This window comes from Oncorhynchus keta, chromosome 34, assembly GCF_023373465.1.
Source record: "Oncorhynchus keta strain PuntledgeMale-10-30-2019 chromosome 34, Oket_V2, whole genome shotgun sequence".
Classification (NCBI taxonomy): domain Eukaryota; kingdom Metazoa; phylum Chordata; class Actinopteri; order Salmoniformes; family Salmonidae; genus Oncorhynchus; species Oncorhynchus keta.
Window position 1 is genome coordinate 57,631,820 of NC_068454.1, and position 144,179 is coordinate 57,775,998.

Genomic DNA, 144,179 nt, shown 5'->3' on the forward strand with positions numbered 1-144,179 from the left:
ATTTGTTAAAATTTTTTGAAATATCCAATAAATGTCGTTCCACTTCATGATTGTGTCCCACTTGTTGTTGATTCTTCACAAAAAAAATACAGTTTTATATCTTTATGTTTGAAGCCTGAAATGTGGCAAAAGGTCGCAAAGTTCAAGGGGGCCGAATACTTTCGCAAGGCACTGTAGTTATTCCAAACTACATCTGTTCTGAAACTATGTCAAGATGACACATATGTTCCCAAAACACTGAAAGTGTCCAGTTGTGCAGAGGATTCTACAATGTTCATTTTAGTTTGCAAAAAAACATTCACCTGATGTTACAAGAACATTCTCAGAAAACATTTAGTCTGTTCTTTAAAGTTTCCCAGAACGTTTCTTTAGGTTATGGGAACATCGTGGGGACATGACAATACATGTGCTGACATTCAAATTCTGTTTGTATCAGGGAGCAAAAGACATTCCTATGATGTTGCAAGAATGATGACAGAACAGCCTTACTAAGTTCTTTAAAAGTTCCCAAAACATTTAATTAGGTTGTGGGAGTTGTTCCCGAAACACAAAATATGCTCAGTTGTGATGACATTGATACAATGTTTAACATAGGTTGCACAGGACATTCCTAGAATATTGTTAGAATGTTGACAGAACACCAGGTCTAAGTTCTTTAAAGGTTCCCAGAACATTTCATTAAGTTATTGGAGTTGTCTGAGATGTTGCAAGAATATTCTTGTGATTTTCACATAGGTTGCACAGGACATTCCCTTTATCTTGTAAGAATGAAATAAGTTGTTATTTTATGACATGTATAGCATATTTGTTTTAGGTTGAACATAGTATCCCATTGATGTTCACGCAATATACATTTTAGCTTGCAGTTACTCATTCACACACAACCATATTTTTTTTACACTTCATATGTTGACAATCTGCACATGTGGGGTTAAACCCTCAATGTTTGGTTCCCAAGCAAGGTCTTTTACCTTAGCCAATGTTATGGGAATGTTCCCGGTTTGCTGGGTTTCCTTTTATTGGAGAACTTGTTCTGTGCAGCCTCCCACAAGATCTTCACCCCCTCCCCCGGGTGCAGACACATTACTTTATATGAAAAAATACAAGTATGAAATAACAGAAATCAGAATAGAGTATGTATTGAATCAGTCATTTAAAGAAAGATAACTGAAAGCCAACATTTCATTCAGTGCATTCAACAAACTCACCAAAGATGGCATCCATCCTAACATTGTCAAGCTGCGGTGCCGGTGGGAAGTCAACATTTGCATTAGACTGTGATGACTTTGACACAAGCCCAGATAGTGACGACCGTAGCTAACGTGGCCAATTTATTCCCTCCCACTTGATTTCATTTCGAGTGTAGGATAGCAGCCTTTCTTTTTTTAACTTTCTACTGCAGGTCCTCAAATATCGCATATGTGATGACACATTACGGAACTAAGTAGATCGGTATTATAATGCAGTTAAAAATATGCAATGAAGTCATTCTTTATAGCAGTGTGTTTGTCTAGAAGTTGAATGTGGTGGGCCACAGCAAGCTATCCACTTTAGATTTCGACATGATCGATCTCTGTCATGGGAAGAGGAGCTGGTTTTATATATTGTGTACATTTATTTCTTCTAAACACATTTCTGTTTTTTGGCAAACTGCTATCAGTTTTTCGACAAACTGCTATCAGTTATTTGTAATCTAATTATTCAGTTATAGAAACGTGATACCATCAATGCAAGCTGTAAAATGACTCCCAACTTAGAACACAGCAACCTTAGCAATGTGCAGTTCCTTCAGAAATGTATTCACAACCCTTGAACTTTTCCACATTTTGTTGTATTACAGCCTGAATTTAAAATGGATAAAATTGCAACTTTGTGTGACTGGCCTACACACAATACTCCACAATGTCAAAATAGTTTATATATATATATTTAAATGTGCTTAACAAGTCACATAATAAGTTGCATGGACTTATTAATAGTGTTCACCATGATATTTGAACGACTACCTCATCTCTGTACCCCCACACATACAATTATCTGTAAGGTCTCTCAGTCGAGTAGTGAATTTCAAACACAGATTCAACCACGAAGACCAGAGAGGATTTCCAATGCCTTGCAAAGAAAGATATCTATTGGTAGATGGGTAAACATAAAAAAAGCATACATTGAATATCCCTTTGAGCATGGTGAAGTTGTTAATTACGCAACATTGGCCTAGCGTCGCCTGGGTAGGGGTGTCCTTGTCTCATCGCGCACCAGCGACTCCTGTGGCGGGCTGGGCGCAGTGTGCGCTAGCAAAGGTGGCCAGGTGCATGGTGTTTCCTCGGGCGGGCTGGCTTCCAAGCAGTGCGGCTTGGTTGGATCGTGTATCGGAGGACGCATGACTTTCAACCTTCGTCTCTCCCGAGCCTGTACGGGAGTTGTAGCGATGAGAGAAGATAGTAGCTACTACAACAATTGGATACCATGAAATTGGGGAGAAAAAGGGGTAAAATAAAAATAAATAAATAAATAAAATAAAAGACAATAGTTCTGAAATGGGTTTGATTTAGTTTTCGTTGTTGAATCATTCATATTTTGTTAATTCTCTTTTAAACTTCCATTGGTTAATCTATTGCTCAATTATCACTTGGCACATGTAAATCATTCTGTAGTTGTCCCTTTAAACATCCTAAGGTCAACATCCCCAAAGTGTTCACACTTCTCTCATGTAAATGTTGTAGTTTACATTTACTTGTCTTTGCTATTTTCTTCATTATCATGCTAATGATTTCAAGTTGTATAAAATGTATGTTGTAGTAAATATATACAGTATATTTACTATATTTAGTATGTTAAGTTTTTAAAATTTTAAGTAAGTTAATTTAAAGTTATGTGATTCGGTTTATGTACATATATTTCAATGTTGTTTAACACGCAGTAACGAAAAACCTGATCTAATTTGCACATTCATACTGAGTTCGTAGGAAACAAAATGTTCGCCACAAGTTTCCCAAAATTGTTTGCCAGAAGTTCACAAGTTACCCCAACAGTTTGCAGCAAAACTAATTTGCATGTGAAAATATGAGTTTTCCGTAAATTTGTTTGCCAGAAGCCATTTGTTTTGGTAAGGGTGTACCATACTAAGTAAAGCAGTACGTACGTGGGAAAAAATTACACAGTTCAGACTAATGTGACACAATGCGACGCCGAACGTGTTGTCTGTTGGACAACAGGGTACAGGAGGCGAACACCAGACAACACGTGGTCCTGCATGGCTCCATGCACTCAGTCCACCTTGCCTGACCTCAGGGTCCCACGCCATACCCACTTTCTACCCCCTTCTTCCCTCCATCCTTCTTCTGCTTCAATGCACTCCATGTTTATATGACTGCATTTCACCGGACCCCCTCCCCCCCTTCACATGCACACAACCCCCCTCAGCAGCAGGTTAAAGAGCCTCCCTCGGTGACTTCATTACCATGACAAACCAGAGAGAAAGAGAGAGAGAGAGAAAGAGGCAGAGAGAGGGAAAAGTAAATGAGATAATGGCACCTCCTTCCTTTGACCTCTGGTCGCAGCTGAGGGTTTGGATTGTCCCTCCTCTCTTACTGTCCCTGATAGAGTATTCCTGAACCTCCATTGGTCAGCACATTTATGAATTGTTGTGCGTCAAGAAATGTAGCTGCGTGTATACGCTCTGAACAAATCGTTTTATTGGAACGGGAGTATATCAGTGCTTTTCATCTACAAGGATGATCAAGAGATGGACAGATTCATGTTAGGAAAGACAAAATGTTTTTTAAGGAATTGATGAATGTGCATAATTTTCATTAAAACATAAAGAGACAAGGAAGCATGGTGCACTGGGTTTATAGACTGAGCTATTAGGTAGGAATGCTCACATTTGCTTTTCCGTCTGCGGCCAACTGTTGGGCTTAGGTCACTAAGCCCCCCAAAAATGTATTGATGAGATGTCATATGGGCGGACAACTGTCAAAGTATCACACAGGCACAGCAGGTTGAGATAACTAAGGGGAAAGGTCAAAAGGTCAAGCCCCGGTGACTGTGACTCCCCATTTCCCATTACCATCACCATCACACACACACACACACACACACACACACACACACACACACACACACACACACACACACACACACAATGGGTACATTTGGACAGCTGGCAGATGAACACATTTTCAAATGGCAACGTCTGTAACAGCAATTCATTCTCTCTCATCACTGTCCATATATCATGCCATTGCCACCAACATGGTCATTAAAAAGTCCCATTCCCTGTTAACTGTCCGCTGCGAGACTCAGTCAACTAACTGAAATACGGGCCAAGGTCCCTCAACCATGGGAGTAATCACATTCTTATCATCGTAAAGGGAATGACGACACTGTAAGGAGTGAGCGCACACGCTGCCTGCCATATGCCCCCGCTACACAGTTATAGCGTACACACTCAGAAGATAAGAGTCTGTGCATGTGTGTGGAATATGGTGTCCGTATTAGGACCGCTTCCACCTTGGGATACGATCTCATTAGGAGTGAAAATCATGAGGATGATGTCCCTGACCTGGTGTGCACCACATACACACAAGATCTCAGTAGAAGCAATGTTAGTGATTTTGAAAATGGTCTGTTGTTTGCAGTATGATTTGGCAGATGAGTTGGTTATTTACCAGCTGTGCCCCCCAATATGACCCATGAGGGGTATGTACTGAAGTGGGTGCAGTCTTTCAAATACAGAGTACAGAATACTCTCCACTTTTATACTATTAGTCCATTTTGGGATAATCCCCCCCCCCCCCCAGGTTAGTCTCCAGTGGTTTAGACCGGACTCTTAAAGAGATCCCAATCCCCATTGCAATCCCTTTGTTAGAGATTCTCATTATTCGCCTATCAATGGATTAGCCCCACCTTCCAGCCAGCACTGCAGAGGGGGAAGGGGAGGAGAGAAGAGGCTTGAGGAGTGATAAGAGCTGTAGGTTATAAGCAATGGAAATAGAGCTAACCGTTGCCCTTACTTTACCTATAAACTCAGTACTGTCCTTGAACCTATTAATGGAATAAATACTGTATCAAATATGAGAGCAAGAAGAACGCTGTAGGCCTAGTATTCTGTTTTCAGTAGATACAGACAGTCAATTGGGCCTGTCCAACAACCACTGGTGCAGTGTTGGCTGCTAAAATTAGTTTACAGAATGTTTCGTCACTCAGAGTAAATAAAAACCTTTGAAAAGGACCCACTATCAAACAACCATCTTAAATTCAATTTCCTATCCGCTTTTCTGTAAATTAGTTCTGTCCCACATCAGATTGGACGCAATCATGTTACACAATGAAACTCAAGATAATTCCAATTACAATCCTACAGGAATGACTTCTGACGACAACAAACCATGTTTTATCCCATTAGATGGACATGCTTAATAATACCACTGAGGTACAAAGCCTGCTCCAGCAGCGACTCAAGGGCTTCTTCTAACTTTGCATTCAAGTATCCTATGAGGAATGCCTTTGAGATGACAGCTGCAGTCCCCTAAGATGATAAGACATTATAAAGGGATTATTCATGCTTATAACAAGTCTTTAAACACACTATGAAAGGTTTTACTGAAATTAATATTGGAAAGTAGCAGACAAAGTTTGCCTGCTGACAACTTGGTCCAAGGACACAGCAGCGAACACCTGGTTTGATTTACTGTTTATTTTTATAAAAAACTATATTTTACCTTTATTTAACTAGGCAAGTCAGTTAAGAACAAATTCCTATTTTCAATGACGGCCTAGGAACAGTGGGTTAACTGCCTTGTTCGGGGGCAGAACGACAGATTTTTACCTTGTCAGCTCGGAGATTCGATCTTCCAACCTTTCAGTTACTAGTCCAACACTCTAACCACGAGGCTACCTGCCGCCCCTGTACATTTAACCAATGTACAGTATATTGCCACAGAGAGAGATCAGTGCTGATACTCACAAGTCTAGTGAGGTGTTCTGCTATCAGTTCAGGGCTCTGGTCATGGTACAAAATACTCTCACGAATAAGGGCTGCTTGTTCTTCTCCTTCTCGGGAAGAACAGGAGGCAGAATTCACCTCTTGTGCAGTCTGTGGTGTCATAGCAAGTTGAAAACAGAATATTGTCTGCCCTACAAACAGCATTAGGATATCTTAAAGAATTTTGGAAATATAGAACTGTATGCACAGATACCATAAGAGGAAGTATCAACTATGAATATTTATGATGAACTTTTTTGTTCAATACACAACTTTCCAAGTCAAATTTCATCTCATTCAGTGCTGTGTGGTCCTGCCTGACAAAAATACATACAGTTACATGTTTTTTTTAAAATATTGTGGCTATTGTAATCGACTCGAAGGAAAACCAGTGGGCTCAGACATCAAAATTAATTTTTGGGGGGTACAAGGTGCAGCCACCACTGCACGCTTTCTGGTCTTGTAGGTTTAACAATTTGTGATGTTCGGCTTACACCGTCCGTCCGATTGGTCGCACTGTACATCAACTGGTCTAATGTAAATTTTGTTACCAAGGTTTTATCCTCGGGTAAAAAGGGGGCGCTCCATCATGCCGACACAATGTCTGTGCTAAATTGGGCGTGGGGACTGACTGGATGTAAGTTTATATGAAAAACAATTCTCATTTAGAAGGCTAAAATCACATTGCTATCTTCACAAAAGTATTCTCATATTTAATCATATATTTATACAACACTTAGATGTAAAGTTTATACATAGAATGCGTACAGTTTCAGACAGTGACTTTGTAGTACCATCCTTAATGGCATCACAAAATAATAAACAATATGGCATGTTTATCCTTTAGATCCCCACAGACCATTCTTAACATTTGGATGTCAGGAATAGTGTTCCAATGTTTGCCTTTTATTGATGTAAAAGTTTTGGTGACAAAGAGTTTCATTATTCCTCCTCAACCAAACTTTACAGATGGCACTATACATTTGTGCATCCCCCAAACCCAGATTTGTCCGTCAGACTGCTAGATGGTAAGTGGGATTAATCACTACAGAGAATGTGTTTCCTCTGCTCCAGAGTCAAATGGCTCCGAGCTTCACACTACTCCACCCGATGCTTTGCATTGCACATGGTGATCTTAGGCTTGTGTGTGGTTGCTCGGCCATGGAAACCCATTTCATGAAGCTCCCGGCGAACAGTTCTTGTGCTGACGTTGCTTCCAGAGGTCGTTTGGAACTCAGTAGGGAGTGTTGCAACCGAGAACATGATTTTTAACATACCACTTCGCGGCAGAGCCATTGTTGCTCCTAGATGTTTCCACTTCACAATAACAGCACCTACAGTTGACCGGGGAAGGTCTAGCAGGGCAGACATTTTACCAACTGACTTGTTGGAAAGGTGGCATCCTATGACTGTGTCACATTGAAAGTCACTGAGCTCTTCAGTACAGGCCATTCTACTGCTAATGTTTGTCTATATAGATTGCATGGCTGTGTGCTCAATTTAATACACGTTAGCAACGGGTGTGGCTGAAATAGCCTGAATCTACTAATTTGAAGGCTTGTCCACATACTTTTGGCCATGTAGTTTATGTTAGGAATCCAATATGCCCACCATAAACACTCAAACACCTTGGTCTGGATATATAAAAAGACAGCAGACTGCTTGGCATGGCAACACCAGGTATTCCAAGTGACAAGCCTCTTTGAGAGTCAATGAGGCAACTGGGAGGCTCCAACGAATGGAAAGAGATTCCAACCCTGACACCCTCTCCCTAGCTCTACAACTTGCCCCCACTGTGGTATAACTTGTCCCTCCAGTATTGTTAACTCTTAATAAGTCACCTCCTTATCATTTAGAAGTTAGCTTTGATTCATTGCTTGTCCAATACGTCTGCCTGAATCCAACATGACCGTCTGCTGGCTCACTGCAATTGTGATGCATATTTGAATGTTCTGGTGCACTCATCTTGTTTGTGTTGAGCTGGCACATTGGTTTTGCCAGACAATCATGTCCACCATCCTGGCTGTTTTATGCTGGGGTGACTCATACATTGGTATGGGAAACTGTGCAGTAATCCCAATATTATTATAAGGACAAACAAGAGGTAAAACCTGCTGTATGTGATAGTTTATGGTGGCTGGGGATTGACAGTGAGATAGTGGTCTTTGGTAACCATGCTTGATCAGCTCCACCTCCTCTGCAACCATTTTACTGTCCATCAAAGCCCATCTTCAAATGTATACATGTGTGGAGCTGTGCTATGTCCCTCACAACCAATGGTTCTCAGGTCATAGTCTTTGACCTAGCTACACTCTAACTAACCTCGAAGTAACCTGAGGTCACTCTCACCAGTTCGGTCACTCTCCACATCTTCTGGGCGAGCCAACCACCCACAGTTCATATCATGTCGTAGAATTATCAGAATATGTTGGTAACATTTGTAAGATGTTTAATATTCATCAAATGTGTGTAAGTTACTTCCCATCAGAATGGTATTTTTGTGTAATTCTGTGGCGAGGTTGCAGTTATCTGTTCTATGTCAAAACTAAGTTGCATGGGCCACGTGAGAGGGGAGAGGTCAAAGTGTCATCATGTGTAAACATATCTTATACTCCCTAACTTTCCCAGTGGGGAAAGGAGGGGTTGCAGTGTCTGGAATCATTCTATGCTCCCTCTTTGTTGACCTGTAGGGTCACTCACCTATCCGTGAATTTGTCCAGGAGTTTGTATTTAGAGTGGTTGTATCTAAATGACAATTTGATATATGCCTGTTGATTTGGAGGATTGGTTTATGGTTCTGGGGTTTTGGGAAAGGAGACAAAGCTGAACGATGAATTATGTCTATGCTGTCTGACTATGGGTGTCTTTGCTATTAAAGCAACTCAGTTGCATTGTAAGGGGACTCTCAGAGAATTCACTGGGGAGACACTGAATTTATCTGAGAGTCACAGGATTGTGATAAGAGCTCATATAATTAAAGATGGACTTTTATAACTAACTCTGACGTGTGTGTGTGTGGTTTGCTCCCATGATTTGGTAAATAGAGGAAATTTCCACGACAATCATCATATGTAGAACGTGACCTGCAGGACTTTTTGCCACATTCAACATAAAAACCTCGACCCACAGGCCAATTAGGCATTGGAAAGATCTAAAGGCAAGTCTGTTGTGACAGCCCTTTCACAGAGTTCCTTCACAACCAGACAACCAACCATTCCATCTCTGGAGTGTCCTCGGCATCATTCCGGCTTGGATAACATTCTAGTTAGTCAATTTTTTTTATTTAATTTTACCTTTATTTAAACAGGCAAGTCAGTTAAGAACACATTCTTATTTTCAATGACGGCCTGGGAACAGTGGGTTAACTGCCTGTTCAGGGGCAGAACGACAGATTTGTACCTTGTCAGCTCGGGGGTTTGAACTCGCAACCTTCCGGTTACTAGTCCAACGCTCTAACAACTAGGCTACGCTGCCGCCCCAATGGGTCTCTTTGGTATGCAAGGTGCATCTGCTGACTGGCTATAACGAACTACAGAAATAGAAACTGATCACCCCACAGCCCCAATACCCTGTGTGTCATACAGGAAGGATAATACCCTTGCCGCTGCAGCTTGCCCAGCATGACCAGCTAACTGTGCAAGACGGTCAGGCCCCAGAACTACAACCACCACTGGCTACTTTGTCTCCTCACCCTTAGAGGACTCACTCATGTCCTGGTCGCCTCAGACTTTGAATCAACCTTGCATACTTAGTTTTAGTGGGGAAAAGAGGGTTGTACATATACACTACTGTTGTACTACAGGTTGCTTTCCTGTAACGTGGTTACGCTACTGTGTGCTTGTGTCGTGAAAGGCTTGTTATTATAGTTTGTGGAATTGCCCATTGTTGATATGCTGTAAGTGTGTGAATGAGATTAAAATATGAACACACATTGAACAACTAGCTGGCTTCGGCTACTCAAACTCAACAGAGGCATGGCAGTACCACTCATAGTCCTAGATATACCAATAGCTGTATGAAACCATTTTAAAAGACAGAAAAACACAATAGAAAATGAACAAGGGCTACTATATGCAGGCGAAGGTGTTGGAGTGTAATCCCGTTGGCTGTATTGGATTCAGAATCAAATGTATTCACAGTCTTTATAGGCATGACTGTTGTACACAATTCTGAAAAAATGCCTCATTTACAAAATGCATATTTACAGGTGATTTGACTTAACTCAAATTATGGCAGCCATATTGGATTTTGGAAGCCAAAATATAAAGATCATCTGTGATTATTATTAATTGCAAGAGTAGGGGCTAAAAATACAAAAACCTTTAAGGAACCTTGGACTCCAAAATATTTAATTTCGATGTCTGAGCCCACTTGTATTCCTTAGAGCCAATTACAATAGCCACAACAACATGAGAAAACATGTAACTGTATTCCTTTCTTTTCAGGCAGCACCATACAGATATTTCTGCTATAGTATCTGTGTGTTTACAGGTCTATATTTCCAAGATGCATGGAAAAACCCTAATGATGTTTGTTTGTGTATGTAGGGCAGACAGCTGACTACCTGTATCCCAAATTTGAGCAATATCAGAGATTGCAATATTGGGCTACATTATTTAGCACTTGTTGAGTTAAGGGGTTGTGTCGCAATATTTATCAATTTAACCACTTTTGCACTAAAATATTTTTATACAACCATATGGTTGTGTTTGTTATACCTCGGGTAGGGGTATGTCAATATTTTGGGGGCCTTGCCACTATCCTAAATATGAACTAATTCCAGATAATCAAAGGAAATGTATGCCATTTCCTAAAGACGCTCCATCTTCTTTTTGATGCTGATCTTCCAAATCTTTTGAAGAAAGGACATTTTCTTGCCCTTCTTTTTTTGTACCTGGTTTGGCTGTGGGTAGACTGGGATCGGCAACAGCCTCATCCCTGGAACCACTGGGCTGGTCACTTGGGTTGGGATCAGATTTATTCTCCTTGGGAATCTTTTTGAGAACTTGGTTAGTGCAATAAACAGTTTCTTTACAGCTCGGCATCAGGAATTAGCAGCCCAGCTGTCTGAGACAGTGTGTCTGCCACATGTTTAGCTATCGCTTGCATGAAGAGATTGACTACTCCTTGGCAGATCTTGGAGAGTGGCTTAGAACACCCTGAGCTGGCCTGGCCTTGTATGTGAATATGAAGTGGGTGTCAGACTCGCAATGGGTCTGAGAAAGGGAAAGCAGAAGGCCACATCAGTATCTCCTGGTGGAAGGAGGACTTGGAGCGATTGCTCTAGAAGGGACTAGAAGATGTAAACCCTAGCAACAAACCATAGAGACACTATTGACCTGGACCTATCAGAGAACAGAGGCACACATTTTAATTGTGCAATAACTTCTCAAATATACTCTGTGCAGTCCTCATCTGCAGAACACTATTAGGTGACATTGTAAAAAAAAAAATCAGTGCTTATTGGGTTTGAGAATAGCCTAATTAGAATAGCCTCATTAGATGTGTTTGCCGAAGGCAAGAACAAGTATTGGAATCCAACAGCGAGGACAGCGGAGTCCCTGCCCATCTTTCGAAAGCACCTAAAACCTACCTCTTCAAAGAGAATCGACTTCCTTCCTACACTTGAACTTGACTTCCCCCCTTTCTAGCTCTGACTTTGCTGACAATTACTTAATTGAGGAAAGGTGTACTTACTATGCCTGTGATATGTGGTTGTCTCATTTAGCATCATGTAAATGTACAATTATCTATTCGTAACTAATTGTGTTTTTAAATCATGTACCCATGTGCCCTGATATGCTACATGCAATAGCAAAAAGGGTAAAAACACTCATATAGAGAATAAATAGAAAGGAGAGGAAATAAACATTTATCTAAATAAAAAACAGACAATACTGATATGCCTTTGTGGGTATTATTCATACATTAAAGTGAACCAAGCCCAATCCCTAAATGATTTGAATATCCCTTATGACTCAGTGTTTGAGTAGACTTACACTTCACTAAGCCCTCTAATATATCCATCACTTATTGCAGTTATGAAAATAATTGACTTCATTGTCCCATCTCACCAATTGCATATAGGACCATTGAGAATACTGGGGAATAATTACACAACTAAATGGATGAAACACACACACACACACAGTGGGTAGCCATATGGCCTGGGATAACAGGAAGGCCCAAACACTTGTCTCCAAGGTGATGTCAACAGTATAATAACAGATGGGGAAGCATGTGTGGAATTTTACAGTGTGGGCACCACTGATTCACCTCTTCCACCAGACTGTGTGTGTGTGTGTGTATGAGATTGAGTGAGCAGGGGCGTGTGTACACTCACATGTACACAAATGTGATCCTCTTTCCTTCTATTGATCTTTCAGCTTATGACAGCATTTGGGTCTTTCTATAAACTAGGGTATCAGTGACTGTTTGGAGATGTTACACAGTCATGAATAATACTCAGCTTTTTCTTCACGTGAATACATTAAGATATAAAACAGGGAACTTAAAATCAGTGGATAGTTGATTAGGTACACCACCCCGTTCACAAAAATAGTTTGCTCCTACAGACAGTGAGTAACGTGGCCATGGCTTGCTATATAAAGCAGGCAGACGGGCATTGAGGCATTCACTTACTGTTCGTTTGAACGTTAGAAATGGGCAAAACTAGTGACCTAAGAGACTGAGCATGGTATGACCCCCGGTGCCAGGTGAGCCGGTTCCAGTATCTCAGAAACATCCGGGCTCCTGGGGTCGTCCGGAGTCCATGGACCCATCCTGCCTGGTGCCAACGGTACCGACAGTATTAACTGTCATGGCATTATGTGATGGAACCATGGTAACACATGAGCCACGTCATAGAATATGGAAGTGATCACATCACGGGAGCTACCTATCAATCTATACTGAACAAATATATAAAACACATGTAGTGTTGGCCCCATGACGAAGACTGTGGGTTTGCACAACCGAAGAAACCGTCTCAGGGAAGCTCATCTGCATGCTCGTCGTCTTCACCAGGGTCTTGACCTGACTGCTGTTTGGTGTCGTAACCGACTTCAGTTGGCAAATGCTCACCTTCGATGGCAATTGGCACGCTGGAGAAGTGTACTCTTCACGGATGAATCCCGGTTTGATGGCAGACAGCGTGTGTAGCGTGTGGGCAAGTGGTTTGCTGATGTAAACATCGTGAACAGAGTGCCACATGATGGCAGTGGGGTTATGGTACGGGCAGACATAAGCTACTGACATTTTATCGATGGCAATTTGAATGCTCAGAGATACCGTGATGAGATCCTGAGGCCCAATGTCGTACCATTCATCTGCCGCCATCACCATGTTTCAGCATAATAATGCCCCGCCCCGTGTGGATAAGGATACACAATTACTGGAAGCTGAAAATGTCTTTGTTCTTCTATGGCCTGCATACTCACCCATTGAGCAAGTTTGGGATGCTCGGGGGTTGATGTTTACGACAGCATGTCCCAGTTCCCACCAATATCTAGCAACTTCACACAGCCATTGAAGAGTGGAACAACTTTCCACAGGCCACAATCAACAGTCTGATCAACTCTATGCAAAAGAGATGTGTCTCGCTGCATGAGTCAAATGATGGTCACACCAAATACTGACTGGTTTTCTGATCCACACCCCTACCTTTTTTAAAAAGTATCTGTGACCAACAGATACACAAGGTATCTGTATTCCCAGTCATGTGAAATCCATAGATTAGGGCCTAATTCATTGATTTAAAATGGACAGAATCCCTTACATGAACTGTTCAGTATAATTCATGAGTAGAATCAAAACCTGTTTAAACCTTTTGTCATATTTGGAATTGTTCATAGATTAAAAAAAAAAAATTGTGATAAAACAAGCTTTCTTTCCTTACATTTATAATACTGTTTGTTGTTATATGATATACTAAGCGTTTAACAAATTAATTACACATTGAACTTGAGTCTGTAAAACTCCTGGACATTGCTGTCGGACACTTTTTTTTGTATGGGGGGATCTCAGAAGTGCACTGTAACCTCGTAACATGTTGTACCTCCCTGTGTTAGTGTGAAAACAGCTTTGATGGGCACACACACACACACACACACACACACACACACACACACACACACACGTCGAAAATAATGCATGCGATTGCGAAATCAAATGCATTTAACAGAAAGAGTAACTTTAACATAATTACAGAGGCACAAAAAAGAAATGTGAACCCTTTGCAAGACCTGGACTTCTGCATAAATTGGTCATACAATTTGATCTGATCTTCATCTAGGTCACAACAATAGACAAACAGTCTGCTTAAACTAACAACACAATTGTACGTTCCCGTGTCTTTATTGAACACACCGCGCAAACATTCACAGTACGGGGCGGGAAAAGTATGTGAACCCTTGGATTTAGTAACTGGTTGATCCTCCTCCGCAGCAGCAATAACCTCAACCAAACGCTTCCCTGTAGTTGCGGATCAGACCTGCACATGGTCAGGAGGGAATTTTAGAACATTCCTCTTTACAAAACTGTTTCAGTTCAGCAATATTCTTGGGGATGTCTGGTGTGAACTACTCTCGAGGTCATGCCACAGCATCTCAATCGGGCTGAGGTCAGGACTCTAACTGGGCCACTCCAGAAGGTGTATTTTCTTATTTTGAAGCCATTCTGTTGTTGATTTCCTTCTGTGTTTTGGGTCCTGCTGCATCACCCAACTTCTGTTGAGCTTCAATTGGCGGACAGATAGCCTTACATTCTCCTGCAAAATGTGTTAATAAACTTGGGAATTAATTTTTCCGGCGATGATAGCAAGCTGTCCAGGATCTGAGGGATCAAAGCAGCCCCAAACCATGATGCTCCCTCCACCATACTTTACAGTTGAGATGAGGTTTTGATGTTGGTGTGTTGTGCCTTTTTTTCTCCACACATAGGGTTGTGTGTTCCTTTCAAACAACACAACTTTAGTTTCATCTGTCCACAGAATAGTTTGCCAGTAGCACTGTGGAACATCCAGATGCTCTTTTGCGAACTTCAGATGTGCAGAAATGATTTTTTTTAGACAGCAGTGGCTTCTTCCGTGGTGTCCTCCTATGAACACCATTCTTGTTTAGGGTCTTACTTATTGTAGACTCATCAACAGAGATTTATGTAAGTCTTTAGCTGATACTAGGATTCTTCTTAACCTCATTGAGCATTCTGCACTGTGCTCTTGCAGTCATCTTTGCAGGACGGCCACTCCTACGGAGAGTAGCAACAGTGCTGAACTTTCTACATTTATAGACAATTTGTCTTACCGTGGACTGATGAACATCATGGCTTTTAGAGATACATAAAGCTGGAAAGGGTTACAAAAGTAAGTCAACAATTCTTAATCTTGGGTCTTCTGAGATCTCTTGTTTGAGGCATGGTTCACATCAGGCAATGCTTCTTGTGAATAGCAAACTCAAATTTTGTGAGTGTTTTTTTAACAGGGCAGGGAACTCTAACCAACATCTCCAATCTTGTCTCAATGATTATACTCCAGGTTAGCTGACACCTGACTCCAATTAGCTTTTGGAGAAGTCATTATTTTTCCCCAACCTACACTGTGAATGTTTAAATGATGCTTTCAATATAGAGAAGAAAAGTATAATAATTTGTGTGTTATTAGTTTAAGCAGCTTGTGATTGTCTGTTGTGACCTAGATGAAGCTCAGATCTAAATCCAGATCATTCCAAAGGGTTCACATACTTTGTCTTCCCACTGTATGCATAATAGTCGTTTGTTGCGCATTTGATGTCTAGCTGTTTAGTATGAGGGGGACATTATCGCGCTACATCATCCGATTCAGGATGTGTTTTGTTGAACGACAGTCAAGCGATAAAGAGCTCCTGTTATATCGCATGTGATTGAACAACAGCCAAAGTGCAGGAATTACTGTTGATCTCGAGGAGTGACAGAACATGTCTGTGTCCATGTTGTTACGGCAGTCAAGATAATTAGCCTACTCCGTGGACAACATTAAGTCAGGATTCCTGAGATAAGAATACAGTCCGCGTACGTTTTGATCGTTTGTTTTCCAGAGTTAAAATGGAGCAATCGGGAATGTGAAAACGGTCAATTGTTTCGTTTTAAAATAAAAATAATAAAAAAACATTTCAAATGACTTTTGGGCCTCCCGAGTGGTGCAGTGGTCTAAGGCACTGCATCGCAGTAATAGCTGTGTCGCTAGAGATTCTAGGTTCTAGTCCAGGCTCTGTTGCAGCCGGCCGCGACCGGGAGACCAATGGGGCGGCGCACAATTGGCCCAGTGTCGTCCGGGTGAGAGGAGGGTTTGGCCGGAAGGGATGTCCTTGTCCCATCGCACACTAGCGACTCCTGTGGAGGGCCGGGCGCAGTGCACGCTGACAAGGTCACCAGGTGTACGGTGTTTCCTCCGAAACGTTGGTGCGGCTGGCTTCCGGGTTAAGCGGGCATTGTGTCAAGAAGCAGTGCGGCTTGGTTGGGTTTTGTTTCGGAGGACGCACGGCTCTCGACCTTAGCCTCTTATATATATATATATATATATATGCCATTTAGCATATATATATACTCTTCCGAGTCTATACGGGAGTTGCAGTGATAAGACAATTGGATACCACGAAATCAGGAATTTTAAGCAGGGCTATACATTATAGAGAAGTTGACTAAAGCACAAACAGACCTGGCTACTAGGCATGACAAAGAAACATGCAGTGTCCATGTTTCATGTGACATTTTGAATGACATGTAGATGTTTTGTTGTTGCTAGGTGGCGTTAGTAATTATGACTACCAAGACTTTTATTCCTGTAACTACAAATGTGAAACAGAGAAAAATCATATTTAAACATATGACATTTTTAACATGAACATTGGCCCCTTTCTTTATCGAAAGACCCATATACACCTATTACAGACACCGCCAGTATGTGGTATACACCTATTACAGACACCGCCAGTATATGGTATACACCTATTACAGACACCACCAGTATGTGGTATACACCCATTACAGACACCGCCAGTATGTGGTATACACCTATTACAGACACCACCAGTATGTGGTATACACCTATTACAGACACCACCAGTATGTGGTATACACCTATTACAGACACCACCAGTATGTGGTATACACCTATTACAGACACCGCCAGTATGTGGTATACACCTATTACAGACACCACCAGTATGTGGTATACACCTATTACAGACACCACCAGTATGTGGTATACACCTATTACAGACACCACCAGTATGTGGTATACACCTATTACAGACACCGCCAGTATGTGGTATACACCTATTACAGACACCACCAGTATGTGGTATACACCTATTACAGACACCACCAGTATGTGGTATACACCTATTACAGACACCACCAGTATGTGGTATACACCTATTACAGACACCGCCAGTATGTGGTATACACCTATTACAGACACCGCCCAGTATACAGACACCGCCAGTATGTGGTATACACCTATTACAGACACCGCCAGTATGTGGTATACACCTATTACAGACACCGCCAGTATGTGGTATACACCTATTACAGACACCACCAGTATGTGGTATACACCTATTACAGACACCGCCAGTATGTGGTATACACCTATTACAGACACCGCCAGTATGTGGTATACACCTATTACAGACACCGCCAGTATGTGGTATACACCTATTACAGACACCGCCAGTAGTATGTGGTATACACCTATTACAGACACCGCCAGTATGTGGTATACACCTATTACAGACACCGCCAGTATGTGGTATACACTATTACAGACACCGCCAGTATGTGGTATACACCTATTACAGACACCGCCAGTATGTGGTATACACCTATTACAGACACCGCCAGTATGTGGTATTACAGACACACCTATTACAGACACCGCCAGTATGTGGTATACACCTACATTACAGACACCGCCAGTATGTGGTATACACCTATTACAGACACCGCCAGTATGTGGTATACACCTATTACAGACACCGCCAGTATGTGGTATACACCTATTACAGACACCACCAGTATGTGGTATACACCTATTACAGACACCACCAGTATGTGGTATACACCTATTACAGACACCGCCAGTATGTGGTATACACCTATTACAGACACCGCCAGTATGTGGTATACACCTATTACAGACACCGCCAGTATGTGGTATACACCTATTACAGACACCGCCAGTATGTATGTGGTATACACCTATTACAGACACCGCCAGTATGTGGTATACAGACACCACCTATTACAGACACCGCCAGTATGTGGTATACACAGACACCGCCAGTATGTGGTATACACCTATTACAGACACCGCCAGTATGTGGTATACACCTATTACAGACACCGCCAGTATGTGGTATACACCTATTACAGACACCGCCAGTATGTGGTATACACCTATTACAGACACCGCCAGTATGTGGTATACACCTATTACAGACACCGCCAGTATGTGGTATACACCTATTACAGACACCGCCAGTATGTGGTATACACCTATTACAGACACCGCCAGTATGTGGTATACACCTATTACAGACACCGCCAGTATGTGGTATACACCTATTGTGGTATACACCTATTACAGACACCGCCAGTATGTGGTATACACCTATTACACCGCCCTATTACAGACACCGCCAGTATGTGGTATACACCTATTACAGACACCGCCAGTATGTGGTATACACCTATTACAGACACCGCCAGTATGTGGTATACACCTATTACAGACACCGCCAGTATGTGGTATACACCTATTACAGACACCACCAGTATGTGGTATACACCTATTACAGACACCGCCAGTATGTGGTATACACCTATTACAGACACCGCCAGTATGTGGTATACACCTATTACAGACACCACCAGTATGTGGTATACACCTATTACAGACACCGCCAGTATGTGGTATACACCTATTACAGACACCTATTACAGACACAGCCAGTATGTGGTATACACCTATTACAGACACCGCCAGTATGTGGTATACACCTATTACAGACACCACCAGTATGTGGTATACACCTATTACAGACACCGCCAGTATGTGGTATACACCTATTACAGACACCACCAGTATGTGGTATACACCTATTACAGACACCGCCAGTATGTGGTATACACCTATTACAGACACCACCACCAGTATGTGGTATACACCTATTACAGACACCGCCAGTATGTGGTATACACCATATTACAGACACCTAACCAGCTTCACAAACCTCTTTTACTTCCTTGTATAACAACACTTTCTGTGGAAATCAAACGCCACCATTTACACAGACAAATGGGAAGAGAAAACAGAGAAGAAAAGTCCCGGGAACATACAGACACCGCCACCCAGTATGTGGTATCCTGCCCCTTTTGAAATTCAGGAGGTGTTGTCCATTCCCCCGACCCACTCCGTTAAAACACTGTTGCCTGGGACACCATTCGGTCTTCAACGAGGTCCGCCATCAGCAGACAATTGTCCTCTATCCATGTTTTTGGAATTATACTGTCAGCTTTCATTTGGGTGATTATTACAGACACAGTAACTAAATGTATGCTCTTCAACCAGTATGTGCCTGTCCAACATCACACCTAAACTCTCCTTTATCAAACATCTCCAATCCAAAGATTAATCTAGAATACACGCAACAAAGCATCCTTCACTCATGGTACCCTTGTAAAACACCTACCAATTACAGACACCACTACTCAACAAATTGGATGCAGTCACAGTGCAATCCGTTTTGGTATACACCATATTCGCCAAACCCAGCTCCATGTCATCTACAAGACCCCAGTCCCCCTTATCTCAGCTGTGGTATAGCATCTCCCACCTGTAGCACACGCTCCAGCAGAGTCACCCCCAAAACCAGCCTCTCCTTCCAGTTCTCTGTGCCAATGACTGGAACGAATACAAAAATCTCTGAAACTGGAAACACTTATCTCCTCACAGCTTTAAGCACCAACTGTCAGAGCAAGGTGAATGCACCAATTTGTAAGTCGCTCTGGATAAGAGCGTCTGCTAAATGACTTAAATGTAATGTAAATGTATTACAGACACCACCAGTATGTGGTATACACCTATTACAGACACCACCAGTATGTGGTATACACCTATTACAGACACCACCAGTATGTGGTATACACCTATTACAGACACCACCAGTATGTGGTATACACCTATTACAGACACCACTATTTCCACTTATTTAAATGACCAATAACCAGAACACATTCTCACAAAAGTGTATATTTACCATCAATAACATAACTTTTCTTCAAGTCCTGGGCCCTGCGAAGAGCTCAGAAATGGTGTACATTAAAGAGGTATATTTTGTTTTATACTACACACCAAAATAACAAATAAATGTGAAGTATCCTGGAGGCACGGAGTGTCTATTGAGGTAAAAATATGACAGCTGTTGGCCCTAAATATCCCCCCTCAATCCTCCGAATATCAGGGAATTGTCAATGGTTTAGAACCCCATTTCAGCCAATCAGATTGCAGATTTCTCCGAACCCGTTTTACAAGTACAGTTATTCACAATAAGAAATGACAGAAAAACATATCCTTGACTGTTCATCCATCTTTCTGTAACCATTTCAGTTTCAATATAACATCTTTGAAAATGCTAAGGTAGGTCCCAATTTTTATGACATGATTATCTTGTTCTCAGAAAACCGTACATGCGCACGCACACTGACACACACGCTAATTCCTGCATCTTAACTATGAGACAAATTCACAGACTCAGTAAATTTGTACCATGTTGTGTTTATAGGACCAGCCTATTAGTGGAACACGTAATGACCCATCAGAGAATGGTGTCCTCGTCCTCTTCAGAGTGTGTGCTGAGCTGAGATTTGAGCTGTGACTTCCTCTGTGTTGTGATGGCCGCCCAGACACGACACAGCATCCCTCCTCTGTGGAGAAACAGTAACAGTAAAAAATACAACCATTACAATACAGACCCTTTGTGTGTGTGTGTGGGTGTCACATCCATACACCCTCCTATTGCACAGATCCCTAGTCACACATTGACACATATCAGCGATTCACAGTACTTTCACAGTCCTTTGAATAACGACATAACCATCCAAACAGAAATCAATGGGTTTTCCTCATTAGCGTAGATCAGTTTCCTGTTTCTGCTTTAAGGATGTGCGAACATGATTGGAGGAGGAAGTTCACCTTATGGCACAGTACATCAAGTCATCCCTGCAGGCCATGGTGAGGAGACAGTCCAAGGTGAACTCGTGAGAGAGTAACTACAAACAAAAGCACAGCGTGAATTCCACTTGCGCAACATCAGTGAGAACAATTTTCAGATTTTTCGTATAGACTTTTGTGATTTGTCATATCATTATAATGTGAATAAGGCTCTTTTCACCAATGAGATGGTTTATTCCATGCATGTAGTTACCCATAAAATCAATAGCCACACCATATTTTGATAACCAATCCCACATCATTAAATCACAAAGTCGTTTTTGAAGTTCCTTACCTTGTTTATGGTGTCCTGATCTACTGGGATAGCCTTCAGCCAGCAAACCAAGGACTTGACTTCTGGGTTCAAACTTATCTGCAGGGACAACTCTGTATCTACAGGAGGATGAGAAGACAAGTCGGTATGATCTTGTCACCAGTTTGCACCATCATGCTACTAAGCTGAACATTGTGAGTATTTCAAATGCAGATTTTCAGGTATGGTTAAGGTGTTCGACTGACAGTCACATGGACTGAGGTTTTGAGTCCCGGTCGGAGCTATTCGCGACAGTATACGTTAACATGGGTAAAGGAAGTAAACCTGACAGATACAAAGCAGAAGTGTTAAATAGGGTCTTATAAACAAAAACAGGCAAACATTGTCCGATGCCAGTTTCTAATCATTATTATGACTGACACATCTGATTCCAAGTCTCGAATCTCAGCGGCAATGAGCTACACGCCTTAAACTCAAACCAGTAGAGCAGAAATCCACTGTCTGAGGGTGAGGTGTGGAGAGAGATCTAGAAACACAGGGTGTGAATCACAAAGCCTACAAACTGTCTCAATGGCATTCCATCTCTCCATTTTAGGAACATTAGAGTAGGCAGGCTGTAACTTGTGGGCCCACTGTCATACCACAAGCTTCAACCTCCAGTGTCTACATGTACACAAAAAACACACAGGATTTAACGCCCGATATTCATTATTTATTAGGCAAAGAGTGCTCGGCCTTGCTACATACTAAGGTGTGGCAGAGTGACAGAATTTGGCTCACTAAGGTACTTCAACCAAACTTACAATGTTTACCAACACACTAGCCTTAAATGGGCTGACATTAGCAGCAGTCAGACTGCTTTGGGACGGAGTGGGATCTGAAAACATTACCTGTGGGTTCTGATGTGTTCCTGGTAGTGTCGATCTGATCCTGTCTCCTCTGGACAGAGTTCCTCAGTAGCTCCTGGTATTCCCGCTCTTTCTCACTCAGCTGAGTCAGCAGTCTGAAAATACAATTAGTCATTATGGACCAGGCCTGAAGTAACAGTACATTGTAACCATTGTAACTGGTTGCAATGTAATCCTTGGTGGTGTGCTGGCACTTGGTGGTGTACTGGCACTTTTCACTGAATCTGTAGGAATGACTATTTTCTTTACATTTTAAAGCCCATTATGCTAAAGTTGAAATGAAAGGAAACCCCAGTTTAAAAGTTAGAATAAAGAAATCACATGAAAATACAAATACATTTTTTTTTGTCATGCCAATAAAGCAATGTAATATAAACAGCTAAGTAAATGGCACTGAACCTGCGAGTCTCTAGCCGTAGATCTGTCAGTTCCTGACTGAGGGGACAGTTAGTGTTGTACTGGAGGCCATTGGGTAAGCAGGGGCTTTCTGAAACCTCCTCTATGGTCTCGGTGTCGGCTGGCGCGGCCACCTGGTCATCTGAGAAAACTGCAGGCAAAAGTTTTACTAGCTCACTGGGCCGCTGCCCTCCCTCTGGGCTACTCTCCTCCTTCTCAAAGGAAGACTGCAGCTGGAGCTTGAGCTCTGAAAGACATTGAGGTGTGTGTGTGAGCAAGAGTGTGCGTGTGGGCGGGGATTTGGGAGGTGGTGAAGTCTTTGAATGGTGGGGATGGACTCAATTCCAAATCCGAGTCATATCATGAAATTGAACAGGAGTTCTATGAGGAATTTCTATGTCCAATACAACAGATAGAAGTTGAGATGGAATTAGGCCTGACTCTGCTGGTTCTTACCTGGTAATAGTACAGTGATGGCGTCCTGCACGGCCTGCCTCAGCAGGTTATCCAGAGCAAACATCCAGTGAGGTTTCACCTGCTGCTGCCTCAACACCTTTTTCACCTGCACACACACACACACACACACACACACACACGAGGGAGTGAGAAGAACGGATTAGCACAATACTATTGGGTGTGATGCATAGCCTGTGGTAAAACTCCTGGCTATTTACACATATACGACTCCCCCTGTTCAATCCCACGTCCACCCTGGCCTTGTGATTACTATCTGTCTAATACTTGAGGAACCGTGTGTGAAATCTATGGCCAATCCATGACAGTAAGCAATCTTTTACGTGCCAGGGAGAAATGGAAACTGGCAGGGCTACTGTCTTCAAGGGCTGGCAATGCAACTCCTGGGTAATGTTCATTAAGTACCACATGAAAAAGAACAGGGAGGGACTACTCCAATAAGATGTTTTGTAATATTTTCCGTTGCATACCCGAATGAACACAACGGTGACCTCCAGTGACCTACCGCATCCTGGAAGCTGAAGAGCACAGCTCGCAGGTTTTTGAGGGGTACTGCGGTAGCAAGCAATGTGGAGCGCAACTTCACCAATCTGCTGGTCAGGTGCCTTCTGTCTGGAGAGCGGATGTTCTCCCGCAGGCAGCCAATCAGCTCAGAGATGTGCTCTGAGGTCACAGACCCAACGTCTGTTTGCTTAGAGGCAAGGAGAGAGGAAACATTCTAAAATAATTATAGGCAAAGAAACCTACAAGTGTAAAATGTAGACATAAACACTCATTCTTTCACACCTAACAGCAGACCCCTGATAAGGGTAAACTCAGTTTCAGTGCCTTGTGGCCCTGTGTAGCTCAGTTGGTAGAGCATGGTGCTTGTAACACCAGGGTAGTGGGTTCACTTTCCCGGGACCAACCATACTTAAAAGTCTGCTAAGTGACATTTATTATTATTATATTATCGTCTTTAATTGCTCTGGATATATGCATGCTCCGATCGGTTGAGTGCATGCCCTCATAACCATCCTAAGCCATTGCATTTATCAGGAGTTGACAGTATTAGGGATAGATCCTTCTCTGGGCCCATATAAAAAAAATTGTCAAAGAGTAGAAGTACCGATCTAAAATCAGGTCCAACCGGTCTTATTCATTACGATCTAAAAGGTCAAACAGATCCTAGATCAGCACACCTACTCTGACACATACGGCCCAAGATCTCTCGCTCTCTACCTCTCGCTCTACCTGAGGTAGTGTGTTCTGGATGTTGTGCACCACGTCGGTGATGTACTCAGTGAGGATCCTGTGCAGTGTGGCCCTCCTCTCGCTGTCCTTCCTCAATAGGAACAGGCCCAGGTTCTCCCCTGACGTGGCTGGACTCGCCGTCGTGTCCACAGCACTGGGCTCCTCTGACACCCTGGCCACCACAAGGTGGAGACGAGATACACCAATGTCACATAGATAAAACAATCTGGTCTTTAGCAATATTTAGCATGGGCTCCATCTCAATTGCTTGAAAATCTGACCTCTCCTCTACTCCTCCCCTCGGTCTGCAGCGATTGGAAAATAAGACAATATGGTGGAAGCTCATCATGGAGCAGTTGGATTTTTCAGACAATTTAGAAAAAGACATGGTCTATCTTGAGATGATCGATTGCATTAACAGTAAGGCAATGATCTACAATGAAGTTGTTTCACAAATCGGACGGAATCGAATGGGGAACCAGAGGGTATAGGATGTTTTGACCTACGGCAGGAAGCCTCTGGTGCTGGGTGGGCTCTTTTTAATGTCCTTTCCTCTGAGGGGGGAGATGGTCCTCCGGAGGTCCCAGGAGCACGACAGGTCCATCGTGTCTGTATCTGTCACAGGTATAGATACTGGGACAGACATACTGCGCTGGTAGTTGTCACCTACAGGACACAAAGCAGGGCAGAGTCATTACCCCAGTAATGGTGACGGAATGGCGATGAGCATAGCCTTTCTGAATTAGGAAGACTATAGACAGAAAAGGCAATAATAATTAATATTTCAGACAATTATGAAAATAATGAGTGTGGTGATAGAAATTAGGATCACTTTTTTTAAATATATATATATCTATAATAAATATATAAATATATATAATCTATAATCTAAATATATAAATATATAAATATAATCTAAATATATAAATATAATAAATATATAAATATATATATAATCTAAATATATAAATATATAAATATAAATATATAAATAATAAATATAAATGTGTTGTTTAAGTGTTCCCTTTATTTTTTTGAGCAGTATATATATATATATAAAAATCTTGCATGCCCTTTCTTGGCCACACCTATCGATAGAAGTGGCCAAGAAAGGGCATGCGAGATTTTATATATATATACTGCTCAAAAAAATAAAGGGAACCAGACTCTGGCACTGATGATGACTATAAAAATGATGACGCTAACTATGACGATGAAAATAAAGCTACCTATGATTATGACGATAACAATGATGATGACTCACCAGCATCCGTAGGCAGTGTCTCAGGCTCTGGCTTGGCCTTCCGCCGGGAGGTGGTCTTGAGGAAGGAGTCCTTGAGCAGCTCAGAGGCCGTGGCCCTGTTGTCTGGGTCCGGTGTGAAGCAGCTCATGATGCAGACTTTGGCCTCACCTGACATACACTCCGGCACCTCCGGGTGGATCTTGAACATACCAACCTAGAGGGAGACGGCAACAGAATACATACTCTTTAGGGTTGTGTTCAGTAGGGGACGCAAGGTAAAACGTTTTGCAACGGAAACTGACAGTTTCTTATTGAACATGTTCAGGTAGTCCCTCCCTGTTTTAGTATATCTTCAGTTTGATGCTTTCTGAACACAACCTTGGATTCAGCTGGTAAAATTCTGTACTGTCCAGTATTCACCAGGTACTAACAAGGTATAGTACCTTGAGTATGTAATAACATGCTCATTGTCAAACCTTTAGGTTTTGAAGAAGAAGAAACGCACACCTATTTAAGCGAGGTGCTGGCTAGCGGAGTAGAAAACTTGTAAATAAAAGAGCCGCACACTCTAGGAGCTGAGATGCAAAAATTGAATTACCAACGTTTCGTCAGCCAAGCTGTCTTCATCAGGGTATAATCACAAACACTGCGAGGTGACTCGTTTATAGTGTAAAAAGACACAGGTGTCTGTAATCATGGTCAAGAGTGGCCTAATATCATAGGTTAATTATCAAATATTAAAATAGCATACAAAGAACAGCATACAAACAACAAATGGATAGCATACAATCATAAATTCATTTTCGACTACACAAGCTGTTAATGATGCTGGCATATTCAATGAACTGATGGAAAACTAACCAAGCGCTCCGGGACAAGTTGTCTACAGAAATAAAAGGAACTTATAAACAAGAAATTCAACCAAGACAAAAAAGACAAGGCCGAGGATAAAGTCTACTTCTGGAGAAACCCTGAAAAGAGGTCTGTGCTCCTCCTCTCCATGACAGACGCAGGAGGGATGCCGCTTACGTCCATCCACCCCCGTCTGACCAACGCTCTACAACCAGCGCCTCATCGGCTTCCAGTGGTCGTTTTTTATTCAACGAGAGATTGGACGGACAGAAGGGCGGAGGTGGCCGCAGGCACGCGCATCGACGAGATGCCGCCCCCGACGGGGTAAGAAGAAACGACTATCAGAGGCAGAGGAGACCGTTCACAACAGTGCCAGAACCCACGGGACTGAGTGTCTTTCATTTATCAAGCGAGATATTGAGCCCTGCCCATGTCTCTTTGCTTAATAAAAGGGTTATCTTTTGTGCCTACAACACAGTGCAACGATTTTGATGTTAAGGTAGACATGTTTAGTTTTTTTTAGAAACATCTGTTTAAGGGAATACTTTAGCACCCCTAATTCTGACACTTCTATTGAACCAGTAGGTTGCTCTCCTGCACATATTCTGACTTTTTAGAAGCAAGAGTTATTTTATACCTCCAGCCAATCGCATGTCTCGATAGAGTGATTATTGCAGACTTGTGGAAAAAGATCTCCTTAAGAATAAACAGGGGTCCAAATCTTTCCATAATTTACCTAAGGATGAAAAACAAGCTTTGCTTGATTTACAATCCGATACGTCAGTCCTTATTCGTCCTGCTGATAAGGGTGGGTCGGTTGTACTCATGGATAGGACAGTTTATGTAAATGAGTGTCAGACCGCTGCTTGACAACACCTTTTACAAGAAACTCAGAAGTGACCCTACTTCCCAATTTCAGAATACTATCTTTACTTTCCTAGATGGGTATTTAAGTTCTGGTCAGATAACAAAAAAAGAACAAGACTTTTTGGCTATTCAACACCCTAAAATTGCCACTTTCTACACTTTGCCGAAATTACACAAGAATGTTACAACCTCCAGGACACCCTATTGTAGCAGGCATTGATGCAGTAACGGCCCCTCTAATTCTGTTGACTTTTTTATTAGACCACTCGCAGAACAGCTCCCCTCCTTTGTAAAGGACACCAGCAGTATGATCTCTATCATTGAATCTCTTGATCCTCTCCCTGAGAATACCTTGTTAGTTACTTTTGACGTTGAGTCGTTATACACAAATATTCCACACGAGGGCGGTATTGAAGCCATGGAACATTTTCTTCTGCAACGTGACCCTAATGAACTACCTTCCAGTGCATGCATTATAACATTGGCTGAAATAGCACTCACACAACTATTTCATGTTTCTAAATTATTTCTTTATTCAGACAAAGGGTACTGCTATGGGATCCCCCATGGCTCCTAACTATGCTAATTTGTATGTGGGTTTACATGGAGAAAGAGTCGATTTTCAAGCCTCTCAAAAATGTTTTCTTGCCCAACATCATTATTTGGAAACGCTATATTGATTATATGTTTGTTCTATGGAAGGGTGATGCAAAACAGCTCCAGGCATTCCATGCTTTTCTTAACTCCTGATCATTAGAGATTTACTATGCAATCTGATACACGTCAAATCAGTTTTCTTGATCTTCTGATCTTGTGTGAAGATGATGTTCTATACACTGATCTTTACAGGAAGCCTACTGATCGTAACAGTTTGTTGAGGGCTGATAGTTGTCACCCACTTCCCTTGATAAATAGTTTGGCCTACAGCCAACTCTGTTGAATCAAAAGAATTTGCAAAAAACAATCAGGTTTCGACAGAAATATGGCTGAGACGCAAAGAAAGTTCAAGGAGAGGGGCTACAAAAATGATCAGATTAATATTTCCATTGAGAAAATCCAAAACAAAACATGACCCTTTTCAAGGTCAGTCTCGCAAAAAGACGCATTCTTGTGTTCTAACTACCCGCTATTCAAAGTGCTCTGAACAAATTAAGGGAATCGTTCAAACATTGGCACATTCTAAAATCCAATGAAAGTCTCGGTAATGTGTTTTTGGACCTTCCCTTGGTCGTATTCTCGCGGGGCAGAAACCAATTGTTACACTGATGTACCACCAAGATATTCCTGAACAACGTCCATTTGCGCCCCTACTGGATGGAAATTACAAGTGTAATGGCTGTGCTCAATGCAATGGCACTTATAAATGTAGATCCTTCAAACACCCACAAACAGGGAAATCGATCCCAATCAAAGGTGTTATTACGTGCTCCACTATAAGGCAGTTATTTATCTTATAACTTGTCCTTGTGGTAAAAATTGTGGGTTAAACAAAGCGTGAATTAAAAGTACGTATCTCAGAGCATCGTAGCACCATTTAAGTGCAAAAACTTGACTTACCCAGTTGCGGCCCACTTTTTGGAGGCAGGCCACTCGATTTCGTGTCTGCGTTATATTGGCATCGAACATGTCACCCTCCCTAGGAGAGGGGGTGACCTTGATAATTTATTGTTAAATCGAGAGGCTGCCTGGATCTTTAACTTAAAGACCCTTGCTCCCTTCGGTCTCAACGTAGACTTTGATCTGAAGCCGTGATTGTGACTTTGCCATTGTAATTGTAAGCTTGTGTAGTTTAAAATGAATCTATGATCGTATGCTGTCCATTTATTTTTTGTATGCTGTTCTTTGTATGCCATTTTAATACTTGAGAATTAACCAATGATATTAGGCCACTCTTGGCCATGATTACAGAAACCAGTGTGTCTTTTGACACTACATAAACGAGTCATCCCGCAGTGTTTGTGATTACACCCCGATGAAGACAGCTTGGCTGTCGAAACATTGGTAATTACATTTTTGCATCTGAGCTCCTAGAGTGTGCGGCTCTCTTTTATTTTCTAACAGAAAGATTACCTTGAACATGGCTGCCTGTGGGCTGCCCAGCTCGTGGAAGGGTGGTTTCCCCGTGGCCATCTCTATGATGGTACAGCCCAAGGACCAGATGTCTGCAGGCTTCCCATAACCCCGCGGGCCCTGGTCGATGATCTCTGGAGCCATGTACTGCAGGGTCCCTAAGAACACCACACAGAGACATTTAGACACCCGCCTACACAAACATGTAGACAACACATGTAAATAATATTCATACCAACAAAGTCAAATATAAATGGTCATATGCAAAAAGCATGGCCACATACCCAACCACACTCATACACAAGCATCAAACATACACCCACACACACCTGTAAAGGTCTCTGTGCAGGGGTTGATTCCCGCCAGTCGTTTCGAGGTGCCAAAGTCAGAGATCTTGAGAACACCACTGTAGGTGTTAATCAACACGTTGTCACCCTGTGAGAAAATGACTTGTTTCTTACACCAGATACTCTTTCCCCACAACACATTGTGACACATTAGTAGTTGAGTTAAGCAACATACATACACCAGGTTCAAGCTCAGTAGGCCACAACGTAGAAAAGCGTTTTGAAAAGGAAAACAAAAAGGAGCGTTTCTTAAGTCCAGGAAATGCCTTCCTGTTTCACTCCATTTTCCGCCGTTTAGTACCGAATGAACACAACTAATAACTCTGACCGTGAGAATTTAAATCCGCTATGGCATTGGTACTTAAAAAAAAAAACCACACAAATGTTTTTATTTAGCAACAACAAACCTCACCTTGATGTCTCTGTGGACTATCTGGTTGTCATGGAGATACTTAAGCCCTTCCAGGATCTGCCTGGTGTAGAAAATGACGGTGGCCTCGTTGTCTTTCAGGGGTCCCCATTTGGAACGCAGGAGAGACGACAAGCTTCCTACATGGGAGAGATGACATTGGAATGGGTTACGGTTAGATATGTAAGGGATTCTATTTAGGATTTGCAACACCTGTGGGCCTCGTTTCCCAGTTGCGATGTAACTTAAGCATTACGATGACGTACCAGATGCATCATTATATACACGAGCCAACTTGTTTCCCAAAGAACCACCCAGTGAGAACGTTCGCTTAGTGCCTCGTTATACCATGTGTCAACACTGTTAGGATCAGATATCTCCATTCAAATCTGAACATTAAAATGATTCCACAATACTGACCAAGGATCAGCCCGTAGAGAGTTAATAGCCTATTTTCAGACGTAGGTGGTACTGAGGCAGCTTTATTATGCTTACCCAATGACAATGCACTACATCACAGATTGGGCACATCGTTGACCACGTTGTCACACGTCATGAAAAACTTGGTCGAATAGCCTAGTCGAAAAATATAACTCAATTGATGGAAATAGCCTACACAGACCCATGTAGGCTAAGCATCTTTTAATGCAGTCATCTTGGTTTTCATTCGAAGCATAATTGTATTCTTCACTTGTTAGTAACAATTTCAAACACTTTGGCAACTTTGTATTTGTAGTCAACTTAGTTCTGAAGGTAACGGTAGTCAAAGTCAGACAGAAACTCCATTGTGTCCTCCTCCCAGAGCGCTAAGAACCTTGGCGTGATCCTGGACAACACCCTGTCGTTCTCAACTAACATCAAGGCGGTGGCCCGTTCCTGTAGGTTCATGCTCTACAACATCCGCAGAGTACGACCCTGCCTCACACAGGAAGATGGCGCAGGTCCTAATCCAGGCACTTGTCATCTCCCGTCTGGATTACTGCAACACGCTGTTGGCTGGGCTCCCTGCCTGTGCCATTAAACCCCTACAACTCATCCAGAATGCCGCAGCCCGTCTGGTGTTCAACCTTCCCAAAGTTCTCTCACGTCACCCCGCTCCTCCGCTCTCTCCACTGGCTTCCAGTTGAAGCTCAACATCCGCTACAAGACCATGGTGCTTGCCATTCGGAGCTGTGAGGGGAAAATGCATTCCTCAGTACCTCCAGGCTCTGAGTTCAGGCCCTACACCCAAACAAGGGCACTGCGTTCATCCACCTCTGGCCTGCTCGCCTCCCTACCACTGAGGAAGTACAGTTCCCGCTCAGCCCAGTCAAAACTGTTCGCTGCTCTGGCCCCCATGGAACAAACTCCCTCACGACGCCAGGACAGCGGAGTCAATCACTCACCTTCCGGAGACACCTGAAACCCCACCTCTTTAAGGAATACCTAGGATAGGATAAAGTAATCCTTCTCACCCCCCCCCCTTAAAAGATTTAGATGCACTATTGTAAAGTGGCTGTTCCACTGGATGTCATAAGGTGAATGCACCAATTTGTAAGTCGCTCTGGATAAGAGCATCTGCTAAATGACTTAAATGTAAATGTAAAAAAAAATATGAAGATGTTTATGCTGTTTAGCGAAAACCTGTGAATAAAGTTAAGCGAAAGGGCAAAATAAATGCATATAATGATGCACTTTGGCTGCGCTATGAGTGGTCTGGATCACTAGATGTGCCACATTACTAACGAAGGAACTGGGAATCAACTTGGCTACTAAATAAGGTTCTAACGATGATCTTAACGTTACGAAGGCTCTGGGAAACAAGGCCCCGAATATACACAATGATTAAATGTCAGAAGCTGAAATAAAACATTAATTTTTAAAGTATTTTCACTTTTTTTTTTTTTTTTAAACACTGGTACATCAGTGACTTGATTGCATTGTGAAATCCATTTTTCTCAATCACTGTGATACTGGAAACACCCACACTTCCTGTGTCATATTCTGCCTGCAGCTATAGCACTGAATTAGACACATACATGCACGCATTCAGACACAAACACACACCAAAAAGACCTCCAGACTTCCTGGAAACATTCTTGCACTGGCTCTAAGCACACTCACTGGACTCTACCCCCACACTCAAGCATACTACACTGACACGCCAACACACACACACACTATTCTGTTTATTATCTATCCTGATTGCCTAGTCACTTTTACCCTTACCTGCATGTACATATTACCTAAATTAACTCAACTACCTCGTACCCCTGCACATTGACTCAGTACCGGTACTCCTTGTATATAGCCTCGTTATTTTATTGTGTTAACGTTTGCTTTTTTTGCTATTTAGTTGTAATTTTTGTATTATTATTATTTTTTTAAACTCTGCATTGTTGGGAAAATGTTTCTAAGTAAGCATTTCACGGTAAAGTCTACACCTATTGTATTCGGCGTGACTGAAACATGGTTTAAATGTTTAAGCCTGATGAAATTACTGTGTTAAATGAGGCCTCACCTCCTGGTTACACTAGTGACCATACCCCCTGCCATCCCGCAAAGGCGGAGGTGTTGCTAACATTTACGATAGCAAATTTCAATATACAAAAAAAAAAAAGACTGCGTTTTCATCTTTTGAGCTTCTAGTCATGAAATCTATGCAGCCTACTCAATCATATTTTATAGCTACTGTTTACAGTTCTCCTGGGCCATATACAGCGTTCTTCACAGAGTTCCCTGAATTCCTATCGGATCTTGTAGTCATGGCAGATAATATTCACATTTTTGGTGACTTTAATATTCACGTGGAAAAGTCCACAGACCCACTCTAAAAGGCTTTCGGGGCCATCATCGACTCAGTGGGATTTGTCCAACATGTCTCCGGACCTACTCACTGCCACAGTCATACTCTAGACCTAGTTTTGTCCCGTGGAATAATTGTTGTGGATCTTAATGTTTTTCCTCATAATCCTGGACTATCGGACCACCATTTTATTACATTTGGAATCGCAACAAATAATCTGCTCAGACCCCAACCAAGGATCATCAAAAGCTGTGCTATAAATTCTCAGACAACCCAAAGATTCCTAGATGCCCTTCCAGACTCCATCCACCTACCCAAGGACGTCAGAGTACAAAAATCAGTTAACCACCTAACTGAGGAACTCAATTTATCTTTGTGTAATACCCTAGATGCAGTCGCACCCCTAAAAAAAAAAACATTTGTCATAAGCAACTAGCTCCCTGGTATACAGAAAATACCCGAGCTCTGAAGCTAACTTCCAGAAAATTGGAACGGATATGGCGTTTCACTGAACTGGAAGTTTTCTGACTAGCTTGGAAAGACAGTACCATGCAGTATCGAAGAGCCCTCACTGCTGCTCGTTCATCCTATTTTTCAAACTTATTTGAGTAAAATAAGAACAATCGTAAATGTATTTTTTGATACTGTCGCAAAGCTAACTAAAAAGCAGCATTCCCCAAGAGAGGATGGCTTTCACTTCAGCAGTCATAAATTCATGAACTTCTTTGATGAAAAGATCATGATCATTCGAAAGCAAATTACAGACTCCTCTTTAAATCTACGTATTCCTCCAAAGCTCAGTTGTACTGAGTCTGCACAACTCTGCCAGGACCTAGGATCAAGGGAGACACTCAAGTTTTTTAATACTATATCTCTTGACACATTCATGAAAATAATCATGGCCTCTAAACCTTCAAGCTGCATACGGGACCCTATTCCCACTAAACTACTGAAAGAGCTGCTTCCTGTGCTTGGCCCTCCTATGTTAAACATAATAAACAATGTGTACCAAACTCACTAAAAGTAGCAGTAATAAAGCCTGTCTTGAAAAGGCCAAACCTTGACCCAGAAAATATAAAAAACTATCGGCCTATATCGAATCTCATTCCTCTCTAAACTTTTGGAAAAGGCTGTTGCGAAGCAACTCACTGCCTTCCTGAAGACAAACAATTTAAATGAAACGCTTCAGTCTGGTTTTAGACCCCATCATAGCACGAGACTGCACTTGTGAATGTGGTAAATGACCTATTAATGGCATCAGACCGAGGCTCTGCATCTGTCCTCGTGCTCCAGGTCCTTAGTGCTGCTTTTGATACCATCGATCACCACATTCTTTTGGATTGATTGGAAACCCAAATTGGTCTACACGGACAAGTTCTGGCCTGGTTTAGATCTTATCTGTCAGAAAGATATCATTTTGTCTCTGAGGATGGTTTGTCCTCTGACAAATCAACTGTTAATTTTGGTGTTCCTCAAGGCTTCGTTTTAGTACCACTATTGTTTTCACTATATATTTTACCTCTGGGTGATGTCATTCAGAAACATAAAAGGTTCACTTTCACTGCTATGCGGACAACACACAGCTTAACATTTTGATGAAACATGGTGAAGCCCCAAAATTGTCCTCACTGGAAGTCTGTGTTTCAGACATAAGGAAGTGGATGGTGGCAAATGTTCTACTTTTAAACTCAGACAAAACAAAGATGTTAGTTCTATGTCCCAAGAAACAAAGAGATTTTCTGTTGAATCTGACAAGTAATCTTGATGGTTGTACAGTCATCTCAAATAAAACTGTGAAGGTCCTCAACGTTACTCTGGACCCTAATCTCTCTTTTTGACGAACATATCAAGACTGTTTCAAGGACATCTTTTTTCCATCTACGTAACATTGCAAAAATCAGAAACTTTGTCCAAAAATTATGCAGAAAAATGAATCCATGCTTTTGTCACTTCTAGGTTAGACTACTGCAATGCTCTACTTTCCGGCTACCCGGATAAAGCACTAAATAAACTTCAGTTAGTGCTAAACACGGTTGCTAGAATCTTGACTAGAACCCAAAAATGTTATCATATTTCTCCAGTGCTAGCCTCTCTACACTGGCTTCCTGTTAAGGCAAGGGCTGATTTCAAGGTTTTACTGCTAACCGACAAAGCATGGGGCGGCAGGGTAGTGGTTAGAGCGTTGTACTAGTAACTGGAAGGTTGCAAGTTCAAACCCCCAAGCTGACAAGGTACAACACTGTCGTTCTGCCCCTGAACAGGCAGTTAACCCACTGTTCCTAGGCCGTCATTGTTCTTAATTGACGTGCCTAGTTAAATAAAGGTAAAATAAATTAAAAAATGACATGGGCTCGCTCCTACCCATCTTTACGATTTTGTCTTGCCATACCTACACGTACGCTATGGTCACAAGATGCAGGCCTCCTCACTGTCCCTAGAATTTCTAAGCAAACAGTTGGAGGCAGGTCTTTCTCCTATAGAGCTCAAATTTTATGGAATGGTCTACCTAACCATGTGAGAGATGCAGAATCGGTCTCGACCTTTAAGTCTTTATTGAAAACTCATCTCCTCAGTTGGTCCTATGTAGACTGGCCCAGGAGTGTGAAGGTGAACAGAAAGGCACTGGAGCAACAAACCACCCTTGCCGTCTCTGCCTGGCCGGTTCCCCTCTTTCCACCGGGATTCTCTGCCTCTAACCCTATTACAGGGGCTGAGTCACTGGCTTACTGGTGCTCTTCCATGCCGTCCCTAGGAGGGGTGCGTCACTTGAGTGGGTTGAGTCACTGATGTGATCTCCTGTCTGGGTAGGGCCCCCGCCCCTTGGGTTGTGCCGTGGCGGAGATATTTGTGGGCTATACTCAGCGTTTTCTCAGGATGGTTGGTGGTTGAAGATATCCCTCTAGTGGTGTGGGGGCTGTGCTTTGGCAAACGTGGGTGGGGTTATATCCTTCCTGTTTGTCCCTGTCCGGGGGTATCGTCGGACAGGGCCACATTGTCTCCCGACCCCTCCTGTCTCAGCCTCCAGTATTTATGTTGCAATAGTTTGTTTCAGGGGGCTAGGGTCAGTCTGTTATATCGGGAGTATTTCTCCTGTCAAATCCGGTGTCCTGTGTGAATTAAAGTATGCTCCCTCTAAATCGCTCTCTCTCTCTCGCTGAAGACCTGAGCCCTAGGACCATGCCTTAGGACTACCTGGCCTGATGACACCTTGCTGTCCCCAGTCCACCTGGTCGTGCTGCTGCTCCAGTTTCAACTGTTTTACCTGCGGCAATGGAACCCTGACCTGTTCACCGGGCGTGCTACCTGTCCTAGACCTGCTGTTTTCAACTCTCTAGAGACAGCAGGAACGGTAGAGATACTCTGAATGATCGGCTATGAAAAGCCAACTGACATTTACTCCTGAGGTTCTGACCTGTTGCACCCTCTACAACCACTCTGATTATTATTATTTGACCCTGCTGATCATTATGAACATTTGAACATCTTGGCCATGTTCTGTTATAATCTCCACCCGGCACAGCCAGAAGAAGACTGACCACCCCTCAAAGCCTGGTTCCTCTTTAAGTTTCTTCCTAGGTTCCTGCCTTTCTGGGGAGTTTTTTCTAGCCACCGTGCTTCTACACCTGCATTGCTTGCTGTTTGGAGTTTTAGGCTGGGTTTCTGTACAGCACTTTGTGACATCAGCTGATGTAAGAAGGTCTTTATAAATACATTTAATTGATTGATGTGACAGTTTCATAATTAGGGGAGTAGAGAAAGATGAGCAAGACTGGAAGTATTGATGAGAGAATGAGTGAATACAGTACCCGTGTGTGAGTGGTGGAGAGAGATTGAAAGAAGGAGAATGAGTAGAGAGGCACAACAACCGAGAAGTGAAGACTGAAACCATTAGCCGTATGGCAGTTTAAAAAGGTAAAGCAGGACAAGATTACCAAAACTTCCGTCAGTGAGAGAATGAATGAATACTGTACATACCAAGTGAAGGAATGATAGAAAGACTTGTCTAGTAGAGAGGCACAAAAGTTGAAATTAGAAACAGTGAATAAACTGGTTCTTTGTGACCTGGTTTATGGGACCATAGAAACAGAATGAGATTTAAAATAGAATGAAACAGATTCTATTTCTATGCACTGTACCTCCAGGAACCTCCTCCATAAAGATCTTGATGAAGCCGTCCTGACTCATAGAGCCCAGGTACTGAACGATGTTCCTGTGCTTCAGCCTCTTGTGCAGAGCCATCTCCTCATGCAGAGGCTGGGAGTAACTGAGATTCACACGCAGATGGGGGGAGAACCAACAGTTAGCATTGGCACTAGATTAGCATAGCATTAGCAAGTGGGACAGTGTTCGTCTGCCGTTATAACAACATTGCCACAAAACATAAACAATGTTAGTGCTGGCTGTGCCGTCATTGAAAAACAACATAAAATTCACTCCAATATTGCAGTTGCGCTGACATGGTGTAGCTTTGACCTTTGCGTACTGTATGAATTTGATGAGAGCTTTACAAGCACCCGTCATGTGCTGCTTTAACCTATGTGGCCATTAATTCTACAGAGGAACTAAGTACTAACATTTCTTGAACTATGGGGCTCAGCTCTTAGTCGAGGTCGAAGGCTCGTAAAACAAGGAATGGGGAAATCTAAATAGACATCCATCTCTTCAGGGAGTAGATTCCAGTGTAGCTATGGGGACACATGACATTTGGCATTCTGAGGAAAACATCTGCGCATTCATTATTCTCATCATTAATCATGAACCGTTTCGCTCACATTGTATTACACATATTAGGCTAAAATAATCATTCGGATTTAGGGTATCATGTGCAAAGAAAAGCAGCCTGGTCCCAGATCTGTTTGTGCTGTCGTGTCAACAAGTATGGTCATTGTTTGACAATACAGCAAAACAGAACTGGGACCAAGCAACAAAAAAAAGGGGAAATGTAGCCTGGTCCCAGAACTGTTTGTGCTGTCGTGTCAACAAGTATGGTCATTGTTTGACAATACAGCTAAAACAGATCTGGGACCAGGCGAAAAAAGAAAAAGGGGAAATGTGTTTTCCATACGTGCTGTCTTTCTCTGGGATCTCCTTGATGGCGATGCGGACTTGGTTGCTCAGGTCCCTCCCAGCATACACCACGCCATATGTTCCTTTACCCAGAACCACCTTGTCTCTGTTTTCGCTGGTCTCATAGATAAACTGCAAGTCGTAAGGGAGGTTTAATTCAACAGGATGACGGGTGTGAAACTAAATGTGTGTGTGTGTGTGTGTTTCATTAAAAAAAAACATGTGTCTAAGAGAAGTGGGTCTAAGTGGGTTAGAAATAGTGTAAAGAATTTCACAAGCAACCACAACAGAAAAGGTTAAGTGCGTGCACAAAGCAATGGAAAGGGATGTATATTTAGAAACCTTCTGCTGCTTTGAACTGCAGTGAGCTGAAATACTATTTGAAATTATTTCAAATAGTATTTGAACCCAGGTTTGCTGGAGTGACATGCTGGACTGAATCCAATGTTCTGTGAATACCAGGAACTTAACACACACAAAAATGAGGGGTCGGGAATACGGTAACCATAGCACTACTTGGGCGACGGTTAAGGGAAACTTCTCGCCTATTGACCCCATCATGACAGGGCTTGTTTGTGTACTGGTAGGTTAGAAGGGGGAGGGTGTCAAAAAAATAAAAGCAGGCTCGAGAGGGAGGATTCTACGGCCCTATCGCAATTTGTGTCTCCACAACTCCTTGAATCCTTTCTCCTCACCTCCTTTTCAACCATATTTTAGGAGAAGGTCCTATGTCTCACCCCTCGAACCCTGGTTTCCAATGCATTTTAAGGAGGAGGAAAGAGGAGAGGAAATATGAATTGAGAAAGAACCTAGCTGACCTCCAGTAATCCTCCAGTGAGCTCGCTGGAGTACTCCACTGGGGCTTCTGCCTGGGTTAGAAGAGAATTGACCATCTCACAGAACCTGATGGAGAAACAGCACAAGCAAGAAACTAAATCACGTGGAAAAGACTGTTCAAATACATGTGAGCATGTCGCATATCAGTCAGTCATATATTCATAGACCTCACAGGCAAATCATAGATAAGACCTGCAGAAATGTACACAAACTAATTCAGTACGCAGCACTGTTATCAATGTCATGAAGTATTAAAGGGGACCTTTCGATTGCCTGTTATTCGCCTTTCACTGATTCCACAAACACTACTATGAAAACCACTTCCTACTTCCTTCCTTCTCAGAAAGTCTTGGATAACACCTGGGATTTACTGTATCCAAAATACACAACACCTAGCTAATACTGTACTGTATCAGCACACAATGTAAAATGCACATCCCTATCAATTCACACCAGAAGGGAGAGAGAAGCAGGCTCTATTTTCACTAGGCCAGAGTAAAATAAATATTAACAGTTGTCATGTCAACACAATCAAATCATGTGATAATGGTTGAAAGAACAGGCCCAATCTATATGTAGGTTTTGTGTAGAGAATGTGGGGAATGAATCAATGGTTGATATGGTTGGTTGTTATACCCCTTCCTGCTAGACAGCTGGGCTAAAGGCTGCCTTTTGGTGTGTGTTTGTGCGTGCGTGCCTATGTACAAGTGTGTTTGTACGTGTGTGGGACTCACCCCTTACAGTGCAGCTCGCTGGGAAAGCAGAGTTGGAAGTCATCCGAGTTCTCCAGGACATACAGGAAGCAGCTACGCTCGTCAAACTTGGAAACACTGTGCAGGTCAAAAGGTTAAAGAGGGGCATTAAGAGCTACACAACACTTCAAAGCTAACAGCAGCGCCACAATGAAATAACAACAAGTATTCTCAAAATACCAACGCAGGCAAACAAAGGAATATGAATAAAGACAAGAAAAGCCAACAATGGCACATTCAATATGTGGCTCTCCAATGCAGAGAAGGATGTTTTCTTTCCATCTCGTATAGATTGAAATACTGATACGTCTGAAGCCACCAGGTGACAGTAGGGCTGGGCGATATGACGATATATATCGTGTGACGATAGACGTTTTTTTATCATTTCATATTATGCTCTAGTGTTTACTTCGTTGTGTAGCAAATCACACAAGGCAATATTTTTCATCAAACGTGCCCGTGTGGAAGGAAATTTGCAACACAAACAAACATGGAGGGGAGTGAACGTGACACAGAGCACGGAGACACGGAGTTCGTACCTAAAAGAGGGGCTACTTCGGTCACATGGACGTGGTTTGGGTATGAAAAGTCTGGTACGGACTAGAAAACCGTCCTCTGCAAAATATGCCGCAGGCCGGTCCCGACGACAGGCTCAAACACCACTAACCTCTTTAACCACCTGCGTAAGAATCATGTGAAACAGTGCGGAGAGAGTCTACCGATGAGACCCAGAAAAGTACAGTCAAGTGCTCAAAACAAACCCCCGACTCAGACGTTGCAAGAGGCTTTTGCCCGCGGCACACCATATGGTAAAGCATCAAGACGGTGGAAGGAGAGAACAGCTGCCGCTACAACTTACATCTGCAAAGACACGGCCCCGATATACACGGTCGAGAAACGGGGGTTTCGTGAGTTGGTGCTAACGCTCGACCCAGGGTACCAAATCCAAATTGATATGTGACACGTATTAATGCCAAATTAACATGCAAAACGGGCAAGACCCTAAAATGATTTATTATATATTTTAGGCCTATATTTATTTTGTTTGCAACATCAGTTGAAGTGATTTCTATTTACCTTTTTAGATTTTATACATTCATATTTTGTTACATGTTTAATTGAAAATTTGCACAAAGGTTCTAAATAAAAGGAGAAATAATCAAACATGAGTAAGTACCTTTTATTTGTTGGGTATAATTCTAAATGTAATAAGAAATAGGCCTTTACATGTAGTCATTTTATATCAACTATTTATTCATTGAATTTACAGAAAATATGCTATATCGTGATATGTATCGTTATCTGGATATGAAATTACCTATATCGGGATATGAGATTTTGGCCATATCACCCAGCCCTGGGTGACAGTGTTGCAAATATAAACTGAAAGAAAATAAATCTATCGCCCTGGAGGCAGTTCGGTAGGCAAAACAAGGGTAAAGTACACAGTGACCTCCACACACACACAAAGTCGTTGAAAACAACACAGACAAAAACACCCTGATGGCCAGTGGCCAAGTCCACCAGACAGATAGTGTTTAGACTCAGTAGCCCGCAACCTGGCTTCAAATACTATTTGAAATGCTTTCTAATACTTTAGCTGGGCTTGATTGATTGAGCTTGCCTGGCGCAATGGAACCAATAGAGTAGTCGCAAACCTGAAAACTCTGCCCATCTGGAACTCCAGGCAGGCTAAAGGAAACGCTGAAATAGTTCAAAAAGTATTTGAGCCTAGGTCTGGTAGACTAGCCCTGGTGATGTGTATGGGCTGCAGGCGTGAACACGACACACCCACACATCACAGAGCCAGGAACTCAGCCCAGAAATATTAGCACACACTGTACTGTCTGTTACCGTACCTCACTCCCCGGATTTGCGCGGCTGGGAAAGTCCACTGGGCTTTCTGGCCTTTCTATGGAAGGGAAGACATGGCAAACTGTCAAAATGCTGACTCAACAGTCTAAACACACACACAAAGTGTGCACTCGCCTGCACACACACGCGGGTGGCACACATCCTCATTTGGCGATTATAGGCATGTCTTCTTTCCCGTCACTGACGTGGTGCCGTTTTGAAAACACTCCACGCCTATTCTGGTTAAACACACCATTCCTGAACTACCAATTCCTATGTCTTAACAGGTTGAAAACTGTAGACCTGTACAGTATAACTCAGTACTTCAATATCTACAAGGCGGTAGAGGGGTCTGTTCACCTGGTCCCAGATCTGCTTGTCCTGTATAGCCAACTCTTACGGTCATTGTCATGCCGAACATGGTCTGTACCTTCAGGGGTGTGATGTGGTTGAGCCGAACCGTGCAGCTGTCATCCTCCTCACTCACACACACTATAGTGGGCTGGAGCACTTTGGTCTGCTCCAAGATCAGAACCTGAGGAACGGCAATGGTTAATGGCAATAACAGTTTTTGGCATTAAAAGGTTACTTTTCCAAATACTTTTGCTACTGTACATTGTCAACATGACAAACTCTCCCGGCAGGGTGACGCCAAGTGCCAACATCATTAGCAATTATCTGACCATGACCGTGCAGTTAAATGCATGTAAAAGCAAATATTTTTTTACTGCACTGCATTTGAATGCCCAGAACTGTTATATACTAGGCAGAGAGAATCTATTGAGGTCTCACAAAGCAATGTGGGTTTGAGGAACTGGGAGTACTTGGAGCGGTAGTGTCTGACAGAGTGACTTGGAAACATGCCGCTATGCTCTAACTAAATAAAGCTGAATGTACTGGGAGCTGTGGTGAGGACTTACTGGGCAGCGGTCAGTGGAAACAGTGGGCTTGCAGGCTTGCAGCAACAGCTCCATCCAGAAGTCCACAGTCTCCTGTTTAGACGGTTTCACCTCCGGGGGCTTGGTGAACTGATGGTACAAGATGAACGTCTCCATGATCGAGCCCACATACCTCAAAAGAAAGATGCGAATAAGTATTTGAAAATCAAAATCAAAGTTCAAAACATTGACCTTAAAAGAGGTCATACCAAACTTTTGCTTAGGGGAAAGGTGTCCCCTAAATGACCAGGATCTTTAACATTAAAGGTCCAGCATAGTCAAAATCATGTTTTTCATCAAATGGATGATATTTAGATGAAACCAAATCAAAGTAGATTGAACAAAGTAGGAAAAATGACAGTTGCTGGTACATTGATCAAGTCTGATCATAAAGTTACTGGTCCCCTCCCCCCCGTGTCAAACACTTGAATTCAGGTGGCGGGATAATTTAGGGTTTCATGTGACATCACATAAAGCCCTCAATTTAATACACCAATGGTAACGTCTTATTCTCTTGCCTAATTTAAATAAGTACCGACTCGTAACCATCAGCATAGAAGGTGTGGTTTACATAGCTAGCTAGTCTACTGGTGCTAAAATTTGACTGCAAGGTGACATCAAATGACAGGTTTCTCCTATTCATCTATGCAAAGATAATTTTAGGTTCCCCCTTTCATCTTTGTCTGGTGTTTGCGAGTTACTGGCTAGCTAGTTCTTCAGCCAGCATGGAAGAAAAGGGGGGGGTCGTTCAAAACTCAGACTCAGCTGTCATGTCAATATTAGAGTGTTGGACTAGTAACCGGAAGGTTGCAAGATCGAATCCCTGAACTGACAAGGAAGAATCTGTTGTTCTGCAGTTAAGAACAAATGCGTATTTTGTGGGTTAACTAACTTGCCTAGTTAAATAAAGGTAAAATAAAATAAATAAATTGGTCAGTTCTGCTGCAAAATGCAACAGAAGACACATGCCAAATGGGAGATCCTGACATCATTGATAGTCATGGTTTATGAATATGGTCTGGCAGTCAACATAACACACACACATATATATATATACACACACACACACACACAGTTGAAGTCAGAAGTTTAAATACACTTAGGTTGGAGTCATTAAAACTGATTTTTCAAAATACTCCACACATTTATTGTTAACAAACTATAGTTTTTCCAAGTCGGATAGGACATCTACTTTGTGCATGACAACTAATTTTTCCAACAATTGTTTACAGACAGATTATTTAATTTATAACTCACTGTATCACAATTCCAGTGGGTCAGAAGTTTACATATGCTAAGTTGACAGTTCCAGAAAATTAAGTCATGGCTTTAGAAGCTTCTGATAGGCTAATTGACATCATTTGAGTCAATTGGAGGTGTACCTGTGGATGTATTTCAAGGCCTACCTTCAAACTCAGTACCTCATTGCTTGACATGGAAAAATCAAAAGTCAGCCAAGACCTCAGAAAAAAAACATAGTAGACTTCCACAAGTCCGGTTCATCCTTGGGAGCAATTTCCAAACGCCTGACGGTACCACGACCATCTGTACAAACAATTGTACGCAAGTATAAACACCATGGGACCACGCAGCCATCATACAGCTCAGGAAGAAGATACTGGAGGAAACAGGCACAAAAGTATCTATATCCACAGTAAAACGAGTCCTATATCAACATAACCTGAAAGGCCGCTCAGCAAGGAAGAAGCAACTGCTCCAAAACCGCCATATAAAGCCAGACTACGGTTTGAAACTGCACATGGGGACAAAGATTGTATTCTTTGGAGAAATGTCCTCTGGTCTGATGAAACAAAAATAGAACTGTTTGGCCATAATGACCATTGTTATGTTTGGAGGATAAAGGGGGAGGCTTGCAAGCTGAAGAACACCATCCCAAACGTGAAGCACAAGGGTGGCAGCATCATGTTGTGGGGGTGATTTGCTGCAGGAGGGACTGGTGCACTTCACAAAATAGATGGCATCATGAGGCAGGAAAATTATGTGGTTATATTGAAGCAACATCTCAAGACATCAGTCAGGAAGTTAAAGCTTGGTCACAAATGGGTCTTCCAAGTGGACAATGACCCCAAGTATACTTCCAAAGTTGTGGCAAAATGGCTTAAGGACAACAAAGTCAAGGTATTGGAGTGGCCATCACAAAGCCCTGACCTCAATCCTATAGAAAATTTGTTGGCAGAACTGAAAAAGCGTGTGCGGGCAAGGAGGCCTACAAACCTGACTCAGTTACACCAGCTCTGTCAGGAGGAATGGGCCAAAATTCACCCAACTTATTGTGGAAAGCTTGTGGAAGGCTACCCAAAATGTTTGACCCAAGTTAAATAATTTAAAGGCAATGCTACCAAATACTAATTGAGTGTATGTAAACTTCTGGCCCACTAGGAATGTGATGAAAGAAATAAAAGCTTAAATAAACAATTCTCTCTACTATTATTCTGACATTTCACATTCATAAAATAAAGTGGTGATCCTAACTGACTTAAAACACAGATTTTTTACTTGGAATAAATGTCAGGAATTGTGAAAAACTGAGTTTAAATGTATTTGGCTAAGGTGTATGTAAACTTCCGACTTCAACTGTATATATTTTATGAGGCATACCCAGACCTCACCCTGTCCAGTTTCAACTGAAATTGTCCAAGATGAACTAGCTACAAGATGAACTAGCTAGCTAACTTCATGATCTCACTGCAACACTGCTCATTACATCCAAATTGCTTGTCATAAGTATTTCAAAGAACTGTCAGTCAAGGCAGGCTCCCCCCACTCAGCCTATTAACTACCCGCCCACTCAGCCTGTCTTTTCAGTCTTACTGATAGTTAGACATGAGAGAAGAAGTGCATTTCCTCATGTTTGGAGCATTTTTAAAATCGTGAAAAAATATAAAGGCTATTTTACATTTAATCCGGATGACTGTACTTGCCCTTTAACAGGATATTTTGAAATGTGGCCCCTCATCCTGGTTTCTAATCATCTCAATCTCAAAAAGCAGGTTCATATAAACATCAGTGTTATTGAGGAATCTGTTAGAATGATATGCTCATATATTTCACATCAAGAATGCCTGCCTGGTCCCAGATCTGTTTGTGCTGTCTTGAATGTTTGCAGTGACCATAGGATCTAACAAGATGAACTGAGACTCCTCTCACCACATGGGTGCATTGAGCCGGTAGAGTTTCTCTGAAGCCTCGATGACCTTCCTGTGTTCGTTGGCCAGGATGCTGGCTCCCAGGTAGAAGCCTACGTCCCAGTAGTCCTGCATCTTCTCCAAGCTGCCCTTCCTCCCCAGCAGGCTGCTCAGGGTCACGCCTGGAAGCACACACAACAAACACAAACACACACGGGCGCAGACAGACAGAGGTTGGATAGTGAGAATATTATATATTTTTTCCTCAGGCTAACAGTATGGCATCGAAATGTAACGAAAGAAGACATGGCACAGAAGCCCAAAAAGAATAACAGTGACATTCATTAATAAATAATGTAGGGGTGTAATTATTTAGTGTCCTTATTCAGACTGTTAGTAACGATGATAGTGATTGGCAGGGAGTAGGACTGCACCAACAATTAGCCCACATTCACTGTGGTTGATTACCGGCATGGATTTTTTTTTAAAACAAGGCAATTGTAGTTTACTTAAGCAATTATACAAAACAAAACATGAACACACTAGTTCACTTTGACAGGCTACTGATTCAGGGCAGTAGAGTGTCGGTGAGAACAATGTACCTATCTTGCGCAGCTCGATGGAGGTGTCAAATTCGTGGCCGGCAGCCATCAAGAGGACAACGTTGTTGATGCCGGAATGAAGGGTTTGCTCTGTCTCGAAGGCTTTGCCGTACCTGGGGGAGAATTCGTGAAGGGAGATTAAAATGGATGAATTAATAAACATATATTGCTGCCTAGTCAATGGGCTGACCTAAGCAATGTTTTGCTTAATAACAGCGTATCATATAGGATCAGGTATGTCAGATGTCATAAGCCTGACACAAGGCATCATGACTGTTTATGCCATTGCCATTTCTTAATTCTAACAGTGTTATGCAGCCTTTATGACAGAGGACTCAAGTAAAGTGTAACTGAAAATGATGGAGGGAACTAAAAGGAATAACATAACATAGACTGATGTCGAGCCCTAGTAAGGAGATCTTGACTGGAGTGAGTGAAGGGATGCTGTGTGTAACGGGTGGATATTAGGACGTCTGACAAGTCTGAGTGGCTTTGACACCAACTCCAAGACTGTACTAATATGGACACCGTAATGGAAGGTCTCACCAGTAGCAGGCCTGGTCTCGACTGCGATGGTCTTTAAAGCCTGAGCTCATGAACATGTCTTTGTAGATACGGCCACAGAGGCAGTGCACGTCCGACGCCACCCGGTCACCTGACTCCACGATGGGCAGAATCACCTCCAGGGCCTTGGCACGGTCACCTGGACGATTCCTCCTGAAGGTCAAGGATTAGGAAACATTATGACAGATGGAATCCTCAGAATGAACAGCCTGTGTCGTGTTTAAAGTTAAAGTGTCGGGTAAATTTCTTGAAGAAAATCTGTGTGCTTGCTTCAGTCGTCTAAAATAATAAAGATAGGGGGAAAAAAAAAAAACAGTACGGTGCTTTCAGCAAGCCCCCTAATTAAGTGTTAAAATGGGGGTTGGCTCCATTATTTCCTTTTATGATATCATGTGAAAGACTATCGTCAAACAGAATATGTGAGCAATACACAAGTGGAGGAACAATGGTACCTGTTTAAAGCAAATATGTAGTGAAAATTGATATTCTGCTGGGAAGCCACCAAGCACGTGGGCAAGTTGTTCAGGCTCTCTACCAGTTTGATAATGGCATCGTAGTCCTGAAGTCAGAAAGAGGACTGGATTAGAGCAAACCCTTTACCAACATTACAATGACACCTCTCATTTCAAAGCATTATAAATTAGGCATAGCTGCAGACACCTTTAATGTTTTTAAATAGACATACAAAGTGAAGATCCTCCCTCAAAATTGATTTACTTTAACCCCTGCAGTACTTGTTATACATGCATGTAGGGTTGGGCGATGTCAACCTTTGTTCAAAGACGATTAAGAAGCCGTGACAAATGGTGATATAAAATGAATATCCCCCTTTATTTGCCAAGCCGAAAATATACACAGCACCAATCAAAAGTTTGGACACAACTATTCATTCAAGGGTTTTTCTTTATTTCTACATTGTAGAATAATAGTGAAGACATCCACACTGTGAAATAACACATATGGAATCATGTAGTAACCAAAAAGGTGTTAAACAAATCAAAATATATTTTAGATTCTTCAAAGTAGCCACCCTTTGCCTTGATGACAGCTCTGCACACTCTTGGCATTCTCTCAACCAGCTTCACCTGGAATGCTTTTCCAAAAGTCTTGAAGGAGTTCCCACATATGCTGAGCACTTGTTGGCTGCTTTTCCTTCACTCTGCGATCCAACTCATCCCAAACCCTCTCAATTGGGTTGAGCTCGGGTGATTGTGGAGGCCAGGTCATCTGATGTAGCACTCCATCACTCTCCTTATTGGTCAAATAGCCCTTACACAGCCTGGAGGTGTGTTGGGTCATTGTCCCGTTGAAAAACAAATGATAGTCCCACTAAGCGCAAAGCAGATGGGATGGCGCATCACTACAAAATGCTGTGGTAGCCATGCTGGTTAAGTGTGCCTTGAATTCTAAATAAATCACTGACAGTGTCACCAACAAAGCACCATCACACCTTCTCCTCCATTCTTCACTGTGGTAACCATACATGCAGAGATCATCCGTTCACCTACTCTGTGTCTCAAAGACAATGCGGTTGGAACCAAAAATCTTCAATTCAGCCTCATCAGACCAAAGGACAGATTTCCACCGGTCTAATGTCCATTGCTCGTGTTTCTTGGCCCAAGCAAGTCTATTCTTCTTATTGATGTCCTTTAGTTGTGGTTTCTTTGCAGCTTGAAGGCCTGATTCACACAGTCTCCACTGAACAGTTGATGTTGAGATGTGTCTGTTACTTGAACTCTGTGAAGCATTTATTTGGGCTGCAATTTCTGAGGCTGGTAACTCTAATCAACATATCCTCTGCAGCAGAGGTAACTCTGGGTCTTCCTTTCCTGTGGCGATCCTCATGAGAGCCAGTTTCATCATAGCACTTGATGGTTTTTGAGACTGCACTTGAAGGAACTTTCAAAATTCTTGAAATTTTCCAGATTGACTGACATTAATGTCTTATTCTCTGTCAATTCTCTTTGCTTAGTTGAACTGTTCTTGCCATAATATGGACTTGGTCTATCACCAAATAGGGGCTATCTTCTGTATGCTAACCCTACCTTGTCACAACACAACTGATTGATGCAAACGCATTAAGGAGGAAAGAAATTCCACAAATGAACTTTTAACAAGGCACACCTGTTAATTGAAATGCATTCCAGATGACTACCTCATGAAGCTTTTTACAAAGAATAACAACAAAAAATATCTAGTTAACAGAAGAAAGGAAGACAAAATAAGGACAAAAGAAGGACAGAAGAAAAAGGAAAAGAAAGAGGACAACAAAGTGAAACAGTCAGCACTTCTATTGCAACTTCGTATTTCGTCGTCCTAACGTAGTCTACACTGCTATCTGCCCAGCAGCTAGCCAGCTAGCAAACGTCCACCGTCTACCGAATAGCAGCACTGTAGAAACTATTATACTCAACTGAACGACTTGATTAGTGTAGTGTTAGCTAGCTACATAGTTGTCTTTGCTGTCTTCGTATCCAAGATAATTGTGTAGTTTAGAGCGTGTAGTCTTAGAGTGATTATCTTAATTTACCGAGGTTAGCTAGCCAGCTATTTGTCGTCCTTAACGTAGGAGACACTGCTAGCTAGCCAACAGCTAGCCAACGTCTACTGAATAGAACTTCCGCACTCAACAACCCGGTCGCATTCCGCTTCGCTCCACAGGTAGTATCACATTTTCATTTCATTTCATTACAGCACAACGGTTTGATTTGTTTGATCGTAGCTAGCTACATAGCCGTCTGTGTATCAAAGATAATTGTGTAGTCTAGAGCGATTTTCTAGGTTAGCTAGCCAGCTATTGTCGTTCTTTTAACGCAACGTAACGTAATCAACACTGCTAGCTAGCCAGCTAGCCCCGAATAGCAGCACTCTAGAAACTATTACACTCAACGGAACGACTTGATTAGTGTAGTGTCAACAACGCAGCCACTGCCAGCTAGCCTACAAAGTCAACAACGCAGCCACTGCCAGCTAGCCTACTTCAGCAGTACTGTATCATTTTAATCATTTTAGTCAATAAGATTCTTGCTACGTAAGCTTAACTTTCTGAACATTCGAGACGTGTAGTCCACTTGTCATTCCAATCTCCTTGCATTAGCTGTAGCCTGTCAACTATGTGTCTGTCTATCCCTGTTATCTCCTCTCTGCACAGACCATACAAACGCTCCACACCGCGTGGCCGCGGCCACCTAATCTGGTGGTCCCAGCGCGCACGACCCACGTGGAGTTCCAGGTCTCCGGTAGCCTCTGGAACTGCCGATCTGCGGCCAACAAGGCAGAGTTCATCTCAGCCTATGCCTCCCTCCAGTCCCTCGACTTCTTGGCACTGACGGAAACATGGATCACCACAGATAACACTGCTACTCCTACTGCTCTCTCTTCGTCCGCCCACGTGTTCTCGCACACCCCGAGAGCTTCTGGTCAGCGGGGTGGTGGCACCGGGATCCTCATCTCTCCCAAGTGGTCATTCTCTTTCTCCCCTTACCCATCTGTCTATCGCCTCCTTTGAATTTCATGCTGTCACAGTTACCAGCCCTTTCAAGCTTAACATCCTTATCATTTATCGCCCTCCAGGTCCCCTCGGAGAGTTCATCAATGAGCTTGATGTCTTGATAAGCTCCTTTCCTGAGGACGGCTCACCTCTCACAGTTCTGGGCGACTTTAACCTCCCCACGTCTACCTTTGACTCATTCCTCTCTGCCTCCTTCTTTCCACTCCTTTCCTCTTTTGACCTCACCCTCTCACCTTCCCCCTACTCACAAGGCAGGCAATACGCTCGACCTCATCTTTACTAGATGCTGTTCTTCCACTAACCTCATTGCAACTCCCCTCCAAGTCTCCGACCACTACCTTGTATCCTTTTCCCTCTCGCTCTCATCCAACACTTCCCACACTGCCACTACTCGGATGGTATCGCGCCGTCCCAACCTTCGCTCTCTCTCCCCCGCTACCCTCTCCTCTTCCATCCTATCATCTCTTCCCTCTGCTCAAACCTTCTCCAACCTATCTCCTGATTCTGCCTCCTCAACCCTCCTCTCTTCCCTTTCTGCATCCTTTGACTCTCTATGTCCCCTATCTTCCAGGCCGGCTCGGTCCCCCTCCCGCTCCGTGGCTCGACGACTCATTGCGAGCTCACAGAACAGGGCTCCGGGCAGCCGAGCGGAAATGGAGGAAAACTCGCCTCCCTGCGGACCTGGCATCCTTTCGCTCCCTCCTCTCTACATTTTCCTCCTCTGTCTCTGCTGCTAAAGCCACTTTCTACCACTCTAAATTCCAAGCATCTGCCTCTAACCCTAGGAAGCTCTTTGCCACCTTCTCCTCCCTCCTGAATCCTCCTCCCCCTCCCCCCTCCTCCCTCTCTGCAGATGACTTCGTCAACCATTTTGAAAAGAAGGTCGACGACATCCGATCCTCGTTTGCTAAGTCAAACGACACCGCTGGTTCTGCTCACACTGCCCTACCCTGTGCTCTGACCTCTTTCTCCCCTCTCTCTCCAGATGAAATCTCGCGTCTTGTGACGGCCGGCCGCCCAACAACCTGCCCGCTCGACCCTATCCCCTCCTCTCTTCTCCAGACCATTTCCGGAGACCTTCTCCCTTACCTCACCTCGCTCATCAACTCATCCCTGACCGCTGGCTACGTCCCTTCCGTCTTCAAGAGAGCGAGAGTTGCACCCCTTCTGAAAAAACCTACACTCGATCCCTCCGATGTCAACAACTACAGACCAGTATCCCTTCTTTCTTTTCTCTCCAAAACTCTTGAACGTGCCGTCCTTGGCCAGCTCTCCCGCTATCTCTCTCAGAATGACCTTCTTGATCCAAATCAGTCAGGTTTCAAGACTAGTCATTCAACTGAGACTGCTCTTCTCTGTATCACGGAGGCGCTCCGCACTGCTAAAGCTAACTCTCTCTCCTCTGCTCTCATCCTTCTAGACCTATCGGCTGCCTTCGATACTGTGAACCATCAGATCCTCCCTCTCCACCCTCTCCGAGTTGGGCATCTCCGGCGCGGCCCACGCTTGGATTGCGTCCTATCTGACAGGTCGCTCCTACCAGGTGGCGTGGCGAGAATCTGTCTCCTCACCACGCGCTCTCACCACTGGTGTCCCCCAGGGCTCTGTTCTAGGCCCTCTCCTATTCTCGCTATACACCAAGTCACTTGGCTCTGTCATAACCTCACATGGTCTCTCCTATCATTGCTATGCAGACGACACACAATTAATCTTCTCCTTTCCCCCTTCTGATGACCAGGTGGCGAATCGCATCTCTGCATGTCTGGCAGACATATCAGTGTGGATGACGGATCACCACCTCAAGCTGAACCTCGGCAAGACGGAGCTGCTCTTCCTCCCGGGGAAGGACTGCCCGTTCCATGATCTCGCCATCACGGTTGACAACTCCATTGTGTCCTCCTCCCAGAGCGCTAAGAACCTTGGCGTGATCCTGGACAACACCCTGTCGTTCTCAACTAACATCAAGGCGGTGGCCCGTTCCTGTAGGTTCATGCTCTACAACATCCGCAGAGTACGACCCTGCCTCACACAGGAAGCGGCGCAGGTCCTAATCCAGGCACTTGTCATCTCCCGTCTGGATTACTGCAACTCGCTGTTGGCTGGGCTGGCTGCCTGTGCCATTAAACCCCTACAACTCATCCAGAACGCCGCAGCCCGTCTGGTGTTCAACCTTCCCAAGTTCTCTCACGTCACCCCGCTCCTCCGCTCTCTCCACTGGCTTCCAGTTGAAGCTCGCATCCGCTACAAGACCATGGTGCTTGCCTACGGAGCTGTGAGGGGAACGGCACCTCAGTACCTCCAGGCTCTGATCAGGCCCTACACCCAAACAATGGCACTGCGTTCATCCACCTCTGGCCTGCTCGCCTCCCTACCACTGAGGAAGTACAGTTCCCGCTCAGCCCAGTCAAAACTGTTCGCTGCTCTGGCTCCCCAATGGTGAAACACACTCCCTCACGACGCCAGGACAGCGGAGTCAATCACCACCTTCCGGAGACACCCGAAACCCCACCTCTTTAAGGAATACCTAGGATAGGATAAAGTAATCCTTCTCACCCCCCTTAAAAGATTTAGATGCACTATTGTAAAGTGGCTGTTCCACTGGATGTCATAAGGTGAATGCACCCATTTGTAAGTCGCTCTGGATAAGAGCGTCTGCTAAATGACTTAAATGTAAATGTAATGTAAGCTGGTTGAGAGAATTACGAGTGTACAAAGCTGTCATCAAGGCAAAGGAAGGCTACTTTGAAGAATCTCAAATATAAAATATATTTTGATTTGTTTAACACTTTTTTGGTTACTACATGATTCCATATGCGTTTTGACAGGTACTGTATATTTGTTTACATTTAGAATAGTACTTACAGTTAAAAAGTGGACACTAAAAAGTCTGCTGAAACATATTTTAGTAGCCTATTCCTCTCTGTTGGAGCTGTGGCATAAAATAAGTGTGTGTCTGTGTGTGCCGACATATATTATGGGTTGTAAATCATGAAGGGTCCGGCTGCAGAGCACGCAACTCTGCTGTCCACAGAACTGGATAATTATTCAATGATTTGCCTTTTTGCCTAATCTTCCTCTCTTATTAGGCCTAGGCTTCTTTCTATATGTTGAAGGTAGGTTATGTACATTGATAATAATAGGCTATTAAAGTAGGCCTATTTTATTTTTGTATTTTACCTTTATTTAACTAGGCAAGTCCGGTTACTAGTCCAATGCTCTAACCACTAGGCTACCCTGCCTACTCCACACACAATGCATTTCATAAGCTTTGCTCAGCTGTAAGTTTCCTTTTAACTTCTCATTAGAATTTTCACATCAAACTATTGTTTGCACAATTTCACTTCTTGTTGCCTGTAATATTTGCCATTCAAAATAAATGTTGTAGAAAATCACCTATAGATTCGGACTTTCACAATTGTTCCTATTTGAAAGCTGTAACTTTAGGACATTAAAACACTTTATTAGAACAGCCTACTTGGGAAATATATTTTATAACTTTAACTTGTCTTAATGCTTTTGACAGGCTATTTTAATTAGTAGGATTTGGCTTTTGGCCGTTTGGTTCACAACGGCAAGTAGGAGGGATGAATAACTTATTTTAGACTAAGGTTTGTTGAAACTACTAATTCTATTTGTCTATCTTGCTCTTCTTGTATGAGCTACCTCTCATTGTTACCTTAGGACCATCGTGTTAAGTTATTCAAAAACAACTTGAAACTGTCTGAGAAGTCTGTTAAATAAATGTATTGTTTGATCAGGAAGGAGTACAGAGGGAGGAGGCGGGAGAAAGCCAACACGCATAAAAACAGATGTCATATTCAAGTCAAATGGAGCGAAAATACAACAGTTGGATTTTAAAATAATTAGACACTGCATTGTCCCCTATAAAAAAATAATTTATAGGCTTCAGCTATATGCTCATTGAGAAAGAAAAAATATATGTTTCTGAAAGGAAATTATGCGCTGCTTTGGTGAAAATCTACATTGTTCTTTTGCATTCTGTAACTTCTTTGTAACATATTTATTGAAATAGGTTATGCAGGCTATAGCAAAGAAATAGCCCGCTTGGCATGGTCCTGCTGTGGGCTGCCCAGTCCGCTCTTTTCTGCGTGGAGCCAATCAAGTTGAAACAGGCTATACATTGTCTGTCACAGCACGATGTCAATCACCATCAGCGATAGCTGTCAATCGTCTTCGATATCCGATACTATCGTAATATCACCCAACCCTAAAAGCTCTTGCCTACAACTGAGACCCCTGATAAGATTACTTTATTTTTTACTTAGAATGACCTTGGAGGGCTGCTATCTAATCATTGTTAGCATTCAATCCCCTTTAAATATTGGTATTTGTGTTCACAGAGAAAGAGCATTCATTTTTCAATTAAGGTAGTCAACCAAACACAGGCAACCATCATGCAGACTGTAGATCCACCACACTAACACACAGGTTTTAAAAGTTAGATTTGGCGATGCATGAAGTAAACTGCAGAGTTGGACCAATTTCCACACCAACTAAAAGTATGATGCACGAGGCTAAACTTCTCAGCTATTTTGGTACCGCAGCTATAACATTGCAGCAGTTACTCTGTGAGTGAACTGTCTTGCGTCCCGCTTATCTGCAATATGTGTGGTTCACTCTTCTGCTCGTGGTAACTTCATATCGCCGATTCTCTGTTTAAAACACCACAAAAGCATTCCACAGTCAAAAGTGAGCCCATGCCAAAAAAAATCTACTGCCCAAACACAACAGCCACCATAAAATAAATAAGGGCAGTCTTGACACTGGCAAACACAGAACCACTGAGCACTAGGTCGTGTTCATTAGGCACCAAATGGTAGGGACTACATGGACTTGTCCGATAAGAAGAGCTAGTTTTCATTTTCTATTACACAATGCTTTGCTACGGTGTAACCTAATGAACATGATCCAGGTCCCTGTCCCTCGCTCCCATAGCTAAGCCCACCTGGACATCCCGGTACGACAGCAGTAGGTTCATGATGATGTCTGGGCTGAGCAGCTCCACCGTGTCAAGGCGCTTCTGGATGCGACCCAGCTCCAGACTCAAGTCCTGGCCACTGAAGCGCTCCCGAGCCGTGCGGATCTCGTGCCGGATGGACTCCCGGAAGTACTCACTAATAAGAGAGTTAGTTTTACCCTTATGCAAGGCAATTAACCCTTGAAAATGCTTGTGATCCAGGGGCATATATTGTATATAGCACAAATGACTGATAATAGCTCATGTCTAACTGAAAGACATTTGCAGTTGGGCAGTCTAGACATTTCCAAGCTTAACCATTATTATTAACCATGTACTTTATTTGCTGCTTACTGTCCTACCCAACCAAGCTATCGAACAAAGCAGATGGGTTGAGCAAAAAAATGAAGTGAAAGACACAACGTGGGAGTCATAAGGGAATATTTAGACATGCAGAGTGGGAGGCATGACAGGCTGACCTGGCATGAACGTGCACATTGTCCAGCAGTTGGATGAGCCTCTCTACTAGTGGGGTAAGGAGGGGTTCCAGTTGGAAACTTGGCTGCATCAGATCTTTGATGCCGTTTACGAGGGTCGCGTCGCAGGCAAACACCTTGCCCTGTGGCAACACTACATACGGGATGAACGTGTAGCTCCCACACTGGTCCTGAGGGAAGACACACATATGGGCATTAGCATACGAGCTCTCACTCACAAGCGTTACCTATATGCAACATACATAAACATTATGACCAGCACACAATTAGCAAACAGAAACATATACAATATTCCCCTTGGAACCACTGTATTAACGTGCGTTAAAATATTAGGAAATGTTTTTTTGCTTAATCCCATCCATGCAAAAGCTGTATAAATATAAATGAGGTGATGTTCCATTGTCACGTGCCTGCTTGAGGACTTATGACAATGGAGTACTCATCTTGCTACCTTATCCATTCCAGAGTGGTATCATGCTCCAACAGTGGTGCTGCTTTAAACACACGTATCTACTAAACACACACATCCGCTTGATAGGCCTAAGGAAATCCATTGCCCTATAAACCTATAAAATACTGCAATTCAACCTTTGTTCAACAATCCAGAGAAAACAACCTCAGGATCAATCTATATCAGGAAAATCAGGGCTATAAAAAGTCACAAATCCTTATTTTAAAAAAAAAGTACAGCAGTAGATATTGGCAATATTATGCAACTGGTGGTGAGATTGTTGTGGCAATGGAAGGGACATCTTTATGGCACTGTAGCCTACTTCTTCCAAAATGTCACACCCTAAAATCTGTTTTACAACCCAATTTTCCCCCAAAGTGAGCTGGCAAAAGGCTCACTTGGTCTTTTGGTCAATCATTTAATAATTGTAAACTCTCCCGATGCCCTGCGTGTACCTTGAGTGCTTGCAGGTCACTGTCCTGCTTGTAACAATACAGGATGATGTTATTGGTCATGCTGAAGCTCTCTCTTACGCCCAGGTGATAGAAGAGTGACTGCTGGCAGCAAGTGTCACTAATTTCCACCACTGCCACATCTGTCAAAAGAGAAGGGTCAAATTGGGTGTCGAAATTCGAAAACACCCGTGCAGCCCCAGTACACACTTAAAATACCTGTGTGTGCAGAACACACACCAACTTTTTGGCCAACAACAATTTAGAAGAATGAAGTAGTGTGGTGTGGCAAATGCCTTGCTGACAGTCGACATGACTATACTTGCCTGCATTGTAGAATATATCAAGAATGTCAGTCGTCCCAAGCGATATCCTCTCGAAAGGAATTGTTTTGAACACCGCGTGCGTGTCCGCGCAGGCTTCTTTCACCGACTTCAGTGACAGGTTCTCTTCTGTCTGTGGCAGGGATGCATCCTCAACGACAATGTATACAACAGCAACAGCCCTAGTCCGGCTCCGGGGTGAAATAATGTGCTTATTCGAGGTGCTGAGATCAATAGCCAAAGGGTCCTGCCATAAACTTCCAGCTGATACCCAAACAGGATCCTTTCTCTTGACCTCGTGCAGGCTCATGCGCCTGCGTTCGGTGGTATACATTTTCCCAAATATTCAAGGACGCATATTCCAGTGTGTCATAGACAGTCCAGCTCTGTTCCTGTAAATCCCCCAGGTGCGTCTCGTCTCCAGTGACATTCCGCGAACAGTTCCCTACACGCTTTCAACCCCTCCCATATCCCCCGCTGCGAACTCGCCCAACGTCCACACGCAAACTTCAAACACAGGACACGTTACAATATGGAAATAAACAAACGTCTTTCTCGTTGGTGTAGCAAGTGTTCATGTGCACCTGAACATCGCATCCACTTTGGTATTTTATTTGGATCCCCATTAGCTGTTGCAAAAGCAGCAGCTACTCTTCCTGGGATCCACACAAAACATAATACAGAACATTAATAGACAAGAACAGCTCAAGGACAGAACTATATAAAACCTTTTTAAAAGGTATATATATATGTAGCCTACATATCAATGCCTACACACAAACTATCTACCGGTAGGTCAAATTAACTGTTGGGTTTACAAAGGCTCCTCTATGACCTCTGCTGGCGTAGCCAGAAAATCGTTTGGTGGGCCTGCAGAAATGTTGCTATTGAGATACATTTTGTCGTTTTATTGCTAATCTCATGCTATTCTACACATTTTTGCTATGATGCTGATAGAAAATATTTATATTTTAAAGCTCATTTCCTATAATTCTACACATTTTGCAGAGGAAGAAAGAAGTGTGTTTATTTCCATATTGTAATGTGTCGTGTTTTTTTAGTTTGCGTGTCTCAGAGCTCCGTGCATAATGGGAACACTGGCCACTCCATAAGTGATACTTTTGCCACCTTTAGGCCTGTAGAACTATTGTTATTAAATCTATGTCCTGTTATACCCCAACCTGCTATAGCTGGTTTAGTAGGGTAGGACTGGTTAAGGCTTAAGTTTTCAATTTAGATTGAACTCTGTATTTTGAGAGTCTGTTCATTTTGTAAATGTGTAGATTATGTAAATATTCATTCATTGGATTTCATCATTCACTGGGAACCACCTTTCACTGTGAAAAAAAACGGGACAACATGTTGCACTTGATCCTGCTTCTTACTGCCTATAAGGCTGCTTCAACATTGAGTCTCTAAGACAGCATCAGAGAAAATTCGGCATTTTTCAAGCTCATTTCCTGCAATTCTACACATTTTGGAATGGGGCAGAGACTTTTTGTTGTTGCAGCTTTAAAGCTAATATCCTGCAATTCTACACATTTTGGAATGGGGCAGAGACTTTTTGTTGTTGCAGCTTTAAAGCTAATATCCTGCAATTCTACACATTTTGCCATGAGGCAGAAAACCAGAACTGTGTTATGTCCAAAAACATTTCAAGGGGAATACAAGAAGTATTGAGGGAGTACTATGGGAGCCTCCAAGGCCCATGTTGCCCAGGGTTAAGAACATACATTGTAGAAAAGGCGCTAGGCTTTATGTTATATTTGTTCTTAATATCGACATTAATAGTAGAATCATAGCGTTTCGCAATATTCTTTCCCCAAAAATGTATCAGGTCCACACAAAATTGCATTCATGGGTAGAGCTTTCTTATTGGTCAACAAAAGACGACCATGTCGTGGTCAAATTGACTGAGTTTCCTTTCGCTTCAGTACAGGTTAGCTGACGTCACAAAAACGGTGCGCAAGCTTAAAGGGCAGCAGGCGGTGTGTTATGGTTCTGGATGGCCAGATAGCTAGCAACAATGACAAGAAACTGACATGTGGTGGCTCGTTTCAACTCAGTTGATCTTGTTCTTAATACCATGTCTTATTTGAAAGGTGTTTTGACTGATGTCACATCTATGATATGTCCCCCAAAAAATGCTATCTAACCAACAACCTAAAGACGTATTTGAGAAAGAAACAAGTGCTCATTGTGCAACTTTGTTTTCAATAAACATTGGAGATGGACTATGTTGACAAATGCCGTCAAAAATCTATGCCAACCCCGTGTTTTGCCCCATAGTTGCGCACTTGTTGGTTTTGTTGCTAAACAATCAATCCCTTCTATATCCCCAAAGTAGGATTCCACAGCCACAAAGTCAAAATTAGCTACAAAAAAAATAAAATAGGTTAGGGTTTTAATTTAAGGTTAGCATTGCGGTTGTTAGGGTTAAATTAAGAGAACTTGTAGAAAAGGGTGGAGATTATGACTTTGTGGTTATAGAAACGAGTGACGACCAATTGACTGGGGCCAGCAAATATTGTCAAATTGACTGAGGCCAGCAAATCTCGTCGTGAAATTGACTGGGGCTGTACGATTTCTACATGTTTGACATTTGCTAGTTAAAAAATATATATTACATTGTATTGCATTACACCCCTTAAAAGTATTGATAGATATCAGTCTTTGGACAAAATATGTTCAATATGTTGTGGTTAGCAATATTCATGTAATTTTTCATCTGGCAGTACCTCTGTGGCCCACACTTTGAGAACCACCAGGGATATTCAACTCTTAAACCTACGAGTCCGGAGACCGCTGGCTTTCTGTTCTACCTGATAATTAAATTGCACACATTTGGTGTCCCAGGTCTTAATCAGTACCTTAAAAAAAATGCTGTGTAACTGGCTTTGAGGTCCAGAGTTAAGGTTGAGGGGTCTACGTGATACTATTACTGATGATATGACAGAACGTTACACAAAGCAGAGCAGCATAGGACTGCATGTGAGGCTAATAAACCTGAAATAACCGTGGTTATCAGAACTTTGGGTACAGTAGTGTGTAGAGCTTGCGAAACTTACCTCTGGTTTATAACTTGATGTGGCTTACCGTGTGGTTATGATGGTTTACTTGAACATACAACCATCAAAGTTATGGCGAACAAATACCAACAAAACTAAGAGTCTTTCACAACCTTTATGTACAATACAAAACATCTAAAATTGAACTACAATGGGGTTCAAAAAAGTAAAAAACAAAATTGTCTTTGTAGTGGGAATAGTCATGCTGTACGATCTTTCTCCAGAAACCTCCATAGCCTACAGTCAATTCGGTAGTAAAGAATGGGTAAACGAGAATACACTGCGACACACACATTTTTTCCTACGTCACAAGCAGCACACATTTAAAGCAGATACATACACGCGTATGCTTTCTTCACTCCTTGTTGCAACCCTCAAACCCAAATACAGTACACTATATGATGAATCCAGCGTTCACATTCAATACATCCAGTGTATTTACAGTTAAGGTCTGGACATAGGCTAGCCTTCAGCAATATACTCATTTGTATTCAATGTTCTATTCCAAAAATATAATAACAAAATCATTTTTTGTAACTTAACTTCTTTCTGGCATTGAGCACTTGTGTTGAACGTAAGCAGTCAGATATATGGGGGGGGGGGAAATCAACCACACTACTGATCTTAAGCTAATGTCCTGAGAATAGAGTACTGAGACCTGTTAGTGCAGGTTAAAGCAGGTTTTTATGACCGCCATAGAGACCACAGAATTCTCCTACCCCTCTTTTTTGTTCCGTTAACCCTGAAAGCTGCTTAACCCAACACACCATCTATGCAGTTCATTGTCCCATCCGTGTTAAGGAGATGGCCAACAGGTGGTAGGTATCAGTGAACATTATTTTCCAACAATACACTTGACTGGATAATCCGTGGCCCTGTCAGAATAGTTGAAAGAGCGCACATTTCCTTCCTTGTTTCCCTGAGGTAAGCACATATTTACTAAGCAAAATCCTACTATTTTCAACAATCCAACCAATTAAGCTCTGTAATTACTTCAAAAAGGAAAGTAGGACGGAAGCGCGCATGTAGCAACTATTTCGAAAAGGCTCAGAGGTCTTGCATTCACGCGTCCAGGCCCTCGTCATCTTCCTCCGCTCTGGCGTCCACCTCGGCTGTGTCGGAGAACTCATGTAGCAGGACGTACTCTCGGCTACTGAAGCCAAACTTGAGCACGTCCTTCTCCTTGAGCTCGTAGTACCGCTGCGCCTCGATGCGCTGGTTGTTCAGGTAAGTGCCATTGCCCGAACCTAGGTCAATGATGTAGGGCTTCACCCGCCGCCCACCAGTTCCATCCGAACGCGTGAACTCCACCAGCCTGGAAATCAGCAGAAGCAGAAAGAACTACATTACCCAGAGGTTGAAAGTGTTTCCCGACCTAGAGATTGAAATCACAAACTCAACAGAACTACATTAACCAGATGTCATAAGTGTCAGACCTCAACAAAATGTAGGGAAATTATGTAAGTGGGAAAATAGCATAATTTCAAAACAGAGACCATTTTCAAAGGATTAGTAGACTAGTGTCATCCCGAGGGCCTGATTTGAACAAACAAGTGATTGTCAGATCTCACCTATACTGGAACACAGCGTGCTGTTTGGAGCAGGATGGGTGGTCGATGGGAATATCAGCAATCTTCCTCTGCCGCCCCATCAGGTATGCACTCTGCCTGTGGACGTACATGACCGGGAGCTGCTCATCGTTCTTGAAGGGGTACAGTCGCCACCTGCGCTTGGGGATGCGAGCCTCGGGGGGCTCGTTGTACTTGATCACTTCCCCCCTGAACGTGTTGGTATCTTCTGTGAGCGCACCGGACAGTTCAAAGTTGGGCTTCTCTTTATCGACTGGGGGGCTGTCTTTGCCCTCGCCACCCTCTTGGGTACCTTGTCCGAAAGCTTGTCCCCCGTCATCGTTCTCCTCAAACCGGTGCCGGTTGTCCCGTCGTTGATTGTCGTGCTGCTGTCTCTCTGCCTGCTGCTCCTGGAAGGAGCGGGATTCTCGCTCTCTGGGCCTGTCTCCACCTCCACCCAGCTCTCTCTCTCCTCGTTTTCTCTCCTTGGGTCTGTCAGACTCTCTGGGTCCGTCAGACTGCTCCCACCTACTTCGCCGCACAGGTGGCTCCGAGGGCTCTGGCTTGTCGTTGCGGTCGCGCCTTCTATGGTCATCGGCACCTCGGTGGTCACCCTGCTCCTGTTGGGGAGACAGTGAGACAGGAATATTAGCCTAATTCCAGAGTCAAGCACCGGGACAAAATGAGTTGGTAAAGTGTTTTTATTTAAAGAACATATTTGCTGCATTGAAAGTTTTACATTAATGCATTTCCCCAATTGCTACATTTACTCATAAGTAGTGACAGAATCACCCGCTTTATTTTCACATCGGCACCGCGGGGAGGGCTTCGGCTCCTGCCGGTGTTTTGGGGCGATCTGTCTCGTCTTCCCAACGCCCTTCTACCTGGCGAATGACCTTTTGCCCTGGGTGGCGATCTAGTCAATCAAATCAACAAGGAAAGGCTTTAAAACCAATAGTTAATTTAACACCAAGGCTAGCTAGCTACAACGGACAGCTCCTATTGTATTCTTCTCTGAGCGACATCTGACAAATAATTCGGAATACGGGGTTCGACATATTGGATGGCCATTGGTCTAGGGAGTCAATCATTCGTGTCAGTGGCCTGCTTGAGCCAGAGAAAAGTAAATATTGTAATAATACAATTTTCAATCTGAGATATAGATTTGATGAAAAACAGAAATTCCCAAAACTGTTACTTCTTTACGCACATTATTTATAACACGCACCGCACACATAGCCGTTGAGAAAAATATAATCTGTCGGGCAGCAAGAGGATGCATCTCTCAACTGGTTGTTGCATAGAGCAGCTCACAGAAGACATTTCAACTTATGCTAACTACCAGTACAAGCTAAGGCAACAATGGGTATGCAACCGGGTATTTAAAATGTCTGGTCCGAAGTCATGGTTAAATCTTTGATGCGCAATTCAGTCATCAGGCTCTGTTTGAATGAACATTTCTAAATGCTTTCCTAAAAAACCTTCCCAATTTGTTTTGCAAACTCTGGCATCACAATTAGGCTACATGGTACAGTATAGAAACACCATTAGCCAAACTGTCTCTTGCTCGGTGCGCAATTGAATTGAAAGCAATACCCTCCTCAAACATCACATTTTTTCCTGACCTCAAACGTGGTCTCCTGATGTGGTTTAAGCAGTTTGGGACTTAGAACATCACATTTGTATCGTTTTCTATATATAAAAATCACTCTTTTTATATATCGAAAACGATACAAATGTACAAATGTTTTGAGGGTGAAACCCAGACAAAAATAGGAAAACCCAGAAACTGGGAAAATGGACTTCAGCAAAATATAACTGATTTTATAGGGTCTTTATAGAGTACTGCTGACTGTTAAAAATCACAAATAACACCCTTTGATATTACGTTAAGCTTTTATAAACAATCAATGTAAATATTATAATGTCAAGTTACGATGCAATTATTAGTGTGTGGAGGGTAAGTTATTATAGGCTACTTGCACAGCCTGCAAAATATGTATACCATCAACTGATATTTAAATTATGCATGCATTATATTTTTCCTGAGAGATCTTGGCCCGGGACAGTGTATAATTTCTTCCATTTGGGCCAGTGGCTTTCAGTTGGCACTGGGCCGGTGTGTCACCGGCAAATTGACCATTTATAGCTAGTCTGATTAATCCAGCTGTAATATACAATTGGTATATACAGCCTTACACTAATGACTGCAAAATCATGTAAATGTTCCTTAAAACGAACCATATACCTACCGGCTCTCTAAAAAGTTGGGTAAACAACACTTTCCTGTGGATATTTTCTCAAATTTGGAGAAGATGAAGGACAAACCACTCAGACAACCAGTAATGTTTAAATGTAATTTTATTCAACATTCTGGAGGCATCAGTTTTGGGCTGCGTCCCAATTATCGGTGTATTACTGTCTGATTAATCAGACTTAACACATACAAGGCCCTCCCTCGTCCTCCGTTGGGCAAATCCGACCATGACTCCCTTCTCCTGCTTCCAAACCAAAGCTCAAAACAGGAAGTACCAGTGATGTGCTCAATGTGGAGGTGGTCGAAAGCAGACGCGAGGCTACAAGACTGTTTTGCTAGTACAGACACTCGTGATATGTGGCAGGGCCTGCAGATGATACGGGATTAAAGGGAAACCCAGAGTTGCCCAGCGATGTAGAACTCCTAAACAAGCTAAATGCCTTTCATGCTCGCTTCAAGGAATAGAACACTGTGCCTTGCTTGAAAGCCCATTTTTCCAGATGACTGACATTCAATTTGCATACCGCCCCAACAGATCATGCAATTTCAATTGCACTTCACAATGCCCTCTCCCACCTGGAGTGTGCAAGAATGCTTTTCAATGCAAGAATGCTTTTCAGACTACATCTCAGCGTTCAACACCATAGTCCCCTCCAAGATCATCACCAAGCTAGGGGACCCAGTGACTGAACCCCCCAACTCTGCAACTGGATCCTGGGTAGGCAACAACAACTGCCACGCTGACCATCAACACAGGTGCCACTCAGGGGTGTTCGCGTAGTCCCCTCATGTACTCCCTGTTCACCTACGCAGCTGCACGACTGCAACACCATCAAGTTTGCTGACAACACGACACTCGTAGGCCTGATCACCGACGAGTAAGCCTACAGGGAGGTCGATAGAGCCTTAGAGTGTGGTGCCAGAAAAACAACCTCAACTCCAGTAAGACCAAGGAGCTGATTGTGGACTATAAGAGAAAGAGGGGAGAGCATGCCCCCTGTGGTTCCTTAGCATCCACACCACTAAGGACTTTACATGGTCCACATGCACACCTGCAGTCGTGAAGAGGGCACAGCAGCATCTCTTCCTCAATAGCCAGTTAATGGTACCAGAACTATCTGCACACTCACTACTACACTGACAATTCCACACAGACAATACAAACTGCACACACTTTTACACTCATCATTTGCTGCTGCTCCTCTTTATTTTACTCATCATCTATCCTGATGCCTAGCGACTTCACCGTCTTCATGTGCATATCTACCTCAAATAACTCCTACCTATGCACATTGACCTGGTACTTGCTGTTTATACTGTCAAATCAAATACAATGCTATGTCACATGTGCCGAATAATAGACCTTACCGTGAAATGCTTAATTACAAGCCCTTAACCAACAATGAAGTTAAGAAAATATTTCCTAAATAAACTAAATATATAAAAAATATATTTTTATTAACCAAATCAAACGAAGCTTTATACAGGGGGTACTGGTATCGAGTCAATGTGCAGAGGTACACGTTACGGTAGCGCCATTCTTGTGTATTTTATTCCTCGTTACTATTTTATTTTTTAAACTCTGCATAATTGGGAAGGGCTCGTAAGCAAGCATTTCATGGTAAAGCCTCCAGTGTGTGACAATTATATTTTAATTCTAGCTAGCTATCACTGTTTCCAGTCAACTAACATTAAATGAGCTTGCTAATTGAGGGAAAACTGGCGGCATTCAGTCATTTACTTTGCCCACTACCACCTCATAAGAACTAGGTACAATCATCACACCGTGTTAACGTTTAGAAACGTCAATAAATCATCACTTCCATAAGTCTTTCAAGACACAGGGAACTTATCAGCAAGAAATAAAATAAAAAAAAACACTCAAACAGTTTTGCAGATCCATTCAGCTATGGTGGCCTCCACCAGATGAGACTATGCTTACACAGGTGTTGGGCTGGAGCATGCTAGCTAGATAGCCAATTAGCACAGGTGGTCGGTCGCCTCGTCTTCAGAAACAAGCGCTTTAACGTGGAAACATGTCAGTGTGGGAACACTGCGTGTATCAATTTAGCCTTTTGTTTTTTGAAAAGTATTATTTATATGAAAAATATGCTTCCAAAGACTTACAGCCAGCGACGCGTGTTAATGTTCAGATTACAGAAGACGCCGTTGTTCAATGACTTGTGTAATGTAATGGAACAAGAGTCGTGACCAAGGGCTAATTGAGGGTTAACGTTACACGACTAAAGCATAACAATAAAGCCTACTAGTAAGCTGACTAAATCGTTAGCTTAGTGGCTAGCTAGTTGCTATTATTGAAATTGTGTAACATCATAGCCTTGCAACCCTACGGTGTAATTTGTGTTCGCTAACTACAATACTATACACCCATGAAATCAGGCTACCTGCTCGTTCGTCTCCTCTGCGGCGGTGGGCTTGGGCTGCCGTTGGACCCCGAACTCGAGCGGCGTGATCTCTGGGGCCTAGCAGGGCTGTATTTCTCTTGTTTGACTTTCGGTTTTGAGTCCCGCACCGGGGATTCCACTCTTTTATGCCGTCTCTCTTTATCCATTATGAAACTTAACCAATAGTTGTAAATCGACTAAATAAAGGTCATCGCGAATACATATGTATACAAAATGAACAACAAACTCCACTGCAAACGCTGAGAAAGTTCTCTGTTGTGCGCAAGGAAACGCTTTTCCGCTTCCGGCAGAACGCTTTAAATATTTTTCACCGTGACTATGGACTAGTTCACTTTAGTTCCGTTGTAATATTGCAGACATATTCTAGCATCTTTTCAATAAGGTCATACACCTACACAATGTTATACTTAAATGTATGTACTTAATTTTCCTTCCCCATTTCATAGCGTCAAAGGCTTGAAACAACTGTGAATCAAGCCTTCGAGCAGCTCGGATAGGTTAGTGAGTAGCGCATGGAATGAAGTTGCCATGGTAAAAATAAACAATTCAACGTCTTCAATTCACATTTCAACAACACACATTCCTTGAGACATGACCTGCTACAACAAAACACTTTGTGTAGTGTAATCAAAGTATCACAATGATTCCTCCGGCTGATTCTCTGCTGAAATATGACAACCCAGTCTTGGTGAGCAGAAACACAGAAAAGAAGTCTCCAAAGGTAGGATAACGTTAACAAAACACGTTTTTAATGCTGACTGCTAACGTTAGTTACAGTAGCTAAATGTATCCATACAGTGGTATCTAACATACATTATGTCCACTGTCATTATTTTGAAATCAATGGCATGCCAATGTTCCTAGTGAGCTGTGAGAGATGTCAATCAATTATTGATTATTTCAACAAATTGGCTGAAGATTGATGTTCTTTTAATCAAAATGTGTACTGCAAATTCAGGCACGACCCCTGAAAGTGGCTCCACAACAGCCTGCCATGACTGGCCCTGTGCCACCTCCACCCAAACCCAAGACCCCCTCAGCCGATACCAACAAACAGCAAACCGAGGAGATCCTCAATGCCATCCTACCACCCAGGTATGACATGACACGGACACATCTTTACTGATAACACCCTTCTCCCTATTTTTTACTCTTAGGGAAATTAACCAATATTCCCGGCTTCGCAAAACCTGAAATTTGGCAACCCTGTGTTAATCTCAGCTCTACCACTGTTACAGGGAATGGATGGAGACCAACCAGCTGTGGGTGCAGCAGGTGTCCAGCACGCCGTGTACCCGCATGGACGTGGTGCACCTACAGGAGCAGCTGGATCTGAAGCTGCAGCAGAGACAGGCCAGGGAGACGGGGATCTGCCCAGTCCGCAGGGAGCTCTACTCCCAGTGCTTCGGTAAGGAGAGAGGGGGAAGCGAGATGAAATGCATGGATGGTAGTAATAGTAGAAAAGTGTGTTGGATACAAATCCTAAAAGCTGGGCTAGTTTCCAAGAGGACCAAGATTAGGCTAGACTCAAGCTGGTTCGGAACTAAAAATCAATTTCACTGGGTTTATTCTGTGTCTGGGAAACTGGTCCTAAGGAATGTTGCACTGTGAGTTTGTGTTTAAAACTCTAAGCCATTGATTGCCTGTAGATGAGTTGATCAGACAGGTAACCATCAACTGCGCTGAGAGAGGACTGCTGTTGTTGCGTGTGCGAGACGAAATCCGTATGACCATTGCTGCTTACCAGACATTGTACGAGAGCAGTGTGGCCTTTGGCATGAGAAAAGCCCTGCAGGCTGAGCAGGGCAAGTCTGACATGGAAAAGAGGGTAAGGAAATGGGTCACTCAAACATTTTACACTTTTCTAAAAATAAATTAGCATTTTCCAACCTTTGCATCATTGTAGATTGACCTTTACATTTAGAATGCTTGACCTGTCTGCAGAGTCACTGGAAAACTTTTCAAGCAACCAAGCTCGTGTAGACCAGCAGAGGGAGCCATCTTCCTAGCCCTCATGGCTGCATTTACACAGGCAGCCCAATTCTGATCTTTTTCCCACTAATTGCGTCTTTTGATCAATCACATAATCTTTTCACAGATCTTTTTCAGAGTTGATCTGATTGGTTTTAAAGATCAAATTATTGAAAATAAATATCAGAATTAGGCTGCCTGTCTAAACCCAGCCCATGACATCAGAGAACGCTCCGCTTTTACTTTTTTTTTTACCACAGATAAAGCTGAAGATAGTGAATGGACTGCTGCACCATTGAATGATTAAAAACCTTTATTACCCCAAAGTGAATTTGATTTGCATCTACTTGTGTAGATCTCCGATTTGGAGAACGAGAAGCGGGACCTGGAGAGACAGGTTAATGAGCAGAAGGCCAAGTGTGAGGCCATTGAGAAGAGGGAGACTGAGAGACGGCAGGTAGAGGAGAAGAAGCACACAGAGGAGATTCAGTTCCTGAAGAGAACCAACCAGCAGCTCAAGGTAAAGGCGCTCAGTCATCATCCTTGTGCGGTCTTGCCAACTCCTATGGGCATTGTCGTGCCAAATAAGGAAGGCAGGATTTTTCTAACTCATAGAAAGTCTTTGAAATGAAATCGATCGATCAATTGATGTCAGTTGAAATATACTTCACAAAAATATACATGCATCATCAAATGTGTTGGTACCAGCTGAAATAATCCCAGAAACATTATCCATGCACAAAAAGCTTATTTCTCTCAAATGTACACAAATTTGTTTACATCCCTGTTAGTGACCATTTCTCCTTTGCCAAGATAACCCATGCACCTGACAGGTGTGGCATATCAAGAAGCTGATTAAACAGCATGATCATTGCACAGGTGCACCTTGTGTTTGGGACAATAAAAGACCACACTCTCCCTCAACATTTTTGAGGGAGCATGCAATTGGCATGCTGACTGCAAGAATATCCACCAGAGCTGTTGCCAGAGAATTTAATGTATATTTCTCTACCATAAGCCACCTCCAACAATTTAGAGAATTTGGCAGTACGTCCAACCGGCCTCAACCGCAGACCACGTGTAACCACGCCAGCCCAGGACCTCCACATCCAGCTTCTTCACCTGCGGGATCTTCTGAATCCAGCAAACCGGACAGCTGATGAAACTGGGTTTGCACAACTTTAGAATTTCTGCAGTCAGCTTATCTGCGTGCTCATTGTCTTCACCAGGGTCTTGACCTGACTGAAGTTCAGCGTCGTAACGGACTTCAGTGGGCAAATGCTCACCTTTGATGGCCCCTGGCACGCTGGAGAAGGGTGCGCTTCACAGATGAATCCCAGTTTCAAACTGTACCACAGGCATTGAAGAGTGGGACAACATTCCACAGGCCACAATCAACAGCCTGATCAACTCTACGCAAAGGAGATGTCATGCTGCATAAGGCCAATGGTGGTCACACCAGATACTGACTGGTTTTCTGATCCATGCCCCTACCTTTAAAAAAAAAAAAAACATGTGACCAACTGATGCATATCTGTTATCCCAGTCATGTGAAATCCATAGATTAGGGCCTAATGAATTTATTTAAATTGACTGATTTCCTTATATGAACTATAACTCAGTAAATATTTGAAATGGTTGAATATTGCGTTTATACTTTTGCTCAGTGTCTTCGGAAAGTATTCAGAACCCTTGACTTTTTCCACATTTTGTTAGGTTACAGCCTCATTCTAAAATCGTTTTTTCCCCTCAATCTACACACAATACCCCATAATGACAAAGCAAAAAAACAGGTTTTTAGAAATGTTTGCTAATTTATATATTTTTTTAAAAGAGACATTTACTTAAGTATTCAGACCCTTTACGCAGTACATTGTTGAAGCACCTTTGGCAGCGATTACAGCCTAAAGTCATCTTGGGTATGACGCTACAAGCGAGGCACATCTGTATTTGGGGAATCTCTCCCATTCTTCTCTGCAGATTCTCTCAAGCTGTCAGGTTGGATGGGGAGCGTTGCTGCACAACTATTTTCAGGACTCCAGAGATGTTTGATCGGCTGGGCCACTCAAGGACATTGAGACTTGTTTGGCATTCGCCAAACCCAGGTTTGTCTGAAGTGTGATTCATCACTCCAGAGAACCCATTTCCACTGCTTGAGTCCAATGGCGGCGAGCTTTACACCACTCCAGCCGATGCTGCTCGGCCATGGAAAACCCATTTCATGAATCTCCCGTTGAACAGTTCTTGGTGCTAACTTTGCTTCCAGAGGCAGTATGGAACTCTGTAGGGAGTTCCAAACTACACACATCAGCACCCGGCGGTCCCGTTGTGTGAGCTTGTGTCCTACCACTTTGTGGCTTAACCATTGTTGCTCCTGGACATTTCCACTTCACAATAACAGCACTTACAGTTGACCGTGGCAACTCTAGCAGGGCAGAAATTTGACAAATTGACTTCTTGGAAAGGTGGTATCCTATGACAGTGCCATGTTGAAAGGCACTGAGCTCTTCAGTAAGGACATTCTACTGCCAATGTTTATGTATTGCATGGCTGTGTACTCAAATGTATACACCTGCCAGCAACGGGTGTGGCTGAAATAGCCAAATACAAAAGTATATGGACATCCCTTCAAATTGGTGTATGTATATTTGAGATATTTTTAACATTTACATTTCTTATCCTTTACAGGCCCAGCTGGAGGGGATCATTGCCCCTAAAAAGTGACTCCTCCATTCCATAAGTGATCTATATCCAGCAGATTTCAGATGGTCCAACACAGCATTATGTAATAGAAGTCTACTTCATAACCATAAAGCCTCGCGTTACTATAGCAGAATAAAATTTAAAAATGAAATCATTTGTTCATATTCTTTATTTTATGGTATGACATATATATTTGGATAAAAATTGTCACTTGATGTTTTTTTCCCTCAAAGTGCAGTACATAACCTGGGTGCCAGTGTTTCTGCTCTCTAGCCAACTCCTTATGGAATTGTCATGCCAAATTTGACAGTTAGCAAAATAAAGAAAACAGACTGGCACCCAGGCTATGCAGTACAAGTGTACTTTTTTGGGGGGATGACAGACCCATCCTTTCACTTCTCAGTGAAGCTCCATATGAGTTTAAGTAATAGTTTGACGAAAGTGATCAGTCACTTCGCTGAAGGTCACTCAGGATCAGGTTAATGCATCAAGCGATTCACTTGATTAAGAGGTTAATCAAAACCTAATTCACTCAATGGCCCTTCCCCAAATCACTTTACATCAAGATACCAAGGGTAGGTACCAAGACACCTTAAAACAATTCATTACAATGACAGGGTCATTAAAATAAATATTTATTAGAAATGTCCCAGTTTGGTCTCTTGGACCCCAGACTATCGCTTCAATCTCTTGGCTTTCTTGCCCTCGCTGGGCACCGTAGGCATCTTTCTGTTCTTGTTCTTGACGTTGTGTGTTTCGTAATAGCGCATTCCAACTTTCTTCACCTTCTGAGCACGATCCGCTGCTCTCCTCTGCAAGGGGGGGGGGGAAGACAAATGAGGGAGATTTAAGCCTGAGGAAGAACAGTGCCTTTCTTCATTCCATTAATAGCGGTAGGGGAGCGGCCATCCATCGGAGGCGTCCAGTCTAGATAGATAGGCCTGTTTGATGTCAAACAGCGGGGTAAGTGAACACACAGTACCTGCTTGGATGTTAGATTTCTGTTTGGACGCGTGAGCTCTTCTGCCTCATCAGTTTTCCTCTTCTTGCCAACCTGTGTTACAGCTGAGGAACAAAAGGTTGGCCAGTAAGTGGATGACCCGTAGGCATGGAATTCCTAAAACACTTAATAGGACATTCCCATTCTATTTATATGGTTTGATTGCTTGTTTGGCTTCAGTTTGACAGTGGTCTTTGGCCAAATACCTACTCTAATTATACATTTTATCTGCTGCTATCCATGAAGACTTGTATAAATTCTGTACTTTGTGTAAAGGAAATTATTTTGCTAGAAGGCCCTTGTATTCTTTGATGGAATACATTTGCCGGGTTAAAATAAAATAGATCCCATGACTGAAACTTAAGTTGATTTCAGATCAAATGTTTGCGGAAGGAAGTGAACCTCCCCTTTCATGTAATAAAATAATAATCATGACCATTATGCTTTTAGGGAAAGAGGATCATTTTGTACATGCATTAAACTGCAAGTTTGACCAATTCCAGTCCTTTTCAATTGGAAAAAAGAATCCATATGACAGAAATCCGTGACAACTTTAACCCCTGCATTTGGGATGTCAGGTAAGCCCACAAAGGAAAATCACTAATAAGTTGAAATGAAGATGCTACCTTTAGGTTGAGGTTTATTCGCCGCCTGCTTTACTTTCATGTCTGTGAGCACTTTGTCAGATAGTGCCTTCGGAATCCTGAACAAAAAAAGAACAGTAGAAAGAGTCGTCACATATAACCTCATTACTCCCTGCACATCCAGACAGTTTAGTCCAGTTGGAATTCGCTGAGCCGACAATGGAAAGCAAATTGGCCGCAGACGACTCTTATTTGACGTTGTTGAGTGAGGGCGTGAGCTGAAGTTCACCAGCGAGAGAGACAGTTGGTGAGTCCGCGGAACATGACATAAATGGTGATGGAAAACCCCATCTATCAGACAGAACGGTATGAGCAGCTGCCAATCCCCAGGTGCCTGGACAGTGAAAAACGAGGCATGTTTCACCTCAAAGGACCTAGGCACCCTTCATCTCTCTATGGCTTCGTCCCAAATGGCATCCTATTTCCTACATGGAGCACTACTTTTGTAGTTCACTATATAGGGAATAGGGTGCCACTTGGGACAGAGCTATGCCGGTCTTTTGGACAAGAATCGGGGTTGATGTGGGTTTATTAGAAAATAATAAAGCACATCTTCAGAACAAGACTGAAATGATAAGTGGTGGGGAGAACGGAGAAGACAAACCGGATGGCGGAGAAGCGCTTGAGTCTGGCCCGGTCCAGGAACTGCTTGTACTTTGCAATCTTCCCATCCAGCTCGCGGATAGTCTCACGCGAACTCTTTTTTTCCTCCACCTTGGCAGGCTGACCGGCTGGGGTGGTGGCGGCACACTCAGCATCTCCAGCTGCTGTCTCCCCATCCCCCTTCTCTTCATCTCCATTTTCCTCTTCCTCATCCACGTCCGAGCCAGACAGGTCCGAGAAAACGAGGTAGTCGGTCTGCACGGGTGCCAGGTCTTCATCGTTGAACTCGGGCGCCACATTGATCTTGCCGAAGTTCTGCCGGACGTTGGAGAGAATCTTCTGCACCTGCTCATGTTTGTGTTTCTGCTGCTGCTGGGCCTCCTGCTCGGCCGACACTGCAGCCACCACCTCCTCGCTCTGCTCCTCTGTTGTGCCTTCTTCCTGTACACGCTCTGTAGCTTCTGGTGCCCCCTCCACTGGTAGTACATCCTTGCCCTGAAAACAACACACCAGTCAGTACAACTTTCATAATCATGGCTAGGTTCCGATTCTCCTGAAGTGTGCACTTGCACACTCATTCGACATGGATTTTAAAATGATGGAAACTCACTCCAGCCAATGCTTACACCAATCCAATGGGGAGAGTGCAAGTGCACACTTCAGTAGAAAGGTAGAGAATCGGGATGCATGCAGACCATGTGTACATTTCAGATTGAGTGGACAATATTGCCCACCTGCCATCTTGTTGCTCATCTGAGAGGACCACAACAGAAATAAGACATTGGGTTTTAGCCTCAATCATTTTAATGTATGCATTGTTGTCCCTGGCTGGAAGCAGCTATATATACTTGTACTTGTCAAATAAAGCAAATGTAAAAAAACAACTTGAGCAAAGAAAGTCAATGTGACCATGCTTGCACTCTTGTCCAATCTTGGCAAGGCCTGTGATGATATTTTACATTTAGCCAGAGGGTGGCAGACTATAACCAGAATATGTGCTAACATTGCTGTTGAGAATGTCTCTTTATTGTCGTCTGCGAGGGAGAGGGTTTTACTCCAGCTGTTCATCCACCCCTCACCTCATGCTCTCCCTCACAGCCAGGGGGTTTTACGAAGAAGGGGATGCGTCCTCTCTGCCAGTCGTTCAGCACCATTTTGGAGACACAGGGAAGGTCTGGCTCACCCCCCTGCAACAGATCATGCATTAGGGAAACATGAGAAGAAAATAAAGTAGGAATAAATGGAGCGTCCTTACATAGACTTTATGTGCCTGCCACTTGGGATTGATGGGTTCCAAATAAGCTTAGTAAGCTTTAGGGTCAAGTGTAGAATTTCAGACGGATCAAGAAAATGGCCCATACAAAAACAGTGTATGTTTGGGAAGATCATTTTTTACCACTGACCTACAGCTTGTCAAATACACAAAGGATAAATCCTGAATATAACACACCTTTCAGGACTAAAGTATATTGTGACATTCAAATTCCCTTAACCACAAAGAGTTATAAAGATAATTCAGACAGATGAAAGATGGTCAGAAATGAAGACAAGCAGCCCAGGCTATGTAGCCTGGTGGTCTCAGATCTGTGCCGTCTTGCCAATCCCTATGGTCATTAGCATGCCAAACAACAACCATAAGAGTTGGCTATGAAGCACAAACAGATCTGGGGCGACCAACAGCCTACAGACAATTACCATGTACTGTGACTTCAGCCCCCATTGATACACTCCAGGGTTATGTTAATTAAGTACCAAACGAGACAACTGACTGCGACAGGGAGGGGCTATCTGGTCGTGTCCAATAAGAAACACTTTTTGTTTTCAGTTCAAATGTTTTCCCTACAGTGTGCTTGAATTAATATGACACAAGCCCTGACCTTAAGGAGTTTGCCCATGCGCATCGCCAGTTTCTCCAGGAAGTCCTCTGGGGAGCGCCAGGTGGGGATGCGGTACGTCTTCTGGATGTACTCTGGTTTGGCCCGCTCTAGCACTGCCGGGATATGCTCCTCCGGGTTACGGATCTTCTCCACTTGCACCTGGGAAACAGCAGTGAAGCATACAATGATACAATTGTTAGGTTATAAATGCTACAGGTTTAGACATGGAAGTACATAAAATAACTATCAGTGAGAAAGTTAAGACGCACAAATATCATAACATGCTAACCTCTCGCCATTACAATAACAGGGTAGGATAGCATTTTTGTGAGGGGGTGATATTTGTTCATCTAACTTTCTCACCCTTCATTCAGGACTATCTGTAATCATGATACCATCAATATTAATATACAAGTGTTTAGAAACATTCTATTCACCATGAAAGTCACTCCAAAATGATACATTATTTATACTTTCATTTCTATTGGGCACAAAATGATCTGAAACGCAACTAAAACAAACAGAAAATGCATCCAACAAGTTTGGCATCACAAGCTTGATGAAATCATTGCATGCTGGGAATATGGGACCAACTTTTGACGACCTTAATACACAAGTGAATTTGTGCCAATATTTTTTGTCCCCTAAAAGTAATTTCCAAACAGATTACCCAACATGGATGAAAATACCCTCAAATTAAAGCTGACCATCTGGGCCTCCCGGGTGGCGTAGTGTGCCACCAGAGACTCTGGGTTCGCCCCAGGCTCTGTCGCAGCCGGCCGCGACCGGGGGGTCCGTGGGGCGTCGCACAATTGGCCTAGCGTCGCCCGGGTTAGGGAGGGGTTGGCCGGTAGGGATATCCTTGTCTCATCGTGCACCAGCGACTCCTGTGGCGGGCCGGGTGCAGTGCACGCTAACCAGGTCGCCAGGTGCACAGCGTTTCCTCCGACACATTGGTGCGGCTGGCTTCCGGGTTGGATGCGCGCTGTGTTAAGAAGCAGTGCGGCTTGGTTGGGTTGTGTTTTGGAGGACGCATGGCTTTCGACCTTTGTCTCTCCCGAGCCCGTACAGGAGTTGTTGCGATGAGACAAGATAGTAACAACTGGATACCACGTAATTGGGGAGAAAAGGGGCTTTAAAAAATTATATTACATTTTTTTTATAAAAAAGCTGACCATCTGCACTTAAACCATTTCAAATCCAAATTGCTTGAGTAAAAGAGTCAAAACTATTTCCCACTGTCCCAATACTTTGAGCTCACTGCATAACCCTGCCTGCTCAAATAAAATAATAAAAATTGAGAAAAATAATAACATACCACTCCTTTCAACACGATGTCGCTCTCGCTGTCTTCAGAGGGGTAAACTACACCGGGGCAGTCGATGAGGAAGATGCGTCGCATCAGGGTGATGTACTGCCACACCTGGAAGAAGAGACCGGGCCCAAGATCAGCTAAGTCACAGGGTCTAATGACTTTCTACTCAGAACCTATTCACAAGAACTCACCGGTTTGGGACAATTACATTTAATTTGATAATGTAGCAGAAATGAAGACCCTACTGCATAAACAAACAAAACAGATCTTAATCTACTATCCCCCATAGTACAAAAGTTGAACTATTGTATTCTGCCATTAGTAGGAAAATACCATTATCAAAAAGGGACCACAAATGAATTATGCATTTAATGCTTTTTTTATAAAAGGTGCGTTTTTATGGTGAAAATTCCCTTCCTCAAACTTGAAACTTCATTCTACAGATGCACCATCGAGAGCATCCTGACTGGTTGCATCACCGCCTGGTATGGCAACTGCTTGGCATCTGATCGTAAGGCACTACAGAGGGTAGTGAGTACAGCCCAGTACATCACTGGGGCCAAGCTTCCTGCCATCCAGGACCTATTTAATAGGCAGTGAAGTGGAAAGCCCAAAATATTGTCAGAGACTCCAGTCACCCAAGTCATAGACTGTTTTCTCTGCTACTACACGGCAAGCGGTACCAGAGCACCAAGTCTAGGACCAAAAGGCTCCTTAACAGCTTCTACCCCCAAGCCATAAGTCTGCTGAACAATTAATCAAATGGCCACCGGACTATTTACATTGACCCCCCCATTTGTTTTGTACACTGCTGCTACTAGCTTTTTATTATCTATACATAGTCACTTCACCCCTTCCTACATGTACAAATTACCTCGATTAACCTGTACCCCCACACACTGACTCAGTACCGGTATCCCCGTATATAGCCTCGTTATTGTTATGTTATTGTGTTACTTTATTTGGTAAATATTTTCTTAACCAACAGTGCAGTTCAAGAAGAGTCAAGGACTTGTAATGGTGGAACAAACTCCCCCACGACGCCAGGACAGCGGAGTCAATCACCACCTTCCGGAGACACCTGAAACCCCACCTCTTTAAGGAATACCTAGGATAGGATAAAGTAATCCTTCTCACCCCCCTTAAAAGATTTAGATGCACTATTGTAAAGTGGCTGTTCCACTGGATGTCATAAGGTGAATGCACCAATTTGTAAGTCGCTCTGGTGGTCCTGTAGCTCAGTTGGTAGAGCATGGCGCTTGTAACGCCAGGGTAGTGGGTTCGATCCCCGGGACCACCCATACGTAGAATGTATGCACACATGACTGTAAGTCGCTTTGGATAAAAGCGTCTGCTAAATGGCATATATTATTATTATATTATATTATTATTATATATTACATATACTAACTCAAATCTGAAATTTATTTTGAGTTACAATGTACCATCACCATGCACCTGTCTCGAAACAGGGGGGGGGGATGCATGTAATCTATGCTTAAATATCAAATGGAGGATTTAATTAGCATGACTAAACGGCCACAAAGAATTTGACTACCTTCAAGGCTTGTGACCGCTGGTGTGGCGGTAACACGGTCACCGTAACAGCCCGAATCAGGTCTACCACCGTCGTGTCGTCGGCAAACTTAATGTGTTGAAGTCGTGCGTGGCTAGGCAGTTGTGGGTGATTTGGGAGTACAGGAGGGGACTAAGCACGTACCCAGAGGGGCCCCCATGTTGAGGGTCAGCGAGGCAGATGGGGCAGTTATTTCTTACATTGGTACCCCAGGTCCAGTCTCTTGACAACAAGGTTGATGAAATCCGAGCAAGGGTAGCATTCCAGAGGGACATCAGAGACTGTAACGTTCTTTGCTTCACGGAAACATGGCTCACTGGAGAGACGCTATCGGAGTCGGTGCAGCCAGCTGGTTTCTCCACGCATTGCGCCGACAGAAACAAACATCTTTCTGGTAAGAAGAGGGGCGGGGGCGTATGCTTCATGGTTAACGAGACGTGGTGTGGCCACAACAACATACAGGAACTAAAGTCCTTCTGTTCACCTGATTTAGAATTCCGCACAATCAAATGTCGACCGCATTATCTACCAAGGGAATTCTCTTCGATTATATTCCACCCAAGCAGACACACCGATGGCTCTGAACAAACTTTATTTGACTCTTTGCTAACTGGAATCCATATATCCTGATGCTGCATTCATTGTAGCTGGGGATTTTAACAAGGCTAATCTGAAAACAAGACTCCCTAAATTGTATCAGCATATCGATTGCACAACCAGGGCTGGAAAAACCTTGGATCATTGCTATTCTAACTTCCGCGACGCATATAAGGCCCTGCCCCGCTCTCCTTTCGGAAAAGCTGACCACGACTCCATTTTGTTGATCCCTGCCTACAGACAGAAACTAAAACAAGAAGCTCCCGCGCTGATGTCTGTTCAACACTGGTCCGACCAATCTGATTCCACACTCCAAGACTGCTTCCATCACGTGGACTGGGATATGTTTCGTATTGCATCAAACAACAACATTGACGAATACGCTGATTCGGTGAGCGAGTTTATTAGAACATGCGTTGAAGATGTCGTTCCCATAGCAACGATTAAAACATTCCCAAACCAGAAACCGTGGACTGATGGCAGCATTCGCGTGAAACTGAAAGCGCGAACCACTGCTTTTAATCAGGGCAAGGTGACCGGAAACATGACCGAATACAAACAGTGTAGTTATTCCCTCCGCAAGGCAATCAAACAAGCTAAGCGTCAGTATAGAGACAAAGTAGAATATCAATTCAACGGCTCAGACACAAGAGGTATGTGGCAGGGTCTACAGTCAATCACGGATTACAAAAAGAAAACCAGCCCCGTCACGGATCAGGATGTCTTGCTCCCAGGCAGACTAAATAACCTTTTTGCCCGCTTTGAGGACAATACAGTGCCACTGACACGGTCCGCAACCAAAACATGCGGACTCTCCTTTACTGCAGCCGACGCGAGGAAAACATTTAAACGTGTCAACCCTCACAAGGCTGCAGGCCCAGACGGCATCCCCAGCCGCGCCCTCAGAGCATGCGCAGACCAGCTGGCTGGTGTGTTTACGGACATATTCAATCAATCCCTATCCCAGTCTGTTGTTCCCACATGCTTCAAGAGGGCCACCATTGTTCCTGTTCCCAAGAAAGCTAAGGTAACTGAGCTAAACGACTACCGCCCCGTAGCACTCACTTCCGTCATCATGAAGTGCTTTGAGAGACTAGTCAAGGACCATATCACCTCCACCCTGCCTGACACCCTAGACCCACTCCAATTTGCTTACCGCCCAAATAGGTCCACAGACGATGCAATCTCAACCACATTGCCCTAACCCATCTGGACAAGAGGAATACCTATGTGAGAATGCTGTTCAGACTACAGCTCAGCATTTGACACCATAGTGCCCTCCAAGCTCGTCATCAAGCTCGAGACCCTGGGTCTCGACCCCGCCCTGTGCAACTGGGTACTGGACTTCCTGACGGGCCGCCCCCAGGTGGTGAGGGTGGGCAATAACATCTCCACCTCGCTGATCCTCAACACTGGGGCCCCACAAGGGTGCGTTCTGAGCCATCTCCTGTACTCCCTGTTCACCCACGACTGCGTGGCCACGCACGCCTCCAACTCATTCATCAAGTTTGCGGACGACACAACAGTGGTAGGCTTGATTACCAACAACGACGAGACGGCCTACAGGGAGGAGGTGAGGGCCCTCGGAGTGTGGTGTCAGGAAAATAACCTCACACTCAACGTCAACAAAACTAAGGAGATGATTGTGGACTTCAGGAAACAGCAGAGGGAACACCCCCCTATCCACATCGATGGAACAGTAGTGGAGAGGGTAGTAAGTTAACTTCCTCGGCGTACACATCACAGACAAACTGAATTGGTCCACCCACACAGACAGCATCGTGAAGAAGGCTGTCTGTCTCAAGGCCATCAGACTGTTAAACAGCCACCACTAACATTGAGTGGCTGCTGCCAACACACTGACTCAACTCCAGCCACCTTAATAATGGGAATTGATGGGAAATGACGTAAAATATATCACTAGCCACTTTAAACAATGCTACCTAATATAATGTTTACATACCCTATATTATTCATCTCATATGTATACGTATATACTGTACTCTATATCATCTACTGCATCTTTATGTAATACATGTATCACTAGCCACTTTAACTATGCCACGTTGTTTACATACTCATCTCATATGTATATACTGTACTCAATACCATCTACTGTATCTTGCCTATGCCGCTCTGTACCATCACTCATTCATATATCTTTATGTACATATTCATTATCCCCTTACACTTGTGTCTATAAGGTAGTAGTTTTAGAATTGTTAGCTAGATTACTTGTTGGTTATTACTGCATTGTCGGAACTAGAAGCACAAGCATTTCGCTACACTCGCATTAACATCTGCTAACCATGTGTATGTGACAAATAAAATTTGATTTGATTTGATCAGGATCTAATTTAGGTTGTTTATCTACTTGCCCAGAGTCAGACAAACTCATGATTACCATTTTTATATATCTCTGCGTGCAGTTTGGAGATTGAAGGTAGCTTAGTGCAATTGCTGGAAATCTTCCAGGACAGTAGCCAGCTCCTCTCAAAAGCAGGGGAATAAACCGAACTACACCAAAACTGGGTGGTTGGTCATTTATAGTCTTACAAATCTATACATAGTAATCAATATTTTATACATTTGTTAATTTCAATGATCAATCAAACAAAACTAGATTCTATCCACTGCCTCATTCTCTGACCAGTTGTTGCATAGAGATTTAGCGATACAACATTGCTATCGGTCTCAATGGCTCTGCCCGTGTGCTTACAGACACTATAAATAGGACAGATAAAACATTACTAGCTCTATAAATCTCTATGCAACAGGGAAATAATGAGGAAGTGAATAGAATCTCAGGTCTTATGAATATCAGTTGAAATTAACTACATTGTTTTATCAATGCTAGTTAAAATCTCTTGGAGCTAGGGGGCACTATTTTAATGTTTGGAAAACGTTCCCGAAGTAAACGGCCTATTTCTCAGGACCAGATGCTAGAATATGCATATCATTGACAGATTAGGATAGAAAACTCTAAAGTTTCCAAAACTGCCAAATATTGTATGCGAGTATAACAGAACTGATATTGCAGGCGAGAAACCCTGAGGAAAATCCAATCAGGAAGTGCCTCTTATTTTGAAACCTTTCTGTTCTTATGCATCTTATGAGTGTGAATGACCACATTGCGTAAGTGGATAGGTGGGGGCTCTCAGAGTGAGTTGTGTGCAAGAGACCATTGTTACTCCCGGTCCTAGTGAAAAGCCAACTGTCCCGGTTGATATATTATTGAATAGATATTTGAAAAACACTGAGGATTGATTATAAAAAATTTTTTTTTTACATATTTCTGTTGACATTATGGATATAATTTGGAATTTTTGTATGCGTTGTCGTGACCACTCGTTCCGGTGGATTCCTCGGCATAACGCACCAAACTCACGGAGGTATTTGGATATAAAAAAATATAAAAAATGGAACAAAAGGAACATTTGTTGTCTAACTGGGAGTCTTGTGAGTGAAAACATCTGAAGATCAAAAGGTAAACTATTAATTTGATTGCTTTTCTGATTTTCGTGACTGAGCTACTTGATGCCTAGTGTACATAATGTTATTCTATGGATAAACTTACACAAACGCTTGTATTGCTTTCGCTGTAAAGCATAATTTCAAAATCTGAGACAACAGGTGGATTAACAAAAGGCTAAACTGTGTTTTGCAATATTGCACTTGTGATTTCATGAAAATTAATATTTTCTAGTAATATTATTTGACTGTGGCACTATGCTATTCAGAGTTGCCGATGACAATTATACCGGATCCAGGATGGGTGGTTTAGTGAGGTTAAGGATACTATAGTTATCACGTTTCACATTGAATTTATAAAAACTACAAAATGGTAAGACCTGTTTTTAATTTAAAAAATTGGTGCCACTCTGCACACAAGCTTGTTAGCAAGCTCTGGTCTAGCTTTCAAAATCCAGGCGGCATTATCTGTAATGTACTGGAAACAGTGTCATGACTAAGGGCTGACTCTGGTCAAACTTTAGTTAAACTTTAGTCAAATCTCTGAAATTCAAAGACATTAAAGTAGGTATAATTCTGTAGGTCTAATTCAGATAATGCATGTCATAAGAACAAGATGCCCAGTGCTCTCGTCACCGACAACATTTCAGACCCTACACTACGTGCACAATTATTAGGCAAGTGAGTATTCTGATCTTAGCATTATTTCTATGCACATTTTCCAACTCCAAACCATATAAACTTGAATGCTAATTGGATTTAAATCCTTTTCAGGTGATATGTATTTGTGTAATGAGGGAGGGTGTGGTGAATAACACATATCAAGGTGTGCATAATTATTAGGCAGCTTCATTTACCTCAGATAAAATGGGCCAAAAAATAGATTTAACTGACAATGAAAAGTCAAACATTTTTAAATTCCTTTCAGACGGATGATGCAACACTCTTGAAATAGCTAAAATATTGAGGGGTGACCACCGGACAATCAAACGTTTTGTTGCGAATAGTCAAAACGCACAGAGAAGAAAAGACGCAAATGAACTGCAAAACACTTGAGAAGAATTAAACGTCAAGCTACCAGGAACCCATTATCCTCCAGTGCCACCATATTCCAGAACTGAGAATAATTAAATGTCAAGCTACCAGGAACCCATTATCCTCCAGTGCCACCATATTCCAGAACTGAGAATAATTAAATGTCAAGCTACCAGGAACCCATTATCCTCCAGTGCCACCATATTCCAGAACTGAGAAGAATTAAACATCAAGCTACCAGGAACCCATTATCCTCCAGTGCCACCATATTCCAGAACTGAGAAGAATTAAACATCAAGTTACCAGGAACCCATTATCCTCCAGTGCTACCATATTCCAGACATGAGAAGAATTAAACATCAAGCTACCAGGAACCCATTATCCTCCAGTGCCACCATATTCCAGAACTGAGAAGAATTAAACGTCAAGCTACCAGGAACCCATTATCCTCCAGTGCCACCATATTCCAGACTTGAGAAGAATTAAACATCAAGCTACCAGGAACCCATTATCCTCTAGTGCCACCATATTCCAGAACTGCAACCTACCTGGAGTGTCCAGAAGTACATGGTGTCAAGAGCTCAGACACATGGCCAAGGTCAAGAAGGCTGAAACACCACCACCACTGAATAAGATTCACAAGTTCAAGCGTCAAGATTGAAAAATCTGTCTTATGGTATTTGTATTTTTTTTGCCCAAAGGATTTATGGACAGATGAAATGAGAGTGACTCTTGATGGACCAGATGGATGGGCCCGATGGGCCCATTACTGGATCAGTAATGGACACAGGGCACCACTTTGAGTCAGGCGCCAGCAAGGTGGAGGAGGTGTACTGGTATGGGCTGCTATCATTAAGGATGAGGTAGTTGGACCTTTTCAGGTTGAAGATGGACTGAAACTCAACTCCCAAACCTACTGCCAGTTTCTGGAAGATTCTTTCTTCAAGCAGTGGTACAGGAAGAAGTGCTCAGCATTCAAGAAGGACAATGCTCCATCACATGCATCACAAGTACTCCACTGCTTGGCTAGCCAGCAAGGGCCTCAAAGATGCCCGAATAATGACCTGGCCCCCTTCCTCACCCGACTTAAATCCTATTGAGAATTTCTGGGCCCTTCTCAAACCTGAGGGAAGACAATACACCTCTTTGAACAGCATTTGGGTAGCTGTGGTTGCTGCTTCAGCAAAAGTTGATTGTGAACAGACAGACTATGGATGGAAGGCTCATAGCAGTTCTTGAATATTTTTTGTAGGCCAACATTTTTATTTAATTGTCATTTTGTGTTACTTATCTGTTACACTTACTCTAAAAATGTAGTATAAACAAGTGAGTTGGGGAAAATTATTTTTGTAATATGGTTGCCTAATAATTGTGCACACATAATCCCGTAAGAAAGACAAAACTCACTTTTCCTTTGTTAAACACTCAGGTAAATAACAGTTGATTGACTGAAACCATTGTTTGATCAATAATAAAATGAATCCTGAGGAATACAATGCCTAATAATTGTGCACGCAGTGTACACTTGTCTGTCCAATGCATGTACATAGCTTGCCCTCTCCATAGTAAGTGGCTCTACCCATTGGTGAAGTAATTTAACGTTGAGGTAAATTGTTAAAAGTATCGATAGAGGTTTCAAAAGGAACACAAAATAATGGACGAAACTGGAAAATGATTTCAGTTCCAACCCCTGGTAAGACGGTCTCCTGCTTTTGAGAGGAGCTGGCTACTGTACTGAGAATCACATTGCTTTTCTCTTCTGCCTGAAAACCAATACTCATATCCCCATTTGGACGAAGGAAGGAAACATTGAACAAGCCTTTTTTTTAACACATGAACAAACGCATTGCACATCCATTCAAACAACCAGGGCGTGAGAGAGTCAGAGACAGGAGGGCCAGCCTAATGCTGAACAACCTTGTTTGGCCAAAGACAGGCAGACAGACGCTAGCAGCCTCTGGCGAGAGCCACCTTGCATTGGGCGATAAACTCTCGCTGGTTACGCACCGATCTGATAGATCCCAAAGAGGAAAAAAACTAACTTGGATCTCGTTTGCACGCTCACAGCTCTGGCAACAGACGGCCAACTCCGATAGTATCATCCTCAGTGGGGTTTCCAGACCTCCAGATCCACCGTTTGGTTCCAAACAGGATGAACAGGTCCAGCAAGAGGAAATGAAGGATGAGGGTTATTGTTTCCTGCTTTTTGGCCACATCTCTGCCAGGTATCAGACGTGTATAATCGAGGCGGAGGGTTTAAATACATATACTTCAGCGCATCGTTGGGAAGTTACTTAGGATATGAGTAGCACACTGATACACAAAATGTAGCCTGCAACATTCTATTCTGTGCTCTCTTAGCAATCAAGGGAATTGCGTGAGATCGTCGTCCCCCCACCCCCCCTCTGCATTGGCCATTATTGAGATTACATGGACGTATGTACATAGCTCATCATGACACCCCAGGTATCAATATGGGTTTCTGTTCAAGTGTTTTTATTTAAAAAAGGTATTTTTGAGGGGAACGATACCATACCTTGGTCTCACCGGCGAGGGGTGCCACGTTGCAGACCTTCTTGGAGCGTAGCGTGTTGATGACAGAGCTCTTTCCCACGTTGGGGTAGCCGATGAACCCAACGCTGATCTGCTTCTTGTCTGTGTGGAGCTGAAGAGGCAAAACAAGTTAAAATAGCAGTTTCCTGAAAACCAGTCTATACTTAACCTGTCTTCAATTCCGGACAGCAACAACTCCAGACCACACTTTGATGTAGGCCAAAACCAATAAAACATGTGACCATGTAATCTAAAAAAGCTTGTTTTCACCAGCAAAAAATAGCTACTGGAAGCAGATAAGTCTACACCATGGATCAAAAATCTGTCAAAACCAAGAGGTAGGTATAAATATTAGTCTCCTCTGAGCATCCAAGGCCCTGTTTTACAGCCCGTGCGTACCAAAAATAGCTCGGCAGCAGATGTGAGGACCCCGTGCGGAGCCGTATGCTCATAAGGGTGGTTAGAGTCGGGTGCCATGATAAAAGCTGGCCATTTGTACCAACTTCTGCTCCTTAGGGAGCACTCCTTAGAGTGTAGTTCGGTCCGTGTGGAGTGGGGAACTCGTGTGTGTGTGTGTGTGTGTGTGTGTGTGTGTGTGTGTGTTGTGTGTGTGAGAGAGAAGGTGGTGCGCCTACCTTGCCAAACTGCCTGAGGAGTTGGATGAGGGAGCCCTTGCCGAACGAGTTGGTGAGGCTGGCATGAAAGGCCAGGGTGGGGTACTCGGCGGAGAGCACGGCTACCCAGCGTTTCTGGTTCGAAGACAACAAAACAGATAGACAGACATGGACATACATTTACTCTATGTGAAATGTTAGTTTGCACAGCACGTGTGTCAGTATGAAAGGAAAGTAAAGTCGACAGTAGTCTACAAAGCAGGCGAATATCAAACATCAAATATCCTGCAAGTATGCACAATTCAGTTGGCCATTGAACAATTTATGTCTAGAAATGTATAATTTACTCTAGGGGTCGGGCAGCATCTTCTCCGATGCGGATGGAGTAAATAATATACTTTTGAGCGTGGAATGAGGTGCGGTTACACAAGATTAGCACTGGAGAATAACCCATTTAGCACAAGGCACAAACCATGTGTCATTTCAATGTAAGGCTGACATTCCTTCATAATGTGTGCTGAACAGTGCATCTCTAGTGTATTCCACTGGCACGACAGCAAATTCCTGCAGCACATCATGAAAACAGTTGGCGCGGACACCATCATTTCATTTACATTACATTTAAGTCATTTAGCAGACGCTCTTGGTGACCGCCGAATCCACACACACACGTTATTTGAGGTCACAAGCTATGCTACGTCAAGGTAGAGCAAGCATGTTACGGGATTGGGAAAAAAAGAAAAGTTGTGGATAACTACTTCCATAAAACTCCTGAGAACATCAACTCACTCCAGAAAACAATTGACATGGAAGGCATTGCCAGTCTTGATCATATATTAGTCTTTTGATCAAACACTACTGAGCCAAACCAAACTGAGCTGGTTTATTTTCCATCCGCCATAGTTGCTGCAACCGTGTTGAAAAAGACAATGTGAAAAGAAACAGACTGCTCAGTACAGTTTGGGTCGACAATATAGCGTGAACGGGGTACATGTGTCGGCTTGGCCAGAGGTGTGGACTCGAGTCACATGACTTGGACTCGAGACGGACCCAAATCACAATGATGACTTGAGACGCGACTTGATAGAAACTAAAACTTGAGACTTGGGAGCCCTAAGACTCTGGACTCAACTTAGACTTGGAAATGATCTGGGCAGGTTGTCACTACTCACCATGCAGCATCGCACTTGAAATAAAACTGATTGGCTAGTGAAACACACACTCTGTCCTCTGATTGGACCAGCAAGCTGTCAATCAACACAGGTCGGGTGGGGGCGGAGCATCAAGCAACAATTACTAGCATAGCTGGTCTTACGTTATGTCAGAATTGCTTGGAATTGATAAGAGTTACGAACCTTGCATTAGGAATTTGTTGCTAAATTAATTATTACATAATCAAAATAATGAAAAGGGCTGTCTGGTAGCCTCAATAGATGGTCACAAAATCATGTGTCTGTAGGACTATAAAAAAGTTATTTCTGCACAAAGCATAGTTCTGAGATATTGAGCATCAGATTTCACATACTAGATATCAGAACCGTTTTGTAGTGAATAAGATTTTTTTTAAACCCATTAAAAAGGTCCTCACCATAACAAGGTGCCTAAAGTACAGAGTATCAAAATTCTGCGACATTAGAAGATTATTTACCATCTGCAACTGCAGATAGAACTTAATGAATCTGAAATGTTTTTCTATGTTCAGTTTTTAAGAAGCATTTAGCTATTTGAATACATAAATTATAGAATAGCACTATTTTACCAAAACAGAAAATACATTTCTTAATGTATTATTATCAGACAAACTACTGTTATCACTGAACAATGTGAAATACTTGATTTTATTTTTTATTTAACTAGGCAAGTCAGTTAGGAACAAATTCTTATTTTCAATGACGGCCTAGGAACAGTGGGTTAACTGCCTTGTTCGGGGCAGAACAACAGATTTTTACCTTGTCTGCTCGGGGATTCGATCTTGCAAGCCTTCGGTTACTCGTCCAACGCTCTAACCACTAGGCTACCTGCCACCCCTTTAAAGATTTCTGACACCGCTTTTTGCTTGTGTGCCATTATTGCTGATTAGACTAGCCTAAAACATACAGTGCCTTGCAAAAGTATTCAACCCCCTTGGCTTTTTTGGATTTCATGTAATGGACATACACAAAATAGTCCAAACTGGTGAAGCAACAAGTATTATTACCGGTTAAAAAATAAATAAAAAATATGAAAAGTGGTACATATGCATTCACCCCCTTTGCTAATGAAGCTCCTAAATAAGATCTGGTGTAACCAATTACCCTCAGGAGTCACATAATTAGTTAAATAAAGCCCACCTGTGTGCAATCTAAGTGATCTCAGTATATATACACACACCTGTTCTGAAAGGCCCCAGAGTCTGCAACACCACTAACAAGCGGCACCATGAAGACCAAGGAGCTCTCCAAACAGGTCAGGGACAAAGTTGTGGAGAAGTACAGATCAGGGTTGAGTTATAAAAAAATATCCAAAACGTTGAACATCCCACGGAGCACCATTAAATGAATTATTAAAACAATTGAAAGAATATGGCACGACAACATACCTGCCAAGAGAGGGCCGCCCACCAAAACTCACAGACCAGGCAAGGAGGGCATTAATCAGAGGGGCAACAAAGAGACAAAAGACAACCCTGAAGGAGCTGCAAAGCTCCACAGAGGAGATTGAAGTATCTGTCCATAGGACCAGTTTAAGTAGTACACACGACAGAGCTGGGCTTTAAGGAAGAGTGGCCAGAAAAAGCCATTGCTTAAAGAAAAAAAAATAATCAAACACGTTTGGTGTTTGCCAAAAGGCATGCAGGAGACTCCCCAAACATATGAAAGAAGGTACTCTGGTCAGATGAGACTAAAATTGAGCTTTTTGGCCATCAAGAAAAACACTGTCTGGCGCAAACCCAACACCTCTCATCACCCCGAGAATATTCCCAGGGTGAAGCATGGCGGTGGCAGGATCATGCTGTGGGGATGTTGTTGCATCAGCAGGGACTGGGAAACTGGTCAGAATTGAAGGAATGATGGATGACACTAAATACAAGGATAATTCTTGAGGGGAAACCTGTTTCAGTCTTCCAGAGATTTGCGACTGCGACGGAGGTTCACTTTCCAGCAGGACAATGACCCTAAGCATACTGCTAAAGCAACACTCAAGTGGTTTAAGGGGAAACATTTAAATGTCTTGGAATGGCCTAGTCAAAGCTCAGACCTCAATCCAATTGAGCATTTGTGGTATGACTTAAAGATTTGCTGTACACCAGCAGAATCCATCTAACTTTAAGGAGCTGGAGCAGTTTGCCTTGAAGCCACGGCCCTTAGAGGGAGATGGCAAAGACATGGGTTACTATAAACCTGGTATCGTTTGATTGGTCAATGGTAGTTGTTTTTAGGTTGAAAAGGTTACACCACAGAAGGAATCAATGGAATCAAGGTCTTTTATCCTGTATCCAGTCCATGGAGGAAGGTTGTATGATCAATTCTCATTTCCTAGGCTTCTATGTCTCTGGCCTAATGGGCATCTTTGTTCATGCTTTGTCTTCAAAGTTAAGATCTATATACTTGGACTAATGCTTGTAACTTAAACTTTATGCCTCATTTTACAAAGTAATTAAATACACTTCTATTTAGAATTCCATTCTCAGACATTTCTTGATTGCCTTTTACTGTAACTCAACTGTAGTCTCTTGCATATAGCCATTTATGTTTTGGAGTAAGATACATATTTGAATAGGCCAATTGCGTCATCTTACTATGAGATGCACGGGAGGTACACTGAACAAAAATATAAACGAAACAATTTCAGACTTTACTAAGTTACAGTTCCTAAAAGGAAATCAGCCAATTGAAATAAATTCATTAGGCCCTAGTCTATTGATTTCCCATGACTCGGGAATACAGATATGCATCTGTTGGTCACATATACCTTAACAAAAGGTAGGGGTGTGGATCAGAAAACAAGCCAGTATCTGGTGTGACCACCATTTGCCTCATGCAGCGCGACATCTCCTTATCATAGAGTTGATCAGGCTATTGATTGTGGCCTGTGGAATGTTGTCCCACTCCTCTTCAATGGCTGTGAGAAGTTGTTGGATATTGGTGGGAATTGGAAGACGCTGTCGTAAATGTCAATCCAGAGCATCCCAAACATACTCAATGGGTGACATGTCTAGTGAGTATGCAGGCCATGGAAGAACTGGAACATTTTCAGCTTCCAAGAATTGTGTACAGATCTTTGCGACATGAGGCCGTCCATTATCATGCTGAAACACGATTTGATGGCGGCGGATGAATTTCACGACAATGGACCTCAATATCTTGCCACGGTATCTCTGCGCATTCAAATTACCATCAATAAAATGCAATTGTGTTCGTTGTTCGTAGGGTTGCAAAGGGTCAAAAACTTTCCGGGAAATTTCTGGAATTTTTCCATAGGAAGTTAAGCTGGGGAATTTTGCTTAAATTCATCAACAACAAAAAAGTTAGCTTATAACAGTGAACATTTTTTTGTGGGATACACAAGGCAATTATAGGTCTTGTGATATATTTTGGTTAAACTATCCCCAATTCAATGGAATTACAACCCTCTGCATGCACAGTGAATTCTTCCATCATAAGTGCAGTGCACTCTTCCATCACATATAGAGCTGATTCTCAAGATCTTGCACACTAATGAGATGCTATTGAGCCCACACTACTACACTGTCTGAGCCAAGGACGATATGCTTTCTGGTAAGTTTTGATTACAATACTGGGTGGGGTGAATATATTTTATGACATACATGATTTTTCTGCTAAGTAGTAGATTGTAACCTATAGCACGGTGTGTTTAATTTCTAACTCGTTTACAATTTCTGCTAGTTAGGTTTTTCTAGAAGAAAAAGAAACGCACACGTATTTAGGCGAGGTGCTGGCTAGCGGAGTAGAACTTGAAACTAAAGGAGAGCCCCACACTCTAGGAGCTCAGATGCAAAAATGTCATATCTACTGTTTCGACAGCCAAGCTGTCTTCATCAGGGTATAATCATAAACACTGCGGGATGACTTGTTTATATAGTGTCACAGGTGTCACAGGTGTCACAGACACAGGTGTCTGTAATCATGGCCAAGAGTGGCCAAGAGTGGCCTAATATCATTGGTTAATTCTCAAATATTAAAATGGCATACAAAGAACAGCATACAAACAACAAATGGAGAGCATACAATCATAGATTAATTTTAGACTACACAAGCTTACAAACAATTACAATGGCAAAGTCACAATCACGGCTTCAGATCAAAGTCTACGTTGAGACCGAAGGGAGCAAGGGTCTTTAAGTTAAAGATCCAGGCAGCCTCTCGTTTTAACAATAAATTATCAAGGTCACCCCCTCTCCTAGGGAGGGTGACATGTTCAATGACAATATAACGCAGAGACGATATCGAGTGGCCTGCCTCCAAAAAGTGGGCCGCAACTGGGTAAGTCAAGTTTTTGCACCTAAATGGTGCTACGATGCTCTGAGATACGTACTTTTAATTCACACTTTGTTTAACCCACAATTTTTACCACAAGGACAAGTTATAAGATAAATAACTGCCTTATAGTGGAGCACGTAATAACACCTTTGATTGGGATCGATTTCCCTGTTTGTGGGTGTTTGAAGGATCTACATTTATAAGTGCCATTGCATTGAGCACAGCCATTACACTTGTAATTTCCATCCAGTAGGGGCGCAAATGGACGTTGTTCAGGAATATCTTGGGGTGGTAAATCAGAGTGTAACAATTGGTTTCTGCCACGCGAGAATACGACCAAGGGAAGGTCCGAAAACACATTACCAAGACTATCATCGTTTTTTAGAATGTGCCAATGTTCGTGAACGATTCCCTTAATTTGTTCAGCGCGCTTTGAATAGCAGGTTATTTCAGCTCATGAAACATGGGACCAACACTTTACATGTTGCATTGTTATTTTTGTCAGTGTAATACGGATACACGATAATTATTACCCCCCTACACGTGCATTTGTCTCAGGATAGAGTAAAGGGATCTCTTACCGTGACCCAGGTAGGGATAAGGTCACACTTGTTGAGCACGAAGATCAGATGCTTCCACGGCTTCTCCTTCCTCATGTAGGTCTCGATGCTCTGCGAGCGCGTACCCATGGGGTCGCGGGCATCCAGCACCTGTATGATGACGTCTGACGAGTCTATCACCTGTGGGTTAAGGAGTGATATTGAGAGAGGAAGGCAGAGTCAGGGTTTGGGCATAACCAGGAGTGAGAGAGTTCGTAGCTGAGCTAAACTCATCTCGAATCACTATATTTCAGAAACATTTTTCAGTGAAGTAAAAGCGCAAGCATGACTGTCACTGTGGTCCATTTTTCCTCTATGGCAGTGACTGAGGCTGCATGACTGCAAAGCCTAGTCAGACTGGCCTGCTTGCTCACGTATCCAACCCCATCACTGCCTGCACACCCCAGCTCGCCATCACGACTAAATAACATTTTAAAACTGGTAGAGGTGCACAGAAAGAATGGAGAGAGAAAAGCAGCTGTGTAGACTAATGGCTTGTTAGGGATGCGGAGAGCTGCTCACAGCCGTCACAAGTGATATTTTTGGATGACGCATTCTGCTATGACATATCGGACATCACGTTCTGACCTTTGATATTCTATTTGTAGGAAGCGTAGGGATGCATTCTGTAATTCATTTCTATATGAGAAACATAGCGGCAAGTTTGCATCCCTGATACCTGCACCGTACCCAGTTTCTATTAGGAAATATCAAGGTGAACTAAAATAAACATTCCTAGATCAGATAGAAGGATGCTGTACCTTGTAGAGTTCTCCCCAAATCCTCTTCGACTGGCCCTTCTTGAAGATCTCCTCACGAGCCTCCTCTCTGTGTGTAGATAACATAGAGTGCAACAGGTGCCACACCCAAACAATAACCACAGACTGGAACTGCTCATGTGGTCCAACATACAGTCTAAAGCTAGGCTATATTATCAAAACAAAGAAAATGGAGTATCAATCATGGAATTGGGGTAGTAGTAAATAGAAAACGGATAGTAGTTATTGGTATACCTGAAAAAGCCCAGTACGTTTGGAAGGCATTGTCACTGTCAGTCAAAGTGACATCAGTGACAGTAGCCAGTGACAGAATTAACACGCACAAACTGCACTCACCTGACCCCATCGTCCTCCGTGACCAAGTCACGGTCCTTCTCAGTGCTGTAGGTCTGTACCGAGACCTCAGCCTGTTCTGCCAGGTCCTTCATGTCTCCCACCATCAGGTTGGGGCGTTTACGCTGCGCCTTGGGCCCGAACGTGTTCTCAAAGCCCTCGGTGTCCAGGATGTGTACCTTAGAGTTCTGCAGAAGATGGTGGCCAAGGGGAGGAGACGGGGAGAGATAATTTAGACAAAATTGTTTGACAGACTGCACTGGTTAGATAACAGGAGGAGAAACAGGGGCTTTTGCAATCTATTTGAGAGGCCATTCTATCACAGCTGCTTCCTGAGAGAAGCAGCAGGAGGGACACATTAGGAAGACAGACAGGGGGAAGACTTGACGATAGATGTGAAAGATGGATGTGGAAATGTGGGACGATAGATGCGATTATGTCTGTGCTGTACTCTCTTATTATGGTCCTCAAATGGGTGTCTGAGCTCTATAACCATAAGCATACTCAAAATGTCTGCAAGTTGTTCAGCTGCCTTACAGACAAACCACAACCCAGGGGGGCTGGAGAAGAGCAGTTCTGTGCTCGCCCAACAGATTTACGGCCGCCTGCGTTGTATCACAGAGTGTGGCTTTGTAATGCCGCATGCAATGCAAAATAAATGCATCCGGTAAAGCAACAGTTGCTCTCTCTCTCGTGTGAAGAAACAAGCAGAATAAAAACCCAACGGCTTGGAGGGGGTTACGGTTGGAACACAACTCTTGGGTGGAACAGTAGTGGAGAGAAAGCACAGTGATGTAGAATTCCGTGTGAGGTATAGGTTAGGTTGTAATTAGTTGGAGCGAACTGCAAAGCTTTATGCGACGGAGCTGGTGGCCATGTTCCAGGGGTTCCACCAATAAACAACGGCGGAGAACAAACACAGCACCTCAAGTATGCAGTGAAACTGTCAATAAACTGCATTGTCTGAGCCAGATCTGATTAGGAGTTAAATTATCCTCCGAAACAGCCGTAAAAGGTAGCCTTAGTCCTATTGCAACACGGAGAGAGAAAACAAACAAACAGTTTATGGATCTCGTCAAAAGCAATGATGTTTAAGATTTCAGCTTCACCTTGACCATCCGCCAGGATGTTTTGGAGGTTGTTCTTTCTAAAACGACGCGTCCATCACCTCCAGTTTCATTCTTCCACCCCTTCTGGTCTTGTTTTGAAGTATTCTAATGCTAAGCCTGGCTTTTTAAATTAAAATCTAACAGTAAATGACAACAAAAAAAATCCTTGGGGAGGAAGCAAAAAACTCAAACAAATACGTGCTACCGACTGAAGATAGAAACTATGGTGAAAACATCACCATAAAATAGAATAAGAGACCTGAAAAAGACCTTGGCGAGAATACTCAGCCAACAAAACGGTGAAGATCAGGAACAGATCAGAAGACAGAGAACCAGAATTGACATCAAATTAAAAATTATTTATGCAATGTATCTGGACTTGCTCACATTCCTTTGGCATGGGGCTCAATTCCCTAAATGGCGTAAGACATGAAATGGCAAGGAGGAGTGGGGAAAGGAGGGAGAGTAAAAAAAAGGAAAAGGCCATTTATTTCCAACAGCTTTGAGCGTCTTGAAAGGTCTCGCACGCATATGGAGCTATTTAGAGGGAAAAGAACACAGAAAAACTCACTCAACAACAATGTTCAGAGAGAACATGAAGAACTGGACAGAAGTATTGTTTGTAGTCTTTTGGGGCGTTTTTTTTATTATAGCAAGGCGAAAATGGACAATAAGTCATATTGTGATACATTTGACCATGTTGCTCAATAACAAATACAAGAACATTCACTGCACATTAGTGGCAGTCGATGATTAAAAAAGCTATTATTTCATGCAGCATATACAGGGAATGCATGACTAATATTTTGATATGAAACCTGTCAAAATAAGATCCAGAATTATCAGATTTATTTTTGGCTCTTCAGAGAATTTGATGACATCTTTGTTCATATTGGCCTATAAGCTATATTATTCACATCCTGAGGAAGTGCAAAACATTTTGCTAGATTGATAACTCAAATTATTTTTGTGTTTATATATAGCCATGTAGGATCATTTATTAATCCTACAAAACTTTCCAGCGCCAGGCGTAGCCTACTTGATGTAACTGAAAGAGTAATAGCTTTTTAAAAAAAACTAATTTGCCTGCAGTAGCACTTTTGTCAATGGTCATATGGTTGTGCTTCTCAGAATGCATCTCTCCCTCCACCATACGCATATCTCACACAGCAGCCGGCCGCGAAACAGGGACAGGCAGATACTTTCATAGCAGGAATCAACATAATGCATAGGCTATTACGGTTGAGAAAATAATGGTTTTAGAGCAATCTACAGGAACATTGTGTAGCAAAATCACCCGGGGGCACAAAGTTGGCCAACTACATCGAACTCTCTCTTGCAAAGCACAACTCGATACAGGCAGGTTGGATCATTGTGAAGCGGAGCAAAACGAGCGGAATAGGCCAGTTGGAGAGGAAGATCCCACCTGACCTGTCAACCCGTGCATTTTTCACCTCACAAATACAGCCTGGTTAAACCGGAATGAACGCTCAGTCTGGTAACCAGGCTCTAAGAAATAGGCTGCCTGAGGAAAACAGTGTAATGATTTTACAATAAGTTAACTGACTTCCAGCATAAATAAAGGGCACTCAACTTGCACTGCACCGACTCAGATGACTAGTTCAAATAAAAGAACAAGATGATAGTTAGAGTTGCATTGTTAGATTTCAGTGAAGCCTTTAATTTTATTGATCATAAATTGTTATTTTAAAAAAACTCACTTGCTATGGCTTTACATCACATGGTTGCAGAGTTGTTTATCCAACAGAACCTAGAGTGTTCTAACGTCAGATACAGTATATATACAAAAGTATGTGGACACCCCTTGAAATTAGTGGATTTGGCTATTTCAGCCTCACCATTGCTGACAGGTGTATAAAATAAGAGCACGCCGCTATGCAATCTCCATAGACAAACACACGGCCCTACTGAAGAGCTCAATGACTTTCAATGCGGCACAGTCATAGGGAAATCTTAATGCTACAGCATAAAATGACATTCTAGACGATTCTGGGCTTCGAACTTTGTGGCAACAGTTTGGAGAAGGCCCTTTCCTGCTTCAGCATGACATTGCCCCGGTGCGCAAAGCCAGGTCTTTACAGAACTGGTTTGTCGAGATCAGCGTGGAAAAACTTGACTGGCCTGTACTGAGTCCTGACCTCAACACCATCGAACACCTTTGGAATGAAATGGAACACCGACTGCGAGCCAGGCCTAATCAGCCAACATTAGCGCCCAATCTCACTAAATGCTCAAAGCTGAAAGTCCTTGCAGCAATGTTCCAACATCTAAGTGGAAAGCCTTCCCAGAAGAGTGGAAAATGTTATAGCAGCAAAGCGGAGACCATATTAATGCCCATGATTTTGGAATGAGCTGTTCGACGAGCAGGTGTCCACATACTTTTGGTCATTATGCATCTATTTTTCTTTTACAAGTGATTTGCCACAAAGCTATAATGACTGTATGTAGATGAGTCCACATGCTACATTTCAGCAACCAAAGCCAGAGGGGCTCACTGAAATTCTAAATAAGGAGTAGTCAGCATCAGAACAGGTTATTCATAATAAACTTGCTTTTCGTTTTAATATAGTAAAGACATTGTATTTGGTTCAAAACATTCCCGAAGACCTAAACTGGAGTTGTACATAAAGGTGTGACCATAGAGCAAGTTGAGGAAGCAAAACTCCTAGGTATTACATTGGATGGTCAAGTGATATTGACAAAGTCGTGGTGAAGATGGGGAGGGTTATGTCTGTTATAAAAAGATTTTCTGCGTTTGACACAAATCAACTGTACTAGTTGTTCAGGCTCTGCTCCCATCTTGATTACTGTCCGGTAATAGGGTCAAGTGCAGGAGAGAAAGACCTAGCAAAGCTGCAGCTGGTTCAAAACAGAGCAGCACGCCTTGCCCTTAACTGTACATACAGAACTAAAATCAACAACATGCATGCCAGTCTTTCTTGGTTGAGGGTTGATGAGCGATTAACTGCTTCTGATCTACTTTTTATAAGAAATATTACTGACGAAAATTAGAGGTCGACTTATTCTGATATTTTAATGGCGATTATTCAAGGACCAAAAAAAGCTGATACCGATTAAAATTGGACGATTAATGTTTATTTATATATACAGTTGAAGTCGGAATTTACATACACTTCAGTTAGAGTCATTAAAACTCATTCTTCAACCACTCCACAAATTGCATGTTAACAAACTTGCTTGATCCCAAGCATACTTTCAAAGTTGTGGGCAAAATGGCTTGAAGACAAAGTCAAGGTATTGGAGTGGCCATCACAAAGCCCTCACCTCAATCCTATGGAAGAATTAAAAAGTGTGTGTGAGCAAAGAGGCCTACAAACCTGACTCAGTTACACCAGCTCTGTCAGGAGGAATGGGCCACAATTCACCCAACCTATTTGTGGGAAGCTTATGGAAGGCTACCCAACACATTTGACCCAGGTTAAACAAACAATGTAAAGGCAATGCTACCAAATACTAATTGAGTGTATGTAAAACTTCTGACCCACTGGGAATGTGATGAAAGAAATTAAAGCTGAAATAAATCACTCTCTCTACTATTATTCTGACATTTCACATTCTTAAAATAAAGTGGTGATTCTAACTGACCTAAGACAGGGAATTTTTACTAGGATATAAATGTCAGGAATTGTGGAAAAACTGAGTTTAAAATGTATTTGGCTAAGATGTATGTAAACTTCCGACTTCAACTGCATGTATTTGTAATAATGACAATTACAACATTTTTAACTTAATATAATACATCAATAAATTCAATTTAATCTCAAATAAATAATGAAACATGTTCAATTTGGTTTAAATAATGCAAAAACAGTGTTGGAGAAGAAAGTAAAAGTGCAATATCTGCCATGTAAAAAAGCTAACGTTGAAGTTCCTTGCTCAGAACATGAGAACATATGAAAGCTTTTAACACAAGTCGTCAATATTCCCAGTTAATACGTTTTAGGTTGTAGTTATAGGAATTATGACACGTTGACTATTTATCTCTATACCATTTGTATTTCATATACCATTGACTATTGGATGTTCTTATAGGCACTTTCTTATTGCCATCACCCGCTTGAAGTCATAATGAGCTCTGTGAATGAAGCATTGCTAAGAGCTGCTGGCCAACGCAGTAAAGTGCTGTTTGAATTAAGCCTGCTGCTGCCGCCTACCACCGCTCAGTCAGACTGCTCTATCAAATCATAGATTTATTGATAATAAACGCACAGAAATACAATCCATGGTAATTAATATGGTCATATCCAGAAACGATCATTTTGAAAACAAAACATTTATTCTTTCAGTGAAATACGTATTTTATCAAAGGGGTGGCAACACTACGTCTAAATATTGCTGTTACATTGAAGGTTGTGCAATGTTATGTCATAAATATGTAAAAATCTGGCAAATTAATTCTGGTCCTTGTTGGGAAGAAATGGTCTTCCCACAGTTCACAATGAGCCAGGTGGCCCAAACTGCTGCATATACCCTGACTCTGCTTTCACTAAACGCAAGAGAAGCAACACAATTTCCCTAGGTAATATTACCTGCTAACATGAATGTCTTTAACTAAATATGCAGGTAAAAAAAAATCAAAACTACTTGTGTATTGATTTTAAAAAGACATTATGAATGGGTACATTTGTGCAACGAATGTGCTTTTTTCACGATTGCGCTTTTATTAAATCGTCATCCGTTTGGCGAAGTTGAAGTAGGCTGTGATTCGTTGATAAATTAACAGGCAACACATTGATTATATGCAATGCAGGACATGCTAGTTAACCTAGTAATATCAACCATGTGTAGTTAACTAGTGATTATGTGAAGATTTATTGTTTTTTATAAAATACGTTTTTTTTTTAACCTTTATTTAACTAGGCAAGTCAGTTAAGAACAAATTCTTATTTTCAATGACGGCCTAGGAACTGTGTTCAGGGGCAGAACGACAGATTTGTACCTTTGTCAGCACGGGGGTTTGAACTTGCAACCTTCCAGTTACTAGCCCAATGCTCTAACCACTAGGCTACCCTGCCGGCCCGAATGCTAGCTAGCAACTTACCTTGGCTCCTTGCAGCCACAAGGTCATTTTGATGCTGCACTTGCATAACAGGTGGTCAGCCTGCCATGCAGTCACCTCGTGGATTGCGATGTAAATCGGCATCCAAAAAGGCAGATTACCGATTGTTATGAATAATTGGCCGGTTCAACTTATCGGTCGACCTCCAGTCTATATAATCAAATAACATTCAGCTCAGATACCCATACATACCCCACAAAACATGCCAACAAGGGTTTCTTCAAAAACGAATTCACTGCAACGCACAGTTTTATACAGAGCCATGATCACATGGAACTCCCATCTCCAATTATTCAAGCAAAACTACCTAAAAACAGATTAAAAAGCAACTCATGGAACAGCGGGGACAGTGAGGAGCCACTTTTTTTTAATGTATTGTTTGTATAATGTTGTATTTAAAATGTGTGTGACTTGTCTATCAGTGTTTTGAGTTTGTGGACCCCAGGAAGAATAGCTGCTGCTTCTGGAAAAGCTAATAGTGATCTAAAAAAATAAAAATTAATGTTCATATCACACAAGACAGACAGACCACTACAGCTTTGCCAGATGGGACAATATTGAATAACATTGCGTGAGATCGAACACAATTGACACTCCCTGTTGTCAAAAACATCACCACCACAAATATGAAAGCACACAGTGTGTAGAGTGCCGTCTGCTCACCATCAAGTAGCCAACTCCACCCCAGTATTGAGTCACTTGGTGTCCTAATTTGACCGGGGTCGTATTCATTAGGCACCAAACAGAAGACTAAAAGTCCTGAACCACTTTTAGTTTTCAGTAGCAAAACATTTTGCTACAGTGGGCTAATGTAGCACGGTCTACCGAAACGTTGGTACTTTTCGATACTAAAAACATGAACGGTTTGATACTAGAATTTGTTACTTTCAGCACTTGTGTCAAATGTGTCTCAAGTCATATACGGATTGAGAGGAGCTAGTCTGTCTAGTAATTTGTCTGAATCTTTTCAAGGGGGACAGTAGTAAGATAGCCAGGCTACTTGCGCATGCAGCATACACAGCGCAAGCCACATTTGAGAAGCAAGCGGGAGAGAGAAAATACCAACAACATGGCTTCTTCAAACTAAAACATAACTCCACGCCCCCATGTTGTTGACGAAAGGGTCTCCAGAAGTGAACTGTGGGAATACGTTGCGTACAGAGCAGATGAGGGCCAGCCAACAGAAACAACTAAGCACAAGGTGCTACAAAGCAGTGCAAGGAAGGTTTATTCCAAAACGACCAACAATTCTTTAGTGTGGAGAAAAAGTATGTGAACCCTTTAGAATTACCTGTATTTCTGCATAAATTGTTCATAAAACGTGATCTGATCTTCATCTAAGTCACAACAATAGACAAACAGTCTGGTTAAGCTAAAAACACAAACAATTATAATTTGTCATGTCTTTATTGAACACACAGTGTAAACATTCACAGTGTTGGTTGAAAAAAGTATGTGAGACCTTGGATTTAATAACAGGTTGACCCTTCTTTGGCAGAAATAAACTCAACCAAACGTTTTCCGTAGTTGCGGAACAGACCTGCACAACGGTCAGGAGGAATTTTAAACCATTCCGTTTTACAAAACTGTTTCAGTTCAGCAATATTCTTAGGATGTCTGGCGTGAACCACTCGAGGTCATGCCACAGCATCTCAATTGGGTTGAGGTCAGAACTGACTGGGCCACTCCAGAAGGCATATTGTTGATCTTTTGGGTTGTTGTCCTGTTGCCTCACCTAACTTCTGTTGAGTTTCAATTGGAGGACAGATAGCCTTACATTGTCCTGCAAAATGTCTTAATAAAATTGGAAATTATTTTTTCTGGTCGATAATAGCAAGCTGTCCAGGATCTGAGGGATCAAAGCAGCCCCAAACCATGATGCTCCCTCCACCATACTTTACAGTTGGGATGAGGTTTGATGTTGGTGTGTTGTGCCTTTTTGTCCTCCACATAGTGAAGTGTGTTCCGTCCAAACAACACAACTTCAGTTTCATCTGTCCACAGAATTGTTCCAGTAGCGTTGTGGAACATCCAGGTGCTCTTTTCCGAACTTCAGACGTGCAGCAATGTTTATTTTGGACAGCAGTGGCTTCTTCCATGGTGTCCTCCCATGAAAACCATTCTTGTTTAGTGTTTTACGTACTGTAGACTCGTCAACAGAGATGTTGGCATTTCTGTAAGTCTTTAGCTGACACTCTAGGATTCTTCCTAACCTCATTGAGCCTTCTGCGCTGTGCTCTTGCAATCATCTTTGCAGGACGGCCACTCCTAGGAAGAGTAGCAACAGTGCTGAAATTTGTCCATTTACAGACAATTTGTCTTACCGTGGACATTCTTTCAGAGATACTTTTGTAACCCTTTCCAGCTTTATGGAAGGCAACCATTCTTAATCTTAGGTCTTCGGAGTTCTTTTGTCCGAGGTTCACATCAGGCAATACTTCTCGTGAATAGCACACTCAAATTTTGAGAGTTTTTTTTAATGGGACAGGGCAACTCTAACCAAAATCTCCAATCTCGTCTCATTGATTCGACTCCAGGTTCATTGACTCCTATTAGCTTTTGGAGAAGTCATTAGCCCAGGGGTTCACATTTTTCCCAACCTACACTATGAATGTTTAAATTATGTATTCAATATAGACCAGACAAATACAATTAGTGTGTTATTAGTTTAAGCACAATGAGTTTGTCTATTGTGACTTAAAATTTGATCTGATCTTCATCTATGTCAAATTTATGCAGAAACCCAGGTAATTCCAAAAGGTTCATACTTTGTCTTGCCACTGTACACAGAACATTTGCATTGTAATGTTATTCTACTAGCAACTAAATTTGAATGACTTGAGTGAGAATGACAAACATACAGTACCAGTCAAAAGTTGACACACCTACTCATTCAAGTGTTTTTCTTTATTTTTACCATTTTCTACATCAAAACTATGAAATAACATACGGAATCATTTAGTGACCAAAATATATTTTATATTTCAGATTCTTCAAAGTAGCCTCCCTTTGCCTTGATGACAGCTTTGCACACTCTTGGCATTCTCTCAAATAGCTTCATGAGGTAGTCACCTGAAATGCATTTCAATTAACAGGTGTGTCTTGTTAAAAGTTCATTTGTGGAATTTCTTTCCTTCTTAATGCATTTGAACCAATCAGTTGGGTTGTGACAAGTTAAAGGGGGTATACAGAAGATGGCCCTATTTGGTAAAAGACCAAGTCCATATTATGGCAAGAACAGCTCAAATAAGCAAAGAGAAACGACAGTCCATCATTACTTTAAGACATGAAGATAAGTCAATCCAGAAAATTTCAAGAACTTTGAAAGAGTCTTCAAGTGCAGTCTCAAAAATCATCAGGCGCTATGATGAAACTGGCTCTCATGAGGACCGCCATGACTGCTGCAGAGGTTAAGGTCATTAGAGTTACCAGCCTCAGAAATTGCAGACCAAATAAATGCTTATTGAGTTCAAGTAACATCAACTGTTCACTGGCTAATTGACCAAGAAGGAGTGATGAAGTGCTGCTTCAGATGACCTGGCCTTCACAATCACCCAACCTGATCCCAATTGAGATGGTTTGGGATGAGTTGGACCACAAAGTGACGGAAAAGCAGTGCTCAGCATGTGACAACTCCTTCAAGACTGTTGGAAAAGCATTTCTCATGAAGCTGATTGAGAGAATGCCAAGAGTGTGCAAAGCTGTCATCAAGGCAAAGGGTGGCTACTTTGAAGAATATAAAATATATTTATATTTGTTTAACCCTTTTTTGGTTACTACATGATTCCATGTGTTATTTCATAGTTTTGATGTCTCCACTATTTTTCTACAATGTGAAAATAGTCTAAATAACTCTTGGGGTAATTAATATGCCGTTTTAGTTTTTGAAAGAAATTGAATATATTTATTTTAGATGTTGTACTAAATATGGGTTAAATAAAAAAGATAAACTAGCTATCAACATACTGTTCAATGTTAAAAATAAATAAAGGCCAGTGGTTATTCTGTGACATTTTTTGCAAATGTATTGTTTCAGTGTCCTGATACTAAACCTGGTATCGATGTCAAAATGCTGGTATCGTGACAACACCAGTGTGATCAAATGAATGCGCCCCTGCATGGTACTCACGTGTGCCTTGACTCTGTCGTGCAGGAGGGACATGGGCAGCCTGCTCTGTTTCATTACCACGCGGTATGGGTCCTTCTTCACCGCACCCATCTCATCCTGAAACTTCTGTAGGGATGACTGCTTGATGACCCGAGTGTTTGCTGAGACAGTGGAGACCAGAGTGGAATAATTAACCAGTGTGTGTGTGTGTGTGTGAGAAAGTTGAGGCTGCCATCTTATCTCTCCATACACAGATATTTAAAAAGGGCATAAAACAGATGTATCCTTACAAATCAAGAGTTTGCTAGACATTATTGACAAGAACTCCACCATTCTGTATACAGTTTCAACTTGCTTCAACTAGCCAATCAATTGTTAGACAAATTGCCATTACACCTGTCAAATCAATAATAAAAACGGAGCCAAGAGAATTTGTGGATTAACTTGAGACAGTGTGGCAATTGCAGTTAACAGCACTACTCACCAAACCATTTGATGTTGGGCTCCACTCTGGCCTGTGTCCCATCAGCCACAGTGGACTGGTACGACAAACGCTTGATCACCTGGCCTCTGTTGTTGCTAATGGCAGAGGAAATAGTCAGTGGCCACAAAAGCAGGTGCATGGAAATTATATTACAGTCAAATAGATTACAACACAATCTTTTTTTTTATTTTTTATGAAGAGGAGCTACATATAGAATACCAGGAACTGGTGTGGTTGATCTGGGTAAAGTGTCAACTGCTGACCTGAGAGTTACACTAGCATTAAAGGAAAGCGTTCATATGGAAGTGTCACATGTTGGTTTCTCTCCACCATTTACCATCTCTGCTTTTGTCTGTACATATTCAGACGCCTAACAGTTGCCCGGTCCCTCATGCTGTTGCCTGAACCTGCAGGAGTCTTTGGTCGGTCTGTAAAAGGTAGAGTCGTAAGGTTATGGTGATATATGCCACACAGTGTTAGAGATTATAGGTGTGTGGTGGTATTTTGGGTTAATTAATTGTCAGTGTCAGAACAATATTGGAAATCCATATAAGAAGTGTAGTTCTCAATTGTGTTATGCAAGTTACGTTGTGTTTTTGGCAAAAGGTTTAACAGAATGTGTAGCTAAATTAGCTAGTTACTGAACTAATTATGTCAGTGCCAAACATATTGTATACGTTTCCATTTCTAGCTAACACGAATGTCACATATGGACCAAATGTGTCTGTGTTGTTAGAAGAAACGGACAGATCTATCAGAGAGAAAGTCTGTCGCGTTAGCTAGCTAACATTAGCTGTAAACAAACAGTAACGTTACATAGAGCATGGACTGTAAACATACCAGGATTACTGCTGGCCGCCGATGTGTTTATCGTGCTTTTCCCCTTGAACCGTGGCTTCACCATCTTGACAGGTTATTTGACACACGTAGAAAACAATCAAAATGTGAAGTTGTAGCTTCAACTTCTTCTATGTACCCGAACCACGTGTCCTAAACCAGTCCCGCATATTCCGGAAGGACGTCATCAGAGCGCGACAATACATGTGTTCTTTATTATTTTTTTAATGTTGTTTTTTTGGTGTATATATATATATATATATATAACTATACAAACAGGCAATGATACCATATGCTAAGGGGTAAAACAAATGACAGATTATACAAAGACCTTAAAATATACACACACATTGATTGTTTTAACAGCTTTCTTATTAGAAGAATGTAGAATGGTCTTAATGTACTGTTCAAATTCCTTACAGAAAACACGGAAGAGTATTTTTTTATTAGTGAATTTACATTTATGAATATGAAATTTTGCCATTAGCAAAATTAGATTTATGAGGGTAAAACAAATTACAGATTATACAAAGACCTTAAAATATACACACATATTGATTGTTTTAACAGCTTTCTTATTAGAAGAATGTAGAATGGTCTTAATGTACTGTTCAAATTCCGGAAGAACACGGAAGAGTGTTTTTTTTATTAGTGAATTTACATTTATGAATATGACATTTTGCCATTAGCACAATTAGATTTATGAGGTAAAATTGTGAATGTCTTTTTTGAGTTTCTTCAGGTAATGATTTTCAGGTTAATACTTATTGATCATTCTGAAAGAGACCTCTTTGACCTTGTTAACAAGCAGGTATTTGTGTGGTAATAACCAGACTTTTCCCCAACGGATATTTTAGACAGATGTATTCCAGTAAGTTGTGACATAAGGAATGGATACAATATCCCTTTGAAATAAAGCACGTATAGATCTGTTCTGAGGGAACAAGGAGAAACACATTTTTCCTACTGAAGAGTCAACTGGATTAAGCGAGGGTAGGTCAAGAAGGTGAGGTCTGGTTACACCTCTAAATAACATGAGAGTTCCAAATGGAATTAGCGTCAAAGACTATGGCAAACTCTCTAGCTGTAACAGGGATATTGTAATGAGATATAAATTCCTCATAATTGAGTAACAATCCTTCTGCATTAAAAAGTTTACTCACCAGCAGGATATGATTATGATTAAATAAATACTTTTTTCTATACAAAATATCCTTCCAAATGAAATACCTATGCAGGAAAAAAAAAATTATATATATATTAACGACCACGCTAAGAATACTTGTCTATGAAAAGCAGATAATTTTGTAGGAATCTTATCAATGTTATCCAGGCTGCATCACATCCGGCCGTGATTGGGAGTCCCATAGGGCGGCGCACAATTGGCCCAGCGTCGTCCGGGTTTGGCCAGGGTAGCCCGTCATTGTAAATAACAAGTTGTTCATTACTGGCTTGCCTAGTTAAATAAAGGTTAAATACCATTTTAAAAAACAATAATTGCAAAGTAACATAAAATTGAAGCCACCAAAACAGGAGAAGGTATAATGAGGGATGAAATTCCAAATTGAAGTTGGATTCTATAAGAAATGTTTAGCCCAATTTATCTTAAAAGTATTATTCAAAGTAGGAAAATCCCAAAAATTGAGACCACCATATTCATATGTGTTCATAACGACAGATTTCCTCATTTAATGTGTATTAAATGTGTAAGTTGAAAAGCATCTGGCCGACCACTTTACCTATTTTGTTGTCAAGATGGAGGGACTGGGCTGCATATGCAAGTCTGGAGATACCTTCAGATTCAGAAAGCAATGCTCACCCTTTCAAGGATAAATCACTTTGCAACCAATGGTTCAAAAAATGGTTCAATGGTTCAAAAAAACGTGTAGTTTTTTTTCAAAAATATGAAATTTAATGACCATCTTTCCTGTTGATCCTTAGATATGGTAATCCCAAGGTATGTTACTTTTTCCTTGACTGGAATATTGCATATAGAGGGTATCACACTTTAGCAGCAAACAATTCACACTTAAGGTATAGGCAAAGAGCAGATGCTTTGGAAAAAAATATTTATCGGCTGCTCTAGGAATCTGGTCAGCATCTTTCAAAAAGTGGGTGGTGTCATCTGCAAGCTGACTTATGATAATATCTCTGTCAGCAATAGAGATCCCTTTTATATCGCTGGATTTAACAAAACTTGTAAGAAGTTGGGTTGCAAGCAGGAAGAGGTAAGGCGACATTGGGCAACCTTGCCTAATTCCTCTTTTCAAATCAAATCTAGGAGAAATGCCATGCTTTAATTTAATGGAACTGTTCCCATTCATATAAAGAGTTTTAATAGTACTACAAAATAATTCCACAAAGCCAAATTTCTCAAGGGAGAGAAATAGAAACTCATGTTCCACTGTATCAAAGGCTATATAAAAGTCTAAGAAGACAAGAATACTCTCTTCGAAGATTAGATCAGAATAGATAATAAGGTGTAACACAAGTCGGATATTATTAGATATACAGTGGGGCAAAAAAGTATTTAGTCAGCCACCAATTGTGCAAGCTCTCCCACTTAAAAAGATGAGAGAGGCCTGTAATTTTCATCATAGATACACTTTAATATGACAGACAAAATGAGAAAAAAAATCCACAAAATCACATTATAGAATTTTTAATTAATTTATTTGCAAATTATGGTGGACGTCGGGCCCTCATTACCACCCTCATGGAGTCTGTTTCTGACCGTTTGAACAGACACATGCATATTTGTGGCCTGCTGGAGGTCATTTTGCAGGGCTCTGGCAGTGCTCCTCCTGCTCCTCCTTGCACAAAGGCGGAGGTAGCGGTCCTGCTGCTGGGTTTTTGCCCTCCTACGGCCTCCTCCACATCGCCTGATGTACTGGCCTGTCTCCTGGTAGCGCCGCCATGCTCTGGACACTACGCTGACAGACACAGCAAACCTTCTTGCCACAGCTCGCATTGATGTGCCATCCTGGATGAGCTGCACTACCTGAGCCACTTATGTGGGTTGTAGACGCCAGCATTCAAAAGTGACCAAAACCTCAGCCAGGAAGCATAGGAACTGAGAAGTGGTCTGTGGTCACCACCTGCAGAACCACTCCTTTATTGGGGGTGTCCTTTATTGGGGGTGTCTTGTTGTCTATTCCATTCGCACAACAGCATGTGAAATTTATTGTCAATCAGTGTTGCTTCCTAAGTGGACAGTTTGATTTCACAGAAGTGTGATTGACTTGGAGTTACATTGTGTTGTTTAAGTGTTCCCTTTATTTTTTTGAGCAGTGTATATATATATATATATATATATATATATATATTTTTTTTTTCTTCCCAGAGTTCCCAGTTGTCTTGAACACACTGAAGTCGGAAGTCGGAGATTTCCGAGTTCCCAGTTGTTTTGAACGCTACATGAAATCTCTCACTTCACCTCTTTCTCTCTGACCATGTGATGCTCAAGTAATGGTCAGTGCTATCCGGGATCATTAGGACTTCTCCACCCTCACATTAAACACAACCCTTAACCCATAGCCATATAGTTTCACTAATAAAGGACTATTAAAAGCGCAGTGCACTAAATCACATTTTTTTATTCAGATTTCTCAGGGGATGCTGTAGCGCCCTCCCGCGGCTATGCCCTAGCCCATCTACAGGGTTAGGGTCACTGTTCCCACACAGCCATGCATCCATGTTACAGCATGTATTTACAGAAGACAGAGGGACCACCTGTGCTAATTAGTTATCTAGCATGCTAATGGCTTAAGGCCGCCTGAAACATGTCAGTGACCATGTTTACATGCACACCAATATCATGTTATTATTCAGGATACTCAAGTATTCTGTTTTTGAGTTGACACATACTGTATAAACCTCATCTCATTTACAATAACCCCCCAAAAATATGTATCCTGGTGTTAAAAACCCCGGATAAGATGCCTGGCATATGCTGATCTAAAACAGGATACTGTTGCATGTAAACATCTTATCCTGTCTACTGTTGTATTGCGGTCTGTGCAGGCTCAGTTTCACATACCATGGATGTTGTGTGATGATGTTTTAATCTGATTGTCAAACAAATCACGTTTCCTGCGCAGTTCAATCCAACATAATAATTTAGCCTACTATAATTCATTTACTACTGGCTACTTTCACCCCTAATTTAGACAACTTTCTGCTTATAATTTCCAACATTTGCTAGGCCATAATATAATTTCCGACATTTGGGAGGCCATTTGTTTGTCAACTATAGTTTGATACTGTAACGGCTTTTTTTGGTGGAACGAGAGGAGGACCAAAATGCAGCGTGGTAAGTGTTCGTCATGTTTTAATAGAACAAACTGAACACTAAACAAAAATTATAACGAAGAGAAAACTAAACAGTTCTGCCAGGTGAACAGACACTAAACAGAAATTAACTACCCACAAAACCCAAGAGCTACTAACGACAAACAGCTGTCCCTGATTGAGAACCATACCCGTCCAAAAACAAAGAAATACAAAACATAGAAAAAAATAACATAGAAACCCCTTCCTAGTCACACCCTGGCCTAACCAAAATAGAGAATAAAAAGCCTCTCTATGGCCAGGGCGTGACAGATACATGCAGCTTCTCTTCTATCAATACGTGTTCCCCCAGAAGACTAAATAATGTAGTGCTCACCAGAATAATGTCTGACAGCGATAGAATTTAATGCATCAGTAATCTATACTGAAGAAAAATATAAACGCAACAATTTCAAATATTTTACTGAGTTACTGTTCATACAACGAAACCAGTCAATTGAAAAAAAACGTGACTGGGCAGGGGTGCAGCCATGGGTACCTTGGAGGGCATAGGCCCACCCACTTGTCAGCCAGGGCCCACCCACTGGCGAGCCAGGCCCAACCAAGAATGAATCCCCCCCCCCCAGACTCTCCCGCAGGTGAAGAAGCCGGATGTGGAGGTCCTGGGCTGGCGTTGTCACATGTGGTCTGTGGTTGTGAGGCCGGTTGGACGTACTGCCAATTGCTCTAAAATGATGTTGGAGGCAGATTATGATCGAGAAATTAACATTAAATTATCTGGCAACAGCTCTGGTGAACATTCCTGCCGTCAGCATGCCAATTGCACACTCCCTCAAAACTTACGAGATACAGTATGTGGCATTTTATTGTCCTCGGCACAAGGTGCACCTGTGTAATGAGCACACTCTTTAATCATCTTCTTGATATGCCACAACTGTCAGGTGGATGGATTATCTTGGCAAATGACAAATGCTCACTAACAGGGATGTAAACAAATTTGTGCACAACATTTGAGAGAAATAAGCTTTTTGTGCACATGGAACATTTCTGGGATCTTTTCTTTCAGCTCATGAAACATGGGACCAACACTTTGCATTTTTCGTTCAGTGTATATTACACTACATGTGAGAGGTTATAGGCCTACAGTCAGATTTAAGTTATTATTCCATTTAACCCATATATTTAAATGAGATCAATTCTGTTTATTCATAGATACAGGGATACTCATGAGCGGGATATCAAAGGTGCATGTAAACAGCTTATCCCGAATAACACCTTAAGCGGGATATGAGCTACTATCATGAATACTGTCTGCTGCAACTGTGAAGAAGCCAATTAAAACACTCTATAGTAAGTGTATATTTTTGCATTTGTGAAATCATTTTGATGTGACATGAAAGTAAAGGGCTTTATGTTTCGAGAACCGTATAGCAATTGAGAATCAATTCACATTTAGATGGAGCTTTTGGCTGATTTGGCTGGCAGAGCCAGTTACCTATGAAAATAACATATAACATTCTTGTACCTTAAGGAGTAGAGGTAGGCTCCTTAAGAGTAGACCTACATCCTGGGCTATGTCCTATGCAGTTTTGTCCAAAAATCGTTTAGCTGGTGTTCTTAGGTCTTCTGCTTATTTTACATTCACAAACAAATTCCCAAACGGGTGCTGTTTAGCCAAGCGAAACACTAACAATGCAAACCACGTCCCAAAACGACCAATAAAATACATGTTCTCTCTTTTTCGAGGTGACCTCCCCCTCACCTCTCCCGCCCTATACCCCCCAAACTAAATGTTCCACTCTTTCACCTTTTTGTAGAATTTGTAAAAAAAATGTTATCACCACCTGAGAAAGCAGTTTTTTATGTAGACCCTATTTATATAGTAGCTTGTACTGGTGATACTAGCTACTAAATGCTATAATTCTGCACATTGCTGCTTTTTCCAGAAGAGGGTGCAATACAGTTGTATTGGTTTGCTTGCCTGGGTCATAGATGATTGTGCACAAAAGTGTACAGTAAGCCTTTTACTGTCAATCCTATACATCTATTCCTATTGCAACTGTTCTTCAGGTTATAATTTGGGATTATAAATAGCCTTCCCATTTTAGTTTTACAGTTGCACTTTATTTAACCACGCAACAATTTATTTTATACCCTACCCATGTGTGCAGTTTATAGGCCTACATCTATTTATATAGGCCTAACTACCAACTTTGGACTGTTTGTCATCCCTCCTACCTGTCTTTTTGCTGTTGTTTCCATTCAGCATTCTTAACTGAAAACACTGTCATTCTGATTACTTATCCACTCATTTATTAAAAAGTTAGCCTAAATGCATCAGTTTCAGCTCAAATGCAAATGTTGGTTAGATTACATTGTTATTCTGCAACAATCTGTGCTCATAGTAGATACGTTTATGAAAATGTGGTCTTCAAGGTATTCTTGTGTGTGACGGTACAGCCCTGACAAATATAATAAATGTGTTTTGCCTACAGTCTATTAGCCTACAGGCTAATACACTTGAAACCTGTGCAGATACCTTGTGGAATGCGTAGATAATGGCGTCAAAGGCCTTGCACGTTGCCAATAAGAAACAGGCATACCCAGCTTAATAATGGTCCTCTGTATCCATTTTATATGACGTTTAAAGGAATTTAAAAGTTGTTTTTACCTTGACTGTGTGTTTAGAGGTGTTTTACCCGGTCGGAAGATACTTGTAAGGTTCCACTTTAACAGCCTACTGAGTATTTTTTACTTTCGTCATCAAGATACACTACCGGTAAAAAGTTTAAGAACACCTACTCATTCAAGGGTTTTTATTATTATTATTTTCTAATTTCTACATTGTAGAATAATAGTGAAGACATCGAAACTATGAAATAACACATATGGAATCATGTAGTAACCAAAATAAGTGTTAAACAAATCCAAATCGATTTTATATTTGAGATTCTTCAAATAGCCACCCTTTGCCTTGATGACAGCTTTGCACACTCTTGGCAAAGATAAGATTGTGTAGAGTTGGCTACTGTGGTGGTACTACACTATATGGCACAGTGCCATGCCGTAGCGTTAATTTTCACTGCCTCTGAAGGTGTCTCTGCCAGTGTTCAACTCCAGTAAGCTCGCAACAGCAGCAGGAGAAAAGTTCTGACCAAACCAAGTAAAGTTCTCTGCTAATTTTAATAAATATGAAATTGGAACAGACGGCATTAGCAAAGCACTGCAAATAAATAAAACACCCTCAGATCACAAAGCTGCATTTTCCCTTCAAAATGTATTGAAATCTCAAGCAAAGGCTGGGTTCTTGTCAGGACAAACAAAGAGAGAACAGACAAATGCTCCTGAATTACTTTCAGCTTTTACACCTTTTATACCCTAACCGTTAAGATTAGAGTGGGAGTGCAATTTAGGGTAATTTCTGAGTATTACTCTGGTCATATCATTCGTCACAGATAATAGCCTATTCCTGTTTTATCTTTAACATTTTGTTCTTTGAGCAATAAAGTGTTGTAAATGAATGTTGCAAAGTGTAACCAGTCATTTACTACCATGTGGAACCAGCCATCTACAACATACGGAAAACATTTTGACTAAGACATTTGTTTTCATTGTAGTTGGTAGGAGACACTATACTGCCTAACAGAAGCAGAACAGTTCAATCGAGTACAGGCTAAACTGAATAGACAAAACACAGAATGTAATATATGCTGATGACAGGTAGCCCTATGCTAGGCAGCTGGCATCAAAACCCCCTCGCTGGGGGAAAGGAGTTCCAATGACAGGCCTTGAGGTTATTATGCTGGTGGTGGTGAGGGGGGAGGGGGATGGTTGTCAACAACTGCTGCTGAAAAACAGCAAGTGAGAGAACATGAGAGTAAGTTGACAAAAATACCTCCCAAGATTTATACCCCTTGGTTGAGAGAGATGGTGATAATTGCGAGAGTGAGCCCATAGGTTGAACAGCAAGCATGAGGAATGTGCATTACCGTGCCTATAGGCTATGTGTAACGACAGACTTCCTCTTCTGAAGAGGTGTAGCAATGATCGGACCAAAACACAGTGTGGTAAACTGAACATGACACAATAACAAAGTGAATATAAACAAAACAGTCCCATGTGGCACAAACACTGACACAGGACACAAACACCCACAAACCAACAGTGAAACCCAGGCTACCTAAGTATGATTCTCAATCAGAGACAACTAACGACACCTGCCTCTGATTGAGAACCATACTAGGCCGAAACAGAAACCCAAACATAGAAACACAAAACATAGACTGCCCACCCCAACTCACACCCTGACCATACTAAATAAAGACAAAACAAAGGAAAATAAAGGTCAGAACGTGACACTATTAGGTACATAGGTGAATGACATTCCACAAAGGAAAGAGGAGAAGAAGCAAGACGCAATGCTAATGATGATATGTTTGCATTCATTCCCACTATGCCCATTTAATAGGAAACACAGTAAATTATGTTCTGCATACTTGATGAATATAATAAGCGTTCAGACCGAAAGTTTACTTTTGTAAACTACATACTATGTCACTTTGTATCATAGGGGTTTTGCAAAGTTTTTTACATTTTCAGTAGGTTGAATTTAAACAGACAAAGGGCACGTCCCAAATGAAACCCTGTTGCCTATTTAGTGCTCTGCTTTTAACCAGGCCCCATAGGGCTCTGGTCAAAAGGAGTGCACTATTTAGGGAGTAGGGTGCCATTTGGGACGCATACAAAGTGATCCTGTTGATGTTTGCCATATGAGATGGGTCTATATTCTCCTCCACTTGTGTGGTAAGGTTATTTATACCCTACTCTTCAGGCAGGTTTACAAAAGCATGTATCAGTGCTCCCAGACTTTGGAGCGTCTAAGCCGTGTCTTGGAGGGAGAGTGAGGTCACAGTGCTCTCGTGCAGACAGAGCAAGCGGCGGCAGACACAGCTAAATTACACCACTGCAATAAATTGCAGATTTAGCAAGCAATCTTGTATTAAATTACAGGATTCTGCGTGTATTAGTTTTTATAGAACTATATAACAAAGTGGGCTAGCAAGTAGGGGAGCCCCATGTGCTCTGGCCACTCATCCAGGAGCCAGTGTGAGAAATATTTGACAGATGACTTGCAGAGTACTTCTCTTCCCTTTCTTCTTCTTGGGTCCTCTTCTGGAGCCTCATGGGAAGGAGAACTTGTTTATTTCGTCTCTACCTCTGCCCAGGGCCAACGAGCGAGGTCATGGCACCCCTCTTGCGGGTTCGTATTGACTCAATCAAGTTCTTGGATGGATGCGGACCTCCTCCGTGGAGCGTGTTCGTGACTGACGTCACAGAAGTAGGACGTGGGATCCAGACAACACCGTTTCCCAGCAGAGCTATCAGAGCTGATCATATGTTTTATAATAAACACAACACTGGACCTGGTACTGTGCTAAGAGTCAAGGCGTCTCATAGTAAACTGTATTGTTGGGTAACACTTTACGTTAAGTTGCTCTTACACCTGTGGATACTGTAAACGTTGTCGTTAGGCCATCATTGCTTTGCTTTGAGATTATTCAGTTATGTCTCAAGTAACACTGCAGGGCTAATGGTGTATTCACCTCTGATGTTGCTTCACTTAGGCTACCATATAGAACAAGGTTCAGAGACTGCAGAAGTGGTGTCTACCAGCTAACCTAAGTATATGAGGTTTCAGCAAGGCTGGTGCAGTTTAATGAATGAGAACCAATTCCCCTTGATGGCTTACCTGTCCCTGGCAACATAGATGATATAAGACAGAGAAACCTGAGCTGCTCTATTGCTGTTCTATGGCTGTTGATGGAATGCAGGTCAAACTTAGGTCAGTGTGGTGTTCATCACAGGAACATGTACTGTGTGGCCTCGGTCTTTATTTTGTCAGAGCAAAACAAATCACATAACTTCTTCAGAATCTGTAACTGAGGACAGATTTTGGCCTACAGGAAAATGTAATTCCAAAACACAAAGGCAGGCGTTAAAAGCCCCCCCTTCTGTACAGCGAAGACCTGAAAAATCTCAAAAGGCCACAGCAGTATCAAATTAAAACTGGTATAAAACCGCAGTGCCCGAAAAGCACAATGATTCGTCATAAGCAATGCAATTAGGCAATTCCTCCCTCGCTATTGTTTGGCTGGGCACTAATACGCTGTGGCAGGAATTATAAACATTTTCTTTTCGTTGAAAACATTTGTTCTCTCTATGCACTAGCTAGACAAATGCCAGATGCAGAGGATACAACGAGGCTAAAAGGTACAGTTGCCTTTTTAGAATCGACAGCATGCTGCGAGAGGGGATGATCAAAACAGGCTGGGCCTAGTGAGTTATTCCACTTCGGCTCGCCGTGGCGTCGCATTGAAGTAAGCTCCTAATTGACTGTGTATGTACATTTGTAGATAATATCTCAGTGTGGTTAATTAGAAGGGTCTCGAAGCAGCTCTGCTTTGAGTCAAAATGGGATACGTGGCCCTGGTGAGGGAGTACAGCCTTCGACCGGACTGACTAAACAAAAAGAGATTAATTGCTGATAGTCTAAGCTCTCTCTCGCACTCTGAGCGCTGTGCTGTGCAGTGGAGACCCTGCTGTAGAATACCTGCTCTCAGGACAAGGGGGTTTCAGAGCTGGACTGAAGTGCTTCCGAAGTGCTGACGGAGCCACTGCTGCTTTGAGCCATTTCATCAAAATAACCCAGAGATTTGCCATCACATTCGAATGGGATCACCCATCGACGGAGAGAAGGTGTAGATGCAGTTGTGAATTGGAAACGTAGAGAAAAGAGATTCCATCTTCTTTGGGTGGTAGCATGTTCAGCAGAGCTAAACCCAATTGTTAAGGCGGTTCCAACATTCCCACTTTGTGTCATTATATAGCATCTGAAGATCCTCTTGAGGACTTGTGGTTTTTGCTATGAGGCAGCGGCTATCTCAGCTCCTCAATCTCCATCTATCCACACTCGGCTAACAGGCCAAAGAAGCTACCCAGCAGCACTGTCTGCAGATCACTCATACCCGCCTACACCTCATTAAATATGTGGACAGACTATTGACAGTTTAATGTGGGATTAGACCGGTTTGGAATTCACGGTTGGGGATCGAACGAGAGAAAGACGGGAACAAATGGTGAATCACTAAAACTAATGAAAACAATGTTGGAAAAACCCAGCTGGAATGGAATTACGGCACTTCTTGTATTTTCTTCTTTAAGGAGATATGTTTTACTAATGTGTTTTATCCTCTGTTTATTTTTGCCCCACTTCCCCAAAACCTTCCACTTGTTTAGTTCTCTAGCTTGCCGTGGCCACAATTTTCACACCACATAAATCATGGCATTATCTGCTGGCAGGGGCTTTGGGAGGCATTCTCTACGCCCACTCTTTTAATGAATGGTGTTTATGGGGCCTAATCTACGGCATATAAACTACTGTTTGGGCTATATGTCTCCGTCAATAGGGTTAGGCCGAGTGTATGTAGTACACTAGCTGAACCTTTGCCTAGATTGTTGGTAGGATCCAATCTGCTAACCTGGCTAGAATCCAAACTGATATACTCTGTTTCACCATTGTTTGACTTCATCGGTTAATTCCATGCTACCAATTTACAGTCAGTCGTTCAGTGATTTTTCCTCTGCACTGGAATCATACTGGGAGCAACGCACTGGGCAAAAACTGGATGAATCAACTTTGTTTCCACGTCATATCAACAAAAACATTTAATGTGACGACGCTGAATAAATGGGGAAAACTGATTGGATTTGAAAAAAGTAATCAACACAAGGGAATTCTGTATTTTTTTCCCACCCAACTTTTAACCTAAATCCAGTTAAAGTGTGACAGTTCATTGAACTGACGTCTGTGCCCAATGGGAAGCGATGTAGGCCTCACAGTAGTGAGGAATACCCGCCATCATACGGACTCATAATGGGCGCTAATTCGCCACCTACATAGTCTCTCTTTGCCACAAATCACAAGTGAGCATCACAGTTAGTGTAAATTTGTGCATGACCACTGAGAATAAAACAGCTTCTGTTGTCACCTCTGAAGGTGTCACGCCCTCGTCGAAGTATTTTGTGTTTTTCTTCGTGTATTTGGTCAGGCCAGGGTGTGACATGGGTTTTTTTATGTGGTGTGTAGTTTAGTGGGATTGTAGCTTAGTGGGGTGTTCTAGGAGAGTCTATGGCTGTCTGAAGTGGTTCTCAATCAGAGGCAGGTGTTTATCGTTGTCTCTGATTGGGAACCATATTTAGGCAGCCATATTCTTTGGTTGTATGGTGGGTGATTGTCTTGATGTCCTTGTTCGATGTTAGTTGACACATGTATAGGCTGTTTTCGGTTTGTGTATTGTTTTGTAGTGTTCGTGTTTAGTCGTGTTTACGTTTTGTTTAAATAACATGGATCGCAATCGACACGCTGCAGTTTGGTCCGACTCTCCTTCACCATATGAAAACCGTGACAGAATCACCCACCGTAAACGGACCAAGCAGCGTGTCAACATGCAGGAGCAGCCCAAAGAGGAGATGCGTATTAAGGATTTCTGGACATGGGAGGAAATCCTCGACGGGAGAGGACCCTGGGCTAAAACAGGGGAGTGTAGCCGCCCAAAGGTGGAACAGGTGGAGGCAGCGAGGAGAGCAGAGGCAGCCGGAGAGAGGAGCCGGCGATATGAGGAGAGAGCACGGCAGTGCGACAGGTACGAGAGGCAGCCCCCCAAAAAAATGTTTGGGGGGCAGACGAGGTGTGGTAGTAAGCCAGGTAGCAGACCTGAGCTCACGCCTCATGCTTATTATAAGCAGCGCATTACTGGTCAGGCACCGTGTTAAGCGCACGGTGTCGCCAGTGCGTGCCCATAGCCCGGTGCGCTATAGGGCAACCCCCCGAAAGTGCCATGTGAGTGTGGGCATTGAGCCAGGGCGTATGGTGCCTGCTCAGCGGGTCTGGTCGCCGGTACGCAGTTTTGGTCCAGGTTATCCTGCGCTCCGCTCGTGCCAGGCAAATGTGGGAGTGGAGCCTAAGGGAGAGGTGCGTGTAGTAAGCACTAGATCTCCCGTGCTTACCCACAGCCCGGTTCAACCTGCGCCTGCGCTCTGGAGGGTCCGGGCTAAAGTAGTTGTCCAGCCTGGGGAAGTGGTGCCAAGGTTGCGCACCAGAGCTCCAGTGCTCCCCCACAGCCCGGTCCTTCAGGCTCCTCCTAACACCAAGCCTCCTGAAGATCTCCCCAGCCTGGTGGTTCCTGTGGCAGCCCCACGCACCAGGCTGTCTCTCTGTCTCCTCCCTGCAGGTGGTCCCGTCTGTCCGGCGCTGCTGCCGGAGTCTCCCGCCTGTCCGGTGCTGCTGCCGAAGTCTCCCGCCTGTCCGGCACTGCTGCCCCTCAGCCCAGAGGCGCCAGAGCCCCTCTGTCCTGAGCTTCTTTTCACTCCTGAGCTTCCTTTCACTCCCGAGCTTCCCCTCAGTCCCGAGCTTCCCCTCAGTCCCGAGCTTCACCTCAGTCCCGATCTGCTCCTCAGTCTAGTGGGGTTCTGGGTGAGGAATACTAGGCCATGTTTGGCGGAGAGTGTGGACTATCTAGGGACGCAAGGAGAGGGGACTAAGACATTTACTGAGTGGGGTCCACGTCCCGCGCCCGAGCCGCCACCATGGACAGTCGCCCACCCGGACCCTCCCTATTGATTTGAGGTGCGTTCGGGAGTCCGCACCTTAGGGGGGGGTTCTGTCACGCCCTGGTCGAAGTATTTTGTGTTTTTCTTCATGTATTTGGTCAGGCCAGGATGTGACATGGGTTTTTGTATGTGGTGTGTAGCTTAGTGGGATTGTAGCTTAGTGGGGTGTTCTAGGAGAGTCTATGGCTGTCTGAAGTGGTTCTCAATCAGAGGCAGGTGTTTATCGTTGTCTCTGATTGGGAACCATATTTAGGCAGCCATATTCTTTGGTTGTATGGTGGGTGATTGTCCTGAGTGTCTTGATGTCCTTGTTCGATGTTAGTTGACACATGTATAGGCTGTTTTCGGTTTTTGTGTATTGTTTTGTAGTGTTCGTGTTTAGTCGTGTTTACGTTTTGTTTAAATAAACATGGATCGCAATCGACACGCTGCAGTTTGGTCCGACTCTCCTTCACCATATGAAAACCGTGACAGAAGGAAGAAATTTTCGTCGCATTGAGCCTGTGATTGAGTGTTTTATAGCGAGTCAGTGGTTTTACAAGTCATTTTCTACATTGAAAGGCATTTATTAGTTAGCCTGAAAATAGTTTTCCACTTTTGTTTACTGTTTTATCTGATCAGATACCGATCTCCAATGAATCATGTGGGAGCAATTACGAGCAAAGCCCAAAAAGTCTAAATAACGATACTTTCAAGAGTCTTTCGATGGAACAATATCAAGGACTACAAAATCTGTAAAACAGGGTGAATGACTGAACTAACAGAGAGACACTTGTGTCTTGGAACGACCAAGGCAACAGGACATCAAGGAAACTGCTCTCCCACAGCCCTTTAGGATCGAAAAGGTTCAAAGCTTGCTCTCCTTTATTATTCCACACCTCTTGTTTCTTTATGTGACTGAAAACACACTCATCTGTTTCTTACGGGTAGGATTTCAAATGAAATACAATAAGGAAGGCAAGTATGCAAACTATCCCAGAGTGTTTAAAGTAACAAAAGAATGACCTTCTGATAAGAAAAATATGTGCAGCCGAGGGTTTCTCGGAAATCCGACGCTAATCTGAAGTGAAACGCGAAAACGATTCCCCACCCGCAATCTCAGTTTCCCGAGCCATTTGCATTCTGCCAGAGCACTTGCTCAAAGAAGCTGGCAGATGTAGGTCTGTCTATAGTCGGTCCAAAACAAACACGCTCGGACGCTCCTCACTCTGGAGTTCAGGCCTCACCTTTCCACCCCGTCTGTGCATCTGGGGTGTTCGTGCAAATGTAAATAGCTTGGACTGCAGGCTATAGTTTGAATGTCAGTAACTGGATTGCGGTCATGCTGTGGTGTAAAACTGGAGGGGAAGGCTAAAAATATGTTTTGCACGGTAAGTTTAAAGAGGGCATTAAGCCATGCTTGCTCCCTGCCAATACTTCTCTCCAGTTGAATTGAAACAGTGCTGTGTTCCCCAGTGGGCACCTCCACTCTCCTACTCCTCTTGTTTTTCTGTGGCGGGTGCTACCCACTGTGCCACCTTGTCTCCACTGTTTATCTGGTGCACTCTGCATTATATAGAAACAACAGAGAAGACCATTGTGCCCTGAGATTCGTGACACCCTGAAACTTTGAGGGGGTACCACTGAGGTCATGCAGTGAGATGTATCTACAGCACAGATGAATACAACGACTCTCTGCCCTCTCCAAAGAGTCATGGTCCGGTGTGGATCAAAGAAAACCAACAAACCACTTCCCACTTTTCTTGCCAGGAGAGAGGGCCTGGGGAGGAATGGAAAGGGTCTGGGACTCTGGGCAGAGGGACTATGGCACCATACCTCACATTTCCATCTTGAACTTTGTGAGAAAAGTGAAACGCCTGTGATACTAAAAACCACAAGATGCTTCAATTAGGGTCTCTTTATCTTTGTAACGGTTTTCTTGAGGTGAAGGAGAGGCAGAACAAAATGCAGCGTGGTTTCTATTCATGTTTTTTTAATAAGACAACTAAACATGAACATAATACAAACCAGGAAAACCAAAACAGTCCTATCTGGTGCAAACACAGAGACAGGAACAATCACCCACAAAACCCAACACCAAACAGGCTACCTAAATATGGTTCCCAATCAGAGACAATCACTAACACCTGCCTCTGATTGAGAACCATATCAGGCCAAACACAGAAACAGACAAACTAGACACACAACATAGAATGCCCACTCAGATCACACCCTGACCAAACAAAACATAGAAACATACAAAGCAAACTATGGTCAGGGTGTGACAATCTTGTGCCTTTTACCCAGTAAAACAAATGGTTGGCTGATAACCTCAATCTATGAGATAAAATATTAAGTGAGACCAATGAGTAAAGTAATACCTCTCATGCTCAAGCACATTTGCTGAACTTTCTATGCGATACAGAGACCTTTCAGTAACTACCTACTGGGCACAAGCTGCGTAAATCAATGTTGTTTTAACATAATTTGTCAATGTATTGTGTTGTGGAATCTATGTAGAAAATACATTGGATTTGAAAAAGTCAGAGACTGTTGTTTTGAGGGTAAAATTTAAACCACAAGATTATGTCATCATGATAACACATTTTCTATGGGATAATGATAACGGAAGCCCATGAGTTTGTATTTTGAATTTCGTGGTCACACATTGAGATTCGTGGTTGCAAATAGAATTCATAAATATGTAATTTAATTTCGCAAGCTTGTATCATGATGTGTGAAAAATGTAACAATGGTCGCAAACTTGTAACTTGACATTTAAATACATTCAATAGGATTTTTTGTCCATTTATGACTATAAATACCCCTGCAGATTTTGAATCACTTTACTAAAAGATTTGTAAGCTTGTTGAATGTTTTTTAAGTTTGTAGAAAGAGATTTGCAAGTAAAATCGAGGTTTGAGCAGCTATAGGGGTAGGACCTTTTGCTCCTGACCATTCAACCAAAAACCCAGCTGCCTATTACTGCAACTATTGCTAGATTGATCCATCAATCAAATTTCAGGAAGTATCTTGAAGAGGAGAACACAAGTAATTTCTACAAAGTAATGCTATGAATGTTACTCCTCGGCCTGAAGTGCTAGAATAAAATGATACTTGATCTTAACATTCTCTTTTATATGTGTACATAGATTTTTGGTGAAAAGGCATGACAGTAGTTTGTTTATCATATGAAATATAATGGTACATTTCAGATTAACTCCATTGACAGCAGCTAACGTTAGCTAGCTACTGTAGCTGGCTTCTGACATTCATCGTAGCTTTACTATCAACTGGCTTAATCAGCCAGGTTTAGTTGCAGGTGGAAAACATATATAATATTTGCTTGTTAACCGTCTGATTGATGAAGTTGATATGAATGCCATTTTTTGTATTTGGATCCCCATGAGCTTTTGCAGAAGCAGCAGCTACTCTTCCTCGGGTCTACAAAAAAACATTTACATTTACATTTAAGTCATTTAGCAGACACTCTTATCCAGAGCGACTTACAAATTGGTGCATTCACCTTATGACATCCAGTGGAACAGCCACTTTACAATAGTGCATCGAAATCTTTTAAGGGGGGTGAGAAGGATTACTTTATCCTATCCTAGGTATTCCTTAAAGAGGTGGGGTTTCAGGTGTCTCCGGAAGGTGGTGATTGACTCCGCTGTCCTGGCGGAGTTTGTTCCACCATTGGGGGCCAGAGCAGCGAACAGTTTTGACTGGGCTGAGCGGGAACTGTACTTCCTCAGTGGTAGGGAGGCGAGGAGGCCAGAGGTGGATGAACGCAGTGCCCTTGTTTGGGTGTAGGGCCTGATCAGAGCCTGGAGGTACTGAGGTGCCGTTCCCCTCACAGCTCCGTAGGCAAGCACCATGGTCTTGTAGCGGATGCGAGCTTCAACTGGAAGCCAGTGGAGAGAGCGGAGGAGCGGGGTGACGTGAGAGAACTTGGGAAGGTTGAACACCAGACGGGCTGCGGCGTTCTGGATGAGTTGTAGGGGTTTAATGGCACAGGCAGGGAGCCCAGCCAACAGCGAGTTGCAGTAATCCAGACGGGAGATGACAAGTGCCTGGATTAGGACCTGCGCCGCTTCCTGTGTGAGGCAGGGTCGTACTCTGCGGATGTTGTAGAGCATGAACCTACAGGAACGGGCCACCGCCTTGATGTTACTTGAGAACGACAGGGTGTTGTCCAGGATCACGCCAAGGTTCTTAGCGCTCTGGGAGGAGGACACAATGGAGTTGTCAACCGTGATGGCGAGATCATGGAACGGGCAGTCCTTCCCGGGAGGAAGAGCAGCTCCGTCTTGCCGAGGTTCAGCTTGAGGTGGTGATCCATCATCCACACTGATATGTCTGCCAGACATGCAGAGATGCGATTCGCCGCCTGGTCATCAGAAGGGGGAAAGGAGAAGATAAATTGTGTGTCGTCTGCATAGCAATGATAGGAGAGACCATGTGAGGTTATGACAGAGCCAAGTGACTTGGTGTATAGCGAGAATAGGAGAGGGCCTAGAACAGAGCCCTGGGGGACACCAGTGGTGAGAGCGCGTGGTGAGGAGACAGATTCTCGCCACGCCACCTGGTAGGAGCGACCTGTCAGGTAGGACGCAATCCAAGCGTGGGCCGCGCCGGAGATGCCCAACTCGGAGAGGGTGGACAGGAGGATCTGATGGTTCACAGTATCGAAGGCAGCCGATAGGTCTAGAAGGATGAGAGCAGAGGAGAGAGAGTTAGCTTTAGCAGTGCGGAGCGCCTCCGTGATACAGAGAAGAGCAGTCTCAGTTAAATGACTAGTCTTGAAACCTGACTGATTTGGATAAAGAAGGTCATTCTGAGAGAGATAGCGGGAGAGCTGGCCAAGGACGGCACGTTCAAGAGTTTTGGAGAGAAAAGAAAGAAGGGATACTGGTCTGTAGTTGTTGACATCGGAGGGATCGAGTGTAGGTTTTTTCAGAAGGGGTGCAACTCTCGCTCTCTTGAAGACGGAAGGGACGTAGCCAGCAGTCAGGGATGAGTTGATGAGCGAGGTGAGGTAAGGGAGAAGGTCTCCGGAAATGGTCTGGAGAAGAGAGGAGGGGATAGGGTCGAGCGGGCAGGTTGTTGGGCGGCCGGCCGTCACAAGACGTGAGATTTCATCTGGAGAGAGAGGGAGAAAGAGGTCAGAGCACAGGGTAGGGCAGTGTGAGCAGAACCAGCGGTGTCGTTTGACTTAGCAAACGAGGATCGGATGTCGTCGACCTTCTTTTCAAAATGGTTGACGAAGTCATCTGCAGAGGGGGGAGGAGGATTCAGGAGGGAGGAGAAGGTGGCAAAGAGCTTCCTAGGGTTAGAGGCAGATGCTTGGAATTTAGAGTGGTAGAAAGTGGCTTTAGCAGCAGAGACAGAGGAGGAAAATGTAGAGAGGAGGGAGCGAAAGGATGCCAGGTCCGCAGGGAGGCGAGTTTTCCTCCATTTCCGCTCGCCCGGAGCCCTGTTCTGTGAGCTCGCAATGAGTCGTCGAGCCACGGAGCGGGAGGGGAGGACCGAGCCGGCCTGGAAGATAGGGGACATAGAGAGTCAAAGGATGCAGAAAGGGAGGAGAGGAGGGTTGAGGAGGCAGAATCAGGAGATAGGTTGGAGAAGGTTTGAGCAGAGGGAAGAGATGATAGGATGGAAGAGGAGAGAGTAGCGGGGGAGAGAGAGCGAAGGTTGGGACGGCGCGATACCATCCGAGTAGGGGCAGTGTGGGAAGTGTTGGATGAGAGCGAGAGGGAAAAGGATACAAGGTAGTGGTCGGAGACTTGGAGGGGAGTTGCAATGAGGTTAGTGGAAGAACAGCATCTAGTAAAGATGAGGTCGAGCGTATTGCCTGCCTTGTGAGTAGGGGGAAGGTGAGAGGGTGAGGTCAAAAGAGGAAAGGAGTGGAAAGAAGGAGGCAGAGAGGAATGAGTCAAAGGTAGACGTGGGGAGGTTAAAGTCGCCCAGAACTGTGAGAGGTGAGCCGTCCTCAGGAAAGGAGCTTATCAAGACATCAAGCTCATTGATGAACTCTCCGAGGGGACCTGGAGGGCGATAAATGATAAGGATGTTAAGCTTGAAAGGGCTGGTAACTGTGACAGCATGAAATTCAAAGGAGGCGATAGACAGATGGGTAAGGGGAGAAAGAGAGAATGACCACTTGGGAGAGATGAGGATCCCGGTGCCACCACCCCGCTGACCAGAAGCTCTCGGGGTGTGCGAGAACACGTGGGCGGACGAAGAGAGAGCAGTAGGAGTAGCAGTGTTATCTGTGGTGATCCATTTTTCCGTCAGTGCCAAGAAGTCGAGGGACTGGAGGGAGGCATAGGCTGAGATGAACTCTGCCTTGTTGGCCGCAGATCGGCAGTTCCAGAGGCTACCGGAGACCTGGAACTCCACGTGGGTCGTGCGCGCTGGGACCACCAGATTAGGGTGGCCGCAGGAAAGGGCCACGCGGTGTGGAGCGTTTGTATGGTCTGTGCAGAGAGGAGATAACAGGGATAGACAGACACATAGTTGACAGGCTACAGAAGAGGCTACGCTAATGCAAGGAGATTGGAATGACAAGTGGACTACACGTCTCGAATGTTCAGAAAGTTAAGCTTACGTAGCAAGAATCTTATTGACTAAAATGATACAGTACTGCTGAAGTAGGCTAGCTGGCAGTGGCTGCGTTGTTGACTTTGTAGGCTAGCTGGCAGTGGCTGCGTTGTTGACACTACACTAATCAAGTCATTCCGTTGAGTGTAATAGTTTCTACAGTGCTGCTATTCGGGGGCTAGCTGGCTAGCTAGCAGTGTTGATTACGTTACGTTGCGTTAAAGAACGACAATAGCTGGCTAGCTAACCTAGAAAATCGCTCTAGACTACACAATTATCTTTGATACACAGACGGCTATGTAGCTAGCTATGTAGCTAGCTACGATCAAACAAATCAAACCGTTGTGCTGTAATGAAATGAAATGAAAATGTGATACTACCTGTGGAGCGAAGCGGAATGCGACCGGGTTGTTGAGTGTGGAAGTTCTATTCAGTAGACGTTGGCTAGCTGTTGGCTAGCTAGCAGTGTCTCCTACGTTAAGGACGACAAATAGCTGGCTAGCTAACCTCGGTAAATTAAGATAATCACTCTAAGACTACACGCTCTAAACTACACAATTATCTTGGATACGAAGACAGCAAAGACAACTATGTAGCTAGCTAACACTACACTAATCAAGTCGTTCAGTTGAGTGTAATAGTTTCTACAGTGCTGCTATTCGGTAGACGGTGGACGTTTGCTAGCTGGCTAGCTGCTGGGCAGATAGCAGTGTAGACTACGTTAGGACGACGAAATACGAAGTTGCAATAGAAGTGCTGACTGTTTCACTTTGTTGTCCTCTTTCTTTTCCTTTTTCTTCTGTCCTTCTTTTGTCCTTATTTTGTCTTCCTTTCTTCTGTTAACTAGATATTTTTTGTTGTTATTCTTTGCAAGCTAGCTAGCTTCTTCCAGGAGAGTCCCTAGCAACTGCTTAGCAACAAGTAAACAATCTGCTAGCAATTCAGCTAGCTAAGATAACTGTACAATTTTATGAAAAATAGTTAATTTTTCAAAAGCCTGTCTCTTTTGGTTTGTTCCTTGTTTTGTCTTCTATTGAGTCTTGCAGTTTTCTCTTGATTTTTTCGATGTACTTCACTCTAAAAAAACATTTAAATCTCAATATATACAGGAGCTCATTTTTCAGCAGCTGCTCAATTTAGAACTCCAAATTTATTTATTAAGGATTCTTATGGCTTGGGGGTAGAAGCTGTTAAGAAGCCTTTTGGACCTAGACTTGGTGCTCCGGTACCTCTTGCCATGTGGTAGCAGAGCGAACAGTCTATGACTAGGGTGGCTGGAGACTTTGGGCCTTCCTCTGACAGTGCCTGGTATAGAGGTCCTGGATGACAGGAAGCTTGGCCCCAGTGATGTACTGGGCCGTACGCACAACCTTCTGTAGTGTCTTGTGGTCGGAGGCCGAGCAGTTGCCATACCAGGCAGTGATGCAACCAGTGATGCAACCAGTCTCGATGGTGCAGCTGTAGAACATTTTGAGGATCTGAGGACCCATGCCAAATCTTTTCACTCCTGAGGGGGAATAGGCTTTGTCGTGTCCTCTTCACAACTGTCTTGGTGTGTTTGGACCACGATAGTTTGTTGGTGATATGGACATCAAGGAACTTGAAGCTCTCAACCTGGTCCACTACAGCACAGTCAATGAGAATGGGTGTGTGCTTGGTCCTCCTTTTCCTGTAGTCCAGAATCATCTCCTTTGTCTTGATCACGTTGAGGGAGAGGTTGTTGTCCTGGCACCACACGGCCAGGTCTCGAACCTCCTCCCTATAGCCTGTCTCATCGTTGTCGGCAAACTTAATGATGGTGTTGGAGTCGTGCATGACCACGCAGTCATGAGTGAACAGGAAGTACAGGAAGGGACTGAGCATGCACCCCTGAGGGGCCCCCGTGTTGAGGATCAGTGTGGAAGATGTGTTGTTACCTACCCTTACCACCTGGGGGCAGCCCGTCAGGAAGTCCAGGTTCCAATTGCTGAGGGAGGTGTTTAGTCCCAGGGTCCTTAGCTTAGTGATGAGCTTTGAGGGCACTATGGTGTTGAATGTTGAGCTGTAGTCAATTAATAACATTATCACATCTGTGTTCCTTTTGTCCAGGTGGGAAAGGGCAGTGTGGACTGCATTAGAGATTGCATCATCCAGACAACTTTTGGCTGTCTTTTTGAGTGGGTGAAAAAAGGTTGGAATCTCATTGATCAACATATCTACCAAATATTACCCAATTCTCCACATTGAAAAGACATGGGACTGGTACTGGCCTTGGTAAGCCACATATTTATTCTGTAACAACGTGGGAGAGGATGTCAGGTGAAGAGGGGAAGCGCAGAAGGAAACAATCTCTTGTCTGACTCCCAGCATGCCTCTGCTGTTTGTCCTGACCCTCCCTGTGTAAAGCTGTCTGTCTGACAGGGCCAGTCACAGCAAGGGCACCAGTCAGACACCACACAGAGAACAACTCCCACGGAGACACAGACACTTACCTTTCCTTTATATTCTTCCGAGGCAGTCGTTTAAACGGTTGGTGTAATAGTAACATGGTTCAATACATTTTGAAATGCACTCTTAGAAAAAAAGGGTTCTAAAAGGGTTATTCAACTGTCCCAATAGGAGAACCCTTTTTGGTTCGAGGTAAAACCCATTTCGGTTCCATGTAGAACCCTCTGTGGAACTGGTTCTACATGGAATCAAAAAGGGTTCCTCAAAGGGTTCTCGTATGGGGACAGCTGAATAACCCTTTTAGGTTCTAGGTAGCACCTTTTTTTCTAAGAGAGGCGATGCAGAGGTGAAGCTTAAAACACCCAATTAGATATCGCAATTAGAGTTGACGTAGAGATGAATAATTATGCTTTTAACAATGATATAAAAAAAGTTCTGTGAATGTAATATCATTCCATTCTAACAGTATCATGGTTCCTCATACTTTGCATGGATAAAGTGCCTGAGTGTATAAAAACGCAATGAAAAGGGGGAAGAATTGATCAATTCTGAAAATCGTGAAGCGGTCCGAAAACGTTTTGCTCCTGAATTCCTATCTGTGGTCCGGTATTGTATGTGGTTTGGCAAAAAAAGAACAGGATATATATACACACACATACATATATATATATATAGAAAGAGAGAGAGAGAGAGAGAGAGAAATTCTCTACATATGTACTCCATACGTGACCGCGAAAAATCTATGTTGTGTGTCATACAGGGGTTGTATCAAACCTGCATGTGTATCATATTGGTAAATTTAAAATGTGGGTTGCTGTTTCACTTCAATATAATGGAGAATGGCTTGTGTTTTGCATCCTTTTGACCTGAGCTCCAATTCAACCAGAATTGCTAGAAGGGCCCCATGAGAGGTCTCACAGTAGAATTGCTGATACAGGATCAATTTAGCCTTTTTCAGTCAGCACTCCCACTCTGAAACGCTTTTTGAATTCGGCTAGAGGACAATGCCGGATAGAAACCTTTTAGAGATCACAGTAAATACGGAAATTTGATTGGACAATTCTGCAACAGGCCTGTAATGACTCAAGCGAGATCAGTCTGGGAAGATTGCGGGCACACATCCAGGAAATGTTCATTAAACACAAATCTCATCAGACCGTTCTGACCTCCTGCGTTCGTTAGCTTCTGTTTTCATCAAGCTCATGAGACTATGTTGGTGTTCATCCAGACCACTTATGACGACCTCCTAGGTGGCTAGGTGAAGCTATCGTATCCGTCTCACTTTAAATGTTTGCGGAAGTGAACGCTTACAGCGCCTGTAAGTGGATCTCTGGAAGGGACAAATGGAAGAAATCATTTTCCTTCTAGGTATCGTGATACAACCTTTTGGGTGCTTACAGGATGGGGACCGTCACAACTATGTGTCCCGGGTGAGCAACAACAGATTATCACTAGGGTGCAAGTGTTACCTTTAAAGGACAGAGATAGAGACAGTGACACCCCTGGCATCCGTGTGTGTTTCTTTGTGTCTGTGTGTTTCCACCCAGCCTCTTCCAGACGCTGGTCTCCACATCTAACCTGCAACGACCTCCGCCAGAGAACATTAAAAAACAGCTCTGGTTTAACGGCGCCCTTCTATTTTGCTTCAAGACATGTTTACCTAAGGTCTGTCACGGTCCCCGCAGACCACAATGCTTCTGGCTTCTTTTAATGACCCCGGCAATGGTGGTTATAAAATGGGTGAAAATCATCCCCTTGTCCTGCTCTACTATGTGGAGTGCATTTCCTTTTTTCTTCTCTAATGCTACTGGGGTGCCTCTTTTCCCCTCTTCCTCCAGCTGATCAAATAACAAGATTTATAGCAGAAGTTGTTATTCCCCTCCCACACAAACACACTTTGACCTCCCTATGTCTATTTTCTCCCTTTTCGCTTTGGCCAGATGTGTATAATGTGGAATGAGCACGGATTGCTTTGTCAGGGAAAGGCTGGAAGACCAAATACAGCACGGAACTGTGGAATGGCAGTCTATCAATAACCAGTATTCGGTGTGCACATACTGGAGTGTGAAGACTAAGGACACACACAGACACCGGTTGTGGAATGTTAATCTCTGTTGAAACATCTTGCTGTCACATAGAGAGAAACAGAGCTTTTAAGGAGCTTTATTTACGTAAAATGCTGACTGAGGCAATGCTGACAAAGAGGTGTGGGCTGTTGCTGCTTTCCAGGCCTTGATGGGGATCTCTCTCTCTCTCTCTGTGTATGTGCAATGAAACAGAAGCATCGCTGTAAATTAAGTGTCACTTTGCCAAGATGGAATTCACATCACCCCTGTCTAGCACTAGCTGTGGAATGGCTGCTAAAGCTTGATGCTGTCCGGCCTAGAGTCTGGGATGCCACAGCTACTCCCCAGCCTCCTCTCTTCTTTACAGACCATGATGGGAGCGGGAGGGGGGACTTGTAATATAAAACAATCGCTCCGCATGCTTCAGTTAGTGCTCCAAGTATGTCCACAAATATGCAAAAACAATGAGTTATATGATTTACATACCTTTGAATTGGATCCAGGATCAAAAAAGTATTTCTGGTAGAGTGACAGAGGTTGGGAGGGCTGTAACAAGACAGAGTAGTATGATTGACCTGCCATGGCACATGTTACTGTGTGTGCCTATGTGACATTTTGCACTCCATAGAGAGAGATTATGGACTAAAATGAATCAGTAGTCAAAGACTAATCAAATGGATTTTCTGTAACAATTCCTGAAGCTGTGTAACTATTACAGTGATGCAGAGTCTGACCTTGACGCTTAAAAAGCTATTACAAATAGGCATGACGAGTATGAGTCAGAGGTTTTTCCCTCTGGCCTCCAACCTTGTGCTATATGGACCTGGTGAAAGATCAGAGATATTGGCTTCTACGAGGGAGTGGGAAAAAGGTGCCGTTTCCCAGAGGAACTAAATCTGGGTTGGGAAGAATGTGCAGGACCAGGGAGAGCCCCCATGGTGCGGAGCAGAACCTTCATGCCTGGGGAACATTGTGTAGGGATTATTAGTTCCTAGATGATTAGTTCCCATGTAGTCCGTCTGCACTCCTCCTCTCTTCTCTCCCTTTTCTCTTTCTGTCTCATGCTGTCTCTCCTCTTGTCTTTGTATCCCTTGTCTGCTCGCTTGGCTTCCCCGAGATGGGAAATGATTCAGTGTTCAAGAAAAGCCACATCATATAGCCACATGACTCAACACCTATAGGTTTAGTGACTGGGAGCTTGCTAATGTCAGAGACATAGAGTTCTATATATTTTCCATTTCTTTGTGTCAGCAACTTTCAGAGTTGAGTTTTTCCTATTCAATCTTTTTCTGAGGGCAGAAACAAATGTGATTGGTGAAGTTTAGGGAAGACTGGTTAAAGACGTCCTCCAGCAATATTTTTTACTTTTACTGCTGAAAAGCGACATCCCGAGTATAAATACAGCAAAGTACACACAGTAAAAGGTTAAAAAAAATAAAAAAATAACTGTTTTGCAAACATCAAGGAGTTCAATAGGGCATTCAAGGAGATGGTCTGATGGGTACCCGTGATGTCATCGGCCTCCCCCTGTGCTTGAGGAACATTAGAAGAGCAATAGAGAACAATAGAGAACTTGTGCTATGTTATGACTAACCTGAACCACCTATTGAGATGTGCCTTTTGTTCCGTAAATCAGCTGTTAAATGAGGTGAAAAGGAGACTGGAGTGCCACATTAAATTTAGGCAAGTAATCCTAATTGTTTAGGGTTAGGGATTGGGCTAAATTTAGGCAAGACGTGATTGGTTAAGTTCAGGGTAAGGTGTTGGGGGTGGGATTTGAATCAGCGACCTTGTGTATGGCAACCTGCTTGTTACCGTTATACACAATATATAGCACATTCATATTCTGTATTCATATATATGAAGTCTCACCAAATCATCTTGTCTAAACTGCACAATCCTCATTTTATGACTTCCATTACCACATTTCTAGTCCATAAAAAGAAACGGGTAACATTTTACTAAAAGTCTTCGGGTATAATGCTTTATAAACTTCTTATAAGCATGTACTGTATGTGCCTTTATAACAACCCTTTGCCCGTTTCCTTTAATGGTTTCTCTCTGACCTGACTGACTCGAGGACTAGATCTGGAGTAGTAGCACTGGCATCCCTGGGCAACCACAACCCTCCCTTCGTGGTGGACCCGAGGACCTGTAAATCAGAACCAAGGTTCCCCCAAGCTCCCTTTTAATAAATGGGTTGCGGCGGCTAACGGTGTTTTTCAACCGGGCAGTGCAGAGCGTTTGGCATCACCACGACTGTCTCGCTGTGCTGGACCCCATTAATTTAGCTTCGCAAAGGCATTTTGGTGTTACTGTGGTCGTTCAGCCCTGGTTCTCTCCCTGTCTGTCTGGAGATGAAGAGAGAGAACGAGAAAGAGGGAAGAGAAGAGAGGCAGAGGGACGCCTGAGTTGTGTTTATCAGATCTGGGTTCAAGTACTATTTGAAATCTTTTAAAAAGCGTTTGCTTTGGTCTGCAAGGAGTGCCAGGTGGGCGTGGTCTGCACCTTGGGGACAGGCAAGCAGGCAAGCAGGCAAACAGGCAAGCACAATCAAGCACAGTTGAAGTATTAAAATATAAAATTAAAATATTTCAAATAGTATTTCAACCCAGATCTGGTGCTTATTTTACAGAACGTTGTGACAGAGTCATATTGCGTTGAACTTCACCCAAGCCCAGGGCCTGGTAGCCTATTCATGGGCTCTTTCATGCCTCACCTACTTTCTCAAACATTCCATCATTGTTGCACCATTAACTTGGTGGTGGTGGAGGTGGACACGAGCTCCCTTAGAACACTCTTTCCAGTCGCTCAATCTTGGACACCATTTTGACACGTTTAAACGTTTCTGCTTCCCTGTCATGTGATTGTAGAGTAAAAAGCAAGATCAGCAAGATATGGTAGATGATGTCGATTTGGAGGTACATTTCGATAACAGGACATACAGTGCATTCGGAAAGTAGTCAGACCCCTTGACTTTTTACACATTTTGTCACGGTACAGCCTTATTCTAAAATGGATAAAATCTTTTTTTCCCTCATCAATCTACACACAATACCCCATAATGACAAAGTGAAAACAAGTTTTTAGAAATTTTGCTAAATAAATATACCTTATTCAAATAAGTATTCAGACTCTTTGCCACGAGACTCGGAATTGAGCTCAGGTGCATCCTGTTCCATTGATAATCCTTGAGATGTTTCTACAACTTGAATGGAGTCCACCTGTGGTAAATTCAATTGACTAGACATGATTTGGAAAGGCACACACACCTGTCTATATAAGGTATGTCACACCCTGATCTGTTTCACCTGTCCTTGTGTTGTCTCCACCCCCCCTCCAGGTTTTGCCCATCTTCCCCATTATCCCCTGTATATTTATACCTGTGTTTTCTGTCTGTCTGTGCCAGTTCGTCTTATTTGCCAAGTCAACCAGCATTTTTATCCTAGCTCCTGTTTTTTTCCCCAGTCTCTGTTCTTCTCGTCCACCTGGTTCTGACCCTTCTGCCTGCCCTTGACCTCGAGCCTGCCTGCTGCCCTGTACCGTTTTGGACTCTGACCTGGTTATGAACTCTTGCCTGTCCCCGACCTGCCTTTTGCTTACCCCTTTGATTATAATAAATATCAGAGCTTTCCATGTTTGCATCTGGGTCACGTCGTTATAGTACGAACTGACCATGACTGACCCAGCAGACTTGGACTAGCTCTGTCACGCTGTCTCCCTGCATGGAGCTACCATTAAGATACAGGAGGAGCTACTTCGGAACCTGATGGAGGGGTTCTGATCTCTGGTGGAACACCACAACCAGGCGATCAAGGCGTTAATGGAGCAATTCTGTGAATTAGCTCGCAGACAGCACGCCACATCTGAAACCTTTCAGCCACTCAATAACTTCCCTACTAGTGGTGGGTTTGTTCAGCCTACCCTGGCTCCCTGAGAACCCCACTTACCTCCTCCGGAGCAATATGCTGGCAATCCTAGAACCTGCGGGATGTAGTTTCCCAGTACTCCCTAATTTTTGAGCTTCAGCCATCTTCATTCCCTTCATCTCAATCAAAGCTAGTTTATCTAATTACACTAATGTCCGGAAGGGCGCTCTCCTGCGTTTGCCATAACCTGGAAGATTTCATGGCGGAGGAGAGGAAGGTATTCAATTCTCCGATGCCCGGGAGAGAGACGGCCCGAAAACGACTGAAGGGACGTCAGAACTCCCGTAGTGTGGCAGACTATGCGGTAGATTTTTGCACATTGGCCGCCGAGAGTGCCTGGAATCCGGAGCCTCTGTTCGATACCTTCCTTCAAGGACTATCGGAGGAAATAGAAGACGAGCTCACAGCTCAGGAGTTACCATTGGAGCTCGATTCGCTCATCGCCCTTACGATTAGGATTGATGTAGATCTACGAGAACATAGGAGAGAGAGGTCGGGTCTCGGGAACATTCGTCCATCCGCTGCTGTTTACTCACCTCCGAAGGAATCTGGAAATCCCCGAAGTGTGCATTTCTGTGAAAAACTGAAGCCACCCGAGTTCCCTCGAGAATCATTGGCGACAGGTGAGTCGGATACTCCTGAGCCTTTGAAACTGTGCAGAGCTAGATTACCGCCTTGGGAACGTTCACATAGGGTGAGCTCCAACTGTTGTCTGTACTGGACATTATATAGCAACCTGCCCTGTTAAGAGACCTATTTCTTTAGTAGGTACAAGTACTCTGGTGAGCCAGACTGGGAATCCTCTAATTCCCATCATCCGCATACTGCTGTGGGGAGACTCGTCTAAGTCTAAGTCTCTCTGGGTGCTCATTGATTCTGGGGCAGATTAAAGTTTTATGGATGCTACTCTAGTTTCTCAATGAGGTATCCCCACTCAACTCCTCTCTGTTCCCATGGACACTAGAGAACTGGACGGCCGCTCCATTGGAAGAGTTACCCACAGCACTGTTTCGATTCATCTGTGGGTTTCAGGAAATCACAGTGAGTCGATACAGCTTCTCCTCATTGATTTCCCCCATGTTCCTGTTGTTTTGAGATTTCTTAGCTCCAAAAACACAACACCGTTATTGACTGGACCACAAGTTCCATCCTGGGTTGGAGCCTGTTCTGTCATTCCCATTGCCATAAAGCGGCACAGCCTTCCTCGAGACGTCCTCCTCTGGGCTTAAGTAAAGCCTCGGATTTCTTTGAGGTTCCCGCAGAGTACCATGACCTCCTGGAGGTCTTCAGCAAGGCATGGGCTACTTCTCTCCCCGCGCATCATCCCTACGATTGTGCCATTGACTTTCTCCCAGGCGCCACACCGTCTTTGTGGTCGGCTATATTCTCTATCCGGCCCGGAGACCAAGGCCATGGAGGAGTATATTGAGGACTCTCTGGCTGCTGGAAGCACCCGTCCTTCTGTATCCCCTGCCAGCACAGGGTTTTTCTTTGTGGAAAATAAGGACAAGACCCTGCGTCCGTGCATTGACTAACGAGGTCTTAATGACATCATGATCAAGATTTGCTACCCACTACCACTCCTCTCCTCTGATTTTAAACCTCTCCAGGGGGCTGCCATCTTTTCCAAGCTGGACCTACGGAATGCCTACCACCTGGTTAGGGTATGTGAAGGAGATGAGTGGAAGACATTCAACACTGGCAGTGGACATTATGAGTACTTGGTCATGCCGTTTGGTCTCACCAGTGCCCCCGCTGTCTTCCAGGCCCTGTTATCCTCTCTAGGGTATGTGGGACGCGTCCCACCTGGCCAACATCCAGTGAGATTGCAGAGCGCCAAATTAAAATACAGAAATACTCATTATAAAAATTCAGAAAAGATACAACTATTTTACATAGGTTTTCTTGTGAATCTAACCATGGTGTCAGTTTTTTTAAAATGCTATACGGCGAAAGACAAATCATTACAAACAGTAACCAGCCAAGTAGAAGAGTTACACAAGTCAGAAATAGAGATAAAATTAATCACTTACCTTTGAGGATCTTCATATGGTTGCACTCAGAAGACATTCATTTATTCAATAAATGTTCCTTTTGTTCGATAAAGTCTCTCTTTATATCCGAAAAACGTTTTGTTTGCGCATTTTCTTCAGTAATCCACAGGTTCAAACGCAATCACAACAGGCAGACAGAAAATCCAAATTGTATCCGTAAAGTTCATGGAAAAATTTCAAATTATGTTTATATTCAATCGCCAGGTTGTTTTTAGCCTAAAGAATTGATAATATTTAAACCGGACAATAACGTCGTCAATATAAAAGGTAAACAAGGCACTCTCTCGGTCACGCGCGTGAAAAAGCTCTGTGACACGGCAGGGTCCACTCATTCCGGCTTCTCTTACTCCCTCATTTTTCAGAATACAAGCCTGAAACAATTTCTAAAGACTGTTGACATCTAGTGGAAGGCATAGGAACTTCAATTTTAGTCAATGGAAACTGTAATTGCATTGAATAGAAAACTACAACAACAACAAAATCCTACTTCCTGAATGGAATTTTCTCAGGTTTTCGCCTGCAGTTTTGGAAACTTTAGAGTATTTTCTATCTAAATCTACCAATTATATGCATATCCTATCTTCTGGCCCTGAGTAGAAGGCAGTTTAATTTGGGCACGCTTTTCATCCAAAATTCCAAATCCGGGACATGTTAAATTGTTTAGTGTTCGACAAGTCCTCAACGATATCCAGTTTATTTCCCGTTCTACCCAAGAACACGTCCTCCATGTTCGACAAGTCCTTCAGCACCTCCTGGAGAACCAGCTATTTGTGAAAGCGGAGAAGTGAGATTCCACCGTTCTACAATCTCCTTTCTGAGATATGTCATCACTGAAGGAAATGTCCAGATGGACCCTGAAAATGTGAAAGCAGTAGTGGATTGGCCCCAACCTATGTCCAGGGTGCAGCTACAACGTTTCTTGGGATTTACCCATTTCTACCGCTGTTTCATTCGAGGCTACAGCACCCCGGCGGCCCCTCTCTCTGCACTCACCTCTCCCAAGGTACAATTCATCTGGTCCCCAGCTGATGACAGAGACTTTGTTGACCTGAAGCATCGGTTCACTGCAGCCCCCATCCTCGTCCATCCGGACCAGTCCCGTCAGTTTGTGGTTGAGGTTGATATTTCTGTCATTAGAGTGAGGGCTATCCTGTCCCAGCAGTCTTCCCAGGACCAAAAAGTTCCATCCCTGTGCCTTCCTGTCCCATCGTCTCAATTCTGCAGAAGGAAACTACGGCGTAGACTACCTTTCAAAAGTTTGGGGTCACTTAGAAATGTCCTTGTTTTTTTAAAGAAAAGCACATTTTTTGTCCATTAGAATAACATCAAATTGATCATAAATACAGTGTAGACATTGTTAATGATGTAAATGATTATTGTAGCTGGAAACGGCAGATTTTTTTATTGAATATCTACAAAGGCGTACAGAGGCCCATTATCAGCAACTATCACTCCTGTGTTCCAACGGCATGTTGTGTTAGCTAATCCAAGTTGATCATTTTAAAAGGCTAATTGATCATTAGAAACCCCTTTTGCAATTATGTTAGCACAGCTGAAAACTGTTGGTCTGATTAAAGAATCTGGAGAATCAGCATTTGTGGGTTCGATTACAGGCTCAAAATGGCCAGAAACAAATAACTTTTATCTGAAACTCGTCAGTCTATTCTTGTTCTGAGAAATTAAGGCTATTCCATGCAAGAAATTGCCAAGAAACTGAAGATCTCGTACAACGTTGTGTACTACTCCCTTCACAGAACAGCGCAAACTGGCTTTAACCAGAATAGAAAGAGGAGTGGGAGGCCCCGGTGCACAAATGAGCAAGAGGTCAAGTACATTAGAGTGTCTAGTTTGAGAAACAGATGTCTCACAAGTCCTCAACTGGCAGCTTCATTAAATAGTACCCGCAAAACACCAGTCTCAACGTCAAAATGGCCACCCAATGAAAACAACTCTAGATTTATTTGAAGCCCATGAGTGTGTAGCTGCTGTGTAGCTGCTTGTTCTCAACTTCTTACCATACCCTCTACACAAATAGGGCCCCTCGGAAGACCATTTGGAATAAATGTTTTTCTAACTCTGTTCTGGATTAGCCTTGTCTTTTTTTGATTGGTCCAGATATGGCAAGTCTGCATTTGTCCTGACAGTGATTGGCCAAACAGTCTGCGGTCAATTGCTTGATGTAAGAAGCATTTTCTTATTTCCATTTTGTGCTTTTTAATCAAGTTTATCTACGACTCCCACAAAATTACGAGGAAAACATTTGACATCAACAAAGCGATCTACCCACAGCAAAATAACATCTCAATTCAAATTCTTGAGTTGTTTTTTTCCATTTCCCACAACCATGCAATGTTTTCTTGTAATGCCTGTTATCCATTGGAAATACTTATGACAGTTACCTGACTCAACATAAAACAAGATCAATTACAGCAGAAAAAAAGAGAAAAGAAAAGGTCAGATGAAGCCTGTGAGCTTGTGTTTTGTTGGTGTGCGTGTGTGTGTTTAAATTATAGTGATTAAATGATACAGAGAGAAATAGAAAGAGAGACACAGAAGGAGAGAGAGAAAGAGAGACAGAGAGAGAGAGACACTCACCTCACAGATGAACCACATCTGGAATGGATCATCTGGGAGGGCTGAAGACTGCAAAAAATTAAGAAGCACTTTAAACACAGCAAAATATTTAAATTGAGCGGGCAGATAGGATGTGTGAACTACACCTCCTTGCACTACAAGAATGCAGCATTGGAGAGTGTCTGGAATATACCTTCCCCATTTCTCCCTTTCTGTCCTCCTCCTCTTCCTTGATGGCTTGGTTTATGTGTCTTGCTATGTAGGCTGCTGGGTGTCCCATATATTTTCTATAGGTTTCACTGTTCATCTTCCAATACAGCTTAACCCTGTGAAAATCAATTTCTCTTCAATTGGCCAACATATTAAGGAAAAATATCAATTAACAGATCAAATATATTTATAATAAATTCCATAACAGTGAAGGTCGATATAAGTTCACAATTTGATCAGAAGACTACGGCGATCCAGACCAGGGCTTATGATACTCAGCAGGAATAGGTAAACGAGCAAGCTTTCTTCCCATGATTATTTTAAAACATGTCATGCACACGCGCACCCACACATAAACACATACACACACACATACAGATCAGTGGTGGTTGGTGCCGTTTTTTTTTTTATGAGCGCGACCTTAATTATATTAAAGCATAATGGATGACTGTCATTCATATTCCATTAACTCAATGTAACATTGCTAGGTTCAAGGTGATACTCAAATTTTCCCTATACCCATCATCAGTGAAACATTCAATACCGTCTTGGACACTCTGCATCTAGCTGATCTATGATGTAATCATTAGTCCAATAGTTGCAAACTAGTATTTCTATTGGACAAAATCAGATATGTTTATCCCCATCTCATTCCATTTGCTTCCGTTTATGAAACATTTTTCTACGGAATCGGCAGAATGAATACACTCCTGATCACACGCAAACACTGTTCACTTTCATTGCAGCCACATAAAAACAGCATGATCACTTTGCTCATTGTATAATCCCTTCTCGCATCTACTCGCTCTCCTCCACTCACCTTCAGGTCTAAACCCTGACTCCGCCAATCTCCCCGTGTGCCCCCCAAACAAATGTTTTTTGAGCTGTCTCGGGCTTCCGTCATTTTCTTAACTCCTTGCATCATTGCTGTTCCTCTCTTGCGGCCCCCGCCTGCTTCCATGGCAGGGTCTTGTCCCCTGCCATTACCTCCTCGCAGGTCCAGGATGCCCTCCACTCCATTTTCTCCCAGGCCCAGGATCCCTGCTCCTCCTGGCCACGCTGCTCGGTCCTTTGGTAGTGGGATCTTCTGTAACGGCTCTCGTTGAAAGGAGTGGACCAAAGCGCAGTGTGGAAGGAGTTCATGATTTTTATTTTCAAAAAACACTCATACAAAATAACCAAAGTGAAAACGACCGCGCACAGTTCTGTCAGGTACAGACACTAAACAGAAAACAAGATCCCACAAAACCCAAAAGGAAAATGACAACATATATATGACCCCCAATCAGAGACAACGATAGACAGCTGCCTCTGATTGGGAACAACATACGGCCAAAAACAAAGAAATAGAAAACATAGACTTTCCCACCCGAGTCACACCCTGACCTAACCAAACAAGGTCAGGGCGTGACAAAAATGTTGCATTTGTTCATTTCCATTAACAAAAAGAGTGATCAAGTTAAGATCCTACATCTGTACGGGCTAAACTGTCTCAATTCTCTCCACCTCATATCTCTCACACCTCATATCTCTCACACTCAACTGTGCACACACACACAAATACACATACAGCCCTATCAATTTACTTGTTTCCCGACTAGGAATTTAGGGGTCCTCTAAAAACCATATAATAGCCATCTATAGGAATAATGCATAATAAAACTCACTTTATAGCTGTCAATTAGTTTATAGGTCCAAAGAGGAAGGGCCTTTGACCTAGTCAAAGTTAAGGAGTTTACAAACATGACCCCAGCCAGACCACCCAACAGATACCATCATTTAAATGCAACAGAAAACACAGAGCCAACACTTTCTTAATGTAAGAATGCATTTGCTGTCTATCAAAATCATATAACAGTGGATTAAATATCATCGTCTTTCGAAACAAAACATTGCTGTAATTGAGACAGCTGGGATGAATTTGGAGGAGAGGGGGCAAGATCACAGCCTTATTTGCTGTTCTTCCTTTGTGTGCAGATCTTGTTTTTTCTGGAACATGGCTGTTGCTGGTTACCAGTCTTCTTCATTTACTGCATTGGGTTCAAATGCAATTTGAAATAATTTTGAATACTTTATTTGTGCCTAGTTGAGATTGCCTGGCATAATGGAGCCAATGGAATAGACCCCAAAATGGCATGCCCCTCCCATCTGGCCCTTCAGGCAGACGAAAGCAAATGCTCAAAGTATTTGAAAGATTCAAATAGTATTTGAAGCCATGTCTACTGTATTGGCTAATTGGCTGGATGGAGATTGTCTTCTCTCCATGACACAGAGTGAATTAAAATGCTCTCTATAGTCCTCAGACGCAAATCAAAGGCATTTATTTGTGCATGAGAATTGTAATCTCTGGGAAAATACGCCCTCTCCAGCGGAAACTTTTCGGGGGATTTTATTTGATGCAAATCTTTCCATTCTGGACAGCATTTTCAACCGCCATAGTTTGGCTGTACTGCTTTGCTTGCATTGCTGAACTCTTCTTGACTTGGTATGGATGGGTTTATTCTGTAGGCTTACATTGGGGTTGTAATGATCACGTTTAAATGTTCACATTTAAGTTCATACTCAATGTCTACTCAATCTATTGTGATTTTATTACAGAAGTAATATCCTACACACCGTTGGTGGATGTCAGTATGATGTCAGGATAATGTGGGGGAAAAGAGCTTATGGCAACTTTTGATCCCCTTTTGATCTGTTGGTAAGATCCAGTAACTGACAAAAAAAATGACGAGAAACTCGAAATGTCAGAATAAGACGAAAAAACGGCAACATAAAGTTTACAGAAACTGCTCTTTGCTCTGAGGTTTGATTGGGGCAAATCATTGACATCATCACTGTCTTTTCGAAGACTTTCCACTTATTAAATATTTAACCTCAACAGAGACGGTCTCCCACTGGAGCACTCTGAGATGAACTCAATGTTTGGGCTGTGAGCAACATGCCAGGAGCTCAACTGACATTTACACTCCCAGTGGTAATTTACTTTGGTGTGTGTGTGATTGTGTGTGTGTGTGTGTGTGTGTGTGTGTGTGTGTGTGTGTGGTTGGGCGCATGTGCACACAGACTACATATGACCATCAGTATGTACATGAGTAATGGAAGAGGGTTAAAGGCTTCAACATTATCAAACCCTCTTGATGAGGACTGTGTTATCACGTTTATTGTTCTAACAGTGTCATCCAAAACACCAGTTGTAGTATTTTACTGCATAACAAAAACAATCAATGGCCAAATATAACTTCTGTGCTCTATGTCCCATTGAACTCCAATCAGATGGAGAGTTTGAGTCGCTGTATATTGATACTGGCCTGCCTTTAGTTTCAACAAGAAGTGTATGACATATGTGTACATCACCCTTGCCTGGAGTGTGTACATCAACATTTGTGATCACTACTGATTTTTTTAGATGGCAAGAAGCCATATTTCTTGTCGCCTACTGAGCAGAACTACTGGGGCTGGGAAGCTCGATTTGACTCATGATGTTTATCACACAGTGACAGACTAATCACGAGCACATTCACGTTTCCAATACATGGTCTCTCTCGTGTTTGATTGCTGCAGATGTGATACTTCTCTCGTAATCCGCAGCCTCCACCAAAGGACACACATGTATGCTCAAAGGGTTTGTCTTTGCAACATGGGTGATTTACTCTATTTTAGAACACACACGCTTGTGCGCAGGTATGCAACCAATGCAAGCACACACCTACTGCATGTATTTAAACACATGCACTCACGAACGCACGCACACACCTATGCATTGAAATACACGAATGCACACACACACATCACACAAACACACACAAACAAACCTGAAGATACATAGTAAAAAGGATAGCATGCAAAGGAGGGAAATTCCATCATTCATGTTTCTCTTTGTTGGCAACATTTTGCATGAAAAAAATGAACGACCCAGTTACCAGATACACAATCTTGCTTTTCTTTTATCTGTAGTTGTCTAGTTTATATTTCATTGCGGTAGAGCTTAAATAACACTAGCATAACATTAATAACTGCTCTCACTCTTGACATGTCCAATTCAGCTCCAGATTGAACTTTCCTGATCTACGGTCTGAATGTGCAATGTCACACTGGTTGGAAAGGGAATGACATGTGAATGTGTGCCTAACGTAAATAGTTTAAAGCCACTGGTCGCCAAAAATGTCATTTTAAACCACAAATAGAGTTAGGCCACCAGGGATGGGTGGCAGCATTTGTCTGTTTGACGCCTCTGTTTGACACCTACATGGCGGAGAGGGTGCGAGACCGTGAGCGGAAAAACTCCACATAGTGAGATACGATGCAAATAAAAGAGAGAAGATCTCACTTCTTGTAAAACTCTTCTTTCAGTGAGGAAACACAGCCCCAGCCCTGGGTACACTCTCTTTGTTGAACTGCTGGTGAGGAAATACCTCCTCTGGATGCCACCATGGCCATCAGGGCCCCATGGCATGGATCTTTGTGTGGAGAAGTGGATCTGCGTTAATAATGTGGGACAAAAATAGGGCCAACTATGTAAATGGGATTTGTGGCAATACAAAAAATACATATTGTGAAATCAAGTGAATACAACTGTTGACTGTTATGGTGAAACCTGTGAAACCTTTATGGAATTATAAAATACTTATGGCAAACATACTTACCCTCTTCCTCAGATTCAGGGCCTGTATTCACAAAGTGTCTCAAAGTTGGAGTGCTGATATAGGATCAGGTCCCTTGTCTATTCTAAAAGGCTGGTCCTAGATCGGCACTCCTACTCTGAGACACTTTGTGAATATAGACCCTGATCTGAGTAGCCTACCTGTGACTCAGCCCCATGACAGCGCTGCTCTGTAACAGGTTACATTGGAGAACCTGTTTCTTCTTCTTCACCTTTTTCTGTTTAACTAACACTAAACGTGTTGAAATATATATTTATTGAAGTTAGACTGTGAGAGTTGATTCAGATGGTTTCAATTCATCAGCCAGATCGGACATCTGTTCCTGGCTCTCAGACGAGAGAGAGGGAGAAAAAAGAGGCTTAACTTGCAACAAAAAAAAAGTGTTTATTTTGGATAACTTTTTCAATGGCTTCTCCAAGCCTAACAAGTTGTCAAGTATGTCCAACAGGCAGGTAGGTAGGCTACATTATATAGGGCTGCCTGTGACATCACCATTTACTATAAAATGTAATTAAATGATAAAATGATTTTTGCATTTCAAATCGT

The 144,179-nt window shown here is 42.8% G+C and overlaps 4 protein-coding genes across 12 annotated transcripts; 1 reads left to right on the forward strand and 3 right to left on the reverse strand.

Moving 5' to 3' along the window:
- Positions 1–11,837: 11,837 nt before the first annotated feature.
- LOC118367356 (mitogen-activated protein kinase kinase kinase 5-like) lies at positions 11,838–57,646 on the reverse strand. 9 transcript variants are annotated; one of them, XM_052494141.1, is made up of 35 exons: positions 57,067–57,646; positions 56,744–56,883; positions 55,820–56,007; positions 55,329–55,497; positions 47,304–47,410; positions 46,834–47,004; positions 46,288–46,400; positions 45,708–45,867; positions 42,522–42,672; positions 42,032–42,136; positions 41,607–41,659; positions 39,730–39,825; positions 38,977–39,061; positions 38,157–38,290; positions 37,228–37,355; positions 30,310–30,446; positions 29,880–29,985; positions 29,551–29,708; positions 25,783–25,975; positions 25,025–25,184; positions 24,519–24,690; positions 23,791–23,976; positions 23,268–23,373; positions 22,815–23,058; positions 22,398–22,510; positions 21,529–21,626; positions 21,216–21,292; positions 20,105–20,947; positions 18,989–19,153; positions 18,679–18,942; positions 18,320–18,583; positions 17,953–18,183; positions 17,480–17,677; positions 17,264–17,428; positions 11,838–16,933 (listed from the first exon to the last, which is right to left on the reverse strand). In XM_052494141.1, exons 1-28 carry the CDS (start codon positions 57,395–57,397, stop codon positions 20,839–20,841), a joined length of 3,990 nt encoding a protein of 1,329 aa, XP_052350101.1. In that variant the 5' UTR covers positions 57,398–57,646; the 3' UTR covers positions 11,838–16,933; positions 17,264–17,428; positions 17,480–17,677; positions 17,953–18,183; positions 18,320–18,583; positions 18,679–18,942; positions 18,989–19,153; positions 20,105–20,838. The 9 variants fall into 9 exon arrangements, with proteins under 9 accessions (XP_052350101.1, XP_052350107.1, XP_052350106.1 ...); XM_052494147.1 differs by lacking the exon at positions 17,264–17,428 and having other exon boundaries at positions 11,838–16,900; positions 17,579–17,644; positions 18,052–18,183; XM_052494146.1 differs by lacking the exon at positions 17,264–17,428 and having other exon boundaries at positions 11,838–16,900; positions 17,612–17,677; positions 18,052–18,183.
- Positions 57,647–60,227: 2,581 nt separating this feature from the next.
- On the reverse strand, positions 60,228–66,667 carry LOC118367358 (smad nuclear-interacting protein 1-like). Its single transcript, XM_035750741.2, has 4 exons — positions 66,362–66,667; positions 62,492–62,615; positions 61,703–62,319; positions 60,228–61,446 (listed from the first exon to the last, which is right to left on the reverse strand). The coding sequence occupies exons 1-4, from the start codon at positions 66,526–66,528 to the stop codon at positions 61,194–61,196; spliced, it is 1,161 nt and encodes a 386-aa protein (XP_035606634.1). The 5' UTR covers positions 66,529–66,667; the 3' UTR covers positions 60,228–61,193.
- A 149-nt stretch (positions 66,668–66,816) lies between these two features.
- On the forward strand, positions 66,817–71,207 carry dnali1 (dynein, axonemal, light intermediate chain 1). The gene is made up of 6 exons (XM_035750742.2): positions 66,817–67,103; positions 67,341–67,477; positions 67,621–67,790; positions 68,032–68,210; positions 68,709–68,873; positions 71,042–71,207. Exons 1-6 carry the CDS (start codon positions 67,023–67,025, stop codon positions 71,075–71,077), a joined length of 768 nt encoding a protein of 255 aa, XP_035606635.1. The 5' UTR covers positions 66,817–67,022; the 3' UTR covers positions 71,078–71,207.
- Positions 71,208–105,345, reverse strand: LOC118367357 (nucleolar GTP-binding protein 2). The gene is made up of 16 exons (XM_035750739.1): positions 105,175–105,345; positions 104,672–104,762; positions 104,335–104,429; positions 103,872–104,011; positions 93,536–93,720; positions 93,182–93,248; positions 92,403–92,561; positions 86,363–86,476; positions 85,711–85,839; positions 76,499–76,603; positions 75,181–75,339; positions 74,383–74,490; positions 73,305–73,798; positions 72,683–72,759; positions 72,039–72,121; positions 71,208–71,868 (listed from the first exon to the last, which is right to left on the reverse strand). Exons 1-16 carry the CDS (start codon positions 105,236–105,238, stop codon positions 71,731–71,733), a joined length of 2,208 nt encoding a protein of 735 aa, XP_035606632.1. The 5' UTR covers positions 105,239–105,345; the 3' UTR covers positions 71,208–71,730.
- Between the last annotated feature and the right edge of the window lie 38,834 nt (positions 105,346–144,179).

Excerpts from the sequence above, each read along its gene's own strand:
- LOC118367356 (XM_052494148.1), bottom strand. The coding sequence starts at position 57,397 with ATGTATACCACCGAACGCAGGCGCATGAGCCTGCACGAGGTCAAGAGA. Across the intron at positions 29,709-29,879 it reads CTGCACAGAGACCTTTACAG|GGACCCTGCAGTACATGGCT; the intron begins GTGTGTGTGGGT and ends TGGTGTTCTTAG. Across the intron at positions 21,293-21,528 it reads ATCAGGACACCATAAACAAG|TTACTCTCTCACGAGTTCAC; the intron begins GTAAGGAACTTC and ends TTTTGTTTGTAG.
- LOC118367358 (XM_035750741.2), bottom strand. The coding sequence starts at position 66,528 with ATGGATAAAGAGAGACGGCATAAAAGAGTGGAATCCCCGGTGCGGGAC. Across the intron at positions 62,616-66,361 it reads CAGAGGAGACGAACGAGCAG|ATCGCCACCCAGGGCAAAAG; the intron begins GTAGCCTGATTT and ends TTGATTGACTAG. Across the intron at positions 62,320-62,491 it reads CCGATGTGAAAATAAAGCGG|GAGCAGGGTGACCACCGAGG; the intron begins GTGATTCTGTCA and ends TCTCCCCAACAG.
- dnali1 (XM_035750742.2), top strand. The coding sequence starts at position 67,023 with ATGATTCCTCCGGCTGATTCTCTGCTGAAATATGACAACCCAGTCTTG. Across the intron at positions 67,478-67,620 it reads AATGCCATCCTACCACCCAG|GGAATGGATGGAGACCAACC; the intron begins GTATGACATGAC and ends CCACTGTTACAG. Across the intron at positions 67,791-68,031 it reads GCTCTACTCCCAGTGCTTCG|ATGAGTTGATCAGACAGGTA; the intron begins GTAAGGAGAGAG and ends GATTGCCTGTAG.
- LOC118367357 (XM_035750739.1), bottom strand. The coding sequence starts at position 105,238 with ATGGTGAAGCCACGGTTCAAGGGGAAAAGCACGATAAACACATCGGCG. Across the intron at positions 86,477-92,402 it reads TTATCCCTACCTGGGTCACG|AAACGCTGGGTAGCCGTGCT; the intron begins GTAAGAGATCCC and ends TCTTCGAACCAG. Across the intron at positions 74,491-75,180 it reads GCATGGGCAAACTCCTTAAG|GGGGGTGAGCCAGACCTTCC; the intron begins GTCAGGGCTTGT and ends GATCTGTTGCAG.